Here is a 144,179-nt window from a genome sequence, read left to right on the forward strand (position 1 = left end):
TTTTGGGGGATCTGACGGCTGAGATGATGGGCGCCAGCTCTAGGATCAGTGATGAAAAGTACTGTCTGGCAGCCGTGAAGTTAGGTATCAACTTCGATTCTCTCCAACAGATGGCTAACCAAAAGGGGGACGAAGCCTTGACCAACCTAACTTCGATTTTGGAACGGGAGTCAACGGTGCTGGTCGATCTAAGCTGGGATGTGGAGGAGGAGAGGGTTTGGCTGGACAAAGTTAATGGGGAGGTTGAGAAGGAGGCGTTATGCCTCGACCTAGATCAGTTAACTCTCTCTCCTCCTTCGGCCTCGGATGTCCCCCGAGAACTTGGCGCTCTCTAAACTGGAGAGTTTGTGCTTAGATTTGTCTAATCTGTTAATTGATGAGGGAAAGAACCTCTAGGGCTTATCCAAGGATTTATCTGAGATCGAGGTGGAGCCGTTTAACGTTGAAGAATTTATAAGCTTCACCCCGAGTCTCGACGAGGGAATGGCCGGGTCTCCGCAGCCGCCGCCTCAAGATCTAGAAGGAGATGTCGACGCCTTCCTGAATGATGTTTGATTTGTTCAAAGTTGTAACTTAAACTTATGTCGTCATTCATTAGATATTGTAATTTGACTGATTTGTTATTTATGCCGGATAATTTCAAGATACTTTTGCTGTGAATGTATTTGTTGTATTTTGATCAATGATTCTTTCCGGTTCCAACTCACAGGCCGCGATTTCTTTTGATGGAGAGTGATACACTGGAAATTTACTTAGACCGAATTTGATCTTTGGATTCTTAAGGGGTCATTGATTTTTGTAGGATTTATGGGAGGCATTGATTTTTACTTGGATTAATTGATTTTGGGACCTTTTTCTAGGGGTCCGACTTATCGATGTCGCTGATTCAAGATGACAGAATAAATTTGATCATAGGACCCCTCTTGACGGGTCCGACTTGTGGATATTACTGATTTTTTCGACTTATGAAAATTACTGATTTTAATGAGATTTGCAATGAGTTCGGTCGACGTCGAGTATGTCCAACACGTCTGAAAATTAGATTAATGAGAAAGTAGAACATAACTGAATACTTGTAAATATTGAAGCTGGATGGTCTGAAAATGAAACTTCTGCTATATTGATATTTGAAGATGATAACACTGAGAAAATGCAAATGATAATGCGACTATGCCGCGGAATGAAACTTCTGCTATATTGATATTTGAAGATGATAACACTGAAAAAATGCAAATGATAACGCGACTATGTCGCAGAATGAAACTAATGATTATTGACTGGCCTCTTGCGAATCTTATTAAATGAAGTATTTCTTCAAGTGATCTCCATTCCATGGACGGGGTAATTTCTTTCCCCTCATGTCTTCTAATTCGAATGTCCCCGGTTTGATGGTGCGGATAACTTTGAACAGCCCATCCCAGTTGGCTTCTAGTTTTCCCTTCTCTACTATCTTTCCGGTAGCTTCGATTTTGCGGAGGACGAGGTCACCGACTTGAATACGTCTGGTTTTGACACGACGGTTGAAGCTGCGAATCATCTTTTGTTTTTGGGCTATCGATCGTAACAGTGCGTTTCCTCTTGTTCTGGTAGTAGATCCAGGTTTGTTCTTTTTTCTTGTTCGTTCTCGCTGTGCGAGTAGTAGGTGACTCTAATGGAGGCTATACCGATTTCTACAGGAAGCACGGCTTCAGACCCGTATACCAAGGAAAATGGAGTATGTCCCGTTGCCTCTTTGACGGTTGTTTGGCTTGCCCATAGAATGTCGGGTAGTTCTTCATCCCAAGTACCTTTTGCCCCTTCTATTTTCTTTTTGATGCCGTTCAAAATTTCTTTGTTTGCTGACTCGACTTGGCCATTAGTTTGAGGTCGGGATACTGAACTGAATCGGATTTGGATGTTGAACCTGTCGCAGTACTCTATTGTGTTCTTACTGACGAATTGCCTTCCATTGTCAGTGATGATTACGCGAGGGATGCCGTATCTCGTGATGATATGTCGCCATATGAACTGACAGACTTGCTTGTCTGTGATTGAGCTGAGGGTCTCGGCTTCCACATACTTGGTAAAGTAATCGATAGCCAAGATGATGAACTTTCGTTGTCCCTTGGCAGGTGGGAAGGGGCCAAGGAGATCTATACCCCATTTATCGAAGGGTAGGACGGCTTGAATGGCGGACAAATAGTTAGATGGCTTCCTTCCTATCTTCGAATGATATTGACATTGGGGACAACGTTTGATCAATACTTCGGCATCGCTCCTGAGGGAGGGCCAGTAATATCCACTTCTAAGGACTTTGATGATTACGGTTCGTACTCCCTGGTGTATTCCACAACCGCCTTCGTGTATTTCCCGAAGGATGTAATTTCCTTCTTCGGGGGAAACACACTTGAGAAGGGGGTGTGATTTTTTGTAGAGCGTTCCTTTGTGGAGTTCGAACCATCCGGCCCTCTTTTGGAGTGTTTTTTCTTGACCCTCATCCTGGGGAAGTGTCTGATTCTGCAAGTATTTAATGTATGGTTCCATCCACGTCTCTGATCTGTCGATCGTATCGACCATGAAGTTAATGCTGGGATTAGGAAGTACCTCCCAGATGATATCACAAGCCGCGGATGTTTCAGCTGAGCTGACAAGTTTCGCCAGGAAGTCGGCTTGTGTATTTTGGGACCTTGGGATGTGAACCAATGTGAATTTGTCGAATTTCTTGACAAATTCTTTTACTTGCTGTAAATACATCTTCATGCTGTCGTCTTTGGCTTCAAATTCACCGTTTACTTGCCCGACAATTGGTTGGGAGTCAGAGAAAGTGGACAGTGTCTTAGCCCCCGCTTTGTAACATATTTTAAGCCCCAAGAGTAGTGCTTCATATTCTGCCTCATTATTAGATGCCGTAAACTCGAATCTGACTGCCCTTTCCATACGAACCCCGGCGGAAGATACAATTAGAAGTCCTGCTCCACTTGTTGATTGCGTGGAGGATCCATCTACATACAACTTCCATTCTTGATTGGCTTCGGGATTAGGAGGGATGGTGCTTTCAGCGATGAAGTCAGCCAGAGCTTGGGCTTTGATCGCTGTTCGTGGCTCGTATTTAATGCCGAAATCTACTAGTTGATTAGCCCAGTCAGTGACGCAGCTTGATTTGTTTTTCCCTTCTAGGATCTTTTTCAAGGGTTGGCTGGTTCTGACTACGATCTGGTGGGATTGGAAGTATGGTTTCAATTTTCTGCTTGCCATCACGACTGCGAATAAGACCTTCTCCATTTCGCTGTAATTTTCTTCCGAGCCTCGAAAGGCATGACTTACGTAGTATACGGGAAATTACTTCTTTTCTCTTTCAGCGACTAATACTCCTGACAGGGAGTATTCGGAGACCGAGACATATAAGACTAGCTTTTCCCCGTTGATGGGTGAAACTAGTTTTGGCAAAGAGGATAGGTGCTCTTTTAACTGCCTGAAGGATTCTTTAGCTTCTCTCGTCCATTCAAACTTGCTCCGTTTGAGGGTTTTGAAGAAAGGCGAACATTTGTCCACGGACTTGGATAGAAATCTCCCTAAGGCGGCCACTCATCCTGTTAGCTTTTGGACTTCTTTCACGGATGTTGGGGACTTCATGTCTTGAATAGCCCGAATCTTGTCTGGGTTTGCTTCGATACCTCTCTCGTCTACCAGAAAGCCAAGACATTTCCCTCCAGTGACCCCAAACACGCACTTGTATGGATTAAGTCGCATTTGGTGTCTTCGGAGGGTTGTAAATGTTTCGCGGAGGTCCGCGGCATGTTCAGATGCCTGCTTACTTTTTGCGATCATATCGTCCACGTATACCTCCAGGTTTCGGCCTATCTGAGACTGGAAGACCTTGTTGACCATTCTTTGATAAGTGGCTCCGGCATTTTTTAACCCGAAGGGCATGACTTTGTAGCAGTACACGCCGGCATTTGTAATGAATGCTGTGTTCGGCTGATCTTCGATGGCTAAGGGGATTTGATGGTAACCCGCGTTAGCATCCATGAAGCTTTACAGGGCGTGGCCTGCCGTTGAATCCACCAATCAATCTATCTTGGGGAGAGAGTAATCGTCTTTCGGACATGCCTTGTTTAGATTTGTAAAATCAACGCACATCCTCCACTTCCCATTTGATTTCTTAACGAGAACGACGTTGGAGAGCCAATCGGAGTATTTGCACTCCCGGATGAATCCTGCTTTCAGCAACTTTTCAACTTCTATTTTGGCAGCCTCTATTCTTTCTTTCCTTTGATGTCTTAGCTTCTGTTTCACGGGTTTCTAGCCTGGTTTTATGTCAAGTTTGTGGCACATGACACTTGTTGGTATGCCAGGCATTTCTTCCGTGGAAAAAGCGAAGATGTCGCGGAACTCGGCGATGGTGGCCATGATATCCCGCTTGACCGCATCTGGGAGATCTCTCCTTATTTTGATGTGTTTTCCTTCGAACATGTCTACCTCCTCGTATCGTTCTACTGGGTGAGGACTTTCGTGCGTGTTAGGGTTCTCCAGATACACGCTCATGACGGTTGGAGAGTTTTCTTCTCTGTGTCTTTTGGAGGGGATGACGGAAGTACTTCGCTTCAAGGTATTGACGAGGCATTGACGAGCTGTTACCTGATCTCCCTTGAGGATGCCGACTTGTCCATCGTCCTGCTCACTTTGATCTTGTTGATGAGTAGGAGTCCCATGATGGCGTTGTAAGGGAACGTCAGATCCACCACCGTGAATCGCACGGGCATTTATCTGCTTCCGCTTCTTTCCCCTACCTGCACGGGGAGTATGATCGTTCCCAGTGGAATGACTTGATTTTCTCCAAACCCGATCAAAGGTTTATCCAGAGGTTGCAAGTGTTTCTCTTCGAACTTTATCTTTCTCAGGCATTCCATAGTTATAAGATCAGTCGTGCTTCCAGTACCTACCAACACTCTCTTGACCTTCATTTGCCCAATTTTGAGGGTGACTACTAGAGGGTCTGTGTGTGGTTGCTGTAGTGGTTGAGAGGTAGTAGCAGAGTATGGACGGTATCTCTCGCGGCGCGGATGGTAGGATATTCTTCAGTTTAACCTCCAAAAATCATATTGATAGTTCCTTGTGTGTTGGAACTTTCGCGCCTGCCCTCGTCCCTCTTGGGGGATCTGCGTCTTTGATTCCAAGGCCTCTTTTCCGCTTCTCCTCTTGCATCATAGTCCTTCCGGTTGATGAACCTCGATAGCTTCCCCTCGTCAGCCAACTGATGCAGGATATGTTTGAGTTCGCGACATTGGGCCAAGGTGTGGCCATGTTCTTTGTGGTAGTCGCACCACAAATTGTAGTTGCGACGATCAGAGGGGGTGGTAGTAGAAGGCGGAGGCGGAGTTGGCAACTCCTCCCGAACGGCGAGGAATGTCTTTTCTGTTGCGACTGAACATCGGGTCGTTACCTCCATCTAGCAAATTCTGCGTCCTGAACTCCCATTCGGCGACATATACATGTTTGGATCGTGGAGGTCCCATGTCTGAGGGAGGTTCTGGACGACGCGGCATGTTATTTCTATCTCTTCTCGATGTATTCCTTGAGGATTGATGTGAGGATATGGGATCTTTCTTCTCTGATTTTTGTTTTTTGGGGTCGTGTGCCTGACATATCTCGGAGCCCGTGACGTAGCTTTGACATTGCTTCATGGTCTCCGCGTATGTCTTCACTTGACTCTCGACCAACTGGAAGTTCAGCCTTTGAGCCTTCATTCCATTGATCAGGGCGTTTAATGCGAACGATTCTTCCAAGTCAGTTACTTCCAGCACTGCTTCGTGGAACTTCTTCAAATATGACGATATGGACTCCCCTTCCAATTGTGTTATGCTAAGCAAGTGGAAGTTTTATTTCTCCTGCCTTCTGGATGCTACAAAGTGACCCAGGAATTTGCCTTCTAATTGGGCAAAATTGTGGATACTTCCTCCTGGAAGGGAGGTGTACCACGTCAAGGCTACTCCTGTGAGAGTAGTTGGGAAGAATTTGCACCACAATGCTGGGTTGGTGGTGTATAGCAGCATCAAGTTCTTGTAAGCCATCAAGTGTTCCTCTGGACAGGACGTTCCATCGAAGGCCGTCATATTCGGGATCTTTATCTTCGCCGGGTTGGGAGTATTCAGTATTCCCGGAGCCAGTGGAGAGTTTATAGGCAAGGAGTCTTCAGGGAGATTATCTTTGCCGACCTCATTCCGCGGCATAGTGATGGGGCTGGTGGGATGACTAGATCCCGTGAGCTGCGCTTTCTTCCTTTCTTCCCTTCTTCTGTCCACCAGGGATTAAACGCTTTCGGATGCCCTCTGCTTCTTGCTTTCTAGATAGGTACGGGAGTCTCGAGAGGCGGTTTTGAATTCTCCCTCTCGGGAGTCATTTCTGTTGAGACTTGTATGGGTCCTTGATCTCTCCCATCTTTTCTTATTTCTTCTGCTGGAACGTGACATTCCCGAGTTCCCCTCCCTAGATCCATGGGATTTCGATATTTCATCATGGGGTTCGATTCGCTCTTGCAGATTCTTTATCTGGTCCGCCATATCTTCCAATACCCGTTATTGAGCAGGGTTATTATTTATGACGGCGTAGAATTGTTCGGAGAAGGCGGCAGTGAGGTTTCGTGCTAGCACGTCCAGATCATGGCGAGTCACGGCTTGATTGTTAGCGTGGTCTGCTGAAGTGTCTGTATCTGTGCTGTGCACGGTAGCGGTTTGAGTTGGATTTTTCTTGGGAGCCATGACTTTTTATTCAACTCCCCACAGACGGCGCCAAACTGTTTCGATAATGAAATGTGGAAGTGCAAGACACTTGAAATTCTGGAAGTGGAAGCGTTGTCTAGGGTAGTGATCCGCTGAAATGGAAGGGACTTGAATTCCTGCAACACAACACGTTAGCCTTGTCCGGGGGGTGATCTCCCGGAAAATCCCTCCGACGCTCAAGTTAGAATGAAAATCAGGGATTATTGAATAAATGATGAGATGGAGAATGCGGGAAGGCCTATATAAGGATGGAAACTGTGGGTATTGTTAGAAAGTTAGTAAAGAGGGTTGCAAGAATTAGACAAAGGCTTCTTATCAGATGATCCTTAATTCCCTCATTGCTGGTTGTCTCTATTTATAATGGTGGAAAGGAAGTTACTTCTGAGAGGAGGTTGATTATCATAGATAATGGTGGGCGGTTATCAGCACTAAAGAAGGAGAGTCATGATGGTGAAGAGCAAGGGTCAGTTATAAAAGGGAAGTTAGGTCAGTTGGAAGTTACTTACCAGAGAGAAGTTAGGGTATTTGGAGGATATTAACTCAGGGCCCAATCAAGGAGGTTGGGGAATTCAGAAAAAACCCTTTGACTGAAAGTCAAGGTCAATCTGAGAGGTCAAGGGGTATTAAGGTAGTATGACATTAATAATTTAAATAAATAAATAAATTAAACAAGTGTCACCATGACAAATGCACTTATTTAATTCTTAATAATTCTAATTATGCATAATTAAAAATTATAAAAAATTAATATTAATAAACTTTATATTAAAACGAATCAAATAAAATCCCATATAACAATGTTTTAACTTATAAATTAATAATAAAATACACTTTAAGAGTGATAGATGAATAGTGTCCCAAAAGTAAATGAGACACTTAAGGTGAATAGGAGGGAGTATAATATGTTAGGGCCTTAATCATATCAAACAACCAACTCAATCTTAGAATATTATTATATACTCTAATGAATATAATTTACAAATGTAAAACTCATTATTATTAAAAACATATAAATATTTTACAATATGTAAACCAATCATTAATTTAAAGCACATACAAAACGTCACTCTAACGTAGCTTTAGTTTTTTTTTTTTTTTTTTTTTTTTTTTTTTTTTTTTTTTTTTTTATCAATTTTACACTCTTTCAAACCTACATTGACAACTTAGGTTTGTTTCCTTCCTTTTCTCCCTTATCTTTGGGTGTTGTATGTTTTTTTAAATTAAATTTTGTCCCCATAAAAAACAATAAAAATAATGATAATATGATGATGATGATTACAATAATAATAATAATAATAATAATAATAATAATAATAATAATAATAATACATCAACAAGAATACTTCATCATCCTAAATGTTATTGTTTAAGTGGTTTCCACTTATGGTAGGATATAGATTGGGTGAGATGTATACAACCTTATACCCTTGTTAGTGATAAGACTAAAAAAGAGATTGTATCCAATTGACCCTTGATAACAAACATTATGTGAATTTCATATAAATTTAAAGTTCACATGATTTAATGTGTAATTATAATTTAGTCTATTATAATTCGAAACCAAAGTACTATATACCTCGTATACTATTCATATGCAATGTTAGAATTTTTACTGAACCCAATACAATACTTAAATTATTGATATCTACGTATATTTATAAATGATAAAAAAAATTGATATTTAAAAACTACTACATTTTAAAAAGATTATGACAATATTTCACTTGATTATATAGATTCTTACAAATTAGTGATAAAACTTAAAACAAAGTTAACATATAAGCTGTGTAAGAGTACAAGTGTTGCATTTAACTAATAAGAGAGGACAAAGTAATAATGATAGTAATAATAATGAAATTTAATAATAATAATAATAATAATAATAATAATAATAATAATATTTTTTATGTGCAAAAAAATAGTGATAGTTTTTTGAGATCAATTTATGAAGTACATTGAATAGTTACCTGATAGGACAACAAGATCCTTATGACTAAGTCCTCTCTGCTGAAAATTAGTTTTGAGAGACGTTATATTTGCAAAAGGTGGTGGCAAATTAGCCAAAGCTTCATTTAGGGATGAAACAACACCATCTCGTCTTCCAGTTTCAACATTCCATGAACTTCCACTACTCTACATTGCAAACATTTTTTTTTATTTAAAAATAATCTCAGTGTAACACCATATACATACAATTATTGTTTGTAACAAATATATATATTTTTTAAAAGAAGTGGTTACTACCTCACTACAACATTCCTTGATATCAAAACTATTATATCAGCACACGAAACAATTCCTGAATAATACATTTCCAATTCGCTCTCAACTCTATCTATAACTTCAGATCCTCTTAGTATTTTGTTTGGAATTGCATCTTTCTTTGTTTGTTGTGTAGGAGAATCTAAGAAGACTGAAGCATCACAACCCTACAAATCGAAATCAACTTTATTCATTATATATATCAAGGGAAGGATATGATGACAACACATGATATTTTACACTCTTGTGACAAATCTTGTTAGATTTATTTTAATATCGGCTTGGCGTAGCAATTTAGGTTAATAGTGGTTTAATTTAGTCAAAAACTAATTTATGTAGCGTTTAATGGTGTATGAAGTTGTTTTTAGAATGTTATAAAACTTATAATGTTTCAAAATTAAAAGTAGCATTTTAATATTTTCTCTAAACTTTTCTCAATAAATTATATACTAATACGCATTTCGCTAACGCTATTTTTACTGAACAATATTATTTACAAAAGTAAACTAGCTAGACAACTGAATATTGAATAACTACTACAACTAATTACCACAAACAATTACTTAGCGAGCTAACAACATACCAAAAACGTGCCGTTAGAAGCTTTGACACATGAGAAGAGATCAAAAAAACATATAAGGGTGTTAAATCTAGAGTTGGGCATTGTTTCGTATTTCTAGTTGGTGAAAAACATAGTAGTGATGTGTATTATGTAATATTACCTTTTTTTAAAACACTCGCATCTAATTGTGATATATTATATATAAATATTTTACTATCAATTGCAAGTATAATGAAACAGAAGAAGTAATAGTAAAAAAATTAAAACACTCACCCTAACAAAACAATCATGATGAAACATTCTCAATAAGGGACCCGAGAGTGAAGGAGCAAGAGCTAAGGTTTGTTTGATGACATTCCTTGTAATGGCCTCAGCAAGAGGACATGACTTTTCATAAAATCCTACCTTTAAGCACTGACCATTGGTAAGGTTTAAGATAAGAGAAAAAAGAATAAGTGTATTGTGGATTATTGTTTCTACTTGCAAGCTTCTTATATAGAAGTGGTAATTGTCAAAGAGAGTTGATAGGCTTTTAGTTAAAAGAAAGAAATCATTTGGATTAGATCCACCATCTTATTTGCCTTTACGTAGGTTTGTGTTTGGAAATATATATTTTATTTTAAATTGTAGATTTTAATTATAAAATTATAAATGAAAAATGTGAATGACAAAGTTTGGAAAGTTATTGTTAAATTCTCAACTTTAATTATTTTTAAAATAATGGTGAAATGGACTCAAATTTGAATTGAATTTTTTGATTTATCAAATACTAAATTTGAGTAATTTTAGATTTCAAAATGAAATAATCATCATTCACAAATATAGCACAAAAGTATTTTAAATCGTAATTATATGTTGTTTCCAGACAACAATTTTTGAATCTAAGATAAAGAGGTAAGAAATTAGTTCTCCTTGCCACTAGTCTAACTAGATAACTGCTTTTAATTCATAATTGTTATGGGGTCAATAATAATACATTTAGTCAAATTTTAACTAATCACCATAACCTACCACTCACTCATCATGCCCATGATTTTCACATTAATTTACCATCTAACCTTCATTCTACAATTATAAATACAACACATTATTTGCATCGGACTAAGCTTCACTATTCTTACCATTACTCTACAAAAATACACCACCCTCCTACTTACAATGTTAACCAAATATCCTTCAATTGATCCGAACTCATCCTACAATCCATTAATCTTGTATTCATACAATATCATACATTCATTGATTTCTGTTTTCCCGTCTGGCTTGAGTGTCGGAGGGGTTTTCCGGAAAATCACCCCTGGACAAGGCTAACATTGTATTACAGGATTTGAGGTCTCATCAGCGAAAAGATCATAAGCACATTCAGCATACTAACAATTGTCCCCGATTACACCTTATTTCCAGGTATTTTAAGTGTCTTTTACACTTTATCGTTTCATTACTGATACAGTTTGACGTCGTCTGTGAGGATACAAAACATAAAATTGATGTCTGTTCAACCAAAAACACAATCAACCTAGATCATTTTTTTTCCAATTACGAGAGTTTCTAGATGAACACATGCACTCTTAATTTTTTCCCCGAAAATTACCTGCTCAAATTACGAGTATTTTTACACTAAATTAAGAGCCACCATTTTCTTTTATGCTATTTATTTCTGATTTTCGCGAGTAAGGGCACGTGGCTGGCTATGCTTTCTATAATTATCATGAAAAGGATAAAAAATGCCTAATATATCAACATTTTGTGTCAAAGTGCATCAATTATAGTGACAAAGCTTATGAAACAAAGTAATGTTTCACCGAGCAAAGCTTATGAATCAAAGTAATGATTCATCAAACAAAACTTATGAATCAAAATAATGATTCATCAAATTCTTTGAGGCATTTAATTTGGACTTATAATATATTTATTTAAGTCCAACTACTATACTAAGTATGTAGTATATACAAATCTAGGTTTATATACTCTAAATGTTCAACAATTAGATCCGTAGAACGTTTCCAAACCAACTTCAATTGACTAAAAATTTCAGTCCTAATGTTGAAGTTCGGTTTAATGCACATTCTAAAAGATTAGATGACCCGAATAAAATTTCCAAACTAGCTTCAACTAAGTGGTTTTGGTCCTAAAATATCAATCCACATATTGCTCAATTCAATGTATTGGCTGGATTCGAGTACGATCTGACAGTGTTTCAAACTATCTTTATCGGATCCCCGGAAAACTACCTACAGTGACAGTATTCGCAGGATCCGGGTACGATCTGACAGTGGTTCAAACTATCTACATCAGATCCCCGGAAAACTACCTACAGTGACTGCATTGGCTGGATCTGGGTATGATCTAGCAGTGGTTCAAACCATCCACCCGTGAAAGAACAATCTCAGGTGACTCAATACATGGAGCAAAATCATCACCATCGCCTTCTAATGGAATGCTACATAAAGGATGCAAATCTTTGACTAGTATTGCCAACTGAAGAATATATTGTATTAATCTGATGATTATATGGTTATTCTTGCTTTTATTCATCAACGTATATCGGGTGTTTCGTATTTTTTGTATTCATGGGTCGATGTGGAAAGTTATCAAGTATGATATTGACACATATTTAAAGAATTATTTGTTATTTCCGCGTAGGAATTCAATACTTCACCATTATTATTCTTATTATATTGCGTCTTATTTATATGTGGTTTTCAACGAAGAATGTATAAAGTCATCTAAGCTTTCACCTAGTTTAAAAGTCATATTATTATTCAAGTCCCAAAACGTGGGCGTTATTTATCATATTATGAAATCATCTAAGCTTTCACCTAGTTTGAAAGTCATATTATTATCAAACTTTCACCTAGTTTGAAAGCGAGATCTTTGCGAGTGTTACCTAACTTGATAACTCGGACTCTTATTAAGCTCCAAAACGAGTGATTTTGGGCGCTATATGTCAAAGTATTCATAGCAAGTATCACCTAGCTTGATAACTCGATCACTTATTAAGCGGACCTATGTCCGATTCAAATATTCATCAATGTTTTCGAAGGATTCACCTAGTATGATTCTTTATCTAAGTCCTGGGTTATTGACGGCTGAGCAATACGGACCTATGTCCGATCCGAATATCCATTAAATGCGGACCTATGTCCGCCGAATATCCATTAAATGCGGACTTATGTCTGATCCGAATATTCATCAATAATTTTGAAGGATTCATCTACCATGATTCCTTATCTATGTCCCGGGTAATTGACGGATGGGCAATGCGGACTCATGTCCGATCCGAATATTCATCAATGCTTTCGAAGGATTCACCTAATATAATTCCTTATCCGAAGTCCTAAGTGATTGATTGGTTGGGCCATATCATCATGTCAAGGCTCAAATGTCAAATCATCGTATCAGGCTCAAATGTCGAATCATCATATCAGGCTCAAAGGCCAAATATTTATAATCCATGGGGCTTCCACCAAGCATGGGCCCACTGAGGCAAGAGTTCGAAGATAATCTTATTTGGATCTAATTGTATGGTTTCTTCCGAACCTTTAATTAGTTCGCATCACAGGTATGTTTGTTTTCCACATAAAGATTGACGCCCTCGCTACATTAAATTCCCTCCTCTATCACTCTTCATGCGTGGGGCTAATGTTATGGGGTCAATAATAACACATTTAGTCAAACCATAACTACTCACCATAACCTACCACTCACCCATCATGCCCATGATTCCCACATTAATTCACCATTTAACCTCCATTCTACCATTATAAATACATATTGATACATCATTTGCACCGAACTAAGCTTTAATATTCCTATCGTTACTCCACAAAAATACACCGCCCTCCTACTTACAATGTTAACCAAATATACTTCAATTGATCCAACTCATCCTACAATCCATTAATCTTGTATTCATTCAATATCATACATTCATCGACATCTGTTTCTCGGTCTGACTTGAGCGTCGGAGGGGTTTTCCGGGAAATCACCCGCGGATAAGGCTAATGTTGTATTGCAGGATTCAGGTCTCATCAGCGGAATGATCATAAGCACTTTTAGCATACTGACAGTTGTCCCTAACTACACCTTATTTCCAGATATTTTAAGTATCTTTTACACTTCCTCATTTCATTACCGAAACAATAATCATGATTATGATACATTTGAGGGTTATTTTTTGACTGGATTTTGAGTTTCCTACTCAATGTTACTCTTTTAAAATTAGGAATGCTCAAATAGTAGATGTTTATATATTTGGATATTGCTGAGTGTTCTAATAATCAAAGATTGAGAATCTTTATATGAAAAAAATTAATAACTGAGAATGTGCTCCGTCAAAAAGAAAACTGACTTCTAAAAAACTATAAAACTTTACATGAAAAAGGATGATGCTTTCTAAAAAAAAAATGAAATTTTAGCGTATTTTAATGTTTAAATTGATGTCAAATAAAAGATTAATTATTTAAGTTTAATACATTTTCAGCAGTCAGATGCAATAGGTAAAAATCATTACAAATAAACGCGCAATTTAACCTTAAGTTAGGTTCGGAGAGTGAAAGTGAGACTCCTTAGATTTAATAATATTATTATAGTAATAGATATTAAATCCAATTAAAGTGATGTGTACCCTTCCAAATCGTGATTTAAACATTATCTTGTACGTAATTCGTTCTATGTGAACAATACATGACAATGAATTCAGTTTTATTTTTGGTTTGATAAATATTACTTATATTAGATTTTATTTAGCTTTACATATTTTATTAAATTTATTTATAAACTCCCCTGGCCGGACTTGCTGTCAATTTTTGCCAGCTTAGAGGCTGCTGTAATTGTACAAACTTCTAAACGTTATGTGATTTGCACGTTGAGAGTAGGTGCTTAGTCAGTAGTTATAAATGTCTTACATAAGTTTACTAGTTAACAATTAACATTTGCTAATTATCATAAAAAATGGCTATGTGACTTAGGGTTATTCTAAATTGATTTTATTTTTTAATGGATAAGTATCATCTAATACAAGAGCGAATTTAGAACAAAATCAAATGATGTCGATGATATTTTAAAATGTGATTTGTGAGATTTGAACCCGGGTTAATTTTGTCACATAGCAAACTTCCTACTAACTTAACCAACACAAATATTAACTTTTGTAAGTACTTCATGATATCATGCATGAGTTGAAATTTGTCTGTTGATAACATGTCATAGGGATGACAATGGCTCGAACTCAGCTCGGATTATCCACCCTCCGACTTTGATTCGGATAAAATCCGGATTATGTTTTTCAATCTACCTCCACTCAGATTCGAATATACATACTCTAACTTTGCATATTCTATACATAGTATAGTTTTGCAGTATAATTTTCTAAATAGTGTAATTCCAATTACACTGGAATAAATATAATTTATTTTGTAATATAATTTTCTACACGGTGTAATTCCAGATTTTAATCAGACAATATATAATGTTATACACTGTAATACCCCAGATTTAGCTTGAAAAAAGGATTGATAGACTATTCATATCAACAAGGTGCATCTTCTTTTCTAGGGAGCCCATTTGCTAAGAACTCCACAGTTAAGCGTGCTTGGTGGGGAGCAATCTTAGGATGGGTAACCTCCTGGGAAGTGTTCCCGGGTGCGCACGAGTGAGGCCAAAGTGCGCTGGAAAGACTTGTGTTGGTTTGTGGGGCCAGTCTACAGTCTCAATGAGTAGTCACCAGCGGTCCGAGGGGCCGGAGTGTTACAAATGGTATCAGAGCCAGGTTTGAGTAATTTGCCAAATAACATTTCTACGGGTTCATATCACATGTCAGCGTCCACATATAAGTTGACATCTATTACCAACGCCATTAAGTGGCTAGCATCCAAGCTCTCACTTAGGCAGGGTCATATAAGTTGCTAGATCAATGTCAATGATCAAAAAAGAGTTATCTAAAACTGTAAATGCTATGCATGCCTGATTGCGAGCTATGAGATCAACACAACCATAGTTACATTACAATCCAAAAACTTTAAACGGATAGATGAGATGCATTGTAACAATACAAAGAAATTGATCATGACCTGTTGATCATACAGAATATTTGAGGGAAATCAACCCAGGAAAATTTAAAACACAGTTAATGATAGGATGACATTGATTAACTGCTGTCAATAATTTATATAAACAAAGATGACTCAGTGAACTGAAACTATTAACCATGTTAGACCAGATAAGCCAGGGAAGCAGCAGCCACAATTATCAAGGGAGAAAAGGCAAAGCTACGGAACAGTGCTAGAGAGTAGAAGGAAGAGGTAAAAGAGAAGGATAAAAGGAAATGAAGCACTACTCAGACCGAAAATGGACTATATTAGCAGGAGCGGCACACTCGATACATAATTAACATTAATAATTATACTTAAGATAAATAATGTGGAAGTGTAAAACGTCGAACTGCTAAAAACCATTTAAACTAAAATCGTTCAAAACATAAGTAAAAAAAAATATCTTACAATTGAGAAAATATAAAATAAGGTTTACTTAAATACGATAAAAAAAACATAAGTACAATATAGTCATCAAGTAAAATCATTGAAGCTAAGTCCTCGATAGAATAATTAAAGTTGTGGCCTGGATCGAAACCTGAGCTAAATTTTCCTGTAAAATACTGTCATCCATAATACGGATGACAGCCGATTAAATCGGTCAGCGATAAAGCCGAGTACAATTTTCTGAACAAGCTTATGATGCGATAGTTAAATCACGCTTACAAAATAATCATCAAGCACAATATAGAAGGTTATTACTCATTATTGACCTTTACTAAGCGATTAAGTTACATTCTCAATACTTGCAGAAGTTCATTACTGTTACTAAATACTTGGTGACCTTAATGCTTATTTAATCAAATTCAATTAAGCCTCATAACTTTATCATCATAGCACATCACAAGATCACAACAATAGTGACAACTGATATATATAAGGGTCTGGTTAGGTGAGCACCGTAGTCCTAAACCCTAACTATGGTGGGAGTCGTCACTCCTCTCAATACTGTTATGCTCGAGACTTCACAGGATAGGTTTTTCTTGGACCCCCTGTCTAACACTGCATTTTACGTGCCGGCTAACACGGACGTCGGGATTTTACATGTCGGTCCATGGTTCGACGTTACCTTACTGTCAGAGTCATACAATAAATATCATGCAATGTCAAACAAGACTCTAAACCGAAATAGTTTACATTCTTATAAGTCAAACTTCCACTAGTCAGAATTTTGACAATTCTACCCTTTTCATAGAAACAAATTACTAGTATCTAATAAATTAATATTAATTAAATAAAAAATTTTCGTAGCTATACTATGATTTCTGAAACTAAACTAAGTCATTATTATGTCATAAATAATCATAAAAGTCAAGGGTAATATTTCTAAGTACTTAATAACGTATTTTATCAAATAACCAGTAAAATAGTAAAACGGATCTATCATAACTATAAAAAAAACATAATCCGACAAGTAATTAAAGGTCCAAAATCTAAATGAAATGAGTTTTCGAGAAAAACAACCCTAAGCATTTTAACAAATTTGTTTGACTATTTTACCAATAAACCGATTAAAAATTTATCAAAACACCAAGATGATATGGAATCATTTTAAACACATAAGTTTATTTAACTAGTAAAATTCATATATATTTATATTATCATATTAATCAAAAATTTCCATATATATGACTTTTTTTTCGAGTGTCCCAAAAGTATTATTGTTTTGACGAAAATATCACTAAACTGGATATGACTTTAATATTACCATGTAAAGTTTAAATGACTAAAATAAAATCATGTTGATCATGCTTTTATATTATCGAGTAACCATAAATAAATATCACATAACGAGAGAGTTAAGAAAATGTGTACCATTTTCCTCCAAAGGTGGTGCTAAACCAAGTAAGAGAATAATAATAAGAAAATAAGAACTTAAAGAAATAAGCTCCAAAAGAGAAAGTCTTCAAAGTTCCAAGCTTCAAAGAAGTAGATCTTCAATTACCCAAAAGAAAATGATATCCAAGCTCCAAAAGATAATACTTGACTTTTTAAAAGTTGATGATTATTGGCTTAAGAAGTGATAAGATCAAGCTCCATCTTCATTTGATTCTTCAACATATAAAAATGGTATAAAGTTAGTAAGATGTTAATGAAGTGAAGATATAAGAAAGAATGGTAGAAAGATTTGATGATGGGGGTGCAAGTGATCTCATGGCTAAGGAGGGGTATTTATAATGGGTTTTGGGAAACTTTTTAGTTTATAAGATTGTATGAAAAAGAAGGTTAACTTGTGTAAGTGATTTAGATTGTGTAAGTGGATGTGTAAGAGTTGGAGTGTGTAAGTGGATGTGTAAGAGTTTGGAGTATAGAAGAAGGTTAACTTGTGTAAGGAAATGGTGATAGCTTGTGTAAGTGATGAACATTATGGATTGATGTAGAAAGGATTTTGGTTCATCAAATTTTTGTTCTAGTTTATACTAGTGAAATGTTTTAGATTAATGGAAAAGTATGATTAAGGTTTGATTATGAAAATATGATAGTTTACTTAGAAAATTTTAGTTAAAACTATACTTAAAGTTAATAAGAAAAATATAGTTAATTTTTAGGTATAAAATAATTAAATCAAAGTTGTAAGGTTAAAATGATAGGTAGTAAAGTTAGTTTAAGGAAACGAAATTGAAACGTAACGTTTTAATAAAACCATAAATATAATATTAAAATTTTACTTTTCGTAGTATAAAATAATAAAATGATATTTTAGTGCTTATAAAGTAATTTAAGAATATATATATATATATATACATATATATTTATATACATTTTTAAGTTTAATATTTGGAAGAAATTACAAAAATCGGAATAAGGTTTAGGAATTAAAGGTGATTTGAATTAGATAACCAAAGGATTATGAATTCGAAAAGAAATTTCGGAATAATTAATCGGAAGATTAAGATTAAGAAACTTGAACCTGTTACATACACAGTACATTATATATTTTCCATTATGATTTTTTAAACAGTCCATTGATATACAACAATGTAATTGAAATAATTGTGATTTATTGCATCCATAAATGTATGAGTTTATCCGAAAAATATAAATTTGTACATATGGTAAATGTAAAAATGCAAATTAGTAAAATCTCATTATAATTTATTAAACAGTGCATTTATATACAACAGTGTAATTGGAATAATTGTGATTTATTGCATCCATAAATGTATGAATTTTTCCGAAAATATAAATTTGTAAATATGGTAAGTGTGAAACTGCAAATCGGTGAAGTTTTTATTAATATCGTCCAATGGAAAAAAGAAAAATGACATGCTAACAATCAAACTTCCTTTTAGCTATTATACAGTAAAATTAATAGAATGTATGATGAATTGGTGTTCATAGTTATTAAGGCTGTAAAAATGTTACAATATAATGTAACTTTGATAAACCTATTACAAGATCACTCTACATGGCATTGCTTAATTTAACAAGGTTCATTGTTATTGTATCTACTGTACTGATTAGATTATATCTTTTTATGTTTGTCAATTCATAAAAATAATAGAAAAAAAGAAAAAAAAAAGTATTTATGAATTGATAAATGATCTAATTCATAAATGTAGAAAGAGATGTTGTCAACAAAAAATATACAAAGATTGAATCATTTAGAAATAATAATAGTAAAGATTATTCACAGCAGATGGATAATAGGTAGAATTATTCAGGATACTTTTTCCTATTAAAACGGGTTGAAATTGTTTATGAATTGATAAATGATCTAATTTATAAATGATTAAAAATTAAACTTGATTAATCAATTATCTAATTTATAAATGATCGAAAATTAAACTTGATTATTTGATGGATTATCTTAAACTTGAGATTGATCAAATCATTAACTATCTTATGAAGCCTAATAGATATCGAGGCCATAGGCGGTTCTTGGGCCATCATATTAAATGATGCTATTCAGGCTAGGTTCTGAGCAACACTTTTTAAATGATTTTTTTGTAAACCTTTTTTTTATTAAAGTAATCTAATTTTACAATATATTTTGTCTTGAATTATTTTTTTTGAAGTGGAAAATTTTTTATCTTTTAATATAAGTAAGGGGCCCATTTAAAAAAAAAAAAAACCACAAATATATATAGGGCCTCCAACATCTTTGCTCCGCCTTGATTGAGGCCTTAGACTCATAACAAAACTATTTCATGTTGTTTTCATATAGGGTCAGTCTTATGATTTAAAAAGCCATGACTGAATAATAAATTATGGGCGTTAATATTTAACAAAAATATAGAATAAAAAGTCAATGTATATATAATATCGGAAAAAATTTGTACAACTCATATATAGTATAAATCATATAAGAAATCTCCTACATGTATTTTTGAAAGCAAATAAAATCACTAATGTCTAAATCAACAGATTCAAGCATATCTTACTCAATACATAGAACTGAACGACCATTCAAACGAATTGTGAAATTAAAGATCTTAAATACTCCCTCTAATTCTCATTTATTGTCTTATTTCCTTATTTTGACTATTCACCTTTATTATCTCTATTTATAGATAAAATTTTTGTACAATTTTAACCTTATAAATATCATTTTATTATAAAAACCCCTATTAATTGCTTTGTTGAACTTCAAAATATCCATGACGACATATATTAACTCATCTAGCAAAGTCTGCTTTGAATGGTTCACCGACCACCTTGTGACTATTGACTTCAACTTATTAACTAAATCTAGAAAATAGTTGACTTGAAAATTTTGTTCCATGCATGCTTATCTTTTTCAATGATACCAACAACATTTATTTTGCTAACAATTTCAAATCATTGAAAATCCTCTCACAACTCAACACAAATTCGTTTCATTATTCGTTGGTAACATTGATGAAGTTAATTACAATATACAAATAACAAAAGTGGACAACCTTTTTGAGTTCTATCAACAAATACTTAAAGAACAAATCAAACAAAAAAAAAAGATGATAAAGCATTACATATTTAATCATCATACATACACTTTGTTTTTTGAATTAAATAATGAAAGATTATTGTTTCAAACAAAAAAAATAAAATGGCCGCTTGGATAGTCCAAAAGCGGTATTCAAAATAAACCCGGTAATTCGATACTCATCCAACCTTATAATCAAAACCGATTTGACCCGATATTAAAATAAAGTAATAATTATGTAAAACCAACATAGACATGCGATCTAATTTTGATCTGATCCAAATCATCTAACTCGATCGAAATCGACCGGATGACCGAATAAACACCCTTTGGTCCAAATGACCTTTACTTCAATTAATCTTTGAACATATTTTCCTAATTTGACCAGCATGACCCGTAAGAACACCAATTCTACCCATTTTAACCATGGATACTCCAAAATCCTTAAAGAAGCTTTCTGAATTACCACCTTTATGAGTTTGGACATAAGTTTTAGTTTGAATATCATCAAGTAATGCAGCATCTGATTGAAATAATCCTCTATTTTTAGACACAAGATCATAGTAGTGTTCATCAAAAACCTTGGAGCTTCCCGGATCCATTTCTACTAAATTATTCGGCCCGTTTTCCAAACACTTTTTCCTCATTGCAGCAACGTAAGCAGGATCCATGGTTGGGTCAGAAAATTGGTTGCCTTTTCCGGTGAAATTGTATAGTCTTTTTATGAATGAAGAGCACTGAGCTATTCCTATTGTGTGCGCACCTGGAAATTCATACAATCAAATTTAGTTATTTTGTTTCAAATTAAAATATAATTACTTGCATAATTATGTGTAAAATTTTAAATAAAAAAAATAAATTTTGGTGACAAAAAAAAAGACTCTATCGCAAAGGTGGTCAGGTGCTTGTCATAATTGGGGTGGTGATATGGGAGATAGTCCTGGTGGTTCAGGTGGATCTCACATTTATGCTATAGTTGCTCAAGTCGTGGTGATTATTACTAGTTTTTTTATTTAGACATTAACTTTTGTATATAGATAAACATAATTATTTTTGTAACATGTAATTTTATTAAATTAATGGTTAATTTTATTTTGTAAATTTAAATATAATTATTTTTTATTTTATGTATAAATTTTGGACGTTTTTCATAAAAAACTAATTAACTTTATTATTATTAAATAATAATAACAAATATTCAATTATTTTTTATAATACGAAATTCAATTTTGCAACAAATTGAAAGATGGCTATAAAATTCTTCAGAGACAAAAAAATTTTTGGCGACAAAGTGGGTGGCTACAAAAGGTTTTGTCACTAAATATTGCTGGCGACAAAAGATTTTTGTCGCTAAATGTTGTTGGCCTAACAACTTTGTCGCCTTTTGCTTTTAATTGTGCAATGATTGTTAGAGGTTAAGAGTAAACATCTTTGTTTTTTAAAGAAAAGGTTAATAATGGTGAAATGAATTATTATAACGAATTATATATTGATGATTATTTAAATACCTGATAAGACAACAAGATCTTTATTATCAAGTCCTCTTTGATGAAAAGCAGACTTTAAGGAGCTTATATTAGCAAAGGGTGGTGGCAAATTATCCAAAGCTTCACTAATCGATGAAGTAACACCATCTCTTCTTCCGGTTTCAACTTGCCATGAAGCACCACCAGTCTACAAATTAACCCAATTTTTGTTAGTCCAAATATATGCCATAAAATTTGGAACAATACCAATAATAAATATGAAAGAATTCATTATTACCTCAACCACAACATCTCTGGACACTAACGCTATTATATCAGCACATGAAACAACTTCGGGGCAATGTATTTCTATTGTACTCTTAACTTTTTCTATAACTTCATACCCTCTTAGGATTTTGTTTGGTGGGGCATCTTTCTCTGCTTGTTTTATAGGAGAATTTAAAAGTACGGATGCATCACAACCCTAAAAATTAAAATTCATAAAATTACAACTTAATATAATATTTAAACATATAACTATATTGGTGCATATGAAAATTCATATAAAACACATGCTATATTTTTACGATTCTAATTAATAGCTAGCTACACTTCTAAATAAACTCTGACGTAAAAAATTAAGATGGGTAGTTATAAAAAAGAAACGGAAGATAATATTAATTGATGTATTTCTTCTGTTCCTTAAATAAGTTCTCACAAGAAGTATTGACGAGAATTAAAAAAATATATATTTTTTAAGTTAGTGGATATACTTTTTTATTGAATAATAAATATGATGGACAAAAAATGGGGACTATAAATATTAAAAAGAATTTAAATGAAAGTTAGTGGAAAAATATGCAGACTACAACTATTAAAAAAATGTTTTTATGAATTTAGTGGGACACATATGAGGATCATAAGTAATATAAAAATGTTAAAATGAAGTTAGTGAAAAACATATGAGAACTATAAGCACTATTATAATATTAAGAGGATAGACAAGGTTAATTTTGTTCGAAATTTATGACATAAATAAAACAACAAATAGAACAACTTTAAATGGCAAATGAGAACAAGCAAGGGAAGGAATAGTACATAAATTATTAATGTGTTGAATTTAAAAATTTATAAATGCAATAATAAAAATATGAAGTATATACTCACCCTAACAAAACAATCATGATAGAACATTCTTAATAAGGGACCCGAAAGTGAAGGTGAGACAGCCAATGTTTGTTTGACAACATTCTTAGTAATGGCTTCAGCAAGAGGACATGACTTCTCATAAAACCCCACCCTTAAACCTTCAGCAGGATATATCATCAAAACCACAACAACTATTGCTAAATCAAACAAGTGTTTGAAAACCCATGTTTTTGTATTAACTGCCATCATTAATTAGTATAGATGATTAGAACTTAATTAAGAATTAGTTGAATAGGTGAGAAGAGATTAGTAGTATAATTAATGAAGTTAATTAGAAATGGTACATGTTTAAGGAATGTATGTTATGGGGTTATATAGATGCATTAAAGCTAGAAAGAGTCAAATCTTGCCAACGTTGATGGAGGCTGCTGACTGCTGTTCCAAATTTGCATGCATACAAAACTTTTGTGTTTTATATTAGTTGCTTCCTGGTTGGTGTGTTATTTGTAATTTTTTTTTTTTTTATTGCTTATGCTTTAACATGCTTAACTAAAAGTACGTTTTGATAACAATATATTATTGAAAATAGAGAAAGGAAAGGGTAAGTTTTTGTATATTTTATTAAATGTCAAAATTTTCTGTTAGTGTTTGGTAGTTAGATATTTAGATTTCTAATTTTCTATAAAATTGAAACTATTTGATAAGTAGTGGTTATTATAATTTAGTGTATAATTTGCTGAGAACAAAATAAGGAGAAATTATTAAATCTTTACTTTTATTTTGAAATGGTACGAGGGGAAGTAGTAATGTTATGATAACATCTACTTGTACCATTATATGTTTTTTAAACTGTTATTTTACTGAATAGAGATATTTGTAAAAAGTAGCATTTTAATCTCATTAAAATATTAATAATTATTTCTTCCGTTCTGAAATAGTCGCCACATTAGACTTATTGAAACTATTCATCTTTTAAACTTATTTTATATATTAAGACTAATATATAAGAAAAAATATAGTCAAGTGAGATTTTATTTGAATCGTCTAATTGGGTACTTTCACAATAACAAATTTTTATAATTTTTCATTAAGCATAGTTTAAGATATAAATTATCAAAATTACATATTGAATTGTGTAAAAAGTAAAATGTAACAAGTATAATGGAATGGATAAAGTATTTTTACTGTTATGTCAAACATGTCTTTCAACTTGATATAATTAGTAAAAGGTCTTGTTTAACTCATCTAAATATTTATAATATAATCAAAATATTTTTGAAGTGCATTTTTTTTATAAGTTTTGGAGCTATCTATGATATAATAATCAAAATAAGCATCATGTTATTAATATACGTACAAGTTCTTGTTTAGCTCATCATAAAAAAAGTATTATTTAATAAAAATCAATAAAAATATTGAAGTAATAATTTTTTATTTTTTTTAATTTATGTGTTCTTGTAAAACGACTTTAGGATTATAATAAAATTAAACTGTATAAGTATACGATTATAAGATTTTCCTATTTGTATCGTCAATATTAAATTATAAATACTATACCGTATAGCATTTATACTTTTAAAATTGACAATACACTCCCCAAAGATTAGTTATATACATTGCTATCATATACTTGGAAGTATAACTGTATAAGAATAGGGATTATAATAAAATCAAACTACCAATAAGCGACATTCTTCGTTATTGAGATAGAAGTACTACCAATGTATTTTTTCATAATTTTCTAAGTTATTATTATTTTTAATAAGATATACTTAATACTTATATGTAGACCAATCAAAATTTATCTAAATCGATATTGATTTGAAATCTGACCGGAATTTAGTAGGTAGTAACTCGAAAATTTTGACTCGTGATCCATAAATGACTCGACTCGAAATTTACGGAAAAAATTTGATCAAACCTGATCGAAATACGAAACAGATCGTTTTGACCCATTTTCAATTCCATCTCATCACTTTAGTTATACGTCATTATTTTTAGTCGGGATTCACTATGTTATGAATTGTGTGACTTGAGTGCACATTTGATGGGTGCATTCATGTGGTGACTTATGGGATGGAATCCTAGAAATATCATTAATGGGTGTATTAAGTTTTGTCTTAATGTTTGTAGTTTATGATGATGATTAAAGTATGAATTAATGAGTTAATCATGGGAGTTATGGAACTTAATGAAGAAGTGTTAAGGTTTAATTCAAGATGCTCTACAATGCAAAGTCGAGCAAAACTGTCAGAAGCTCTCTGAAGTGCCGCTCAACCAGCTCGCTCGATCGAGCGAGCTTCAGGATGGGTCGAGCGAGCAGACAGAATGTAACCAGAAACTTCCTATAGCCCACTCGACCGAGCGAGCCTCTGCTTTGGTCGAGCGATGTCTCTGATGCTCCTAGGATGCTGTTTTTTGACTCTTCAAGTGCTTGGGGCTGTTTCATTGTCATTTATTTATAGTTTTAATGTACTCAATGTTATTTAATGTGATCTCTCCTATAAATAGAGAGTTCATTTGCTCATCCAAGGATATCCACAAAAATACACCCCAAGCCAAACATTAGCCTATATCTCTTCTCTATTGTAATTCTCCATATTTGAGAGTTCTTTGAACTCCTTTGATAATATAAGAAATAATACATACCGGAGGACGTAGCCTAAGTTGGGTGAACCTCGTTAAATCTTTGTGTCGTTTTATTGCATTACTTTCTCCTACAAACATCGATATCATTGATAGCTTAATTTGTTTGTCACAAAACCTCATACATTCGTTCTTGGCAATATTGGAGTTTGAAACACATTATTCGAACTCTAATATAGCATCATTTTCACACTATATTTTAATAATTTTTATATTTTGAGTTAATATTTCTTTATTGTAACCTTAAAATAGCTACATTTGTCCTTTTTGTAAGAAAATATAATATTATATATATATATATATATATATATATATATATATATATATATATATATATATATATATATATATAAACTCAAATTTTCCATAAACATATAATCTACTCTCCAACAGCTTTCTATAAGCACCAAGTTTGAAGAATTCTACCAGGTATAGTCAAAGTTACGTCAAAATCTCTATCTCATGAGTTTTGTTAAAAATTTGTACATGTAAATTAATTTTTTTTCTGAAAACTTTTTATAAACTAAGATTATTATACAAATATGTTTTTTATCGTTAAAACAAAGAAAACTCATCTCTTTAAAAACCTTTAAATTTTCGGCCAAATAAAGGATATATGAGACATTCTTTTTCTTTTAATTACTTACAGATCTCCACTCTATGTTTCTTAGCCTAAAAACTCAATTTATGGAACTTGGTCAAAAAGTGTACAGGTAAAATATTAATCATAAGTAAATTTGACAGAAAACTATGTGGGAGGATTAATTCAACGTTAATCTGGGAGAAAATAATAAAATTAGAAGGAGATCTGACAAACTTTATCTGGAAAGACTGAAGAAGTATTGAACGTGCATTAAGCATATTAGTGTATGGGAAGGCACGTGCGATTGTGAGGACACTCGTCCATTGTTGAAGATTATTACAAGCTAGTAGGACACGTGTTAATAGAAAAAGCAAAGAGCGCCGTATAAATTAGAGGAAAAACCACCAAAGTAAAGGAGAACTCAATACGTCAAAGGCAACAACTGTGACATGCAAGGGAATTTTGGGGATTGATGAAATAACCGAAAGAACATTCTACATGCACAATGATGGATTATAAATACACTTCATGGGGCATATAAATAAGGTAACTAAATTCTACTATTGAGAGAGATACAAAGAACTCTAAGTAATTTATTGCTAATGAGTTATTACAACTGAATTTCAATGACCCACATTGATTGATTTTCAGAAGAATATTAATTGCAAAATCATAAATATAAGAGAGTAATTACAATTGTTCTAATTAATCTTCAAAAGAACATTTGTCAGATATTAAGAATATTTCCTAATAATCATAAAAACCTCACGTCTAAATAATTCCTAAGTAGTAATCCACCTTATAACCACTATGCTTCTGGAAGGACCTATTAGGCAATTTGTTTCAGACCGATACTGACTTAGGCGTCGGAGTGGGTCCTCGGAAAAACATTCCGAGCCCTGCTAACCCCTTGTTGCATTTTACAGACACATTTATCTTCTCAGGTGATCTTACTGCATAGCTTGGCAAGATAGCAAAGAAGGACTTCCACCAACATTTAACACTTGATTAATCATAAATCAAGGGATTAATTTCTTAATTAATTATACTACAAAACCAGACGGGAACAAAAAGTATTGCTCAATACAATGTCAACTCTAAATTCACAAAAAATATCAAAGGAAAAATAATCTAAAAATCTCTAGTAAGAAAGAAATTAGTCACATATTAAAGAGCCGAAAGGAATAAAATTTTTAGATTTTTTTGATATGTTTTTTAGTAGAAGAGTTAGATCCTATGACTTAATTGTGTAAGATCTTAATTTAAGGAGCACTTCCAGAGCTTGAAGTCGCAGTATTTTTATATAGTATGTTTTAAATGTGTTTTTAAAGCAAATTAGCAAGTTTTTGTAAAACGTTTATTTTTAAAAATCTTAATATAGCATATTCTTTAATTCAAATCTTAAAATTTGTTGTGATGTATGTATATTTTATAATAATTTATTGTGTCTGCTAATATTATAGGCATCATACATGATAAGTTTATTAATTATTTTAGTGTACTACTAAAATTAATATTAAAAATATTTTATTTGTGGATTATTATATTGAATGAATTTATAAGGCTTTGAGAAATATTTTTTAAATTTCTTGTAAGTATATTTCAGAAATAAAATGTAAGGGATATATACTATATATATTTTTTCCTTATATTTATTTAATTATTGAAGTTTTTATCGATATTTAAGTGATTACGTTATTATCAAAATAATAGAGCGAGATAAATATATATTTTAAGTCTCCAAAAAATTTTTGCCAGAATATAATGTTTTCGGTTTAATCGATTAATAATTAATCAATAAATTATAAAATAAGAAAATAAATAATAAATATTAAATGAGATTAATTCTAAAACCCTTGAATTAATTTTCTTAGACTTTTATAGACTTTAATTATTCTGTAAAAATGACTATATAAATTATTTAAAATATATGGGAACATTTATATTAATTAAAGTGACTTTAAAATCATATAATAAGACTTCTATAAACTTAGAATTAATTTAGATACTTTATTATTAAATTAATATTATATCCGTTAAATAAATTTTAGGATCTTTATAAAATTATCATTAAACTATAAAATTATTATTAATCGGCTTCCACTTAGTGTAAAATAAATTTAACTGTGATGGCCTATAATTCTATGAGTTTAAAATATTCTTATATACTGTTAATTATTTCTAGTGATTAAATAATCATAAAATAATTATTAATTAGAATAATCACTTATAACTTTATGAATTGACCTCAACATCTTTATAAAGATTTAATCGATAAAGTAAAAGGTAATTAAGAAAAGATTATTTTTATAAAATCTCTTTTGATAAAAAGTTTATAAACATGTGGATTATTGAGTGGTGGTTTGAATCAAATACATAATTATTTTGACTCATACTTTTTAAACTTTAAGTTATTCATTAAAAATGTTTTTATATTTTCTTAGAAAACTTTGTTGGATTTTAAGTGAGAGTCGAAAGATCCATTTACATTATCTTGCAAAAGTATGTTTAAGCTTTGTGAAAAAAGTTATGAATTATGTTTTGCAAGAAAATATGTTTATACCAAATGATAGAGTTTTGAAATTTTAAAATATAATTGTTAATACAAAGGTCATGCTCATTTTTAACTTAACAAAAGTTGTGTTATATTTTTATCACATTAACCAATAAATTACAAAATAAACTAATTTGGTTTACGATTTTTATTCGAATAACTTTTACCCCTAATCATAATTAAAACAGTAATAAAGCAAATTATATGAGACATATGACGCAAAATTAGGATAGAGAAGTAAATTATATGCCATTTGCCAATCATGTCTCAAACTTTAAGGTCAGCAGTGCGTCAAATTGAGCTGTAAGTTGTGGGAACTGGGAAGGGCAATTGGGAAAATTTTTTAAGCTTAACGAATTTCCACAACACAAATTGAACCATCGATTAGGCAAAAAACGACCAAATTTCCTATCAACAACTGCCATAATAAAAATACAAATTGTTGTGGAAGACGATGTCTTTAAAAGACATTAAGAGTATTATAAATAGGCATTTAGAATATTATAAGTACTTAAGTACTTATTCGATGGACATTAAATATACTATAAGTAGACATTAAAGATATTAAAAGTAAACATTAAAAATATAATAAGTAGGCTAATAGACTAAGTTTCTTGGTAGGCATTAAAAATATTGTAAATAGGCATTTTAAGTACTTATTCGATGGACATTAAGTATATTGTAAGCAGACATTAAAATAATATAAGTAGACATTAAGGTTTAATGAGCTGAACCTAAAAGACGATCTCAGGGCCGTAAAAAAAAGTGTAGTACTTGTACTCTTCTAGAGTTGTATCAGGCTAATCAATTATTCCAAATTTGATCCAAAAATAAAAATAGAATAAAAATAAAATTATCAATATTTCCAAATTACAGCAGAGGGTAATAAAGAAAGAATTAGAAGCCAACAGTACTTAGCATCTTAGGATATAGCACGGCGAACTTTTACCGAAATGATCCCAAACAAAAACTAAACGTGTTGAAATGAGACGTTTAAGAAATTGTTAATGTGTGAGGTATATACATCAGGAAATGTCCTGTAATGGTCAACATGAGGTGAAGATGTGAAATTAAAGGACCACACACTTCTTCCCTTCACCTTTTGCTGTTCAATAAAAGATTCTATAGACTGGTATGGGATAACCTTATCTGCTGTACTATACAAATAAAGCTGAGGGCAGTTTGGCTGATTATCTGAAAGTTGAGAGATGATCCTTGACAATCTCCTGTTGAAGAAACAAAAGACATAAAAAAATAGCTCATAACAGATAAAATGTATGACCCAACTAAGCTTTCTGGTTTTGTTCGACCCAGAATGCATTTGGGTGCTCAAATGCTTGGCTCAATTTTTACTTGAGCGAATATTCTGATTTAAAAGCTGGCACAGCTGAAATGTTTTCCATGGCTCAGTACACCGTACAGTCCAGTCGATGATTGCCTAACAGAACTAAAATAAACAAGTTGAGCAATGCACAAATGCGGGAATGCTTACTGGTTCACATCAGGCAACTTCAAAAGGAAGGTAAACATTTTCTCTAATACTGCTAGTACTAAAGCCTCCAGTATGTAAGGATCATCCCGAAACTTTGATTTGTTTTTATCAGTACTTGGTTTTATATCCTCAGAAGATGGAGATATTGCAGTATTCCGTTTCTTTAGCAAGGCAGCTGCAAAGCCAGCTGCCCAGACCTAGATGAAATGTGAAAGTAAATGAGCATTTGAAAGCAGCTTCAAGATGAATATATTTGAAAGAACATTATAGCTCAGCAGCTTTTCCTGTTTAGTTATTCCATGATAATCGCGGGAAAAATATTTTCATACCAGATATGCGAGAGACTCAACTCAATACTTACAAGAGGTGAAACAAAAAGAATAAAGAAACATAGTCTTAAGTAGTTTCTGTTTTGAGTAGTTAGTTTTATGTTCTGTTTAGGTGGTTATGTTTGTTATTTTGTTATGCCAACTGTCTCGTAATTAGGAGGGTAAGCAAAGGCTATATATAGGCCAGCTTGTGATCTTTGTAAGAACATCTAAGAGTTGAATAAGAAGGAACAACAAAGGGAGTTAGGAGCAGACTCGAATTGCTCATTTCTGACAGTAGCATTCTGATCGTCTTTAACATCTTGATCTTTCTATTTGCATTCTGATTTTAGTGAGAATCTTGGTCTGAATTTTCAGCCCATAACAAATATTAACATCATAATCTCCTAAGCCCATGTCTCAATTCGAGTTTTCAAAGTTTGATGCTTAATTAAAGATTTTACCAACAGGGGATCACTTTAAAGCCAGACAAACTTGATTCAAGATCAATTTCTCTCATGTTATAAACAATTCGATAAGATAGAGTGACTCAGAACAATTAAAGTGAGAGGTGAACTCCGGCACACTTTCAATATGCCCAACTTCTACTTTACGAGAAAAAAGTCATGCAAAAACCAATTCCTAATAACAGTTGAAAGTTAACAACACAAGTGACATGAGTCATCTCACCTAGGGCTGAATGGTGTCTATGAGAGCTATAGAGCACTCTGAGTTATCAGATCACAAACCCACTACAATATGTACCAATAACATAAGGATTAGCTTGGTCCAATGTGATCTAAGCAGAAGATGCAGCCTCTATAGTTCATATAAAGCACCTAAATTCTGATGCAAATGTGGCATTTGTCTGAAAAGAAGAGCAAATGCAGTCTGTTGGCCACATGAGAACCACTAAATTAACCATAAGCTATCATCTTCACAGTCAAAGCGCTAAAAAATGAGTCTGATGTCACCAAAGTCCCCAATGAAAATGGAAATCATCAACTCTTCACAAAATATCAATCGGTCTTTATGAATTGAAGAGATGGCTCCACATAACTACTCTTAGTCAAATCTCTAAAAGTTTTGGAAAGTTGTATTGAAGTATAAAACACTCTTAACCCTTAGTATGGGCTCACTGTAACGCCTCTGACAAAATATAAAGAGATGACAAGTACTTTTTAACATGTAATCCAGTGATTCAGGGCTTCAAAGTTTAACAGTTGAACCTCAAAACCTGAACATAGCACTATTTAAAAAATTGGATCACATCTAAGATGCTAAAATTACCAGTTGCCACACGCAACACAGAAAGATCAAAACTTGTCATTGTTAAGACAAGAGGAAAAAGATATAAGAGCTACATAAGGATCAAGCAAGCCACCTAAACCTAAAAAATGGTGCAGGTAGATGAGCATCTTGAAGCACAATCAATATATTTTGAAAAGTAACTAAGGGAAAAAAACTCCATACATGAATGTTACAACTCGGAAGCCTTTGTTATAAAGTCCCACCAGGATTAATGCGAGGAAAATATACCATAAAACCTATGTCTATAACTGGAGTTTACAAGTTAAGGAGAAAAATTAAGGAAAGGGGTGAGCTTTCATCTGGCTTATTGTTGATCCTAGTAAAACATTAAACATTTGTGGTATCAGAGTTGAGTCAAAGTTTGCTTTTACATCAATAAAATATTTTCATATCTTTTGTGTTCTTTACGGAGTTTAACTTCTTTGTCAAGTAATCTTGACAGCAGTAGAAAGTGAAACCTTTACTAGGTTCAGCATAGATCTATTGTTCAAGGGAAAATTTATCTCCTAAAAAAGCTATTGAAACTTTCACAGGCTTCATATCTACCTAAGGATCTCACTTTCAAGGGGTTAATAAAAACTGGATAAACTCTGTACAAAAATTAAATGGAATAAAATGATGTGGAACCAACGATGTCAAAGTCACCTGCACACACTTCTTGAGTATGTCCAACTCATTCCTGGAGGAAAAAGTAACGAAAGAGACCCAATTCTTATTAGCAGTTGAGGTTGACTAGTGTTCAGAGTCTAGAGAATTCAAGACTCAAGAGTGAGTAGAAGTTGCATCATGACATGCTAGTAGTTGTTAAAACAATCTTAATACACACACTTACACAAGCGCAATAAAAAAAATTGGCAAAGGTTAAAGGTCAAATATACTAGTCAATCCCGCGTATCAACTAGGTTCATGTGTGATCTACAGCTTATTTGAGTCGATACAAAGCAGCTTTTGATACACAGGTAGTTTACTTTAACAAGACCTAACCATAAACTTGATAGATCATCCTCACACATTCAACACACTATAAAGGATATAATGAAATCCCTGTAAAACTTCCATAAAATTCATCGTTCAGTCGCTCCAACCTAGGACTCCATCTAGGCTAGAGAATTCTCAGTGAAATAATAAAATCATCAATCCTTCTCACATAACAATAGATCTCTATGAATTCAGGAGATGGATCCACATAGTAAACATAGGCTTTGTTATTCCCAACTAATTGGAATATAAACTAATTAGAACATAAGTGAAAAATCGGACTCAAATTATTAAAAACCGATTGTGAAGAGTGAGAGTAATAGAATAGAACTTAGTAGAACTGAACTTAACATAGCTAATCAGAACAAAATTGAACCGAAAATCAGGAGCAGAAAAAAATCACAATCAACAAATACAGCTCCCATTAGGCAGGGTAAGGGAGGCTCCACAAAGTACACTAGGCCAAAGCTCTATAATTCCGAAGAAGTCACATAATAACACAAGTCCTAGTCTTGGTGGAACACCTCAAACAAAATCGGCCAAGACACAAGCAAACGACAAAATCATTGCCAATCCTTCATTAAACTTAAAATGCATTTTGAGTTTCAAAGTTATATGGGTGAACCTCAAAATCTAAATGGTACAAATACCTTTATATTTAATCAGACCTAAGATGCTAAAATTGCCATCTGCAAAAGTACTTGAAGAATAAAACTTTTCTCATTATTATGATGGGGAAAAAAAGAAAAAATAACTACATAAGAAGGTTCAAGACATTTTGCCGAGAAAACTTCTTATAACTTCTCAGAGAAATAACATGGATAGCAAAATGTCAAGTAGATGGCATGAATTATCATGTGAAGGCTTTAGCCAGCCATAAAGGTCAGCCATTTCAACAGCAAACATTTATAAACCATGATTCATGAAGGATGAATAATACCTTAGGGTTCAACTCAGGGTCCCCTCCAGAATCAACAATACATCCTTTAATGCTTTCTATGAGATCTGGTCTGTCCTGCAGATGAGCAAGAACAGCACCATATCTGCAAGTACAATATAACACAATCAGTTCCTCATACACGTGTCCAAATTAACACTCTTACACTTGGGAATTCTTAGAAAAAGGAGAGCTCTTATTGGTTGCCCACCAACATAAAATTCTTAGTTCTCAAATTGTATTTGGATAGTATTTAAGAAGAAAATAGAGGAAAGGTAGGGATAGGAATAAAGAGGGGAGTCCCCTTGTATGTATAGGAAGGAAAAGGGGAGGAAGGAAATAGATGTGTGTTTAATTTCAAAATAATTCCACTGTCGAAAGATTTGGTTTATAAAAAATGTGAAAAAGGTTCTTCCCCTCGATTCCCTTTCCTTCATTTTCCTCCTCTCTTTGGCTATCCAAATGATTACTCCTCCGTTCATTTCTCTATCCTTATTTTCCTTCCATCAACACATAGTGTCTCCTGTCCATGCGAAAAACGATTGATGATCTCAGATCAAAGGATTAAAAAAAAAAATTCTACTTCAATTGTCAAAACAAAATTATTTATCCAATGAGATAACATAATTCACAAATGCACTTGAGGCAAACTAATGCAAACTAAACAAACTCCATCCTACACAATATCATGCTTCTCCCAATCTTGTCTCATAGGAAACTCTCCTGCGACTCAAAAATAATCATCACTTATTATCAAAAAAAAATTAAAAAATAATAATCATCACTTAATTAATACGCGTTATGATTGAATCAATACCATTTAATTTTATTCAACTAGGCTAGATGGTGAGCAACCCATCACAATTAAATCAGACAGATAAAAAAATACCTAAGGTGAATAAGGTGGGAAGAGATGGAATCAACCTACACAAGCCAACCAGTATTGCTGAAAGTGTGAAAGATCAAGCACCGTTTTCTGCCATTCGCATTAGAAAGCCACGAAACAAGTTCATCCGCCAATTCTTTAATCCGATTCTCAACCTTGTTCCCCAAATCAAACCAAAGCACATCTCTCACAGGAACAACAAAAGTGATAGCATCGATTCCTCTGGAAGTGTACATCTCAGCAAACCTCCTCAAATGCTTTGGCATGGCACCTAACCATCCTAAGATAACCGCCGCAACCTCACAATTGCCAGCGATAGGAAACCCTGAGAGTGGAGAAGAGGCTCTATGCCAATTGAAGAGTTGGCCATTGTTAGGATTGGAGCGAAGGTGATTGAGATTGTTGAAGTGATGAGAATCAGAGGATGAAGGTGAGAGAAAGAACCCTAATTGAGAGGAATTGAGGAAAGGAGAGAGAGGGGGGAGGGAAATGGAGTTGTTGAAGGAGGTTGAAGAGAGAGAAAGGGAGGATTTGAGGGTGGGAGAAAGAGAAATGGCGGAAGGAGGAAGAAGAGAAATGGAGATTGGTTTGAGGAATAAAATGGTGGGGAATTGACGAGATAGATTGCGAAGGTTTAGGAATCGGATTCGAGCTTCCATTGATTTTGAGAGTTTTTGGTGAGGAGGAATGGAGGATAAAGATGGAACTGACGAAGCGTACGAGTACGAGTATACATACTCTGTCCGTGAAATTTAATTGAAAATAAAATTGAGTTGTAAAATAAGGCTAAAAAAACAAGCTTTTAACATGCTTATTAGATTGTCACGAGGATTATACTAGAAATTAAGTTGTAACTTGAACGAAATTAGTTGTAGTTTTATATGACCAAATATAGTTGATCCCTATTGGTGTGACAAGCCACAAATTTCATGTAGTTGGTGATGGCTTGATCACTTAAGCAATTGCTCAAGATGTTGTGAGCCTTGATCAATGCAAGAAGGTGCTCCAAAGATGCCTTGATAGGTGCTCGATCAAGGCAAGGGACCAAGGAGAACGTGGCTTGTTCGAGGCAATACGCGAGTAGCAGGCAAAAGGCTCCTGAAGAGCCGCTCGACAAGTCGAGCAAGTGTGGCTCGATCCAGCAGTTTGTCAAGACCTGGACAGAATGTTCGGAGGGTTTGCTCAACATGTCGAGCAACGTGCAACTCCTCATCAGTATGCGTATTCTGTTTTTGTTGCGGAAATGTTTGGGCTTTAAGCCATGTGGTCCTAGGGCTTCTAACATATGCTAGGCTATATAAGAGAGCTTAGAACATCACTAGAAGTAAGGAGAGTGAGGCTACACAACAGAAAAAGCTAGGGTTAGAAACCATAAGAGTTTGCTTCTCCATTGTGTTAGTTTATGGGTGATATTCATTGTTGAATGGAATCATTATCTTGAGAGCTTGTTCTCAAGTGTGTTTGGTTAGTCATTAATGTATTGTTGAATAGATTAATGAAAGTAATCATCTTTTGAGGGGAAGGTATCATTAGATACCTTATAAACACATTGTTGTTGATTGTTTTGTTGTCTCTTGTTTATGCTCTATTTTTTCACTCAACTTCTACATATTAGTTCTATCAATGTTGGGTCTAGCAATTCTCTTTCGCCTATTATAATTCTTAAATTTTCTATTGTATTCTAATATGATATATATTAATTGCTTTTTATTTTATTTATGAGATTAATAAGTTGATTGAGATGAAAAAAAAAAAAATCAAAATGAAAGAACTCATATAGATGACCACTTGAAATATTTGTGTTTCATATAGTTGACCCTTATTTTTTGAAACTAACATTGTATTTGGATAAGAATCTAAAAGGAAAAACAAAGATGAGAGAAATAGGAGGAGAAAGAGAAAGAGGAAAAGAAAGGACGAGAATGATAAAAAATATTCTTTTTCTTTTAATTTTTTTTCCGCTTTTATAGAGATTGTGATCACCAAAATTATAGGAACAAATCCATTTAAATCTTTTCATTCAAAATCTCTCCCATCTAAATTTTTTACCAAACAAAGGAAGTTGTAAACTTTTATCACTTTTCTTTTCAATCCATATAGTATAAGGGTTTGACATTGTTGTTATATCAGATTAATAAGTTAGATCCCTTGTACTAAAAAACAATGACAAAATACAATCTTTTATATACATCCTTATTCCATATGAGTGTCTATACAAGCATGAAAATAAGATGTATAACTTATTAACTCACCCGACTAATAATACAACAAAACTTTTCAGGCAGTTAATCAAATACTACCATCTAAACATGTCTCAACAACAATGCAGATTATTTATTTGGTCACACAAAAATAAGTTAGTTTTGCTATACCCATATAAAAGACGTGCAGGGCAACAGTAATTACAACACAAGAGTTAAGCTGTCATGAGACCATGCACTTGTGATTGCCAATGCTCTTTCACCAGCCGAAGCCTCTCTTCTCTCTGTAATTCACACTGCTTCTCCTAATACTCAGGGCACCTGCAGCTTGTTCATCATGTAAACGTTCATGAGACCATGCACTTTATTTTTTAAATTTCTTCTGTACACCTGCATATGAAGAGTGACACCTAAAAATCCTTCTAAAAAAAATAGGCTTTCTGTTCACACTGATGCAATATTGGGTGGTAAGCCAAAAATCTTAGGACTTTACTCCTTTTACTCCTTTATATCGCGTTTGATTTTGAGTAATACAAAAAAAAGCTTTTCATAAAAAAAGTTAATAATAATAATAATAATAATAATAATAATAATAATAATAATAATTATTATTATTATTATTATTATTATTATTATTTATTATTATTATTATTATATCTTAACTATTATTTCGGTCTCCGTTCTCTACTGTTCTACTCATTTAGAATATTCCATTTTAAAGAGAGATGAGTTTGACTATGGTTTTTGAGAGATATAGAACATACAATATATTCATGTAAAATCTTATTACATTCGTCTTAATATATACTTTATTATCATACATTTTTTATAATTTTTTATAATACGTAATTAAAAATATTGAGGTTTAAATTTTATTTTGAAAATTGTGGTCAAAGTAAACGAGAAGAATAAAAAAGAACGGAGGTAGTATTATTTATCATCATTAACAAAAATATTACAATAAGATTAACTATATGAAACGAAATAAGATCAGATCAGATCAGCCCAAACTAGACTAAATCAGTTCTTAAAGATCCAGATAAGATCAAAAAGATTCAAATCAGATCAAACTAAATCAGATTAGATCAGACCTTAGTAAATTCATGTTGGATCAGACGAAGAGAGCATGCCCTTAAGATGTCATGAGACAATACACTTGTGACTGCCAATGCTCCTTCACCAGCCGAAGCCTTTCTTCTCTCTCTGATGCGTTTTTTCCGACTTATAGACTTTCAGCACAGCTCTAAGGATTCGAAAATAAAATGAACCATGATCAGTTTGGAAATACCTCTTGCTTAGCAGAAAGTTAAGTTTTTCCAAGCGGATAGCATCACCATATACCCTAGACTGAATTAACATGGAAAACAAAAAGATATTAGTGTTCATGGATAAATTATTGGTTTATGATATTCATAAGTATTATATTCATTAGTATTCGTCATTCAAAACCAGTAATCAAACCAGTAATTAAATTGACATCAATTTTGAAGGAATCAAAAAGCCCACAACTCATTGAATGGTTCTTGCTGTTAAACATCAGAGCTAATCCTCCAAAAAGAGTTGCATTTAATTCCATTGGATGCTTTACTTTTCCCCCTCAAATTGATTAGAAAAGACATGAGCTCATAGAACCAAGGAGATTGAAGAATCTCAATGTGCTTAGCCTGGGCTCCTGATTTGAAAGCTTGTCCTTTCGCACATTTATGAACCTTCTCAACAAAAAAATCACTTGTCTTAAAAAAATTTTATGCATGTAACATACTATTACTCCATGATCAAACTATCCAAAGTGATTAATGAGTAAGTACTAATATGAATATACCTTGTCATACTTTTTCTGAATTTTCCTAAAGCCAATTGCATTAACAATTGCATAAATAAATGAGTAGGTCTTCGCTCTCTTTAGTTAAAAAACCATTGTGATTTTTTAACCTATTCCTTAAGCAGCCAAAGTATTTCCAAATGCGCCATGGGTATGAAAATGATGCATCAGGCAACTTTTGAGCCTCTTTACCAAAATTATCAACAACAGCTCATGACATTTCGTCAAGAGGGAAGGGAAGAAAATGTCATCACATAAGAAAATATAAAAGTTAAGATAACCAAAATAAAGATACTTCTTTAAGTTAGTATTCATTATTCAAAACTAAATCATCAATAGAAGCTAGTATACTCCTACATCACTTTTAATTTTTAAACAATTTTTGGCTTAAGAAAAAAAAATTCGAAGTATGAAATTTGCTTTTTTCTTAGAATTAAATGATAAAAGGTAAATTAAGAAATTCTTAGATCCTAATAATACATATGCTTCATGCTTAGTATTTTGTCTTCTATGCATGATAATTATTTTCTCATCAAGTAAAACATAATAACCCGTTCCTTGAGAAGACTGAAGAGCTTGCATAAGGAATCATCTGATACCAAAAAAGATGTAAAAGGACAGTGTTTACTTACATTATGTTTGGATAATAATTTTGGAGAGAAAAGAAAGTAAAGGAATAAGGGAGGGGAGCGGAGGGAAAGGAGTAGATGAGAAATGAAAGGGAAGTAATTTTTGTTTATTTAAGAGGGAAAGGAAGGGAGATTAGAGTTTTCCCTTCAAATTTTCCAACTTTTAAAATATTGATACCTTAACAAAAATCATTTATCTAATCCCTAGCTACAAATCCCTTCCCGCTTGCTTTGTTATCCATTCAAGAGATTCATCATCCCTCCAAATTCTTTCCCTTTTTTTTTCCTCCATTTTCTTCCTTCCAAACATTATGTTAGTGTTACATTATCATTGCAAGGACTATAAGCATTTCAAATGAGCTTAGATGCTCTATTATAAGGACTTTTTTTAACTGATATCAAATGATTCACTCATCATCTCACGAATCATAAATTGAGAAAGGCGTATTATGATCAGTTTTGTTCAATTTTAAGTCATTTTGAAGAAATTGCAAATTCAAAAATCAAATTAGCTAGGTAATTATGCTATATTGATTTTACTTCATCTACCAGATGATTTCTAACATGGGTGTGATACTCTGATACTTCATTTTTGACTATAAATATGAATTTTTCATAATATTGACGAATCCGTACCCATGGCCTAGTAACAACTTTAGATCACATTATTTACATTGGGTATGTATGGTTTCGACTACTTTAAAAATTTGCAATTCTTGAACCACTGAAAATACTTCAGTTTATGGCAGTATAATGGATATACCAAGCTTTTGTTGCAAACCATATGAGACAACTTATAAGTATATAGGAAAGTATAGGATGTTATAACATATATTTTCTATTTTTGTTACTGCTCTTCCTAATATTATGTTCTCTATTTTTGTATCTTAGGCATCTGTGCATTCAAGGCCTTTAGGGTTCTATTTAGAATTGTATATATCTCTTGTACATTGTTCTTTACAAAGTAGCATAAAATCATTCTTCCCAAGCTTTCTATATATATGGTATTAGAGCCATAATATATTTTTCAAAAAGGTTTTTTGACCTCCATTTTTGTTCCCCATCTCGTTTTTTTCAATATGACTGGGGGAAGCAATAACATTAAGCCATCAATGCTTATTCACGATCCGTCTTCCTTATATTACCTTTATCCATCCTAAGGTTCCAGTATGTCCATCACCAAGTACACACTTACGAGAGAAAATTACGATGTTTGGTCCAAGGCAGTAATGAATGGTTTGAAAGGGAAATAAAGAAATTTTTGTTACTGAAGATGTTAAATAACCAAATGAAAATGTTTTAATTAGAATTTTCAGCTTGAAAATCTAATAACTCAACAATTTGCTCTTAGTTTTTCATACAACCAGTCTTGTAGGACACAAACTTGCTTTTGAGATGTGGAATGACTTGAAAGAATGCTATGTTGTTATGAATGCGCGAAACTCAACACTCTCAAGAGATAATTAAATGGAAATCCTAATTTTAAATACTCTCTATAATTCAGAGTTAATGTCTTATTTGCTTTTTACACGTTTATCAATACATCAATTCAATCCATGATATCTCTAATTATGTATAACTGAAAACTATAAAAAAAATTGATATTTATAACCTTCACATTGAGACGAATCAAACAAGATCCAATCAGGACAGACGCAAGGACAAGCTGGGTCTATGCCCAGGGCCCAACAAAAACTACGCAAAAGTTATCTTTAGGAAGAATTGAACTTAAGACCTTATGTAATTAAGCTATGTAGTTAACCATTAGACTAAAATGATGCTTTCAATGATAATTATTACTTTATTTAGTAATTATAGAATTATAAATGCATGGTTATCAAACAAAAAGTGAATAACTTAGAGATTGAACTTGAATTAGTATTAACACTTCTTTTTTTTGTGCCTTTTACTTTTTCTATGGCTAATCCTCTAAATTTATTTATTTTTTATTTTTCAACATATTATTTTTTTTTTGTAATGTACGTAGTACCTTTGTTTTTATTTGGTTGATTTTATGTTTGTTGGTTTTGAGCAAATTAAATTTGTAGGTGTTAAATATTTTTTTCATTTTGTATGATATATAGAGTTCTTTGAATTTTATTGATTATTATGTGATTCTTTTGGAGTTGTAATAGCTCAATAAACATATTTGATATAACTAGTGAATTCTTAGAAGATCATACTTATGATATTCAATATTATTCATTCCTTATTGATTGTCTATGTTTGAATCTTTTTTTGAGATTTTTGGTCAAAAGTGGACAATAAAAAGGAAACAAGGAAGTATATAAATGTATAATTTTCCTCCGCATAAGATTAAGGAGGATTTAAAGTCGTACATCCACAATTTTCAAATTCTAGGTCTACTTTTGATGTTGCAAATATCAGACGTGATAAAATTTTAGGATAATTATCTTGTCCTTGTTAATATAATGTAGTTCTTTTATTAAATTCACTTTCACTTTTCAATAATTAGTGATGGTTATTATTTTATTAATTCAGGCACTACTCTTGGTGATTTTGTATAAATCTTATTTGAATTTGTATATATTGGCGTGTAAAATTTTTTCCAACATTAATAAACTTTCTTTTTATTAATCTATATTTTGTATAAATCATATATTGGTGTGTAAAATTTTTTTTCAAAATATTATATTTTATTTTCGCCCCCAATCCCTAAAATATCACTGTCGGCCTTAGATTTAACTTAAATTAAGAGTAAAATGTGAATAGTGTTCAAAAAATAAATGAAACATTAACTCTGAATACGACTTCACAAGCTATATAGTTATAGTAAACACTATGCCTCTTAATTATCTCAGTCAGTCTCCTAAGAAATTGCCTCTCTAAGAGACGTCTCTCAAACCCATTCTGATCCATTAAAGCTTATTGCCTACTCTTACTCTACATTATTCTTTATAGGTCGACCCAATCAGAGCTCGCAAGAATTTGTGCACTTATCTAGGGTATTGCCTAAAATCTAGAACTCATTTGTCCCCTTTCACTAACCTGCACAATCAACAGGGAAAACAGCATCATTTTTGGACTGAATACGACTCATGCATTGATTGATGTGTTGCTTTAGCCTTCTATATCCAATCACTGGAAGTGTCTTCCCCAGTTGCTTCATGTAATTTTCATAGATCTTGCAGAATTTCATGTTTCCTAGTAAACAGTAAACAAAGCAAACAATTTGTCTAGAGGAAATAGGTGCAAATTAATCGATACATTGATTATTGAGGTTTATAGGGAGCCCCTAACATTAAAGCTACACTCAACACCCTCAACACATTTTAGCGGGGCAGACCAAAAATGTTGGAAACTCTATTTAATTTTGCAATATCTTTGAAAATAAGGCCTTTTATTATATCAAATTAAAAGATAAAAAAATTTTCATTTCAAGAAAAATAATTAAAAATAAAATGTATTGTAACGTCATATTCAAAAATTATTTCAATATAATATACAAAAGAATTACTTAAAAAGTGTTGCTCGAAACCAAGTCTGGATAACACCTTTTAATATTTGAGACTTTTTATTTCTGAAGGCTTTAGGTGATTGACTATCCTAAATGACCTTAGAAGCATTTACAAAGTATCTCCTCTAAGACTTGAAAGTAACAAAGCTGAATATTTCAACAAAAAAAGTACCCGCATTTACAAATCTACTTCAAAGTTATTGAAACAGAGATTATTCTCTATTGCAATTTCTCCAACTAATTTGTTACTTCAAATTACATTATCAAATCAGGCAATTTATCTAGGATCGGAAAGAAACTAAATTTATTAACATATTCAATATTTTGAAACGTTTAAGAAACGTGTGAAGAAACTTTCTAAACGTTTCGCCACAACAAAGGAACTAGGTAATATATATTCAAGTTGGAGGCCAAGTATGTAATAAAAAGTGAACTCTGAATTTTTGCCTCCCTTCTGTTTTGATTCAAGAATTCGGTGTTTTTTGCTACCTTGAACGATTTTAATTTGAGTAAAATTTTATAATATAAAAAGAAAATAGTCGATATATAATTCCTCCATCGTTATATTAGACATAATAAAATTGTATATTTATAAAACTTATATTATTTACTGTGGCTAATACATAAGAACAAATATAATCAAGTGAAATCTTGCTTGAATCGTCTAATCGCATATTTTCATACAGTGACGAAGCCAAGATTGTTGATTTAAGGGGATTAAATTATCGATATACTAGTAAATTATTTACTATATAAAAACTAGTTAAACTATGAAAATTTTAAATCATATAGACTGAAATAAACTTGAATCGTAGCAAAAATATTTGACAAATGAAGTTGAAACTTCTCTTTTGAAAAAAAAAAAACTAACTATTTTGGACTTCATATTTTTGACTAGTAAGTCTCCAAAAAAAACATTATTAAAATTAAGATAGAAAAATGCAAACATTAAACATACACTAAAAAGGATAAATGTGAAATTAAGAATGATTAAGAGTAATGACGGCATTATAATATTAATTTATTAGTATATAAAAAAAATAATAGTTAAAAATTAGGGTTTGATTACAAATGTGTTACTCCAACTATTGAGCTATATTAATTTTAGTAATATTTTTGCACTCTTTAAACTATATGTCATATTAGTAAGGGGGCCAAAACCAAAAATACAAAGGATCGCATTTTCGGTAAAGGGGTCGGGCCTCCCTGGCCCCCATGTAGCTTTGCCCATGCTTTCATAATATCAAAATTTTGTAATTTTTAGTTAATTATAATTTAAGATATAAATAATTAAAATTGCGCATTAAATTGCGTAAAAATCAAAATGTAACAAGTATAATAGAACAGTTAAAGGAATTAACCGAAAGAAAAACTTACAGATTTTGTATAAAGAAAAAGAGAGGACGGTCAAGGAGGTTTCATTTTATTATAGTAGTATTATTCGATAAATTAGTTAGTTTAAACAGTTTATTATTATCAATAAGTTAATTTTGATTAAGTTGCTCTTAGTATCGTGTTTAAAATCAGCTGCTCAAATTAATAGTTGGTTAAATCACTTACTCTAATTAACTACTAGTCATCAGTTATCAATAATTTGTCAAACACTCTAAAAGTTATTTTCTTTAGCTTTAATTAAAAAATTCATCAAATCTAGATATACAGAATGGTACTATATCCTTCAATTTAAGGGTAATCATAAATATATATTTTATGAAAATCATGCTATACATTTCCTATGTCGAATAAAATTGGAATTTTTGGAAAAGTAAAGGGTTTAGAAGCTTATAATCATCACCCAACTCCCAAGAGGCCAAGACCATCAACTATAAATCACTCAAGCTCAGAAGCGCAAGTTGAATGTTGATGCCTTAGATAGACTTTTTACTATCGACCTAGCCAGGTTCATGTTCGCTGCCTTTGCCTTTTCCCTCTTCATGCAAGTTTGTTCACCTATTTCCTATCCCCACTCCCCAGACATAGTCATTATTAGGTCCACCTAACTCGAAATAACTGAATTATGATTAGTTAGGGTGATAATTTCAAACTTGAAATACATTTGTATAACCCATTAAATTTAACTAGGTTAATTCTGAATTAAGTTAATAAGTACAACCTAAACTTAATTCATTTAATATTTGTTTCATAGTAAATACAAAATAAACAAACCATAAACAAAAAGTTTAAAATTATGGCCTAAAAAATAAGATGTAGTCAATGTTAAAAATCCTTAAATGAAAACAATAATTTAGGGGTGTCAAACAGATCTGGTTGGGTTAGCTTTAGGTTTAGTCATATGTAAATAGGTCAATAAACCCTTGACAACCTAACCGTTTAATTAAATGGGTCAAAAATTGAAACTCTAACCTAATCTGTAATAGGTCGATCCACCTACTAAAAACCTAATTAATCGATTTTTTTTTTGTTTGATTTTACTCGATTTTTTCAAGTCATTAGACTCATATATTTTAAATCATTTGACTCACTTTTCCATTTCATTAGAATCTTTATAATTCAAAATTTAAAAGCTAAATACATAAACTGATACATTGCGATTCACATTTCACAGTAAATATGCTTTAAAACTCAACTAGCATAATAAGATAATACTAACATACTAACATCATTGTATACGGATAGTTAGAGTCTAATTCAAAATTCAAAAGTAAACCAATCAAAGAAAAAAAAAATAATTGTTAAGTAACAACCAACATCCAAAATTATATCTTTAGTTTTTTCAAATCATAATCTAAAATATGGTGGTTGAGGAGGAGTTTAAGAGCTAAATTAATTTGGATGGAAAGTACTTGAGCTTAGACTTAAACTTTTACTCGGGCAAGACATGTCTTCATGAAGTTGTCTAGATGTTACGGTCATATATATATATATATATATATATATATATATATATAAAAAAGAAGGATTTTAAAATAAGAAAAATGAGAAGTATTTTTGTTTAGTTACTATATATATAAAAAAGGATATTATATTATAAATTAAGAATATTCTTCAAGTTTATGTCATAGTATCTTTTCTGTGTAACATAGTGACTTTTACATTTATATGTTTTTATCTAAAAGAAATCAAGGGTGTAGAGTACTTCTTACGCTTCTCATTTTCAACACCCTTCTCATTGGATGCCTCACACGTGCGACCAAAAAAAATTACACTTGCCGAATTCAAGCCTTTAAAAATCAATTTCAAGACTTAAAAAGCCAAATCTAATACTTAAAACCCCTACTCTAAGCCTCAATCTTGCTTCTCTAGAGGCTTAATTTAATTTTTCAGTTATTGACTTCAACCTTTAAAACACTCATTTCACCACTTAAAATGTCAATTCTAACTCTTAAAAACCCTTTTCTAGCCCTTAATTTTATATTTTACTTACCTACCTGAATAGTAAAATATTCACTTCAAGACTTAGAATGTCGTTTTGAATTTGTCAAATCAAAGACTTAAAATGCCTATTATAAGTTTCAAAATGTCCAATTTGAGTTTTAAAATGACAGAGTGGTCGCACATATGTGGCTGTCTCAAAAAAAATTTGTTGTATATTCATGAAGTTGTCTAGGGTTTTTTTAATGGGTCTAGAGTTTTCGGTGATGGGCCTTTATTTGTTGGGCTCTATATTTTTTCCCTGTTAAAGTTATATAAAGTTTTAGGTCAAATATTAAAGGAAAAATTATTTGGAATAATTCAATAAAGTTTTATTTGTTGGGCCTTTATAATTTTCTTACAATAATCCCACTTATTGATTAACCATGAATAATCCCATCTTTATGAGGTATTTTCCTAGAGTATACTTGGATAACCCAATGATTTGCTATAGTAGATAATTTACCTTAATAGTAAACTGAAAATTATTTTAAAACTAGAGAAAAATTTTGAAACTTTACATAAAAATTTCTGAATAATAAAAAAAAATCATTAAACTTTTTCAAACATTTTTTTAACATTTTATCGACATTTTATTTTAATTTATATTTTTAAAAAAAAAATAAAACTTGCTATAGCAAGTCATCAGGTTACCGAGTTTACTCTAGGAAAATACCCCTGAAACTTGGGATTATTCATGGTTAATCAATAGGTGGGAATATTGTAGGAAAATCATAAATAGATTGTATTATTTTAGGTAATTTTTCCAATATTAATTGGGTTAATATGAGGTAATATGGGTTTACTTGACCTGAATTAACCCATATAATAAATGGGTTACACATGTTTTATTGAGTTTAAAATTTCAACCTGAACCTAACGCATTTAATAAACAGATGAAATTAAGTTGACCCATTTAATTGATCGGGTTACATATCTAAACCCAAACCTGCTAATTTTGGGTGGGTTTCAAATCAGGTTAGCAAGTCGATCAGCTTTTGTCAAGCTTACTAAATACTCTAAACAGGTTAAGTGGGTCAAAATCAGGATGACCAGATCTGTTGCAAATCAATTCAGGATTGTTATTGTCAACCCAATTAACTAAACGGATTAGGCTTTAGTCACAAGGTTTCTTACCTGTTATATATGACTCCAAACCAACACAATCTGATCTATTTGACAAACTTAATCATTATTATATAATCTAGTTGTAGTTTATGCTATCCTTTTGACCTAAAACACCTTCTCCATTGACTATTCCAAACAACACAATCTACTATGTGGATTCAATCTCGCACTTTTGCTATACTAATCTGTATTATTCATGGTAGCAGTGGTGAAGATTGACTCCGCCTCCAAGAGGCGACGACGCTTGGGGTGTGATCATAAAGGCCGTAGAATGAATGACTTCACAAACAAATATAATTCTTTTTATGTATGTTTGTCCTTAATCATAATTCATAAATAATCTAACAACTTTCTAGAGTTCACTAACCTAAGGCTAATCAACACTAGTCATACTTAATTATGGAGTTTTATTAAAATGGATTTCCTTAAATAAATACACCCTATTAATTAATAATATTACTATCAATCTTTTTAAACCCTTTCCTTTTAAATCTTAATTCTAGGTGTTATGGTTGGATTGAAACGCAAGGTAGTTGGGTCATGAGGAAACATCAAGTCAAGTTTGAGTTGATTACAAATTACAACACCTTGTTCTAACTTTTCAACCTAGGTATGGGTTAATAATATGTAGTTTTTGTAGGTCTAAGGTCTAAGCAATTTGTTATAGCTATATTAGGACATTTAACTTTGCTATTCGGTCACATTTTTATTTGGACTTTTTTAACATTGGTAACGTCTTGGCAATCTCAAGTTCCAATTTACATTAAGTTTATACCAACTTGGTTTAGGTTTGTGTTCATGTTGTGCGAAATTTAAGTTTGGTCAATTTATTTTCTGCCAATTTGAGATCTGATCAATTAGGCGTGAGGTTTATATTAGGTCTCATTTGTAAAATGTTAATTAAGTTGATATCATGTGGATCGTGTCTAGGGATAGATTCTGATCAAATCTAGACCAAATCCGCTTGAACCCAAATTTGATTTGTTAGCTGAGAATGGATCCAAATTCTACCAAAACTTGCAAATCTACAAAATCTAGGATTCAAATCTAGATGCATGTATGGATCTCACAATAAAACGAGTTTGTAATAACCACTTAAACATGTCTATATGAACATTTTTATGCATGCATGTACTTTGTGTGATTTGATTTATGTCATAATTTCCGAAACAACTCTAAAAATATCATATTGTAATAGATTAATATCTATATTGCTACTTATGAAAATAATAGGGTTCTTACACTATTTATTTTTTATGTATTTCTTAATATTTTTTCATTACGAGATAAAACTGAAATTCCCTACATGCTATATGCAAGAGAGAATGGAATCAAATCACGAAGTCTAGAAAATTAAACTGCAAATCAAAATTTGAAAATCTACAAATTTTACCTAGAGAAAAATTAAACTTTGTACCAACTTTATATATAGTGTATTTTTTTAAAATAAATGGGCTGATAAGTTTGCTTCATAAACATTAATGCAGATAGCCATACATATTTGGTTATCTCAAGGGTCTTTAAATCTTTTCCTTCTTTTTGGTATGCTTAGTTTGTTTTGCCAGTTGTATAGGCTGTATGCTTTGTCCCTTGTATATATAACCCTTGAGGGCTCTCTGAAATGACAAGCACAAAATTAGAGGCATGTACCTCTTTTTGATTCACATACCTGTGCAAATAATAGAAGAATATTTTGTCATCATAATATTAGAGCAGGAGCTCAACCAACCCATGAAATTCTGCTAAATCAGTACCTTTGCACTGCTGCAAGTTCGTTGCTCACATTCCTCCTTTCATTCTTCCTGTCTATTCTAAACCTTTCATTTTCATCTCTTTCTCTTCTTTCTATTTCTTTTTTGTATAACAATGGCAGAAATAAAAAATCAAAACTAAAACAAAAAGAACCCAAATCAATACAGCCCATTATACCTTCATCCTTCTAATGGATCAACCATTGTGAGTGTGGAGAAGCTGCAAGGTGTGACTGATTATAGAGGATGGAGAAGGTGCATGGAAATAGCCCTATCTGTAAAAAGGAAGCCGATACTGGAGCAGTAAAGAAGGAAGAAAATGATGAAGCAAGGGCAGAAATGTGGAACACCTGCAATGACATGGTGATAGCATGGATATTGGGATCAGTAAGTGAAAGCATTAAAAAAGTCTATTATGTATTTTACTGTTGCTTCTGATATATGGAAACACCATGAAAGAAGATATTTGATAACTAATGGAGCAAGAAAATATCAGTTGAATAAAAATGTTTATGATGCAAAACAAAATAGCATGAATGTGAATGAATATTATACCTATATGCAAGGGATATGGGAAGAACTGGACTCATTAAATGTTTGGCCAGTTCTATCCATTGTGTCTGAAGAAATGAAAATTTTCTTAGATGTGTTGAATAAACAAAGGGATGAGCAAAAATTGTTTCAGTTTCTCACCGGTTTGAATTAAACCTATAACACAAAAAGGAGCCACATACTGATGATGACTCCTCTCCCTAGAGTAGAATTGGTGTGTTCTATGATATAGCAAGAAGAGAGTCAAAGGGAAGTGTGCATGAGTGAAAAAAATGAACCTGAGATTTCTGTCGTGTACAGTAGAGATCTAGATATGTGCAAAACATGTGGAATGAAAGGACATGCTAGTGATCTTTGTTTGACAGTTGTGGGGTATCCTAAATAGCATCCAAAACACAAAAATTATGGTGGAAACTTGAATGATAACAGAAGTAGAGAACAAGGGGGGAGATACAATAATAGGAGTGCTAGAGTGCACTATAATAGAGGGGGCAAAGCTCAGCAGTATGGAGTAGGCAGTATGACAGCTGCTAATGCATAAGGGGACTTTGATGCTCAGTCCTTGAGTAGCACTGGGACCAGCATCAGTGCACAACAACTGGAGCAGTTGTTGAAACTTCTGCCTGGAGTAAGCAAAAACTTGGGGATGCCTTCTGAGACAGAAGATGATTTTGAAAATGGATTTGCAAATATGGTAACATGTTGTCATGCCACAAGCATTAAAAATGAATGGATTATAGACTCAGGTGCTTCTGATCATATAACAGGAGACCTGAGTGTACTTGAGCATCCAAAGAAGATCAAATGTGGGAATAAGATCAATCTTCCAAATGGATTGACCTTTGAAATTTCTCACTATGGTGATGTCACATTGAAAAATAGTCTAAAACTGAAAAATATGTTACATGTTGGTGATTTTAATTTTTAAGCATAACCAGCTTTCTGTCACCAAGCTTGTGGAAGATAATACGTGCAAGGTGAGTTTCTTTAATGGGTTTTGCATCATCACTAGCACTGTGAATGATGAAGTAAAGGGAGTTGGGAAGAGCAAAATTGGTCTGTACTATCTCCAAAATGAGCTCATGGAAGAAACACTGAGTGAACTGAAGAGGATGTTGTGTGTAGTAAAACAAACACATCAAAGAAAAATGGTGATGAATGTACTTTTGAATCCCTGTAGCATTACTAATATACATCAGCTTGGGAAGGCTGAATTGTGGCACTACAGGCTGGGACATGCTCCAACACATACTCTGATAAACAGTAGTGCATCTCAAAGAATGACACGAAAGAAAGTAGAGTGTGTGTTGTGTGTCCAATGGCCAAATTTACAAAACTCCCTTATCACCTGAGTACCTCTCATGCTACTGAAAGTTTTCCACTTGATACATGTGGATATCTGGGGACCATATAGAGTTGAAACAAGAGGAAAGCACAGGTACTTTCTAACTATTGTAGATGACTGCTCTAGAAATAATTGGGTTCACCTGCTCAAAGAAAAGTCATATGCATTCAAGGCCATTGAGGAATTTGTTTTAATGGTCAAAAACCAATTTAACAACAGTGAAAATTGTCAGGTCAGACAATGGGACGGAATTTAAGGACCAACGGTGTAAAGCACTTTTTTGGTACACTTGGAATCATACATCAAACAAGCTATGTGGGGAGACCACAGCAGAATGGAAGAGTGGAAAGGAAGCACCATAATATTTTGGAGATGGGAAGAGCATTGAGGTTTCAGGCTGGTCTTCCTTTACATATTTGGGGAGATTGTATACTTACTGCTGCTTATATCACAAACAGACTACCCACTCTAATCCTGCACAACAAAACCTCTTATGAAATACTGCACAAAACCAAACCTGATTATTCATTAATGAAAGTATTTGGGTGTCTTGCATTTGCGTACAATCCATCTCTCACAAAAAAAAAATTTCAAGCCAGGGGAGTGCCATGTGTTATGATGGGATATGCTGCAAATAAAAAGGGCTATAAGCATCTTAATCTTAAGGCAAAAGCAATGTTTGTGTCTAGAGATGATGTCAAATTCCAAGAATCCATTTATCTTTATCACCTAAAATCCTCCTCCATTCCTAGTACCTTCCTATCTCTTCACAAAATACTACAAACACATTCATTCAATCTCATCAACCTGATGATTCTTATATTTTTGACACACATAATCGAGAGCCTACACCTATCCAACATGTGCCTTCCCCACCTCAATCTCCCTTACCAGCTGCTCCACCAATTCTTCCTCACTCTCTTTGCCGGTCATCAAGGACCCATCAACCTCCTGTTTAGATGAGTGATTACCACACTTCACCTCATCATGTGGCCAATATTATCTCTCACACCTATCACTCACCAACACTCCTACTTTCTCACTTACTTAACTCATCAACCTGAACCTGTGCATTTCAAACAAGCCATACAATAGCCAAATTGGATCAAGGCCATAAATGAGGAACTAGCAGTCTTAGAACTCAATAACAGATGGGAATTGTCTACTCTTCCTGATGGTAAAAAAAACCCATAGCATGCAAATGGATCTACAAAACGAAATACAAGGCTAATGGTAGCAAGGAAAGAGATAAAGTTAGACTTGTTGTATTGGGTAATAAACAATAGTATGGGATTGATTATGCTGAGACATTTGCACCTGTAGCCAAACTAACTACAGTGAGGTCTCTCCTTGCTATTGTTGCTCTGGAAGGATGGCATGCATATCAAATGGACGTTAAGAATGCGTTCTTGCATGGTGATCTCAATGAGACTGTCTATATGAAGCCTCCACCAGGATATCTTGGTCCTAACACTCCCCTTACTGTGAATCAAGGGGAGTTTGCTTCTTTCCATCATACATCTCCACATATGGTATGTAAACTCAACAAAACCTTGTACGGTCTTAAACAAGCCCCTCGCCAATGGTTCACTAAACTAAGCTCTTCTCTAAAAGCTCAGGGTTCTAATCAGTCTAAGATTGATTACTCTTTGTTCACAAAGCAAGCTGGCCAAAGTTTCATTGTTGCTTTGGTCTATGTTGATGACCTAATTCTTGTTGGTAATAATATCAATTTGATACAAGACACAAAGCATGGTTGTCTAGCTTATTCCACATGAAAGACCTGGGATCTCTTTTCTATTTCTTAGGCATTGAGGTTGAAAGCTCTTCTCAAGGTCTCTTTTTGTCTCAAAAGAAATTTGTTACTGATCTTTTAAAATAGTTCCACATGACCAGATGTAAACCCTTGAGTCTTCCCATGGCATCCCATCTCAAACTCACCTCCACAACTAGTGATCCCTTGCCTCATTCTAAAATATTTCAAAGATTGGTTGGCAAATTAATATGCCTCACCATCACTAAACCAATTACCTCATACACCATTTGTACTCTCAGCCAATTCATGAATCAACCTACTACATCCCATCTCCAAGCAGCTTTTCGTGTGCTCAAATACCTTTCCTAGTGCCCTGGTTAAGGCATACTCCTTGCTACAAAGTCTACTGCTCACCTCACTGTATACTGTGACAGTGACTGGACTGGTTGTCCATCCACACGACGCCCCACCAATGGTTTTTGCATCCTTCTTGGTGACTCTCCCATATCATGGAAGTCTAAACTCCAATTGGTGGTAGCTCGATCCTCAACTGAAGCGGAATATAGAGCCATGGCTCTCACAGCATGTGAAGTCCTTTGGGTTACTCAACTACTCAAGGAATTGGGGCTTAAAAATCTACCTTCCACTGCTCTAAATGTGACAATCATGCAGCTCTGTCCATCGCAGCCAACCTTGTCCTTTATGAGAGAACAAAACACATTGAAGTGGACTGCCACTTCATCAGAGAAAGGTTGCGTCAAGTGGCATCACTCCTTCACAAATATCCTCCTCCAGCCAACTTGCAGATGTCTTCACTAAGGTTCTTCCTATTAATCAGTAGGCTCTTTTGTTGTCCAAGATGGGAGTTCGCAGTGAAGCTCCTCTCTCATCTTGAGGGGGAGTAATGTAGATAGCAATACATATTTTGTAATCTCAAGGGTCTTTTAAGTTTTTTCCTTCTTTTTGGTATGCTTAGTTTGTTTTGCCAACTGTATAGGTTGTATGCTTTATCCCTTGTATATATAAGCCTTGAGGGCTCTCTGAAATGATAAGCACAAAATTAGAGGTATGTTCTTTTTTCTGATCCACGCACCTGTGCAAATAACAGAAGAATATTTTGTCATCAAACATCAATTAGGTCCCCTAACCTATTTTTTGTACTGGATCTGGATTCATCCATTGTTTTTCGTAGTCATGTGACTCATGTCATTAACTGAAATCAAATAGATCCCAAATTAGTGGGGATTTAACGAGATAGATTGCGAAGGTTAACGAATCGCATTAGAGCTTCCATAGATTTTGAGTGTTTTTGGTGAGGAGAATAAACAAAAGTAACTGATGAAGCGTATGAGCACGAGTATTCGATCAAATGGAGTCAGATTCGGTCATATTCGATTTGGTCAATTTCTAATTATGTCATTTTTTAAGTCATAGTCTTTGGTAAATTTTTATTTAGAAAAATGTTCTTAAGTGTATTCAAGTATTCAACGATATACTTCATGAATCTTAATGTTTTGATTTTTGATGTCTCAAAGTAATGAATATATTAACTAATTATTAATATTAGATTTAATCTCAAATTATGAAGAATCTATAAAATCACGAGTTAATGATTTTTACAAAAATGAATGAAGTTTTTAACATGCTCATTAGAAATTGTCAATAGGATTATATTAGAAATTAAGTTGTTTGATTAGAACTAAATTATATTTTTTGGACATTCCTAACTTAAACAAAATTAGTTGTAGTTTTATATAACCACATAAAGTTGCTTACTAGCATAAATTCTTAGATTTTAACAAATTTTCTAATCATCATACAATATTACAATATTATAAAAGAATTGAAAAGTACCACATGGCAATTTTATAGAGTATTGCATTAATTATGATTTTAAGTAGGAAAAATTACCGTGAACAATCCAACTTTTTGTTAATTTTCTTATAATAATACCAACTATTGATTAACCGTGAATAATACCAACTTAGAGGGGTATTTTCCTAAAATAATATCAACTTTAGTTTATTAACTAATATACCAATTTTTTTGTGTTATAATCACCTATAGTTTGATTTTTAATATGTTAGACATTTTTTAGGAAAAACACCCCTTTAAGTTGGTATTATTCATGGTTAATCAATAGTTGGTATTATTATAGGAAAATTAACAAAAAGTTGTATTATTTACGATAATTTTTCTTTTTAAGTATTAAAGGTAACTTTTCAAAAAGATTTTTATCAGATCAAATCATACTATCATACAATACTATAACGGCCCGTTTGGTTAGTGGTACTAAATAGTGGTAATAGTATTAATTTATAGTGTAAAATTTCATCAAAAGTTACATGTCATTCCCATGGTAATGAAATTTTAATCACAAAAAAGTTTTTTGGTTTACAAATTTTCATTACCACCTAATACCACATCTTTCAATGGTAATGCATTGGAATTAATTTTATGAAGAAAATAAGATGATTGAAGTTGGACAAGTATGGCCATCAAGTTAGCCAAGAGATTTTTCAACCAAAATTACACTAATTTCATTCAAATTACTATCATTTAATACCATCTACCAAAGGGGCCGTAAAAGGACTAAAAAATTCCACATGACAATTTTATAGAGTATTGTATTAGTTATGATTTTAAGTATTAAAGGTAAATTTTCAAAAGGATTTTTCTTAGATCAAATCATATAATCATACATCATATCATAAAATATGATACAATCATGCAATACTATAAAAGAATAGGAAAATTGCAAATGACGATTTTATTGAGCTTTACCAAATGAAATCATTTTTACAGGTTAAAATGTGATTGTGGAACATTTAAATCATATTCACTATAATATGCAATTACATCAAATTTTTATTTAAAGGTATTTTTATACTAATAAATTTCTGCAATACACTAGTTTGTATACTAGTATGTTATAAATAAAATGCATTTTAATTTATTCATCAAATTAACAAGTTGGATGAAATGAAAGAAAATCAGAATGAAAAAACTCATAGAAGACCACTTTAAATAATGTGTTGATTTATATACTTAATCCTAATTTTTTGAGATTAACACTATATTTGAATAAAAATATAAAAATGAGAGAAAAAAAAAAAAAAAAAAGAGACGAAAGAAATAATAAGAAAAACTTCATTTATTTTCACTTATGGAAAGATTGTAACCAACAAAATTATGACAACAAATCCATTCAAATCCTTTCATTTCAAATCTTGCCCATCTTAAATCTTTTACCAAACAAAGGAAGTTGGATCACTCCCTTTCCTTTCTTTTCAATTCCTCAATCCATACAGTTTAAAGGTTTGACATTAACGTTGTACCAAATTAATAAGTTAGATCCCTTGTTCTAAAAAACAATGACAAAATACAATCTTTTATGTACATCCATAATCCATAGGAGTATCTATACAAGCATGAAAATAAGATGTACAACTTAATAACTCACCCAACTAATACCAACTTTCCAGGCAGTTGATCAAATACCATCTAAAAATGAGTCTACAATAATGCAGATTATATATTTGGTCACACAAAAATAAGTTAGTTTTGCTACCCATATAAAAGACGGGCAGGCAACAGCAATTACAACAAAAGAGTTAAGCTGTCATGAGACCATGCACTTGTGACTGCCAATGCTCCTTCACCAGCCGAAGTCTCTCTTCTCTCTCTGATTCACGCCGCTTCTCCCAATACTCAGGGCACCTGCAACTTGTTCATCATGTTAATGTTCATACCAATTATTCTCATTACAAGCTTTCTAAGCAGATAATTTAGTTCTGCTGGCCAATATCCACAATTTTTTTCAAAATCAAAAATACTATATTTAGATAGCAACTTTAGTGAGAAAAGAAAGGAAATGAAGGAAAAGGGGAAAAAATAACAGGAAAGTAACTCTTCTTTGTTAAGGAGAAGAGGAGGATAAGGAATGAAGATGAAAGTTTCCTTTCAAATCTTTCCAATTTTGGAAAGATTGATTCCTTAACAAAAATCATCTATTGAATCCCCTTCAAATTCAGCCCCTCCAAATCCCTTTCCTTTCATTTTGTTATCCAAACAAGCGATCCTTCATCCCTTCAAATTCCTCCTCTTTCATTTTGTTATCCAAACAAGTGAATCCTTCATCCCTCCAAATCCCTCCCCTTCCTCTTTCATTATTTCTTTCCATCCAAACACGGTAAATCAATTAGTTTGCATTTTTACTGACTTCCAGAATTTCACCACTGTTCTTTGATTCGAGAATCCAATGAACTATGATCAGTTTGGACATACCTCTTGCTTAGCAGAAAGTTAAGTTCTTCCAATCGGATAGCATCACCATACACCCTAGACTGAATGAACATGGAAAACACAAAGATATTAGTTGTCATGAATACATTACTGTTTTATTTTTAGCCATAAATGGCTTGTTTGCTTAAAACCGGGGTAAAACTACATAACGGGCAGGGCCGCCTAGTCCAAACGTGTGGCTCATTGTATTTTTACTTGGTCTCCTTACCAATTTATAATGTATAAAAGTTGATTAAGTATCACACAAGATCATGTAAAAATTTATGATGAAAGCATTAGAAATGAAACTTCAAGTCTATGGTTTCGGTCTTCATGCATGCTAGAAATTAAAATATTAATTAAACAGATTAATTCTTATTAGAATCTTCACAGCCTCCCAAATTTGAAGTTTCAAATCATAGAATTTTTGCATCTAAAAACAAAAATTTCAAATCGACTAGTTTTGCTAGTGTATTAATAATTAGATTATAATTATTTTGATAGTGTACTGTCCATTTACCCCCGATTTAAATTCGTAGCTTCACCCCTGCTTAAGATTACAGGGAAACCATCTTGCCAAGTGCCAACCTCTAAATGAACCATTTTGCAATTCCTAATTAACAGAAACTGATCAGCAATAACAATAAATTCCTCAGTTTAGAACACAGAGTATTACTCCTCCATCCCTTTAATTTCTCCCGTTTCAGAAAGAGAAAAAAAAATCGCACTAATTTGAAAATATACATTTTGAATGACGAATTCTAGAACTCTTCAGCCTAGAATCTTAATCATGTTCATAGTATTTCTTGAACTTGTGATGTTATACCTAGTCACCTAAATCCAAACAGAGCACAAATGAAACCTGCTCTTCGAAAAACCTTTTTGACATACAAAAAAGATACCTCTCGACATAAAGGACATCTCTTCCTTGGAGCAGCTGTTTTCAATCCGTCAACAATTGTCACTGAAGCAGTAGAGCAAGCACACATATAGCATAAAATATGACCACACCTAAGAGCAACTGCATCAAAAACTATATCCTGTCAACAAAAAAGGGTCAGTGAAATGAAGATTACTACCATGTTGAAAAATGATGAAATCAACATATAGAACTACATATGACTAAATACAAGAGATTATACACTCTGAGAACCGTAAAACTCGCGTGTTGTTTGATTGAAAAATTCAACAGAAATACAAACTCATAACTACTCCACTTCACTAAAAAAAATCCAAGACTCCCTGAAGTGTAAGTGTGTAACCTATAAGACACCATGAAACAAAGTTGAGCACATTGCATGAATTTATATGATTTCACCATCTAGCCAGAAGACCATTTAAGTATTGACAAACTCTATTATCTTAGATGCAAGACATAACCTCCAGGAAAGAATTATTTCTCACATATAACGACTATAGTCTAGAAAATTGCACGTACTCCATATTCAACATCATTATCTCATGTTTAGAAATGTAACTAAGTTCAATAGTGCTTCTAACCCCAACCGAATAGATTAGAATTGTGATCATGATAGTATCATATCAACAAATGAAGTACTCATTAAGTTGGGAGCTCATATAGTAGAATAAAACTAAGTTTTTGCTCTTTGCAGTTTAAAAAGATCTAAGCTTTCAAGAGAATCAAGTTCAGAATTAAAATTCAAAATTTCAGATAAAACAATATAAATCCAGGATGCACGTGATAACGAAGGGACACTATGACATACCAAGCAAATAGGACATATTAAATTGACGTCAACTTTGAAGGAATCAAAAAGCCCACAGCTTATAGAATGATTCTCGCCATTAAACATTAGAGCCAATCCTCCAAAAAGAGCTGCATCTCCATTGGATGCTTTACTTTTCCCTCTCAAGTTGATCTGAAAAGACATGAGCTCATAGAACCAAGGAGATTGAAGGATCTCAATGTGCTTAACTTGGGCTCCTGATTTGAAAGCTCGTCCTTTCTCACATTTATGAACCTTCTCAATAAACAAATCACTTGTTTTAAAAAAAATTCATGCATGTAACATATCATTACTCCATGATCAAACTATCAAAAGTGATTAATGAGTAAGTACTATAAATATACCTTGTCATACTTTTTCAGAATTTTCCTAAAAGCAATTGCATTAACAATTGCATAAATGAGTAGGTCTTCACTCTCTTTAATCAAAAAATCATTGTGATCTTTTAACCCATTCCCTAAGCAGTCAAAGCAAGAGTATTTCCAAATGCGCCATGGGCATGAAAATGATGCATCAAGCAACTTTTGTGCCTCTTTACCAAAATCATCAACAACAGCTGACATTTCGTCAAAGAGGGAAGGGAAGAAAATTTCATCACACACTGTCAAGAAAAAATAAAAGTTATTCAAATAAGATAATTCTTCAAGTTAGTATTGATTATTTAAAGCTAAATCATCAATATAAGCTGCTATACTCATACATTACTTTTAAGCAGCATCATTTTTCATAACTATTGGCTGATGTGTTTCTTTAGCATTCTATATCCCTTCCACTTACCTGCACAATCAACAGGGAAAACAGCATCGTTTTTGGACTGAATACGACTCTTACATTGGCTAATGTGTTTCTTTAGCCTTCTATATCCAATTACAGGAAGTGTCTTCCCCAGTTGCTTCATGTAATTTTCATAACTCTTGCAGAATTTCATGCTTCCTAGTAACCAGTAAACAAAGCAAACAATTCGTCAAGTGATGAGAGGATATAGGTGCAACTTCTACTAAATGGATACATATAGATTATTGCGATTTATATAGCGTACCAAACATTATTGCTACCCCCTACATGCATTTTAGTATCTCCCCTAAAACTTGGAAGTAACAAAGTTATCAAGAAACCAACTCAACTAAAAGCTTAAGCTTATGGCATAGTTACATGAAACGTGGAACGTAGCCACGTTCCGCGATCCAGGAACATCCGTCCCCAATCACCACGAAACATAGCCCAAATCGCTCAAGGTGACGTTCCGGTGTAGAAGAGGTTTTTTTAAAGGTATTCTAGACTTTATTTACAAATTAAAGAAAAAAAAGGGAGGAAAAAAGAGATGAAACCTAAAAATCTAAAAAAAAGTCCACTAAAATTTCTTAAAGCATTATAATCATTTATACATATGTATCTCGTACCCAATCGTTTTCGAGTCAATCTAGGTTGTATTCTGTGATTCCATTTCCATTTTCCATTCTAAACCGAATGTCGTTCCAGGTAACAATGGCTTATGGTTGAGGCCCCATGATATATTATATACTCTAGCATGCTCCCCTCACACAAGAGCCCTTTGAGCTAGAAGTGTGGATGCAGCACACAAGAGCCCTTTGGACTAGAAGTGTGGATGCAGCACAGACCTTCCTCATGCATGGCACTAAATATTCCTCTTTAAATGAGGGGTGGTTGAGAATTCGAACCTGTGACATATTATCACGCTGGAATCTGATACCAAACGTTAAGGAACCAACTCAACCAAAAGCTTAAATTTATGATTGAGGCCCTTTGTTATATACTCTACCAAAAGTTGAATATTACTCCTACGTTCACAAATATTTAAACTTTTGCACTATTCATACACTAACATTAACCTTGGTTATTTCAGTTATATAAAAAGACAATTAATACTCAATGAATATATGGGATTGATGGACTAATAAACGTACAAAAATAACCAAATAATCAACTGATAATATTGCTATCATGCTATGTTATTTGACTCGCCAAATTATTCAATTAGTGTAAAACAAATTGGAGGATTCCCTTCTTTCAACAAAAAAGTATCCGCATTTGACCTTTATAAATCCTCCATTTACCAAATATAGCCAATGTAGAACAGAGATTATTATCTATTGCAATTCCCCCAACTAATTTGTTACTTCAAATTACACTATCAAATCAGGCAATTAATCTAGGGTCGGAAAGTAATTAAATTTTTTCAATACTTAGAAATGCTTAAGAAACGTGTAAAGAAACTTTCTATACGTTTCTCCATAACCAAAAACGTTTCGCCATAATAAAGGGACTAATATAGATTCAAGTTGGAAGGCAAGTATCCAATTTCCAGAAAAGTATTAAGTTCAATTCTGCATGTAATAAAAAAGAAACAAAAAATAAACTCTAAATTTTTCCCTCCCATCAGTCTCGATTGAAGAATTCCGTGCTTTTTGCTACCTTAAAACAATTTTAATTTAAATAAAACTTTATAAAATGAAACAAATGGTAGGTATAGAGACTTAAAGGTAGAAACAAAAAGAACAACTTACAGATTTGAATAAGGAAAAGGAGAGGACGGCCATGGTGGTTTCACTTGGAAGAGAAAGCATTTATGGGATTTGGTGGATGCTTTTACTTTCCCTTTTTGCTGCTGCATCTTTTCCTCTACTTGCCTAAACTTGTTTTAAGAGTTGAGTTTTTTTATTAATTTAAACGCGAAAAATAATTAGATGCAGATTCTTTCCTCCCTCATAAGGGAGATAATTTTATTTTAGATTTTTGGTTTCCATTTTTATACATAGGTTATTTGGCAAAATTGTTTATGGATACAAACGAATTTTAAACAACTTATTATTATAAATAAGTTAATTTTAAACAACCTCTTTTTAGTATTAGCTGTTTAATGAACTTATAAAATTAGTTCATTAAATCAATTACTTTAATTTGCTATTAATTGTTAGCTATCAGATATTTGTTAAATACTCCTAAAATTTATTTCCTTAAATAAAAAACCTCATCAAATATACTTTTACAAAATGGTATATCCTTCAATTTACACTAAGTTTGAGTTATAGGATTAGAATTATGTTTGGACTAATCAAAGGTTGAACATTGATAAGGTCACGTCTAGAACTTCTTGAGTTTCAATTTACACTAAGTTTATACTAGCAAGTTGGTTTAGGTTCGTGTTTGTGTTGTGCCCAATCTAAGTTGGGTCAATTTTTTGTGTCAATTTAAAGTCTGATCAATCAGAGGTGAGATTTATATTAGGTCTTGTTTGTAGAATGTTGGGTTGGTATCATGTGCGTTGTGTTAAAGGGATAAAAATTAATCAAATCCAGATGGAATCCACTTGAACTCCAATTCTAAATTATTAGCTGAGAATGGATTTAATTTTTCCAGAATTTAGATAGAATTCACAAGTCTGAAAACTCTAGAATTCAAATCTAAATATATAGATCTCACAATAAAACAAGTTTATAATAGAAAATAACCTTTTAAACATGTCTATATAAAATTTTATGCATACACGTGTGTGTGATTTTAGTTTATGTCACATATAACTCTACTCATGAAAAGGAAAAGGTTCTAGTACTAGCTATATTTTATGTATTCCAATTTTTTTTTTATTTTGAGGTAAGAATGGAATGTACAGGGAATCAAACCTTGAAGTCAAAAATTTGAACTTCAATACAAAGTAATGATCAAAATTCAAAAATCTATTAATTTTAAGAGAAAAATTAAGTCTTTTATACCAATTTTATATACAATGTATTTTTTGTAAATAAATAGGCCGGTGAATTTGCTTTATAAACATTAATGCAATCTTTGATTCTCATATTTTATAATGTATCTTGATTCTCTAGATAAAAAAGAAATTCAGATTCTATCAATTCGTTTTCATAGTAATGTCATAGAATGAAGTCAAACAGATCTCATATTAGATTTTTTTCGACATCAATCGAGTTTAAAGTTGAGCTTAAATTAATAACTAATCAACTACACTTCAAATTTAATAATCAAAATCATTAGAATAAACAATAAATACGGTTTATTTTCAAATCACTTATATAGAAGTAATTTTACGATTACCTTTACCTAAAAATTGCAATATTATCACTTTTGACTTATTTACTTGCCTTTTAAATTTTTGATTTTCATTCACTTGCTTTAAATTTTGTTTTTGTTTTTGTTTTTTATTTTATTTTGAGTGTGAAATTAAAAAAAAATGAATGATATTTTTTTGTGACAATTGGATTACAATTGGCCACGCCTCAAAATCTCCCTCCATGCTCTAGCCTTACAAAAACCAGAAAAAAAACTGAATAACAAAGAAGCATTAATCTTCCTAGGATTTCAATTAATACTCTCTCTTTTTCGCAAACCCTAATTTATCAATGTCATCTTCTTCATCATGCCTTACATCATCAACTCCTTCATTCAGATTGAAAAAACAAGTGTTCTTACTTCATTCTAGAAAATTTTCCACTCCTTCAAGGTTGTGTCATCCAGGTAAGCTACTAATTACTTCATTTTTTTGCTGCTTAATTGAAAAATGTTGTAATTTTGTTTTCGTGTATCTCTCTTAATGTTTATAATTTAATCAAGGCAGCAATAACCAAATTAGTAGGAGAGGTATTGCTTTAAGAGGTATTGTAGCTGCTGGAATTTCAGCTATGGAGCCAGCTTCTGTTGCTACTAAACCTGTTCAAGGTAATCCATTTCTTGTGCATTTCAATAAAAGTACTTATATAGGGCATGTTTTGCTGTTCGGCGAAGTAGCCATGTTCGGCTAGCAGTAGGCGTGTTTGTTTATGGTGAACACTGAACAATTAACTGTATACCCAATATATGCATTTTGTTATATCAGATATGGATATATGTTTGCTTCTTCCTCATTTGTTTACTAAGACTCATTTCTTTTCCTTGTGGAGGGCTGAGGTTCTTGATGACTTGATGCCTTGATGCAATGCTATTTTAGATTTTTATGCTTTGTTGTATCACATTTTGCAGTTGTATTATACTCTCCGAGTCCCGAGTTTGCCCATATTGTGACGAGTGAGGGTAAATGGTACAGGAGGCAAAACTCATTGGGGCAGAGGAGTACAACATAAGTTGCTTGTTACGGGGTTATTGAATTCCTAATCTACAATTAATACATGGTATTTTGTTGGTCAGAGTTATGAAGATCATGTATCGATATGTGACTGTATTCATTGTCTTTCCAGGGCTGGACAGATTGACATTCAAGCCAGAAGGATATAATTTTTGGACATGGAGAGATCACAGAATACATTATGTAGTGCAAGGAGAAGGGCCTCCAATTGTTCTTGTTCATGGCTTTGGTGCTTCTGCGTTTCATTGGAGGTGTCTTCCTTGTTTTATCTCATTGCTTATGCCATTATAACTTTTCTGAATAGATCCAAGCCAATGGATTCACTGCAGGTTTCACCAATCCTTCCATAATGATTCTGTAACTTAAAACTGTAGTTGGGTGTGTACAGTATTCTGACCTTACTAACACCGTTGCATGTTCAAGTGTGAGATTTAGCTGTTGTATGAAAATATCTAGTTTTTTGGTTCTAGATAAGATTGTTCAGAATTTGACATTGGTATGAGAGGTAAGATAGAATATCAGAGCTAGTGTAATATAATTCACCAGTTAAATCGCTCTTTGCATTTGCAATTCACTCAATATGGGCCGAATAATATCACAAAACCAACTATAATTTGCTTTTTTCGATTTGAAATCGCAAGAATATTTGCATATTAGTGAATCATGTGACAGGGATCACTACAACCCCGGTTGTGACATGATAGGCTTAACAAGGAAAATCATTTTGAATAAATTCTTGCTTCGGCTAAATATGTATCAGCTGTTGGTGTGTGAGCTCCTGTACTTTCACGAGTGCAGGTACAACATACCGGAGTTGGCCAAAAAGTACAAGGTTTATGCAGTTGACTTGCTTGGGTTTGGTTGGAGTGAGAAGGCATTGATCGATTATGATGCCATTATCTGGAGGGATCAGGTGGTTGATTTTATCAACGAAATAGTCAAGGAACCTGCTGTTGTAGTAGGAAATAGGTAATAATTTTGGAAAAAAGCTATCTTATTCTAGATGTACATTTTAGAAAATGCATTTTTATGATACATGATACTCTGTAGCCTTGGAGGCTTTACGGCATTGGCAACTGCAGCAAGTCTACCTGATAAAGTTGTTGGAGTGGTTCTGCTAAACTCGGCTGGACAGTTTGGAGATCCAAATGCGAAACCGGATGAAACTCAAGTGGAAGCGAACATCTTGGAGAAGTTCATTATAAAACCTTTAAAAGATATTTTTCAACGGGTTTTTCTTGGTTTTTTATTCTGGCAGGCAAAGCAGCCAGCTCGCATAGAATCAGTTCTTAAAAGTGTAAGTTCCTATTCTTTAAAACGAAAAGCTACAGCCTACACACAAGATCTCACTTTAAAATTGAATGTAAAAAAGCATTCTTGAAAAAAAATTTGGTTCATTCTAGGACATGTGAGCGCTATTGTCTTCAAGTTATCTTTGCTAATCAAGTAGTCGATGTTGACTCATCAACGTGCAGGTATACATAAATAGCTCCAATGTGGATGACTACCTTGTTGAATCCATAACTCAACCTGCAACGGACCCAAAAGCTAGCGAAGTTTATTACAGGTGTGTATGCCTTTTCAAATAAACGTTACTCCCTCGTTCCCTATGGGAATGCACCCAAATTAGTTTGGGACTTTGATTGAAATTTAGTGGAAAGTGAAATTGGTTTAAAGAATAAAACAAAAAACAAGTGGATGAAAGAAATTAGTGGTTAAGATGGAGAGATATAATAAGTTTGTGGATGAGATTTTAAAAAAGAAAGTGGGTCCATTGTCAAAAAGGGAAGGGGTGAAAATGAGTGGGACAAACTAAAAATAAAAAGAGGTGCAAATTGAGAGGGACAGAGGGAGTATAGAATACCTAAGTCAGACCTCCAGCATAGAACAACTTGTGACATTCTTGTAGTTGAACCTAGCGAAAAAGGACGGACATTTGTGCACATAACTCATAAGTTAGTAACTCGAGAAACCATTAACTTGTAAAGACCCAACGCCCAACAGGCGATCTTTATGATATCGTTAGCTGTCAAGGGACATTCTGTTCTGAAGCTGGCTTTAAGTTCGGAACACATACATAATCTCCTTAAGAGTTCAGCTGTAATAGTTTATGATTTCCTTCTTCATTTCTTAACTTCAATATTGATTTTTAAATCAAGCATTGAATGTGAGCTTGTGAAAATAAACTTGCTTTTGTTGTTGCTTTGATGATAGATTAATGTCACGCTTCATGTCAAACCAAAGGAAGTACACACTTGACAGCCTCTTAAGCCAACTGTCTTGCCCATTGTTACTGCTCTGGGGTGACCTAGACCCTTGGGTAGGTCCTACCAAAGCAATTAAGATCAAGGAATTCTATCCCAATACAACAGTTGTGAATCTGCAAGCTGGACATTGCCCCCATGACGAAGTCCCTGAACTCGTCAACTCAGCTTTATTGGAGTGGTTGTCGAGTTTAAACCTGGAGAAACCATCTTTGTCGACCACTGTAAATATGTCATGAAGCTTTCTTTGGAAATCAAATTTGTACATTTCTTATGATTCGTAGTTATACTGTAAAGTTTGATTGTCATTTTAGGTAGAAGTACACAAAGATGAAGCTGCAATTGAGAAAAGATTGCTCTTAAACTGCTTGGGTACTATACAATTGATTATCTCAGATATTTTCATGAGACTTCTTGCAATATACATACAAGTTTACTACTATTTTTAATATTATCAACATTTATTATCTTTTATTTACCAACCTGATAATGTGTTCATTTCATTTGAATTTAACGTACTAGGGCTTATTTTACTAATCTAACCCTATTGCTCTTTATTAGCTAGATCTAAATTATTTAGAATCTATGTGAACTTAATGGCCTTAATAATCCTTGTTTGAATCTATTGTATTGTAGTAGTCCATATATAATTAGGCTTGTTATAGGCTAGACCAGCTCACCAGATCATCATAAATAGAGTTGTGCAACGGGTTAGGGGCATATTAGGTCCCAAATCATCATCATCGTCCTACCCAATATATCCCGCGCATAGAGGACTAAGGCTTGGGTCTGGAGAGGCGGCAACTCATATCCATAAAGGAGAGCGCGGCCAAAGGAGTCCCCCGGCTCGAGGAAGATAAAGAGACGTGATTACACGTGCAAGATAACTTAAAGGCCTAAAAAAGGGGAGCTACTATAGAGGAAAACACAGAACTAAAAGAAAGTAAACGATAAGAGCATTGGGTTATGGGCACTAAAAGGAAAACTAAGCGGACATCAAAAGTTTGGGACATGGATATATCGTCTCCAACTGCTCCTATCCCTAGTCAGATCTGCAAAGAGGTTTAACTCATGCAAGTCAACTCTTATTTGCTCATCCCAAGTTCTCCTGGGTCTTCCTCTACTCCTCTTACCTCTACTATAATGCTTTCTACACTCCACACAGGGACGTCGAAAGTCTTTCTCTGCACATGACCAAACCACCTCAATCTATGCTCTCGCACTTTTCCAGATATAGGGGCTACCTCTAGTCTGCCTTTAAACTCTTAGTTCCTAATTCGATCCATCAAAGTGCGCCCACACATCCACCGCAGCATACGCATTTCTATAACTTTCATCTTATGTTCGAAAATTTTCTTTATAGGCCAACATTCGGTCCCATATAGCAGAGCAGGTCTGATTGTCGCACGGTAGAATTTTCCTTTTAACTTGGTTGGGAATTTCCTATCACATAACACTCCGGTGGCTGCTCGCCACTTGAGCCAACCCGCCTGTATACGATGATTCGCATCCCCGTCAATCTCCCTATCCCTTTGGATGATCGATCCCAAATACTTGTACTTGGTTGTACTCTTAACAACAGTTCCATCTATGGACAACTCTGATTCACCTACCGGTGATGTCCCACTAAAGTCGCAACGCAGATACTCGGTCTTCGTACGGCTAATGCGCAAACCTTTATCTTCTAAAGCTTCCCTCCACTCATCCAATTTTGTCACTAACCTCCCTTCTGGTTTCTGCTACCAGCACTATGTCGTCCGCGAATATCATGCACCAATGTGCCGTCTCCCAAATAGATTTAGAAATCTCTTCCATTATGACAGTAAAAATGAAAGGGCTTAGAGCCGATCCCTTATGTAGCCCTACTTTAACCGGAAAAGGCTTTGTTTTCCCCACCGGTGTTTGAATGCTAGTCGAAACTCTGTCATACATATCCCGTATGGCCTCAATGTACACTGAAGAAATACCTCTAGCCTTGAGGCTTTCCTAGATGACTCGTCGTGGTACGCTATCATACGCTTTTTCCAAGTCAATGAACACCATATGCAGATCTTTCCCTTAAATATGCGCATTTAAAACGGATTGTGCCTAAAATGGTTTGGACTTTAAAAATGCTCTTTATTTACATAAATGAAACAGGTTAACGCTGAACGAAACTCTTAAAATTAAAAGGCATTTTACTCAATCTCACGTGCTTATTTTAATGGAAATCTAAAAAAACAAAATTATAAACGGACAGGAAAATGGAGCATTTCGAGAAGGCCTGGCTCATTTGAGACCATTTTATTTTAATTTGAGTCCAACTCAATCCTTATCTAGTCCATTGCACAGATCTACTCATAAAGCACTTCTCTATCAACTAAAGTCAACACTCTCAACTACAAAAAGACAAAAGGTCCATCAATCTAAAGCAAAATAAAACTCCCATAAAAAAACTCATCTTTTCACCTCATCAATAAACTCCCATTGCAAGTCGACCAACACAACTCGAACTCCACTCTAACTCATTCGGATCTTCTGATAATATATACACGTCATACAACTCTCCACGAAAACTGTATCAGTAAATCCTTGAATCCTCAATTCTCAACTCAATGTTTTTACTAGAAACAGTTTGACATCTTATTTTGGGATCGCTTGGTATAACCTCTTAATTTGAACTAAAAGTCATATCACCTAAAAAAGCTTGGAACCAAACCCAAATGACTTATCTGATACAATCGGAAAGATAATATGACAGACTCGACAAGATCAGTAAATCCCAAAGTATATTCAACAAGCCTTGGTACAAACACAACCCAAGGGAAACACAAACTTAATCTCAAACACAAATTTAAGCTACTTGGTACAGCTACCCTCAAGCCTACATAGTTCACCTATATGGCCCTATAATCAACTCTAAGATTTATAAGCAAGCATACAACATCATTCTCACAGTGTCATTAAGTGTTTTCAATGTCACACGATTCGTGATACGGTTTGATTCTATGTACGCATTTGAATTCGCGATTTGCTAGTCTCATATTACTTGTTTGTTCGCTTAAGTTGTTTGGTTTAAATTTTAGGTATTATTTAATAATCGTAAAAAATATAAGTAGTCATGACATTAATTTAATTTAATTGTATTGTTTTATGAATAAAATAAAGTGATAGTAAAAAAATAAGGTGACATTTAATAATAGAGAAAGAAAAGTTAAAATGGGCATAGCCCACTAATCAAATACTACCTCCTATTCATCTAAAATGTTTCATTTACTATTGGATTACTATTTATCTATCACTCTTAAATTGCATTTTATTATTAATCTATAAGTTAAAACATAGTCATGTGGAATCTTATTTGATTCGTTTTGATGTAAAGATTATTGTTAATATCAACTTTTTATAATTTTTAATTATACATAACTCGATATATTAAGAATCGAATAAGTACATTGAATAGAGTGCATAAAGTAAATGGGACATTTAGATGAATAGGAGGTAGTAACATTGAAGGAAAGGAAAGGGAAAAAATAATATAAAGAAAAAGTATAAAAAAGAGTAGTCAAATAACTTTTAAATAGGCTTAACCCACTTATCAAATAAAGGAAGGCTTTTAAAAAAGATTACTCCATAGTTGTTGGCCTCTTAAGGTTTTGATGATGACTTTACTTTTAAATAAACAAACATATTTTTAGAGATTGTTTTGTAGGTATATATCCGATTTAATGTGAATCGTTGATGAAGCCTATGACTTGATTCGTGGAAGAAGTACATGTCTCAAATATCCAAGAAGTTGGGCAATTGCTCTGGAAAACAGTCTGCTGTTCCTAGAGTTAAAGTTCTGACGAATGTTGTAGATGGAGACAGTACGCTGTTCCTCATGATGCAGGTCTGAAGAATAGCATCGACTGAAAAATTGCGAATTAATTATTTTCTGTTTTTAAGTTGATGTAATGGTTTAGAATTAATTTAATTGCTTAAATTAATTAGTAAGTTAATTGGCAAATCTATTTTTAGGTTTTCTAAAAATAGCCCAAGACTTTTTCTTAATTAGATTTAGATCTCCTATTTTTTAGGATCTTATGTTTTAAACTCCTATGCTATTTTTAGCATTAAGGAAACTGATTTTTCCTTGAGCAAATAACAGCCGGACACTTTCTTAATTCCACCACCTTTTGTTTTGAGAACGTGGGGGTAGTGGAGGTATGTGTGAGATAGTGGACGTTATGCTTATGGTAACTGCTGGCTGTTCCCTCTATAAATAGAAGGGACTTTGCTCGAATCAAAAATCAATCCTTTTAGGATTCAAGAGTGTCCATTAAAGGGAGATCATCTTAAGAAAAATATTTTCAGTTTTCCAATGCCAATTAATTTATTATATTTTTCTTAAGTAATTATTTTAATTCTTATCCTCTTGAGAAATGGCCTTGTAAAGGGTATTTGATGTGATTTATTGTAATTAGACTTATGGGAAGTCTAAGGGAATAGAGAAGAGAAATGGCCTTGTAAAGGGTAATTGAGTGTTTTGTTGTAATTAGACTTATGGGAAGTCTAAGGGAATAGAGAATAGAATCGAGAAAAGAGAAAGAGAAGGAGAGAAGAGAAGAGAAGAGAAGAGAAGAGAAGTAGGCCTAAGTAGAGAAGCTTTGAGTAAAGCGTTTAGAGAATTGAGAAGCTTCAAGTGAAGCAAAACATTGTTTTGTGTAATTGTAACTAATTGCCTTAACATAGTGAGAATTTTGAAATCCCGGGGGGTCGTGGTTTTTCCTTCTTATTAGGCCAAGAAGGTTTCCACGTAAAAATCCTTGTCTCCTTTATTATTTTTCTTTTCGTTTTTAAGTTTAAGTTTTTGTCCTTTACTTAATATAATTCCGCAAAAAATTAGAGGCAAAAATCTTAAACCTACTACACAACAATTCACCCCCCCCTCTTGTTGCATTCGATCATCCATTAGTATTTCTACAATTGGTATCAGAGCCCTGTTCCTCATTTAATCAGGAAACCCTGAGAGCAGTATCCTGTTCCCTGGAAAGATGTTGAAGATGAACGAGCGCATGGAAGAGGTTCAAGTGAGGGGGAACAACTCATGGTATCTCGACAGTGGGTGTTCCAAGCATATGACGGGTGATAAATCTAAATTTCTCTCACTTGAAGCCTATGATGGGGGAACAGTAACCTTCGGTGACAACATGAAGGGTGAGATAATCGCCAAAGGAAAGGTTGGAAGGTCTAGTTCCCATGCCATTGATAATGTATTTTTAGTCGAGAATTTAAAACACAATTTGTTAAGTATTTCTCAATTTTGCGACAAAGGTAACTCTGTTAAGTTTACTTCTGAAAAATGCATAATTTCTAGGAACAGTACAGGAGACCCTGTGCTGGAGGGAATCAGAAAAGGGAACACCTATGTGGTGGACCTGGACACTGTTCCCAGAAACAGTCTAACGTGTTTAAGTGTTATTGAAGAAGACCCACTTCTTTGGCACAAGCGTCTAAGTCATGCTAGTTATTCATTGATTAACACTTTAAGATCAAAAGACCTAGTAAGAGGATTACCTGCAATAAAATTTCTTAAAAATGAAGTTTGTGATCCTTGTGCTAAAGGGAAACAAGTGCGGTCATCCTTTAAATCAAAGAACGTTGTGACTACCACTAGACCATTAGAATTAATTCATATGGATTTATGTGGACCAATGAGAACACAAAGCCGTAGTGGCAAAAAGTATGTGTTTGTTGTTGTTGATGATTATAGTAGATTCACGTGGACCTTATTTTTGGCAAGCAAAGATGAAGCTTTTGATGAGTTTGTTTCCTTTGCTAATAAAACACAAAAATCTACCAATAATCAAATTGTTCACATTAGGTCTGATCATGGAAAAGAATTTGAAAATTCAAACTTCATGAATTATTGCAATGAACATGGCATAAATCACAATTTTTCCGCACCTAGAACACCACAACAAAATGGTGTGGTAGAAAGGAAAAATAGGACCTTAGAAGAAATGGCAAGGACCATGTTGATTGCTAGTGGTCTACCTAGGAATTTTTGGGCAGAAGCCGTTAATACTGCATGCTATATATTGAATCGTGTTCTTATAAGACCAATCACTTCAAAGACACCTTATGAATTGCTCAAAGGTGTTAAACCAAATATCTCCTATTTTCGTGTGTTTGGATGCAAATGTTTTGTACATGTGAATGGAAAACGAAATATAGGAAAATTTGATGAAAGAAGTGATGAGGCAGTGTTTCTCGGTTATTCATCACAAAGTAAAGCTTACAGAATTTACAATAAGAGAACAATGTGTGTAGAAGAGTCTGTTCACATAATCTTTGATGAAACTAACTTTTCAACAAGTGAACAGGAAACAAGTAACATTAAAATAGGTCTTGCAAACTTGGAAGATGATGATGAAGATGGAATTAAAGTGCAAGATCATGAAACAGCAGATGAACAGATGATACAAGAAGAGGCAGAAGAAACTGACCCAATCCAGGAACTGCCAGTACAACAGGATCAGCAGACTGTTCCCAATCCAGCTATTCCCACAAATGAGCAAAATGATCCAGTAGCTGAACAGAATGTCAATCAAGTTGCTGAACAAGAACATGCTACTGTTCCTTCAAGAGAATTTGTGCCTAAACCTTGGAAGTATCAAAGATATCATCCTCTTGATTCAATTGTAAGTGATATAAATAAGGGAACACAAACTAGATCTCAATTGAGAAACTTTTGTGCACACTTTGCGTTCCTATCATCACTTGAACCTAAAAATCACGAGGAAGCTTTAAAGGATTCCGATTGGATAGTTGCCATGCAAGATGAATTAAATGAGTTTGAAAGAAATAAAGTGTGGCACTTGGAACCCAAACCGAAAAACAAGAAAGTTATTGGTTTGAAATGGGTATTTCGGAACAAGCTTGATGAGCATGGAATAATTGTTAGAAATAAAGCTAGACTCGTGGTTAAAGGTTATAATCAACAAGAAGGTATTGATTATACCGAGACATTTGCTCCGGTAGCAAGGTTAGAGGCCATTAGAATCTTAATTTCTTTTGCTGCATTTATGAATTTTAAATTATATCAAATGGATGTGAAATGTGCTTTTTTGAATGGTTATCTTGATGAAGAAGTTTTTGTGGAACAACCCCCAGGTTTTGAAAATACCTCTTGTCCTAATCATGTCTACAAGCTTGACAAAGCCCTATATGGCTTGAAGCAAGCTCCTAGACAATGGTACGAAAGACTTTCAAAGTTTTTGATTCAAAATAACTTTGTAAGAGGAAAAATCGACAAAACCTTGTTCTTTAAGAATAAAGGTTCTAATATTTTGGTTGTTCAAATTTATGTTGATGACATTATTTTTGGTGCTACTAATGATTCATTATGTAAAGAATTTGCTAACCTTATGGGTACAGAATTTGAAATGAGCATGATGGGAGAATTAAATTTCTTTCTTGGTTTGCAAATTAAACAAACTGAAAATGGTATTTTTATTCATCAACAAAAATACATTAAAGAACTTCTTAAGAAATATGGACTAAATAATGCAAAAACCAATCATACACCTATGGCTACCAATGTTAGACTAGATGAAGACCGAAATGGAACTAACATAGATCAAACAATGTATAGAGGCATGATAGGTTCTTTATTGTATCTAACTGCAAGTAGACCTGATATTTCTTTTAGTGTTGGTTTATGTGCTAGATTTCAATCAAGTCCTAAAGAATCACATCTCACGGCAGTAAAGAGAATTTTGAGATATTTGAAGGGAACAGACGACTTGTCCCTATTTTATCCTAAAAGTGATGTTTATGATTTAAAAGGTTTTAGTGATGCAGATTATGCAGGTGATCTTGTTAATAGAAAAAGTACATCAGGTATGGTACAATATCTTGGCTCATGTTTAGTTTCATGGAGTTCCAAGAAACAAAACACAGTTGCATTATCCACTGCAGAAGCTGAATACGTAGCAGCAGCAGCCTGCTGTTCCCAAATGCTTTGGATAAAACAGCAACTTAGAGATTTTGGTATTAAAGTAGAATGCATTCCTATTTATTGTGATAATACTAGTGCCATATGTATATCTAAAGATCCAGTGCATCATTCACGTGCTAAACATATACATATTAGACATCATTTTCTTAAGGATAATGTGGAACACAAAAACATTGTATTAAAGCATGTTAACACTAATGAACAAGTTGCAGATATTCTGACCAAACCACTTCCTAGGGAACAATATGAAAAGATGAGACTGGAACTTGGTATGATCAAGCTCCACTAAAGTTAGTTGCATATATTTCCCATTGAAGCATCATGAGAATGAAGAGGTCAGGAATCAATCTCAAAATCTTGATTGAAAATCAATTATTGCATGGATCAGGTAAACACATAATAAAGTTTGTACTATGAATGTTCTTACGTTTGCATGTTGTTAATTCGAACAGACCAAAGTAATATGTTCATTATTTTCTTCATAATAATTCATAAAATCATAATTAATTTCCTTATTTCCTATTTTATATTTTATCCATATTCAATATTTTTATACGGCCAAACCGTTTGACAACTTTTGGGAAAACGGTTTTTTCATCACTCAAGTAATGCAAAGCAATAAAGAGATGGGACTTGGAGGAGTAACCGTCACTTCAATCATTTAAAAACCCCTGCCTCACGTCACCTTCTCAAACCTTCTCTCAAAAACCGTCCTTCTTCTTCTCACTTCAATCTCTCACTCAAGAACCGTCCTTCTTCCTCACAAAAACCTACAAAATTCAAAAATGAAAACCCCCAAATCCTCTAAATCAGGCAAGAAAACTCCAAAATCCTGTATGCCCGATCAACCAAAACCACTAAGGGTAGTACTTCCACCTCCATTACTGCAGGACGCACCACCAACACCAACTGAAACTACACAAGAATCACAGAAACACTCCACTGAACCCACCAGTACCAAAAGAAAAATGTCAACAGGTGGTTCATCTTCTAGAGTAGTTAAGCGATCGAAGCATGTTGATCCAAATAGCGCAGAAGAAGTTTCAAAGGAGATGACTGTAGGGTTCGGGTTGGACAAATATTGGTATGATTCTACGAACTTTCCTAGATTGCATGAGATTTTACAGTATCAAGAATGGGAATTGTTAATGTCAAATTTCAGTTGCAATTCGATTTTTCCAAACCTAATGAGAGAATTTATTGTAAATTTCTCTAATGATGGCGGTACGTGTGCTAGTGTTGTTAAAACTGTTAAAATTGAATTTAACAGCGCATTATTAGGGGAATGGTTTAATGTTCCCAATGTTGGTTTTGATACATATCATATTGGGTCAAAGATTGCATTTTCTGGCATTAATGAACGCACAATTTTAAAATTTTTAGGAGTTGATCAAAAGGGGAAGATCAGTCACAATGTTCTGTCCCCTATGCATAAATTGTTGTACAATGTTGCTCGCAGATTTATTTTACCACGAAACTCAAAACGTAGTCAAGTGAGTTTGCGTGATGCCACCTTGATTTACTGCATGGAAAAACATATTAAAATAAATTTTCCTTCATTGATGATCTCTCATTTATCAGACTGCATTGAAAAGAAAAGTTTCATTGGTTATGGAGGGTTGTTAACATGGATTTTTAGGAAGTTTGAGGTTCCATTGGAAGGGTTGGAGTTCCCAATGGGTCCCAATATGAAAATTGGTGCTAAATGTTTACAAAATTTGCATTTGAAATTGAATGATGAGGGAGTATTGATGCATGAGGGGGTTGTAGAAGTTGAATCTGAAGATGAAGGGGCTGAAGAGGTTGAAGAAGAAAAGGAGGCAGAGGAGAAAAAGGAGGAAAAAGAGAATGAGGAAGAAAAGGAACAAGATCCTGTTCCCTCTGAAAATATTGAAAAATCTGAGAAAGAGGAACAGGATGGAGCTGTAAGTAAGGGGGAAAAGGAAAAGAAAAAGGAAGCCTTGGATGAAAATGTCCCTCACAATCTCTGTAGTGATTCCAGCGATGAAGAGATTGTGTTGGCTATGAGGAAAAAGGCTAAGTCAATGCAAAGGAAGAGTAGGAGGTTGGCTTCGAAACGCAAGGCTACTTTGGTTGATGAAACACCATCTGACACCATCCCTGAGCCAATACCTGATGAACCTACCTCTCCCAAGCCAGCCAATTCACCACCACATCAAATTCCATCACCACCACCATCACCTATCCCGTGTACACCACCACCACAATCACACACTTCACCCAATATTGGCTGTACTAACTTTGACTCTGTTCCTGCAATTTCCTTACATTCCATACTCTCCAAGCTCCTTGATCTACAGTCTCATTTCATTGCTTTTCAAGCTGAAATTCGTGTCTCACTTGCTTCTATTGTGGATCAGCTAAACCAAATGGAACAACGCCTTGGTGCCAAGCTGGACACAGTGGAGGTGCAGACTGAATTCATTGATGAAGAAGAGACTGACCCTTGATCCCTCTGCTCAAAAAATTTAATGATTTGTTGGCTGTATGACTTAACAAACAATTTCTCTTTTTGCCTTGTACCATCTGCGGTACATGGTTATTGTAACTTTGAACAATTGCTACTTTTCTTTGTTTTTTATTTTTATGGTCTGTGACAATTAACTCTATGCAGGTTTAATCATTGTTCATAGCACTTGCTTTTATTATTGTTGTTTGTTGTTTTCATCACTAACAAATCTATATGGTTTGTGCTGAGATTTGATAACTCCCACTTCTTTTTGATTGATGACAAAAGGGGGAAGATTATGCACAAACTTAACAGGAGCAGTGAATACACAGTTACATATCTTGTTGATTTATATTGATTCTTATGAATGATATGTGTGCTGCTGTGTTTATGCTAGTTTAGTGATCATCTGTGTTGCTAAGTTTGTTGAAGTTCTCATGAAGTCCTCATGAATATTTGATTCTGTGAAAATACTTAATGAGTTCCGTTTAACTTAGTTTATTTCATTTAGGTTTTAAGTTAATTTATTTTGAAAACTTTTGAAAAATATTTGATATGTTAGAGCAAACTGTTTGTTTATGAATGCTTGGTAAATTATATTCTAACAAGTTGATTTGCTAAGTTAATTAGAGTTACTTTAATCTCTAGTATGCTCTATGAATTTTGTTTTACTCTATTTTTACTTAAGTTTGTTTATAAAGTTTGCCATCATCAAAAAGGGGGAATTTGTTGGCCTCTTAAGGTTTTGATGATGACTTTACTTTTAAATAAACAAACATATTTTTAGAGATTGTTTTGTAGGTATATATCCGATTTAATGTGAATCGTTGATGAAGCCTATGACTTGATTCGTGGAAGAAGTACATGTCTCAAATATCCAAGAAGTTGGGCAATTGCTCTGGAAAACAGTCTGCTGTTCCTAGAGTTAAAGTTCTGACGAATGTTGTAGATGGAGACAGTACGCTGTTCCTCATGATGCAGGTCTGAAGAATAGCATCGACTGAAAAATTGCGAATTAATTATTTTCTGTTTTTAAGTTGATGTAATGGTTTAGAATTAATTTAATTGCTTAAATTAATTAGTAAGTTAATTGGCAAATCTATTTTTAGGTTTTCTAAAAATAGCCCAAGACTTTTTCTTAATTAGATTTAGATCTCCTATTTTTTAGGATCTTATGTTTTAAACTCCTATGCTATTTTTAGCATTAAGGAAACTGATTTTTCCTTGAGCAAATAACAGCCGGACACTTTCTTAATTCCACCACCTTTTGTTTTGAGAACGTGGGGGTAGTGGAGGTATGTGTGAGATAGTGGACGTTATGCTTATGGTAACTGCTGGCTGTTCCCTCTATAAATAGAAGGGACTTTGCTCGAATCAAAAATCAATCCTTTTAGGATTCAAGAGTGTCCATTAAAGGGAGATCATCTTAAGAAAAATATTTTCAGTTTTCCAATGCCAATTAATTTATTATATTTTTCTTAAGTAATTATTTTAATTCTTATCCTCTTGAGAAATGGCCTTGTAAAGGGTATTTGATGTGATTTATTGTAATTAGACTTATGGGAAGTCTAAGGGAATAGAGAAGAGAAATGGCCTTGTAAAGGGTAATTGAGTGTTTTGTTGTAATTAGACTTATGGGAAGTCTAAGGGAATAGAGAATAGAATCGAGAAAAGAGAAAGAGAAGGAGAGAAGAGAAGAGAAGAGAAGAGAAGAGAAGTAGGCCTAAGTAGAGAAGCTTTGAGTAAAGCGTTTAGAGAATTGAGAAGCTTCAAGTGAAGCAAAACATTGTTTTGTGTAATTGTAACTAATTGCCTTAACATAGTGAGAATTTTGAAATCCCGGGGGGTCGTGGTTTTTCCTTCTTATTAGGCCAAGAAGGTTTCCACGTAAAAATCCTTGTCTCCTTTATTATTTTTCTTTTCGTTTTTAAGTTTAAGTTTTTGTCCTTTACTTAATATAATTCCGCAAAAAATTAGAGGCAAAAATCTTAAACCTACTACACAACAATTCACCCCCCCCTCTTGTTGCATTCGATCATCCATTAGTATTTCTACAATTGGTATCAGAGCCCTGTTCCTCATTTAATCAGGAAACCCTGAGAGCAGTATCCTGTTCCCTGGAAAGATGTTGAAGATGAACGAGCGCATGGAAGAGGTTCAAGTGAGGGGGAACAACTCATGGTATCTCGACAGTGGGTGTTCCAAGCATATGACGGGTGATAAATCTAAATTTCTCTCACTTGAAGCCTATGATGGGGGAACAGTAACCTTCGGTGACAACATGAAGGGTGAGATAATCGCCAAAGGAAAGGTTGGAAGGTCTAGTTCCCATGCCATTGATAATGTATTTTTAGTCGAGAATTTAAAACACAATTTGTTAAGTATTTCTCAATTTTGCGACAAAGGTAACTCTGTTAAGTTTACTTCTGAAAAATGCATAATTTCTAGGAACAGTACAGGAGACCCTGTGCTGGAGGGAATCAGAAAAGGGAACACCTATGTGGTGGACCTGGACACTGTTCCCAGAAACAGTCTAACGTGTTTAAGTGTTATTGAAGAAGACCCACTTCTTTGGCACAAGCGTCTAAGTCATGCTAGTTATTCATTGATTAACACTTTAAGATCAAAAGACCTAGTAAGAGGATTACCTGCAATAAAATTTCTTAAAAATGAAGTTTGTGATCCTTGTGCTAAAGGGAAACAAGTGCGGTCATCCTTTAAATCAAAGAACGTTGTGACTACCACTAGACCATTAGAATTAATTCATATGGATTTATGTGGACCAATGAGAACACAAAGCCGTAGTGGCAAAAAGTATGTGTTTGTTGTTGTTGATGATTATAGTAGATTCACGTGGACCTTATTTTTGGCAAGCAAAGATGAAGCTTTTGATGAGTTTGTTTCCTTTGCTAATAAAACACAAAAATCTACCAATAATCAAATTGTTCACATTAGGTCTGATCATGGAAAAGAATTTGAAAATTCAAACTTCATGAATTATTGCAATGAACATGGCATAAATCACAATTTTTCCGCACCTAGAACACCACAACAAAATGGTGTGGTAGAAAGGAAAAATAGGACCTTAGAAGAAATGGCAAGGACCATGTTGATTGCTAGTGGTCTACCTAGGAATTTTTGGGCAGAAGCCGTTAATACTGCATGCTATATATTGAATCGTGTTCTTATAAGACCAATCACTTCAAAGACACCTTATGAATTGCTCAAAGGTGTTAAACCAAATATCTCCTATTTTCGTGTGTTTGGATGCAAATGTTTTGTACATGTGAATGGAAAACGAAATATAGGAAAATTTGATGAAAGAAGTGATGAGGCAGTGTTTCTCGGTTATTCATCACAAAGTAAAGCTTACAGAATTTACAATAAGAGAACAATGTGTGTAGAAGAGTCTGTTCACATAATCTTTGATGAAACTAACTTTTCAACAAGTGAACAGGAAACAAGTAACATTAAAATAGGTCTTGCAAACTTGGAAGATGATGATGAAGATGGAATTAAAGTGCAAGATCATGAAACAGCAGATGAACAGATGATACAAGAAGAGGCAGAAGAAACTGACCCAATCCAGGAACTGCCAGTACAACAGGATCAGCAGACTGTTCCCAATCCAGCTATTCCCACAAATGAGCAAAATGATCCAGTAGCTGAACAGAATGTCAATCAAGTTGCTGAACAAGAACATGCTACTGTTCCTTCAAGAGAATTTGTGCCTAAACCTTGGAAGTATCAAAGATATCATCCTCTTGATTCAATTGTAAGTGATATAAATAAGGGAACACAAACTAGATCTCAATTGAGAAACTTTTGTGCACACTTTGCGTTCCTATCATCACTTGAACCTAAAAATCACGAGGAAGCTTTAAAGGATTCCGATTGGATAGTTGCCATGCAAGATGAATTAAATGAGTTTGAAAGAAATAAAGTGTGGCACTTGGAACCCAAACCGAAAAACAAGAAAGTTATTGGTTTGAAATGGGTATTTCGGAACAAGCTTGATGAGCATGGAATAATTGTTAGAAATAAAGCTAGACTCGTGGTTAAAGGTTATAATCAACAAGAAGGTATTGATTATACCGAGACATTTGCTCCGGTAGCAAGGTTAGAGGCCATTAGAATCTTAATTTCTTTTGCTGCATTTATGAATTTTAAATTATATCAAATGGATGTGAAATGTGCTTTTTTGAATGGTTATCTTGATGAAGAAGTTTTTGTGGAACAACCCCCAGGTTTTGAAAATACCTCTTGTCCTAATCATGTCTACAAGCTTGACAAAGCCCTATATGGCTTGAAGCAAGCTCCTAGACAATGGTACGAAAGACTTTCAAAGTTTTTGATTCAAAATAACTTTGTAAGAGGAAAAATCGACAAAACCTTGTTCTTTAAGAATAAAGGTTCTAATATTTTGGTTGTTCAAATTTATGTTGATGACATTATTTTTGGTGCTACTAATGATTCATTATGTAAAGAATTTGCTAACCTTATGGGTACAGAATTTGAAATGAGCATGATGGGAGAATTAAATTTCTTTCTTGGTTTGCAAATTAAACAAACTGAAAATGGTATTTTTATTCATCAACAAAAATACATTAAAGAACTTCTTAAGAAATATGGACTAAATAATGCAAAAACCAATCATACACCTATGGCTACCAATGTTAGACTAGATGAAGACCGAAATGGAACTAACATAGATCAAACAATGTATAGAGGCATGATAGGTTCTTTATTGTATCTAACTGCAAGTAGACCTGATATTTCTTTTAGTGTTGGTTTATGTGCTAGATTTCAATCAAGTCCTAAAGAATCACATCTCACGGCAGTAAAGAGAATTTTGAGATATTTGAAGGGAACAGACGACTTGTCCCTATTTTATCCTAAAAGTGATGTTTATGATTTAAAAGGTTTTAGTGATGCAGATTATGCAGGTGATCTTGTTAATAGAAAAAGTACATCAGGTATGGTACAATATCTTGGCTCATGTTTAGTTTCATGGAGTTCCAAGAAACAAAACACAGTTGCATTATCCACTGCAGAAGCTGAATACGTAGCAGCAGCAGCCTGCTGTTCCCAAATGCTTTGGATAAAACAGCAACTTAGAGATTTTGGTATTAAAGTAGAATGCATTCCTATTTATTGTGATAATACTAGTGCCATATGTATATCTAAAGATCCAGTGCATCATTCACGTGCTAAACATATACATATTAGACATCATTTTCTTAAGGATAATGTGGAACACAAAAACATTGTATTAAAGCATGTTAACACTAATGAACAAGTTGCAGATATTCTGACCAAACCACTTCCTAGGGAACAATATGAAAAGATGAGACTGGAACTTGGTATGATCAAGCTCCACTAAAGTTAGTTGCATATATTTCCCATTGAAGCATCATGAGAATGAAGAGGTCAGGAATCAATCTCAAAATCTTGATTGAAAATCAATTATTGCATGGATCAGGTAAACACATAATAAAGTTTGTACTATGAATGTTCTTACGTTTGCATGTTGTTAATTCGAACAGACCAAAGTAATATGTTCATTATTTTCTTCATAATAATTCATAAAATCATAATTAATTTCCTTATTTCCTATTTTATATTTTATCCATATTCAATATTTTTATACGGCCAAACCGTTTGACAACTTTTGGGAAAACGGTTTTTTCATCACTCAAGTAATGCAAAGCAATAAAGAGATGGGACTTGGAGGAGTAACCGTCACTTCAATCATTTAAAAACCCCTGCCTCACGTCACCTTCTCAAACCTTCTCTCAAAAACCGTCCTTCTTCTTCTCACTTCAATCTCTCACTCAAGAACCGTCCTTCTTCCTCACAAAAACCTACAAAATTCAAAAATGAAAACCCCCAAATCCTCTAAATCAGGCAAGAAAACTCCAAAATCCTGTATGCCCGATCAACCAAAACCACTAAGGGTAGTACTTCCACCTCCATTACTGCAGGACGCACCACCAACACCAACTGAAACTACACAAGAATCACAGAAACACTCCACTGAACCCACCAGTACCAAAAGAAAAATGTCAACAGGTGGTTCATCTTCTAGAGTAGTTAAGCGATCGAAGCATGTTGATCCAAATAGCGCAGAAGAAGTTTCAAAGGAGATGACTGTAGGGTTCGGGTTGGACAAATATTGGTATGATTCTACGAACTTTCCTAGATTGCATGAGATTTTACAGTATCAAGAATGGGAATTGTTAATGTCAAATTTCAGTTGCAATTCGATTTTTCCAAACCTAATGAGAGAATTTATTGTAAATTTCTCTAATGATGGCGGTACGTGTGCTAGTGTTGTTAAAACTGTTAAAATTGAATTTAACAGCGCATTATTAGGGGAATGGTTTAATGTTCCCAATGTTGGTTTTGATACATATCATATTGGGTCAAAGATTGCATTTTCTGGCATTAATGAACGCACAATTTTAAAATTTTTAGGAGTTGATCAAAAGGGGAAGATCAGTCACAATGTTCTGTCCCCTATGCATAAATTGTTGTACAATGTTGCTCGCAGATTTATTTTACCACGAAACTCAAAACGTAGTCAAGTGAGTTTGCGTGATGCCACCTTGATTTACTGCATGGAAAAACATATTAAAATAAATTTTCCTTCATTGATGATCTCTCATTTATCAGACTGCATTGAAAAGAAAAGTTTCATTGGTTATGGAGGGTTGTTAACATGGATTTTTAGGAAGTTTGAGGTTCCATTGGAAGGGTTGGAGTTCCCAATGGGTCCCAATATGAAAATTGGTGCTAAATGTTTACAAAATTTGCATTTGAAATTGAATGATGAGGGAGTATTGATGCATGAGGGGGTTGTAGAAGTTGAATCTGAAGATGAAGGGGCTGAAGAGGTTGAAGAAGAAAAGGAGGCAGAGGAGAAAAAGGAGGAAAAAGAGAATGAGGAAGAAAAGGAACAAGATCCTGTTCCCTCTGAAAATATTGAAAAATCTGAGAAAGAGGAACAGGATGGAGCTGTAAGTAAGGGGGAAAAGGAAAAGAAAAAGGAAGCCTTGGATGAAAATGTCCCTCACAATCTCTGTAGTGATTCCAGCGATGAAGAGATTGTGTTGGCTATGAGGAAAAAGGCTAAGTCAATGCAAAGGAAGAGTAGGAGGTTGGCTTCGAAACGCAAGGCTACTTTGGTTGATGAAACACCATCTGACACCATCCCTGAGCCAATACCTGATGAACCTACCTCTCCCAAGCCAGCCAATTCACCACCACATCAAATTCCATCACCACCACCATCACCTATCCCGTGTACACCACCACCACAATCACACACTTCACCCAATATTGGCTGTACTAACTTTGACTCTGTTCCTGCAATTTCCTTACATTCCATACTCTCCAAGCTCCTTGATCTACAGTCTCATTTCATTGCTTTTCAAGCTGAAATTCGTGTCTCACTTGCTTCTATTGTGGATCAGCTAAACCAAATGGAACAACGCCTTGGTGCCAAGCTGGACACAGTGGAGGTGCAGACTGAATTCATTGATGAAGAAGAGACTGACCCTTGATCCCTCTGCTCAAAAAATTTAATGATTTGTTGGCTGTATGACTTAACAAACAATTTCTCTTTTTGCCTTGTACCATCTGCGGTACATGGTTATTGTAACTTTGAACAATTGCTACTTTTCTTTGTTTTTTATTTTTATGGTCTGTGACAATTAACTCTATGCAGGTTTAATCATTGTTCATAGCACTTGCTTTTATTATTGTTGTTTGTTGTTTTCATCACTAACAAATCTATATGGTTTGTGCTGAGATTTGATAACTCCCACTTCTTTTTGATTGATGACAAAAGGGGGAAGATTATGCACAAACTTAACAGGAGCAGTGAATACACAGTTACATATCTTGTTGATTTATATTGATTCTTATGAATGATATGTGTGCTGCTGTGTTTATGCTAGTTTAGTGATCATCTGTGTTGCTAAGTTTGTTGAAGTTCTCATGAAGTCCTCATGAATATTTGATTCTGTGAAAATACTTAATGAGTTCCGTTTAACTTAGTTTATTTCATTTAGGTTTTAAGTTAATTTATTTTGAAAACTTTTGAAAAATATTTGATATGTTAGAGCAAACTGTTTGTTTATGAATGCTTGGTAAATTATATTCTAACAAGTTGATTTGCTAAGTTAATTAGAGTTACTTTAATCTCTAGTATGCTCTATGAATTTTGTTTTACTCTATTTTTACTTAAGTTTGTTTATAAAGTTTGCCATCATCAAAAAGGGGGAATTTGTTGGCCTCTTAAGGTTTTGATGATGACTTTACTTTTAAATAAACAAACATATTTTTAGAGATTGTTTTGTAGGTATATATCCGATTTAATGTGAATCGTTGATGAAGCCTATGACTTGATTCGTGGAAGAAGTACATGTCTCAAATATCCAAGAAGTTGGGCAATTGCTCTGGAAAACAGTCTGCTGTTCCTAGAGTTAAAGTTCTGACGAATGTTGTAGATGGAGACAGTACGCTGTTCCTCATGATGCAGGTCTGAAGAATAGCATCGACTGAAAAATTGCGAATTAATTATTTTCTGTTTTTAAGTTGATGTAATGGTTTAGAATTAATTTAATTGCTTAAATTAATTAGTAAGTTAATTGGCAAATCTATTTTTAGGTTTTCTAAAAATAGCCCAAGACTTTTTCTTAATTAGATTTAGATCTCCTATTTTTTAGGATCTTATGTTTTAAACTCCTATGCTATTTTTAGCATTAAGGAAACTGATTTTTCCTTGAGCAAATAACAGCCGGACACTTTCTTAATTCCACCACCTTTTGTTTTGAGAACGTGGGGGTAGTGGAGGTATGTGTGAGATAGTGGACGTTATGCTTATGGTAACTGCTGGCTGTTCCCTCTATAAATAGAAGGGACTTTGCTCGAATCAAAAATCAATCCTTTTAGGATTCAAGAGTGTCCATTAAAGGGAGATCATCTTAAGAAAAATATTTTCAGTTTTCCAATGCCAATTAATTTATTATATTTTTCTTAAGTAATTATTTTAATTCTTATCCTCTTGAGAAATGGCCTTGTAAAGGGTATTTGATGTGATTTATTGTAATTAGACTTATGGGAAGTCTAAGGGAATAGAGAAGAGAAATGGCCTTGTAAAGGGTAATTGAGTGTTTTGTTGTAATTAGACTTATGGGAAGTCTAAGGGAATAGAGAATAGAATCGAGAAAAGAGAAAGAGAAGGAGAGAAGAGAAGAGAAGAGAAGAGAAGAGAAGTAGGCCTAAGTAGAGAAGCTTTGAGTAAAGCGTTTAGAGAATTGAGAAGCTTCAAGTGAAGCAAAACATTGTTTTGTGTAATTGTAACTAATTGCCTTAACATAGTGAGAATTTTGAAATCCCGGGGGGTCGTGGTTTTTCCTTCTTATTAGGCCAAGAAGGTTTCCACGTAAAAATCCTTGTCTCCTTTATTATTTTTCTTTTCGTTTTTAAGTTTAAGTTTTTGTCCTTTACTTAATATAATTCCGCAAAAAATTAGAGGCAAAAATCTTAAACCTACTACACAACAATTCACCCCCCCCTCTTGTTGCATTCGATCATCCATTAGTATTTCTACAATAGTGAAAGTCTAAAATAGAAGGACAAAAGCAAACACTTAATAAAGAAAACAGGCCGTATGAAATCGTGTCTGTAGCTCATCTAATTAGTCCATTGTTTTAATTAATTACTTCATACAAATTCTTAAATGGTCGTTTTAAAGTTATAAGTAATTACTCTATTATATTAAAAGTAATTATTTTAAAATTATAAGTAATCACTTTAACGTTATAAGTTATCACTTTAAGACAAAAAATATATATTAGGCCAGCCCAATAAAGATGATCTCACTGTGAAAAACTGTCTCATTTAAGAATCAACTAGTCTCTTGAGAAACCGTCTCTTTGAGAGACATATCTCAAGCCCAACCCATTAAAGATTAATACCTACTTACATTATTCTTAATGCCTACTTGCCTTATCTTTAATACTTACTTACCGTGACCCTAATACCTATTTTCAATATTTTAAATCTCTCTTTACATTATTCTTAATGCTTACTTATAATATAATAAAAAATATATAAATGGGCCAATCCAATTAGAGTTTAAGAATTAGTGTAAAGAAAAACCCTAGAAATAGGCCGGTGAACATCAAAGCCTTCATCACCTCCATGTAAGTTCTCTGTTCTCTCTTCCCTTTCACTTTCTTCAGTTTTTTTCTTTTCTTGGTGTTGAAATTTCAAAGTTTAAGAAAGCTTCTCTCTTTGCAAACAACAACATTGTCGTCGACGATTTGAATCGTACATAAAGGTAATTCAATCGGCGAACGAACTCCAGTTTGGGCCGATCGAACCGATTCGTGGGTAAAACCACCGAATCATGTGATACCGAGTGTTTCACATTTAGACTCACATAGTCTGATTAGTTACATAAAAAAAAAGTTGTTCCTAATTGACTTTTAGTACTTAATAGCAACAACTTTACATAAATAAAAATTTATTTCACACAAATCAATAAGCTATTTTAACATATTCCAATATAATTCAAAATTAAATAACTATAAATATTTTGCCCCAAACTAGAATGAACATAATCCTCAAGCAAGGATGATGAGATAAAAAAAAAGATCAGTATTTCTTCTCATTCTTTGACCCCTAACTTTATGTTCCCCTTTAATATACACCACCCAACTATATACTTCAACTACCCTGAACCCGTAGCAGGTAGCAGGTAGCAGGTAGCAGGGCTGTGATGCAACAACAGGCAAGACTGTCTAGAAAACTACTGTAAATCTACTATACTGCACAGTGAAGAGCCAGAGAGCTCAAAGTTTTGTACAATCAATAATCTATATTCATACATATAACAAAATGTTTAATAATAAGATTCATCAAATCCTTTTTCTAACTATTATTGTCAATTATAACATCAAAAATGATCAAAACTTAAATTTTAACTATTTCAACAAGAAAAAAAATCAAACACCTTCATCTATTATGTACAGGCAAATTGTAAGAGCATCTTTCCCGGAATCTGTATGTTACATCTACGATAAGTTCTGAAAAACAGAAGTATCTCAACTAATTCAATGGCACCTATATTCAACTTGTTCTACGACAAATACGAAACAGACGTCTGAAACGTCCCATAACCCCATATCTTTGAAGTAGACCACAGGCCACTGGTACTGCAGTAGGCAAGGCTGACGTGAACACAGTTGTGAATAACCTGGCGCTTTTTGGCGAAGTAGCAGTTACAGCAACATTAAACGTAACATACAATGCAAACAGACAAATCTGAAGCTCCGTCTGTAAGGGAAATTTCCTTGTCAAAGTACCAATCATGTAAAGAGAGACGTTAAATCCTATGGAATTGAAAGAAACTAACAGAATGTAAGACACTAAGTTATGAGTGCCCAGTATGGAAGTCCCAGCAAGATGGACTTGATCATCATCCTGCCATACATCACCCGGAGGGCTGATACCAACTTGGTAAGTTGCTGTTACAACCAGCACAGCTATAACAAGAAGCGTGGTACGAACATCACTTGGTGAGTCTCTTCCATCATGAAATCTGAAGTACTCAATGAGACTATTTGAATTGGTTACTGGAGAATCACGAGTTAAAGAAAGCGAAGTCGTGTTATTGAGGGCAAGATCTTGAGATTTTAATGCCCCCGCACCCTGAAGTATATCTTGAATTTCTCTGTCACCAGCTTCACTTGGAAAAATTAACAGCAAATCAAGCGCTGTCAAACGACTATTGTTTATGGCATTTACTTCCAGATTGCTAGAGCTGTTTGTAAGAAGCATTTCCAGAACCTGCTTAATGGACATCAAATTAATGATTTTCTCCACAGAACAATAAGGCACTACCTTGGAGGAAATCAAAACCATAACTACCAAATGAATGATGAAAAATAATAAATAATACATAAGCCGTATGTAATGTATGTTTGCATCATACATAAATATAATAACAATGTACCTTCTATGTCAAATAGTAGAAAAAGTCTTTAGCTATCAATATTTTTAGTATAAAATCAATGCAACTGAAATAAGAGACAAGACTTTCATCCTGACACACTTGACGATAAATAAAAATAGTAATTAAAGTAAAGACTTGCCTGTCTTTGCTTCTTCCATACGGCGAGATGCAAGATAGTATTGCCATGTTCATCTTTTCTATTCAGAACCTCATCTCTACGCATTTCCCTTGCCCAATCCAACAAAACCTGAAAACTAATACACTGAAAGTTCTTGACGGCAAGATGGAAACAATTCTCCTTCTGCACAGTCACATCCTCAATGCATCCTTCACAGTTCGTGAGCATTTCTCGTAACTCAACAACTCTCCCTCCTAGCACTGCAACATGTAGAGGAGTCTTTCCTTCTCTTCCTTCAAGACGGCAAATATGTGGGTCAACTTTGATAAACTCTCTCACTATCTCTACGTGTCCATTTGCGCATGCTAAGTGCATCGGACTATATCCTTCTGCATCTAACTGCCTAGCGAATTCAGGCTTCAGTTCCAGTAATTTTTTTGCAAAATCCAAGTGCCCAAGTGCAGAAGCAATATGTAGAGGATTATGAATACTTATTAGTGGAATTTGATGGAGGATTAGGGGATATTTTATCAGCAATTGATTCAGTTCCTCAACATCTCCTCTCTGTGCCATTTGGAACAGCATTTCCATTTTTTGCATATAAACTCACTAATGTTTAAACCAAATTTCTAGTTTGATAGAAGATGATCTATTATTTTTTTGGAATAAAATACTTCACAAATCGATAGTAAAAGAGCAAAAAAAAAAGAGAAAGTCAGACACAGATTATAGAAAGATTGAATATTAATGTGAAACCTTAATCGATTCCAATATCTTATTTCCAAACAACTATACACATTGTTCTCTTCAAATTCTTTTGATATTTTATATTATCATGATCGAAATCATCACCGTGTTTCAAACATATTATAAAACAAGTAGTTGTTGATCTGTCAGATAGTTCAAATAACAGGTGTTCAGCTAGCAATGTTTTGAACATGAATTAGTCAAAATTTATATTAAAACACTTATAAAATTAAAATACAATTTTGCAATCAGAATCACCTTCTCCCAGATAAGACAAAGGTCTGCTTTTTTTTCCTTCCCAAACATCCAGCTGCAAGGGTAATTTCTGATGCAGGAATTTTACTTCAGAAGGGGTTTTTCTTCTCTCTAGTTCCCCACATTTTTTCATCTCATAAAGCCATAGTAAATGAACAATCATAGTACGATACAATCTGGAAATATGATGATCACTTTATTTGCAGTGAAGATAAAGCCTTCTCTTCACCTCTTTCAGTCTTTCTGCATTCAAGAAAGGGGAGTGGGTGTCCTACACTTGTTGTACTAAGAGTTAGATACTTAGATTACAACTAGAGTGAGACAGGTAGCTAAAAAGCAATAGCCCCTACAGTATTTCAGACAGCTTGGCTGCCATGATGGACATTATTTTCCTGTGCAAGAGATGTGCTGTTTGTGGAATGGAAAATGAGAATTAAATGCTTATTGAGTTCTTCAAGAAAATTTACTACACTATTTTTTCCTCTCACCCACTATTTTGGATTTTAAGTTGCTAATATAAATATTGAGTTTGAAAAATATTTTTTTAGAATAAACATCAAAAGCGTAATTTTAATATTTTGAGCCCTTAGGGATTGGCTCCTGGGCGGTGCCCTTCTAACCTATTTCCAGAGTCTACGATGCATTCGTTGTCGTTGTTCGACTGGTGTGTGTTAAGAGGCTCTAGCAAGTAGCAACTCTATAATAGTCTTTCGTAGATTTATACCTGGTAAATTTACAATGGAAACAATCCACCCAGTGAAAATCTACTTAAGGGCCACGTGTGGTAGCGTTGAAGCAGCCCAAGCAAGAAAAAATATCTTGTTTGTGTATGCTCACTTTAAACTTAATTAACATAAATTTTTAACTATACCACTTTACCAAAAACATATAAATAAAAAAACCTTAAACCTACACTTATGCTTCATCACGGTTCACCAGTGACGTTTGCGCATAAATCAAAACTAGCTTAAACTAGTAAGATACGAAACAAAGCAAGGGGGCAAGATTGAGTTCCATGAAAGTGTACAAAAAATGCTATCTTTACGCTACTTCCAACTTGTAACACTAGCATGATGCCTACATTACCAACAACCCATGCAAGTCTTAAGCTATGGTTTTCAGCAATACCTAGTGGATCATGGTCATGGTCATAGTCATAGGCATGATCATGATCATGATCATGATCACCAGACCAGTATAAGTCAGGATCAAAAGGGAAGAGGTAGCGGGCATATCATACATGTACCCCTTCGAGGGAGAGGGCAGGAGGAATGCCTGCAATCAATAATGCACAAAATGAATTATTTCAAATAATAAGATAAGATAGCATCAATCATAACAAAACTCAGATAATGAAATAGCTCTTGTAAAATAATTTCAAAGGATAACCTACTTGAGACGAACGAACTCGTTGCAGTATGCTTCAATTTGAAGTATCAATATTCTTGGACCATGAGAAGTGGACTCCATTCATTCAATTACCAACTGAACATGCAGTTTCCACTAAGATATCTGAGCAAAAGCACAAGTACGTCCATAAAATATCACATCATCATCATGTTGGATGTGCTAGAGCCTAGAAGTACATTTACGAGATCACACACGTGAGACAAAATAGATTACGAATATTCAAAAACTAAAATGCACCAGGATCCTGAAGTATTTCCTTCAGGCTATTTTTCTAACCTCGATTTTCCTGGATTGCCCTGCCTCCTGAAAAAGCTTTTAAATTGTAATAATACTAGCTTCTAGCCTTCAACTTAGTGGACTAATTTGTCTTACTTTCTTCCAGGTAACAAATTGCACAACTAGCTGCAATGCTCCTCCTTAGTCGAATCCTTCACTCATCTACTGAGTTGACTAAAATCAAACTGGGAAAGAAATTACACACCAAAGGAGTAATGATTTTCAAGTTTACTTCTGAGTTGCCTAAGAACAAAATGAAAAAGTTTGCAACCAGCCTATAGTGCAAGACAAGAAAAACAAGATTTCCATGTGATGTAGTCTGCAACACAAGCTCACACATCTTACAACTGGTTAGCCACCCAAGATGAAATTGTAATCCTCCCGGTAAAGAAATTTAAAATGTGGAATATAGTAAGCAACAATTTGAAAAGAAGTGAAATCACTAAAATGCTAACAAAAGACAACACGAGAACACAAAGAGGTAATCTTTCTGCAAACCTTCTTCAAAGGTGATATGAAAATATATGAGAAATGTAGAGTCCAGCACCTACTAATCAGACAGCTTTAAATTCAACGTCAACTCCTTTGCTGATATATTATATAGAACCCATCATTCAAACCTGAATCAGATTTATTACAATATGGATATATGCCATAATTAAAGATGTTCAGCTCAAAATACATCCCATATTGCAAAGATTACAGCTCTAAGTGTTTCCATATAATCAGTCAGAATCCATGTATTTGTCGGGTTAGGTTGCTGTCTACTGACATTTTTTCAAGAGCTTGTAGCCAGTAAAGAGAGTGAAAAATATATATCTATATATATATATATAAAGGGTTAGTAAAATTAAATAGCATGTGTTTATCTATTTAAGCTTGTATACAATTACTAAGCAAATCTGCTGCAAGTACAAGACTAATCACTTTAAAAGAAACCATGAGTCAACTTGAGATCATAATATAATAAATAATATACAAGTGATTTCGTTCTTCAACATCTGGTCATTTCCATAAGGCATATGCTTATTCATCTCTAGAAAAGAAGCTGGATGATGACTTCTTCCCCTTGTGCTTCTGTAATAAAATCCAGGAATAAACATGCCCAAATTAGAGGCATAGGTATAGCAATAAAATGGTGCATATGACACTAAATTGCACTAACTAGAAAAGCTGAATCAATGCATCAAAATACAATGAAGAATTCATCAATCCAAGCATAAATTTAAAAAATAAAAAAGTAAACAATCCTAACCGGTTTTCCAAAGCTGAATGGATTATACTTATACTTGATCATATGTACTATTTGACGCTTCATTGTCAGTGCAAGCAGAAAAAGCCAATAGCTCGACAATATAGGCCAAAAAACTGGTACATCCAACACAGATATGAAAGTTAACATAAACGAAACTATAAAAGCCTTGGTGATGGCGTACCTGTGACAAAATTTGAAAAAAAATGTTAGAATTTCCATCGTACCCGAGAGGTGCCAGTGTTCTACAGCGTACAAAAAGTGCATAAATGAATAGAGGGGTCACATAAATTAACAAAAATGCATCTTAAGTTCTTAACTAAGTTGTTAGCAGCATGATTCTCCAACTCTAAAGTAATAGGCCCATTTTCACAAACTATTGGCTAGCATAACAAGGATCAACAATAAGAAAGTTGATCATGATCTTATGAAGTTCAGGATTTGACTTACCAAAACCGAAGCTCAGGCACACGTCTCTCAAAAGGCTTATATTCATCAGAATCTCTACCGGGAGAGGAAAGACCATCCAGTACTTCCAGCTCGGGATCGACATTTGGTGATAGAAACCCAATTAACAAATTAAGCACATAAGTGGCCAAACCATAAGACACAACATGGAATCCCTTGACCCAATAAACCCTCAAAACATAGATCATAGCCACCACCATCGTCACAAGCCATCTCCGCAACATATGAGGCACTGATCTATCCAAGTAAGAATGAAATTTCTTGTGTAGATTACTTCTCCATGTTGGAAGAGGCATGGGCTCTTCTTTGTCATGAATTGCTTCATTCTCTCGGGTCATGGAGGCTAAACAATAAAGCCTAACTAAAACAGACACAATAATGTGAAATTAGTAAAAAGAAGATGTGGACACATAACTACACTAGCACAATTAACCTTCATAAATTGTAAGAGCATTGTGGTCAGCATTCCTCAAAAAAAAAAAAAGCAAAATTACAACATCAAAACAGCAGTTAAATTGAACTCCTAAAAGTCTGTACCTAACATTGCTAACCACAACTACACCCCCACGCTTAAAGAAGGGAAGTAAGCAGTTGCATTCAACTCTAAATCGCTGCAACTTCATTGCATAACCACACCAACACACTGAACAAACAGGATTAGAAAAAAGTAAAAATAGGGCAATTGATCAAGCATTGTCCTCAAAATTATACAAGCATACTGATCCTTCACTCCCCCTCTCCTAAACGGTCCTATCAACTTTATCTTCATCAACATTTTCAACACAACGGGCTCCACCACTCATGCAACATAGCATTATCCCAAAGCCACTATGTGACTTCCATTTAGACAGAGTTAAGTGAGTTCAATATGTGTAGAATTACCCTTGAAAAAACAAAGACATAGTTTCGATTGCTTAAAAATGTGTATCCAGGGTTCTGCATAAATTGGCTTCGCTATTCAACAGCATATAAAATTTCAACTCATGTAAGGTTCAAATACATCAGTTTGTCTATAATTATTTGGTAAATCTCAAGTTCTTTGAAGATTTCTCCCATTTCATTCTCAAATTCTTTATTTTTCAAAATTTCATTCAATATGATTTCCTGAAAACTCCATCGGTGGGAAATTGAACAAGCTTTTCTTCCAAGACACTTTAGGTGATACCAAATTTTCAAATTTCACTAAGCAAAATCAAGTAATTTATGAGTTAATCATTCATTAAGCAAACAATCAATCGTAAATACCAAACAAAGTAACACATTTTCCAGACAAAAAATTGATAACGTTACACACAATCAAAGTCCCAAGTTTGATAAAATAAATAAACCAACAGCCAAAAATCGAGGAACAGGGACAAAGTAAAAATGACAAGAGCAAATTATAATCAAATGAAAAATTCGGAAAGTTTGGAATTAAAAAGGATCAACCCTAAAAACTGAAGACGTGAGAACTATTAATTTAAAGAATAAAACATCTCAAACCTTTTGATGTTATTGATATTGAGTGTTGCAATGAAATCAGATGAAAAATCGAAGCATCAAATATGGCGAGAGAAGGAAACCAAACGGAAATGGTTGATTAATGGAGGAGGGTTAGTTAGCTGACTGACAAGGTTACCAATAGCAGTCAGCACTTTTTTTTTCGAAATTCAATGGGGGTATTTTTGTTTTTTACAAATGTTTTTTAAAATTCGGTTGATTATCGGTTTTCAACTTCAGATTTATTTTGATTGGATTTTGGAATATTTGGTTAATTAGGGTATATTTTTATAAGAAAAAAAAAATATTATTACGTTGAATAAAAATAGTAAAATTAACATAAAAAATTTTTTTTGTCAACTACGTAAAAAAGTTGAATATTTGTCTATGACATAAAAAAGCTAAAAATTTAGAGTTACATATAAAGTTCTTTTTTTTTAAAGAAATATTGCCATGTCCAACTTCAGCCAAAAATATTGCCCAATTCTTATTTTGTAATCATTTTTCTATTAAATTTTTCATTTTGCTCATGCTGTACCTCTTAATACTTTTTTGTTTAGAAATCATCAGCCCCTCTTGTATGAGATCATCTCACAGTGAAATGAGGACATACAAAAGTTTTATTATGGTAAAAGTTTTTATTATAGGACTATCTAACCCAAATATAGAGCACGTCTCAGGTGATTGTTTGACACCAAAACTTGGCCGAGACCGTCTCAAAATAAGGCCAAGAGTGGGCTGGCCAAATTCGCGCGTGTAACAACATCACACGTTTTCCCTTGTTTTTTCATTTTCTGGGCATTTATCAATTTTGACCTTAAAAGGTATCAATTTTGACCTTAAAGGTATCAATTTTAACGTAAAGTAATACTTGAACATATCAATTAGAGTAAAAAATTTCAATTTGAACCTACAAGTGAACAATTTTGACGTTAAAATGATCAATTTCTACCTAAATATGATTCTGTTTCACAATTTTTAGAACGAAGTTATATAAAATGGTATTATTCTATTATTCTATGGATGAATTTCAAACAAATGAATGGTCAATAAAATTATCAATAATAGTGTTAAAATTATTAATAATAGTGTTAAAACTATCAATAATAGTGTTAAAGAAGGTCAAGTCCAAGGGAAAGACCATGTGGGGGAGACTCAAAGGGGATATGGTCACAACTCTGTCAAACAAGATAAGTTTATTGAGCTTCCCAAGTCAGTCAGAGGATGTGAATGAAATGTGGGTGAACATGGCAAAAACCATTAGAAAAGTGGCAAAAGAGACCTTGGGGTGTCGTCGGGTAAACCAAAAGTGTTCAAAGAGTCATGGTGGTGGAACGATGAGGTAGAAAAGAAGATAAAAGATAAAAACAAGAGATTTAAGGAACTTATGGCATGCACGGAAGAGGAGGACAGGAGAAGCAAACGGGGGGGGGGGGGGGGGGGGGCAAAAAAAGCGGTAACGAAGGCAAAAAACCGTGGTTATGAGGACTTGTATCGGAAGCTTGATACCAAAGAGGGGGAGAAGCAGATTTTTAAGTTGGCGAGGACTAGGGCCAAACAGCGGCAAGACTTAGAGACAGTGAAATACATCAAGGATGAGGGGGGACGAGTACTTCTCTCAGCTACTCAATGAGTCTAGGGGGCCAAAGGAGGCGGATAATCAAATTTTTGACGGCCAAAGACCAGTGGAATATGGGTCAACAAGTGATATTACCACAGGAGAAGTAGGAGAAGCTCTCAAAAAGATGGGGAGATCAAAGGCAGTCGGGCCAGATAACATCCCGATTGAGTTGTGGAGGGGTTTAGGAGAAGAGGGCATTCGTTGGCTGACTAGCCTTTTTAATATTATTTTGAGGACATATAAGATGCCAGAAGAATGGAGGAATAGCACACTAGTACCTCTGTTTAAGAACAAAGGCGATGCGCAAGTATGCGGCAACTATAGAGGTATCAAAATTCTAAGCCACACAATGAAATTGTGGGAAAGAGTGATAGAAGGGAGAATTAGACAGGAAACGGTGATTAGAGAGAACCAATTCGGCTTTATGCCAGAAAGGTCAACCATTGAGGCAATTCATGTTTTGAGGAGACTGATGGAGAAATATAGGGAGCGAAAGAAAGATCTACATATGGTGTTCATTGACTTGGAGAAAGTGTATGATAGCATACCACGACGTGTTATCTGGGATAGCCTCAAGGCTAGAGGTATTTCTTCAGTGTACATTGAGGCTATAGGGGATATGTATGATAGAGTTTCGACTAACATTCAAACACCGGTGGGGATAACAAAGCCTTTTCCAGTTAAAGTGGGACTACATCAGGGATCGGCTCTAAGCCCTTTCATTTTTACTGTCATAATGGAAGAGATTTCTAAATCTATTTGGGAAACAGTACAATGGTGCATGATTTTCGCTGACGACATAGTGTTGGTTGCAGAACTAGAGAGAAGGTTAGCAATAAATTGGAAGAGTGGAGGGAAGCTTTAGAAGGTAAGCTTTAGAAGGTAAAGGGTTGCGCATTAGCCGTACAAAGACCGAGTATTTGCGTTGCGACTTTAGTGGGACATCACCAGTAGGTGAACCAGAGGTGTCCATAGATGAAACATTTGTTAAAAGTACAACCAAGTACAGTTATTTGGGATCGATCATTCAAAGGGACGAGGAGATTGACGGGGATATAAATCATCGTATACAGGCGGGTTGGCTCAAGTGGGGAGCAGCCACTGCAGTGCTATGAGATAGGAAATTCCCAAGCAAGTTAAAAGGAAAATTCTACCAGGCGACAATCAGATCTGTTCTGCTATATGGGACCGAATATTGGCCTGCAAAGAATATTTTTGAACATAAGATGGAAGTTACAGAAATGCGTATGCTAAGGTGGATGTGTGGGAACACATTGATGGATCGAATTAGGAACCAAGAGTTTAGTGACAAACTAGGGTTAGCCCCTATATCTGGAAAAATGCGCGAAAACAGATTGAGGTGGTTTGAACATGTGCAGAGAAAGACTTTCTTCGCCCCTGTGAGGAGGGTAGAAAGCATTATAGTTGAGGTAAGAGGAGTCGAGGAAGACCCAGGAGAACTTGGGATGAGTAAATAAGAGTTGACTTGCATGAGTTAAACCTCTCTGCGGACCTGACTAGGGATAGGAGTAGTTGGAGACACCATATCCATGTCTTAGAATATTGATGTCCTCTTAGTTTTAGTGTCCTTAACCTCTTGCTTTTCTCATTTCCTTTCTATTAGTTCTTTGTTTTCTTTCTGCAGTGGTTCCCCTTTTATTTATTTATAAGCCTTTAAGTTTTATTAACTTTGTTCTCAAATTGTGAAACAGAACTATTTTTATGTAGAAATTGATGAGTTTAACGTCAAAATTGATCACAAATAGGTCCAAATTGAAATTTTTTTATTTTAATTGATCTACTTAAAGTTTACTTTAAGTTGAAATTGATACTTTTAAGGTCAAATTTTGATACCTTTAAGATTAAAATTGAAAAATGCCCAGAAAATGGAAAAACGAGAGAAAGCATGTGAGGTTGATACACGTGCGAATTGGGCCGGCCCAAATTGGCAATCTCATTATGAGGTCATCTCGTTCAAGATCAGCTGATTGTTTAACTATTAGCATTATATATTGTTGTTTAATTATTATTTATACTTACTTGTTTAATTATTATTTATTATTGTTGTTTATTTCTTAATTATTTAGTTTAATATTATTATTCAATCAACAAAAAAAATAATTGTTTAATTATTAGCATTATATATTTGATTATTTGAATTATTAATTATTTATTATGTGTTTTTTAATTATGTAGAAATATGATTGGTAATAATGATAGAGACAAAGATTTCTCGAAGGGTTTATTATCTAGGATTAGTTTTAAACATACGCTTCTTATAAGCGACCCTCATGATAAGGATGTAACAAGGTCTGCCCGTCGTTCTAGGCAGAAGCAGCCGTTGAGACAAAGTCATGCCCAGAGGTCTAGCACCTTAGAACATGTGTACCCACATTGATGACCATATAAGCAAGCACAATTCATTAGGGTCATCTAATGACAAGGATAGGTATAATGACTATCAGGGACAAACTCCCACACATTCCATGTACAACCTTTTGATTGGACAGTCACTAGGGACCAGAGAGTTAACTAAAATGCCACATGATCTTCTCTAACCTATAGCAACTGATGGTAGCGGAGATGGATCATCATTTATTAGTAACTAGATAAAATGATTTCCAATGACCACACATGTGTGCAAAACATTAAGTAGGCCTCTCTAACAAACCATTTGTAGTAAATTGCAACCTTTTCCCTCATCAAGTAGAACATAAAAACTTGTATGGGGCCGCTTACGCGTGCGACAAAAATAATTTTATACTTGTCAAATTCAAACCTCTCCAAGCCTCAATCTTCCTTCTTCGGAGGCTTAATTTAAATTTTTTAGCTATCGACTTCTACCCTTAAACACCCATTCTACCACTTAAAATGCCAATTCTAACTCTTAAAACCCCTAATCTAACCATTAATTCATATTTTACTTACCTACTCCAATTGTAAGATATCCATTTCAAGACTTAGAATGTCTATTCCAATGGTTTAAAAATTATCAAATCTAAGGCTTAAAATGCTTATTTCAAGGTCCAATATATCCAATTTGAGCTTTAAAATAACAACTTAAAATTATGAGGTAGACCTATAAGTGGCCGCACGTATGCGGCCGTCTCACAGGAGATTTGGTGCAAGTAGAAAGCTACCAAGAAGTTGTGATTTATTGGTGTCATACCAACAATCTCACTTAGCAGCCACTTATTGTTGATGGGTTTGTAGGTGGTATCGACAGGATAACATGTGGCCATGTACGAAAAAACGGAATGGATCTAGGGTTTTCCATTAGTAACTTAGTAAACTACCCATCAACACCCATGTCCATTCAAACCACCTAGTTGCTAAATACAAACACTGTTGTATATAAAACCTACCATTTATTTTTTATGTCTAATAGATTGCCTAAGATTGTATATTTGATTCATTCTATCATAAACTCCAAAACAATTCCACTTTATCGATGTCATAATGAAGGTAAGTTGCATACCAGTCACACTAAGTTGTCTGATATGATCTCGAATGTCATTTAACGGCCTATTTGCTTTAACACGACCGTTTCTATATACTGTAAAACGATGGTAGAGTCTTGATTTATCAACAAAACATACTCTTACCTTACATGGCCTCTCTCTAGGTTACGACAATATCCAATAATCAAAAATGGATAACCACTTGCCCTTCTTCTTGATCTTGGATGTGTCGCATAATCTAAGTCATGCAAATGTCCTCTAAACCTATTGTATCGATGACAACGTAGATATGTACTCATTAAAGAATAACCCTCTATTTTCTCATAAAGCGCACGAGTAAAATAAAATCCAACAGTAGTACTTATCTCGTCGGTCAAACATACAATTCATCTACTGATTCGAATTGCCTATCTGTAATAAATCTTGAAGAATAATCTACTTCGTCACCACCAAATTCCTCTAAGATATCCTGCATAAATTTTGTAAAAATAACTATTATGATAAAAAAATATTTATTTAATTGAAAAAAATTCAATTCGCACAAAACGTGGGACTTGACCTAAGTACAATCACACGTTTTGTGCAACTTGCATTTATTTTTTAGAAATTACTATAACAAAAATCTTGAATATCATTACTTACCTTAAGATTATTGAGGTTGTATAATTCACTATCGATATTGCTTCTATGTTAAGATTGAATTGATAGAGTTTATTTTAGCGAGAATTTAGTGCAATCATAGTAGAAGTAAGGGTAAAAAAATAAAATGAGGTGACAAAACAATGAAAAGGTTGCGAGTTTTATCAATGTTGAAGATGTTTTATTAGGTACAATTAGCATAGAAATCTATACCGAGTTTGTTACTATAGAATTAATGAATTACACACACACATAAGAGATAAGTTAGAATAAGGCTTATTGCAAATATTACTCCATTATTCCTAAGCTCCTGGATATATGGGAGAAGTTTGTCTTAATCATCTAATTGTGTATGTCTTTTAAATTTCTTTCATATAATTTAAACTCTATTAGATTGAATGAAGACAAAAAATTATTGAATTCAATTCTGACGTGTAAGAATGTGATTAAAAAAGGAGTTGTTTTTAATCCATATTCTTATATCCTTATCCTTATGCTTATCCTTACACATAAAATGTATAGAAGGATCAACTACTATTTATAAACCAAAATATTCAATACGTAATACATCTAATTGTGTATAATTAAAAATTATAAAAATTGATATTAATAAACTTTACATTAAAACGGATCAAATAAGATCCCATATGACTATGTTTTAACTTACAAATTAATAATAAAATAAGATTATAATTTAAGAGTGATAGATGAATGATGTACGAAAAGTTAATCGAATAGCTAAGGTGAATAGGAGGAAGTACCAACTTAGTGGATGTTTCCCTACAATGTCACTATCATATTAAAAATAAAACTATATCAAATTATATGAAAAATGGTAAATTAGCTAATAAACTAAAGTTGATGTAGTATTATTCTAGAAAAAAAAATCTATAAATTAATACCATTTATAATTAATTAAAAATTAATATTATTATTAAAAAATTAAGGAAATACTATATCATTCAAGATAATTTTCCAAAATTTAAAACAAAATATCCTATATACCATCCGAGACAAACTCAAAATTCATCACATTGAAACCAAATTACATTACAATTACAATTTTCACTAATGAAAAACAGAAAATCGGATCGGATTCTATATCGGGTTTTAACACTCCTACAAATAGAGATCCGTATTTAATAGACGGACACAATTTTCCAGAAAAGGTAATGCAAGTATAACGAGGAATAAAGAATATGCGGAGGCCATAGATTATGGTGGATATATGATCTGACGGTTGAATATTGAAGACCAAAGACCATCTGATGACTGACAATTTCTCATAGTCATTTTCTCACTATTTCATGTAGAGTGTTGTAGCAGAGAATCGCTTTTTTCTAGACGTCTACATCAATCTCACCACTAAGTGTTAATACAGAGGTACAGATTTAATCACAAGTCAGTTTCTTCTTACTGCTATTTCCGTTTCACTGATTCTTTCTGTAAGTTCTCCATCGCCTTTTTTTTTGCCTTTTTCTGGTTTCCTTTTTTTTTTTCATTAAGGAACATCGTTGTATATGTTGCTGTGTTTTATCTTTCACAAATTGATGGTTTTTTTTGGGTGATTTTTGTTGCTTTTGATTATTACTGCGTGATGTCTGAAACTCTGAATGCGATTATCATGATTTATGCTTGAGTTAAATGTGTGAGTGTTTATTGTCCTTTTCGTTTTTATTTCTTTATTTTTTGGGCTGCATACTTGTGATTTTTAGCTTGTTTTAGGTACTTCATGCTTGTACGTTGTAAACTTGTAATAGTATTGATAGGATTGGACCTTAGATTTATACATGTAATGCATAACAATCAAGAACCTTTTTAAGATTCTTGCTGCAGCGGGGTGTGATCTGAGCATATCACCAATATTGCGAGTTCGTGATTGTAATGTGTTGTTAAGGTTTTTGAGATTTCGCTTCTGAAATAGCATTTTTGTGATTCTATGATGGAAGAATTAGAGAGCAGTTGAGTAATATGTATGTTTGATGGACTACTTCATCTATTTTCAATTGGTAAAGAACTCTATTAAGTTTGTGTGTAATCAATTTACCTCTTGTATAAATCTTGTTGTGTACAAGATTACAAAATTTATCAATTGTGACTGCCATGGAAAGCATTTTTGCACTATGCATCTGAGGACATCTAGATGTACAGTCTTATCTCAAAGTTTAAACGAGTTTTAATCTAGGGTGAAGTTTCAGATTTGTAAAGGTCATACTTATTTTCCTTGAGGAATTTGCTTATTTAGGAGTTTGAAGTTGTACTATGGTATTTAATTTCTGGAATTTTGCTGTGATATTTTGTCGGCAATTGGGATCAAGGCTATTATATTTTCTGTCTTTTATTCCCGTGATTGATTTGGTTTCTGCGATTGTTATGTAGAAGGACAGAATGGCAAACAATGAAGGAGAGGGAAGTAACCCCGAAGCTTTCAAGCGTTCTCCAGGGTTTCCTCGTGTCACCCTTAACGAGAGAATCCTTTCTTCCATGACTCACCGATCTGTGGCTGCTCACCCTTGGCATGATCTAGAAATTGGTAAAATTCAGATGATACAGCTAGTAGTTAACAATTTAAGTCACAGTTCGTGCTCACCAAGTGCATCTGATTCATCATTCATGGAAATTAGAAAATTCTTTTTAATCATCATCGATCAACATTCCATCACCCAGTTTCATTAAGTAGCTCCAACTTAGGGTGGGGTTTGGGGTTAGATAATTTCGGATGGAAAACAGTTGAAATTTTGCTGAAAGCTAGATTTAAGTGTAGTTCATTGTTGTAGCAATGAAGAGATTTATGTATATAGTGTGTACCCTAGTTGATTTCCATTTTCAGACTGTTTCTGTTCTGATCGACAGTTATTTGATCCATTTATTTGTGTTGCTGATTGTTCTGCGTGTGGTTTTGTAGGACCTGGTGCCCCGTCAGTTTTTAATTGTGTAAGTGTACTGTTATATGACATAGTCCTTGGTATATAACAATTATATGCTAGTTTCACTATGGAGTGAAATTCAATTATATTCCTTGTTTTAGATCTTTCTAGATGAGAAAACATTTTTACTTGTATAAGAATATAAGATGGCACTTAGTTATTTGGTGACTATGATATATAAGTAATTTCTCTTTTGATGTGAATAAATCTTCTCACCTTTCAGATCATTCAATTTGGATAATTTGGTTTAGTATGTGATGATAGGGTTTATGGTGGCTAAATCATCTCTTTGATTTCACAGTGTGATTTGATTTGTTTTTTACTTAATATTGAGCGATTTCTTCATTGCACTACAGGTCGTGGAGATTAGCAAAGGGAGCAAAGTTAAGTATGAGTTGGACAAGACAACTGGATTGATTAAAGTAATGCTATTAATTTTTTTTTTCATTTGATCCTGCTGGATGCGATTAATTGATTTCTCATTTTGCTAATGTACAATTGCTCATAAATCATAATCATTGTTGGAGTATGATTTTCTTTGGCTATGTTTGTGTCGGGTTTACCTTGATCTCTCCCCCCCCATCCTCATACATGTTTGCTTTTGCATGTATCTCTTTGTATTTTTGTGTCTTTCCTCCTAATACCAAGACATCTTAGGGCTGTAAGACACTATAGGATTGATGGATGAGAGGACTACATATTATGTTCATGCATTTAATATTTTCCTTTCCCCTTCATCTTCCTTCCCCCATTCTTTCATGAAAGTATATATGTTGCCTTACTTGAAGGGTATAAGTGTAGCTAGTAAAAGATGGGCCTGCTGGATAAATTTTCATTTGATTATAGACATTGGAGTCGATCCACTCTGGAAACTGGATTATGTGCCCCGGGGGGTATTGGTGTTAAGTTAAATTGGATGCTTCTTTATATAGCTGTGCATAATTACCCTTGTTACAGGTGCCAGTGCCCAGTTGTTTAACTGATGTTGATCTTTATTTACTAGGTTGACCGGGTTCTTTACTCATCAGTGGTTTACCCTCATAATTATGGTTTCATCCCTCGCACCATTTGTGAGGACAGTGATCCCATGGATGTACTTGTTTTGATGCAGGTAACAAAAATAGTGGCCTGTGGGCCGTGTTGCTGTGACACATATATTAGACATATGTTTGCAAGCCTGCCTTCATCAGTCATGACTTAACTCTTTATTATTCATATTTTCAGGAGCCTATACTTCCAGGCTCATTCCTTCGAGCTCGGGCCATTGGACTCATGCCTATGATCGATCAGGTGATTAATGTTTCGCACACCCTCACCATTTATGTGTTCCACCACAACTTGAATCACAACTCATCATTTTCTTATATAACAATTTGATCCTGATATTTCTGTCACAGGGTGAGAAAGATGACAAGATTATAGCAGTGTGTGCTGATGATCCTGAGTTCCGTCACTACACAGAGCTCAATGAGCTACCTCCCCATCGCCTTGCAGAAATCCGTCGTTTCTTTGAAGACTGTATCCTTTTGTTTCGTGTATCAAAGAACTGACGTCTTCACCTGAAGTAAGGTCAGCACGTTCTAATTTTTTAAGGTCTAGTTTGATTATCCGACGTCCGACCTGAATAAGAGGAACACTTCCTGGTTCCCCTCCAATTTGTACAAGGATTCCTTTACCGAGAACCTAGACAAGAAGAATGAGAACAAGAGTGTTGCAGTGAATGATTTTCTGCCAGCTGCAGATGCTATTGCTGCCATCCAATATTCAATGTGAGATTTCGAGCTGTTGAATACTCGCTGACTTAGCGTTGTTCATTCACTTTTCTGAAAATGGATTTATGTAACGACTTTTCGTCACTTTGCTATGTTTCAGGGATCTCTATGCGTCGTACATTGTTGAGGGGTTGAGGCAATAAGGTGCAAAACAGGGAGTTTGTGGCAATAGCAGAGCGACGTAAGAAGTCGATCAATGGACTGTCATTTTGTCGTCTTTTTTTTGCTGCCTCTGGACTAACTGATAACAATGAAAATTGATAAACAACGAACTGCCTTCATATTTGGCCGTCATGTAACCTTACATTTTACCACAATGTATTTTGTGTGCACCTTACATTTTCTACTAGATGAAAGCAGTTAAATGGTTTCTTTTTACACTTTAGAGTAGCTAAACAGAAGGATGACTTTCATTTTTGCCACAATTGTTTACAAAGTTGCTAGAAGAGGTTGTGATTGGCCAAGTTCATAACTGATGACTTGACTTCCTTTAAGGCATGAAGATACAGGCAAGATATTAGGCGTAATTACTTTGAAATTGTGAATAAAATTATGGAGAAATTACCTTGAATAATACCACCTTTAACTGATTTTCCTACACTAATACGAATTTTTAAATGACCCTGAATAATACAACCTTTGATATGAGTTTTTCACCAATATCCATTTTAACTCATTACATGAATAAGAGGTTAATTTTACCCTCACTTGTCCCTTTCTTCTCACATGTGCACCACTCGACCCAACACCCTAACACAACCTCACTTATCCTCCCGCTACCACCCCACCATTTCTTTCCCAACCTCATCACCACAACCATCATCTCCCTCTTTCTACCATTGTTGTTTAGAACACCACCACCAGCTGGAACCTGCAAGCCCACCACCCTTAGAATTTCCTCCCCTTTAAACCTCCACTATATTATTGATTACAAATATATCTACAAAACTGCAACTTTTTGACCTATTTAGTTACAGGGATCATTATTTAAATGACGATGAAAGCTATATTCCCTGATAATTGTATATCCATGTTATTTGTGAGTACTTCTTTTTGTATATGACCTCTGAATATAAGTCATATGTTAGTATATTACCATTACCTCTAGGATCTAATAACAATTTGCAAATTGGCTTTGTTTGATTTTTCACATTTTTATAAAGATAATCCATTTTGTATTTAATTTTTTCCTTGATGAATTGCATTCCGCAAATCATAATTAGGAATTTTTTCAACTTGTTGTCTTTGGAGAGTTGTGTGCGCAACCACAAAGGAAATGGGGTGAGAGAGTTGATTTTGGTGGTGGGTTTTGGTGAAAGTGGTGGTGTGGCCGTCAAAGGGTGGGGAATGATGGCAGTAGCAGTAGGTTGGGTATGGTGGTAGTGGGCTGGGCAAGGGATGGGGGCTGGGTGGTGAACCAATTACTATACTCTTTTTTTTCTTTTTTTAAATTGCATTTTTTATTTTTTTTTGCAAGTTGACCTACATTTGTAGGCTCCAACAAGTAAAGTATGCTAGAGGGAAATGCACACCAAAGGTAGTATTATTTAGGGATAATTAAAAGTTCATATTATTGTATAAAAGTCAATGAAAGATCATATTATTTACGATAATTTTTTCTAAAATTATTGCTAAGAAGTTATCAATTATATGTAATCAAAATTAATCTTTAAAACAATCATATAGAGGCCTATTTGATCAGTTAGACACTATAAATGATCATAAATAATGTCATCAACTAAATGATTAAATACAAAGTCATAATGATAGCAATATATATATATATATATATATATATATATATATATATATATATATATATATATATATATATATATATATATATGGAAGGGATCCATTGAGAAAGGGTTGAAAATAAGAAGGGTAAGAAGAACTCTACACCCTTGATTTAACTAAAATAAAAAAAATCTATGGTCACGACTGAGCCAAAAGGTAACTATGAAATAATTTTTAAAATGTTCTTAATTTATAACATAGTATTATTTTTTGTATATATAGTAACCAAACAAAATCAAAAAAAAAATCCTTCTCACCCTTCTCATTTTAAAATTCTTCTAATTTGATCCTATATATATATATATGTATATATATATATATATGTATATATATATATATATATGTATATATATATATATATATATATATATATATATATGTATATATATATATGTATATATATATATATATGTATATATATATATATATATGTATATATATATATATGTATATATATATATATATATATGTATATATATATATGTATATATATATATATATGTATATATATATATATATGTATATATATATATATGTATATATATATATATATATGTATATATATATATATGTATATATATATATATATGTATATATATATATATGTATATATATATATATGTATATATATTTATATATATGTATATATATATATATATATGTATATATATATATATATATATGTATATATATATATATATATATATATATGTATATATAATATATATATATGTATATATATATATATATATATATATATGTATATAATATATATATATATATATATATATATATATATATATATATATATATATATATATATATATCATAAATAAAATCAATAACTCTGAAAAAAAATGAGTGATTCAATTCCATTGATTTCCAAAACAATTTGTTTGTTTTTAAAACAATAGGCATCAGTAAGTTTTTTTTTTTTTGAAAATTTTCAATTCAATTTTTCATTAAATTGTACTAATATATTTTCAATAAATTTTATGAGATTGCCTCACTATAAAACGAGTCCTTAAAGAGTTTGTAAAAAAAAAAATAAAACAAGACTACAAATGAAAGCGATAAACCCGCTCGGGTCTTGTAATACCCGCCCATTTGAAGCTTTACGAGAGCCGAGAGGCAACGGCAAAGGGCAATATACCAACTTATACTAACGTCCCAAACAAACCCGCACAGCATAACAGGCCACAGGAGTCTTTTTGCGCTCTTCGGCGTGTGTCCCTCTTTTTTTTTATTGTCTTTTCTCTCATTGCTTCACTCACTCTCTTTCCTCTCCATCTCCTCCACCTTTCTTACTCATAAACCCTAATCTTCCCCCCTTTTCCATCATATCCCTAAATCGACGAGCAAAATCACTCGTGGTTAAACGCCTTTAACAAAATGGGGACTCTAGGAAGAGCTATCTATACTGTAGGGTTTTGGATCAGAGAAACTGGTCAAGCTATGGATCGTCTTGGATGCCGTCTTCAAGGAAATTATTACTTTCAGGAACAATGTAAGTTTTACTTTTTTTGATCTTCTTTATTTTCGGATCTGCTTTCATTTATATTTTATTCGGTCATTTTTTCCAAGATTTCGTGGATCAAATTAACTATGTTGATGAATATTGTTGACCATTTTGTTAATGTTTTATGATGAAAATTGGATGCTTTAGCTGTATGTTGAAGTTAGGTTACTGTTTTGTTTGTCCGATGATTTCATGAAAGAAATGAAATTTTGTTGGTTTATCGGTCTAATTAATCATGGGAGATTCATTATGTGAATGTCGAGGTTTTTGTATGTAGTTTATCTTTTAAGGAAAAAAAATGTAATACTACTATAGTTCTAAATGGATGCTGCCTCTCCTGATCTACCAAGGCGTGTTTGTAACTTTGGTAGTTCTGGGCAATGATTGTATTTCAAAATCATATAACGATCATGAATTTTTATGTACCTGTTCATAGGTTTATGCTTGTTAAATTTCTAGAACCAAATATTTTCCATCCGATGATCAGCTCAAAGCTATGTTGAGTCAAAATATAATGGTTGATTTGATAAGGAGTGGCTGTGCGAAGGACAATTTTTCAGTTATTTCATTAAATAGTGTATTTTTCAGTTATTTCATTAAATAGTGTATCCTGTCAGCCCGTTGGGAGGCAACAAGGGCAAGAACAAGGAAAGGGAGGGAAAGAGTCATAAGCTTGCATTTCCTTGCAAGTATTTTTAACTTTTGGAGATTTGTTTCAGCTAAAAGTGGAGAATGGATCTTTCATAATTTCATTAATTTCTATCCTCCATTATAAATTCAATTTAGGGAAATTGGATTCAATATCTTACCGTTCTTTCACTTCTCTCAAAGTTCCTAACATAAAGTGCTTGTGCTGCCATAAATGGTACTGCCGTACTGGCATGTTTTATAACATGACTTTACAATCCATGCTTTAAGGTTTTGAGCAATGTCTTGGTGTACACATACTAATGGGAGTATGACTTAATCAAAGTTCTAACTTTTCTAATAGTCTGGGGGCGTTTCAAGCAGTGTTTGTTTCTGAAATTCAAGGGCAATCACAAGTAGTTGAAGATATGTCATTTTTGGATTGAGCTCTTTTTAGTTCCTGTGTTTGAGATGACTCCAAAGATAACTCTGTTGGTCATGCTAGGACTGAGGCTATTCACGTTTTAAAGAGGTTGATAAAGAACTATAAGTAAAGGAAAAGTATTTGAATATGGTTTCATTGAGTTGAAGAAGACATATATAGCGTATCACAGACCATTATATGAATAGCCTCCACGCTAAAGGATTAGTGATGAGGTGTATCAAATCAATTTAAGATATGTATGAAGGATTGCCTCCATGTTAAAGGAATACTTGCTAAGGTCTATTAACGAAATCCTAAATGCGTATGAAGGAGTCACAACATGCATTCAGTCACCTGTACGCTAATTGGATAAATGAGCCTTTTCCGGTAAAATTGGATTTGCATGGGGAATTGTCCTTAAGCCCTTTCCTATTTGCTATAATATTTGATGAGTTGTCAAGATTTATTCGTGAAAGTGTTCATTGGAGCATGCTATTTGTCGACAGTATTGTACTTACAGAGTTACAATGGAAACCAATGAAGAACTGAAGAATCTTGTCTAAGTACACACGAGTTGAGTGTCTCATTGGCCGTTGCCTCCTTTTAAGGGTATGGTATGCCGTTTTCTAAATATTTCTAGACCCTGATCATAATTTTTATGAGCAGAATAATAATGATGATGTTTGAGTTCTTTTTGGGAGCTAATATTGTGGTGTTTATCATGTGGATTATCCTACTCAATGCAATGAACTTCCATACGGGGGAATGTAATGAGCATATCTCAGTCATGGTCTAGAATGGAGAATTAGTGGTTTGCTTTCGTTTATTGTGTTGAATTGAGTTGATCAATTTGATGCACATGTTGCTTGCAAAAGGAGATCTATGATTTTGGGAGACGGGTAGCACAAGTCACAACGTACTCGTATAGGACTATATTATGGTAAAATTTACCTAATAAATTGCTATGGACTGAGGATAGGGAAGGTGGACAGAAGGTATGAGAAGAGGAGAAGAATGAAGGTTGTATTAGAAAAGAAAAGAAGATTACAATAGCTGATTTTCGAGTGTCAGTCACTCCTGCCTCTAGTATTTCTTACACTGCTTAATCCTTGCTCTACTACTATTAAAAACTATTTATAGGGTTATAATCCCATATTGCTAGCTCATATAAAATCTAACAAAATTCATAACAAATTCTCCCCCCTTATTTTATTCCTTTCATTCTGTTGTAACAGCTTTGCCATGTCACTGTGGGTTTGTTAGCTCTTCTTGTGCTGCTGCATTTTTCTTCTTTCTCTTATAAGTGATCCAAATTCTCTCCTTGGTGAAGGGCATAGCATAAATCCACATTTTCGGCAAACACATTTTTTAGTTCAACGTCTTAGGTGTGTGATTGTGTTCTCCACCTATATTCCAGTTTCTTAGTTGCTAGTTTTTTCTTTTTAATGTTTTAAATCCTCATGACATTTTATGATAGTGGAATTTCTTTTTTATTACAACATCTTGTTTTCTTGCAGATAATCTTTGATTTATAAAAAGTATTTTTAAAAGATTTTGTAGTCCCAAAAGAATTTGTAATAATATTATTGAGAATTTTTAAGTATAGACTCAACGGTTTGAATATACTTCTAAACTATGCATACTTCTTTTGAAGGAAAATGCTCTATCTATGTTACTATGTGCGAGTATCACTATCTTGTATGAGGTGGATCTTTAATACTTGCTCTTTGGAACCAAATAAAAATTTAAGTTAGAAAATTTGTAATTTTATAACATATTTAAAGTCCAGGATCATTAAACTAATGTAATAAGGATCATTAAAGGTTATGATGAGTGAACAAAGGAATAAGTCTTTTATTATGGAACTATAAACATGCTAAACAAAAAATTCCGTAAAATGCTTCTCATTGAATTCATACTTAGAATTCCACTATGGAGAGCAATACTAGTTACCTTTTGTCCCAAGGCAATCGCAACATTAATGTTTGCACAAAATAAATAATACAGAAGTACAATACTAGTTCTTCTCCCTCACAAATTTGGGTAGGACGTGCTACCAAGTGAATTGACGTAGCTCCATCATTGGTTACCATAAAGGATTATATCACATTGGTACTTTGGTAGATTACTCATAAGGAGAATGGAGGGTGGAAACCTATCTTCTGTCAAAGATCTTCCAGTTACAGATATGACATTATGGGTTAAGTTTATTACTTTGTAATGTTGGAAAATGATTTTATTTGCTTCTACTGTGCTCATTGGTGTTCCTTTTGCAAACACTTGACATAGTTGGGTTTGTTTATGTACTTTCTTTTATACCTTTCTTTCTCTTCCATACCTATTTTAATATCCCTAGCTTCTTGTTAGATATTGATTTGCTAGTCAATCCCTTTAATTGAAAGACCAAAGCTCAACAACATTGTGAAATTGCGGTTTGTGTCATATGTTTATTTTTGTTTTAAAAGTACGTTTATAGCATGCCTGACCACATACAAGATGTGACCGTGTGATCCTCATCTCCTTGTTAAACTAGAGGTCAGTTAAGCACTTAGTTGTTCCTTGTTGAATTACCATTTATTAGTGCCCAAAAAGATAGTAAACGCATCAAGTCCATGTAGCACAGGTCACAAAAGATGCGACAATGCGAATAACAACACAATACCAAAGCCTTAATTTCAACAACATGGGGATAGGAGAGTTGTCTTCAATGCACATGGTGTTGAAAAAGAGCTTTCTTTTAATATCAAGATGACTGACTTTTAAGCAGTAGTTGTGTTTAGATATCAAATAATGTATGGAGTGTGACTGTAAATGATTTCATTTGAGTGGAAGGTTACAAGAAACTGTTGTTTTTAGATCAAGAAGTAGTGGTAAAGTGAAAGAAGGATTATGAACCAATCAGTTCTTGTCTGTGTACCACATTGGGTAAAATATAGCTGTTTTAGGTTCTAATTATTTTACTTGCCATTGTTCATGAATCTCGATTCTCATTGCAACATTTTTTTTCTTATATATCATGTAATTTCTTCAAATTTGTCTTCCAAATATTGCTGTCATGTATCACATATTCATGTTATCTAATAATTTTTCTTTATTCAAGTGTCTCGGCATCGAACCCTCATGAATGTATTTGACAAGAAGCCCATTGTTGACAAGGAAGCTTTTGTGGCACCAAGTGCATCTGTTATTGGTGATGTGCAAATTGGACATGGCTCTTCCATATGGTATGGATGCGTCTTAAGAGGTATGGGAGTATCATAATTCTTGCTAAATATAAAAACCTCTTCCTTTAGGATCTTGCTTCATTTTTTTGGGAAAGTTTTATTTTGTTTTTGACAAATTTAAATAAGGGGCATGTTTGTCTCTCTGTGTGTATATATTAGTATATGTGTAACCAAAGGCTCTTGTTTGCTTTTGTGCCAATACTTTGGTGTTTGTCTGTTGGTATTTGTGCATAATTGATGATTGAGCTTGAAACTTCCTGTGCCTGATCTACTCTTCTATTTTTGGAGTTAAATATTTTCCGTTGAACATCGATATTGCTAAATTGTGTTTTTTCTAACCGAAGGTAGAAACTTTGGTGTTCACATTTCACTCTTCACCATCTTTCATGCTTGACTTTATGCTTATTAGTAATTAGTGTAAAGTTGTTTGTGTGATGGTGTGTTTGTATGATTGAGGTTGAGGTATTGTATGGTGTGTCGAACAACTCCCCGCCTTTGTCTTAGGAATACTCTAAGCTACCAGTTGTCCTTTTTAGATTCTTATTATTTTTTTACTTAGTTAAACGGGCAACTTTGTGGTTATCTAGGTTCAACTGCAGTGTGGTGAAGATAATTTGAAGGATATTTTGTTATTACTAATAAATGTGTATTTTCTCTTTCACAATCAACCAACAAAATTTATAGCTTTTGAGTGAAATTATGGATTTATTGCTTTAGCATTTGCACTTTCCAATCCTTGGAAAATGAGTCTCCTTGTTTTTTTTTCCAACTTTCCATGCTACATAGAATGCAACAGATACATTATTAAAAAAGGGTGAATGGATGTGCTTGTAGTCTATTTGGCTCACTGAAATGGTGGTTTCTTTCATGTTGAAACTCGTAATGTTGAACTATATTTCATTTAGGTTTTAGTATCCTTATATCACCTACTAGCTTATACCTTATGAAAACTTGAACATAAAGAAACTGCAGTAATAGCCATCTAACTATTATGTCAATGTTTATGTGAGAGATCGAGTTTCCCTAGTAGGCAATGTGGATGTTATTATGTGGTTGGAACTTGCATGTCACATTTGCTTTTCAACTGAGTCTACTGTCATTCTCTTTTTTCTTTTTGAATACTCTTTCTTGCTTTTCAAGTATTTTTGTTTGGTGCAGGCTCTTGCTCCTTAATTTTGCTCTGTTGCTTAGTTTTTGCTTTATTCCCCATTTTGTACAGGGGATGTGAACAGCATCAGCATTGGATCTGGGACCAACATTCAAGACAATTCTCTTGTTCACGTGGCAAAATCTAACTTAGCTGGGAAGGTATTGCCCACCATTATTGGAGATAATGTAACTGTAGGTGAGTGACTAAAGGTTACTTAGTTTTAGTTGTTTTTCCTTGTGTACATATTTTTGTGGCCTGATGTGCCTTGAACAGGTCATAGTGCTATCTTACATGGCTGTACTGTTGATGATGAGGCATTTGTGGGCATGGGTGCTACTTTACTTGATGGAGTAGTTGTGGAAAAACACGCTATGGTTGCTGCAGGGGCCCTTGTGCGACAGAACACTAGAATTCCCACTGGGCAGGTCAAGATTTGCTCCCTTTCTATTACTAGGCCTGTGTTTTTTTGGAAGTTCATGTTTTAATTTTCAAAATGTGATGCCTGAACCATATAAAACTTGCTGAAAGATTTCTGTACTGGACTACATTGAGACATTTCTATGTTCTCTGTTTGCAAAACCATGATGTTTGGGGGTTGATGAAGGAGAATATGAGAGTTTGAGCTTTGAGTAATGTAATGACAAATGCAGACTGGGTACTTGTCATAAAATTGAAGCCTTTTGTGTTCAATTATGTTGGGATTTAAGGCTTTGGCATTATTATGCTGAATTAAATATCAGGATGCAAATTCTGGGATGTGGACTGGATATATGAAGTGCACGCCTGCTTGGCTTCAAAGAAATTTGGTCTTTTGCCTTTTAAAATAGGGAGTAGAAGTTTTAATGGGAAGATAACTTTTAAGGACGTGGATTTTACTTAAGTTGAACACATCATGTCAGTGAGCTCAGTTCCTCCCCTGCATTAATTTTCTTGAGCAACATTACATTGCCCCAATGCTACAAAATGGCTCTAATCTAGGTGGGGTAGGTTTGCATGCATGCAGTCTTACCTTTGTGATATCATAAAGATGTTGTGCGTCATCCTTGTTTGCACTGTCAGCTGTTTCACATTAGTGGACGTGGTTGAATGAGTCATTATGCTTTTGTCCCATATAATCCAAAACCTAAGGACTAGGTTTGTGTGGTATCAGGTATGGACATGGGGCTTATTTGACGCAAAGTTAACTGGGCTTGAGGGTAGTTTTTATCTGTCCAAGTAGCTGGACGCTGTCATGTTTCCTTTTCTGTGAAGGAGTAGCTGTTTAAGAAAATTGTTACTTGTCTCATATTAGATGTGTGCTTATACCTTGTAATAAGATTATTTAAATGTATGCAACATTTCTGAATGCAGGTGTGGGGTGGAAATCCGGCCAAATTTATCAGGAACCTTACTGAGGAAGAGATAGCTTTCATTTCTGAATCTGCCTCTAATTATTCTAACCTTGCAAAGGTTCATGCAGCTGAGAACGATAAGGGCTTTGATGAGATAGAATTTGAGAAGGTGTTACGAAAGAAATATGCCAAGAAGGATGAGGAATATGACTCAATGATTGGCATTGTGCGAGAAACTCCCCCAGAGCTCATCCTTCCCGACAACATTCTACCAGATAAACAAAAGTCGTCCTAAATCAAGCTTTCTAGCAAAACTTATCCCTTTGCTGGGGTTTATTGGTGTTATTTTGTCAGCTATGCTCGGTTATTTTACCAAGGGTGGCTTCTTCAGTTCCAATAATTGAAACGATTGTTTTCCTTACAGTTTCGGGTTTGAAGTCCACCCATTTTTTATTGTAAGAGAATTTTGATTCCTTGCGCAATGTAACTCTAATGTTAAAGATAATTTATTTGGGATGTCAATTCATCCATGAAGTTTCTTTTGTAGCTGCATCTGTTTCACCGTATTGCTGGCATTGAAAATAAGGTCATTGCTTGACTTGTATTAACACCTGAAGTTGTATTTGAAGAGTAGATTTAGAAAGAAGAATGAAACTTGGTTTTATTTCCTGCAAAATGGGCATAGTGGCTTACTGCTTATGCTTTTCTGACGCTAATCTAAGTCATACCACCTTTTGTTTTTAATACTTTAGTTGCTAGCTACTATTTATCAAATAATAATAAAAAATAATGTGAATTTAAAATCATAGTCAATTGAGAACTATTTACTGCTTATAACTTTGCAAAGGAGAGAGGATGTAATTAATCTTTTGTTTAGATGGTAAAATAGAATTTTTGTCACGAAGGATAAAAAGAAAAATTTTCTTTTATTAGACCAACTTTACATTCTCTTTAACTTAAATCAGTTAAGTTTACTTTTTAAATGAAAACGTGTATAATGAATTAAGGTCATATAAAACTTTAGCAATTAAAAAAAGAAAATTTTAACATTTTTCTTTCTTTTTACAATAATTTCACATATTGATTAACTTGTAATTGCTCTTTTAAAAATATAGAAAATCTACAAATAGAAAATAAAAATACTTAAAATTAAGAAAAAATTATTCAGAATAATTCATCTATTGTCCATCTGTTGTGAATAATCCCAACTATTAATTATTTTTAAATAATCGACCTTTATATATTATTTACTGACAGCACCCTTTTTACATTTTAACCGATTATTATATATATTTACCACCAAAGAGGAGTAAATAATCAATAGTAGGGATCATTCATAGCAGATGGACAATAGATGAAATTATTCTAAACAATTTTTCTCAAAAATTAAAAGTAAAATAAAAAATTAAAAGAAAAATCACCCCTTTCCCATTGCCTGACTGTCGTCCCTCCATCATCGCTGTCCACTCCTCCCTAACTCTATCGTCACCCACCCTTCCCCTCCCCCCCATCCACATGACCACCACTGAAACCTACTCTTCTCCTATCGTGGGGCCTGGACTACATTAGTAACCATTCCTCCACTTCCTAACGCTCCGACTACAATGATGTGGCCTGGTAGTGAAGCTCACGAAACAGATAAGAAGAGGAGGATGATGGGGCTCGCGAAACAGGGGGAGCTAGGCGACGTAGCTTGGTGGTTGGATTAGTGGTACAGAAGATGGTGGACACTAATTGGGGGAGAGTGGTAGGCACGACGTGAGAGAGGAAAAGGGTCGTGGTGGTGGGCACTGTGCAAGTGAGAGAGGGGGCTGAGGTGGTGGGCATTAGCTAGTGAAGGGTAGGCAACGGTGGGAGTGCTAGAGCAATCTCGCAGGAGGATGAGGTGGGAAAAGGGTGGCAGTGGTGGTGGAGGAAGGATTTTTATATATATTTTTTTAATATATTTAAATTTGTTTTTTTTTGTTTTTTTTGGTAAATTGACCTATGGCTATTACTATATAGGTACCCTAAGCAAAAGACCCTTTAAAGTGGGATTATTTATGGTTACCTATGATTATAATGCGAAAAATGTTAGATTATTGTAATTAATTTTTTTTAAATTTGGGAATATGACAACTTTCAGTGGTGTACTGGATATTTACACCCTATAATGATGATTTGGCTTCTGTATTTGCATTATGTTAAAATTTAAAAAAATACTTAGTATTTATTCTTTCTCCTTTTTTCTTTTTAAAAAACTCTAACCTCTATTGTTAATTTTAGGGTTAATAACTTTATGGTTGATGGTAAGCCCAAATCTTTTTATTTTTGTTTTTTTATTTTTAATTACAAATAAAATCTATTATCTCTATAATATAGAGTTATTCTATCTATTTATTGGATTCGATTTACCCATTTATTGGGTTTTTAAGTTTCTCATAGTGAGAGTTTGGAGTTTTGTTATTAATTTGATGGTAAAAAATTATCATGTTATCACGAATCACGAATGTTAATTCTGCTAATATAGTCAATAGTATCAAACTTATCACTATTTCAAAGACAAACCAGATTTAAAAACCCCCTTAGAGGAGGATGTATTAAAAAACGACGTGAATCTTGATAGAGGGAAAAGTTCAATATGTTAAATCTTCTTTAAAAGGGTCGTGACTTTTTCTATATTGAACTTTGTTTAATTAAAAATTTAAAATTATTATATATTTGTTCAATTGTTACTATGTTGTAAATGTCGGATGACATTGTTATCAATAAATTATTAGGTTTCTTTAAAAAAACAGCTAGTCTTAGCCGAGACCGTCTCAATATGAGATGGCCCATCTACCCCCAGCTCAATCTTTATTAATGGTTTAAAAAAAAGAAAAAGAGGAAACATAAAACTGCTACTTTTGAAAATGGAATGTACGAAATTTGATTTTCGAACCGCCAAACTTCCACTCGACATTTAGGAAACAAAATCAAAAGATTTGCACATTCAATTATTTACAAAATCTCTGAAAATCTTCAAGAAATCATAAAAAAAGATCGACAGTTCATCCTCAAAACTCCAAACATCTCTCTAATGGAGGATTTAATGAATGAATTCGACATGGTGAAGATTCGCACATTCAATTATTTACAAATCTCTGAAAATCTTCAAAAAATTATCAAGAAAATCGAAATTTCATCTGCAAAACTCCAAAAATCTTTCTAATGGAGGATTTATGAAGGAATTCGACATGAGAATGACTTTATAGACATTATGAATAGATGCAGACGAGGATTTAATGTCAGTATATATATCACAATTTTAATTCTGATATATCCAATTTGAACTTAATGCATTGCATTAAGTCTATTCAATCTAAAGACTTATCTTTAAATCAATAATTGAAGATTATAAATTTAAAATTGAGTTAGATTATAAAACATTAATTGTTAATTTATGTGTCACAATTTTACTATTAACATATTAAATTTGAACTAAATGCTATACAATATATCTATACAATATATCTATACAATTTGAGTACTTATTTTTAAAACGATAATTGAAGATAATAAGTTCAAAATTAAGTTAGATTATAAAAATTTTTTGTCAAATTATATGTCATAATTTAACTACTTATATATTCAATTTGAACTAAAACCTATACAATATCTTTGTAGACTTTGTAGACTTTGAATACTTTTTTTTAAAACGATAATTAAAGCTTATACGTTCAAAATTGAATTAACATCAATTGTCAATTTATATGTCATAATTTAACTATTAACATATTCAGTTTGGACTATTTACAAATATATATGTAGAAATGTGTTTAACAAAATGACAAGAATCAACAATCTTCAATCCTAAATTATTGTAATCTTAAGTTATCTTTAATTCTAAGAATCAGCAATCATAAGAGAGGAAAATACAAAAATGACAAGAATCAAGAAATGAAATTATTTGGAGAAGGAAAGAAGAAGAAGAAATGACAAGAATCAAGAAAGGAAAAAAAATGGAGAAGAAAAGAAGAGAAAGTTTTAAATATGGAAATCAGATAAAAAAAAAAGGAGGGAAAGGGAGTGAGGGTGTTACATTTGCGCGGCGCGTCCAAGTTTTTGTGTTAAAAAAAATGTTAAAATAAAAAAACCATATAGATATATATAATGGGTAGTGATGGCCACAGAGCGGGTTACCCGGTCCCGAACCGGTCCCGAACCGCTTGAAACCGTCCCGGAACCAAAATCGTTCGCGACATTTTTCGAACCGGCCCGAACCGCGAAACCTTGAAACCGCCGGAACCGGACCAAAGAACAGCGGGCCGGTTCACCGGCCACCGGTTCCAAGGAACCGCCCCAAAACCGGGAACCAGACCAGTTCACCCGGCCCAACGGTTCCTTGGAACCGGAACCGGGCGGTTCACCCGGCCCGGCGGTTCTTTGGAACCGGTCAAAAACTAGCCGTTGGGGATTTTTGTATAAATACTCTACACTTTCAATCATTTTCATTTACAATTCATCTCTTCTCCTACTCTCTCTACTTAATTACTTAATTATGCAATTATTCTCTTAATTACGTAATTAGTCTTTTAATTATTTCTTAATTACATAATTAGTCTTTTAATTATTTATTTATTTCTTAGTTTCATTATCATTTTAAATATTATCATGTCTTTTTTTTTTGAAAAAGTCTCTAAAAAGTTACTAAAGTAGCAAAATCATTGGGAGGTTCTAACTCTAAAAGAAAGGTCACTTTAACTCCGTCGGTATCAACAACACCTTTGGTTAGTAATTATAACTTTGAACCAAATTATCCAGAAAGATACGACCAAGAATTACACGATTATGCAGAAAAAGTGGAAAGAGAAATACAAATTGAAGAAGAAAAAGAAGAAGAAGAAGAACAAGAGGAACCAACGACCCCAATTGGAATACTTGGATCTCGACTGTCATCAACGAGATCACATGAAGAACAACTACAACAACAAGAAAGAAAAGCTCGTGGTAAACGAGGCAATTTCCAAAGTATCGGTTAGTTTTATAATTTTATTCTTCAAATTGATTAAATTTTAAATTATTATTTATTTATATAACACCTGAATTGGGTTGGAAATTCAGGGGTGTTACATTGAGTATGTCTTTATATTTAAATTTAAATGAAGATGAACCAATAAGACGACCTTTTCCGGCAATGCCACCTCCTAGTGGTAGAGCTGTTCACATGTATGGTCGTATTTTACAAAACAACCAACCGACAAACTGGATGTTTTCTTATGCACTTGTCAAATTTGTGGAAGTCAAGGGGTAAAGCCCTTAGTTTCATACAATTTCAGCAGAAGTAAATACTTTTTAAGTTTTTATACATGATATTTATATTTTGTAAATCAAGAATGTATTAAAAATTCATTTATTTTGTGTTGTGACTACGTGTTAAGTGGTGGTATGGGATCTTTCAATAAACATTTGCCAAAGAAGTATGGAATCACAAAAGAAACTCATGCAGCAAGCGGCAGCGGGACCACAAGTGGAAGCCGACAGTGGGACATTCCTGGCGGAAGTATGCCTTTTAAATATAATCGTAATGAAATGATTGATGAATTTTCTAAATATGTAATTTGTGATGAATTGCTATTTAACCGTGGTGAAAGTAAGGCATGCAAGTATTAAACTAGAAAAACTTTGCAACCACAATATAGAGGAACTCCTAGGAACACTTTTAAACGACGCACAATAAAATTATATGAATCAAAGCGCTATGAATTAGTAGAAATGTTTAAATCTTTTAATGTTAGGGTTAGCATAACAACTGATATTTAGTCTGCTCCCCCACACTTAGAACCTTATATGTGTGTAACAACACATTGGATAGATCATAATTGGTTTATTCAAAAAAGAATAATTGCTTTTGAGTTAATGCTCGAAAGACATCGGGTGATAACATAAAATATAGATTAATAGAAATATGTAAAGAATAGAACTTGTTAGATAAGATATTTTGTTGTTCTACCGATAATGCAACCGCCAATATTAAATGCATCGAATTTTTGTATAACGAACCTACTTTTAGTTTTATCCTTGGTGGTAGATTATTACACGTACGTTGTTGTGCTCATATTGTTAACTTATCTAGCCAAGCAAGTATTAGACAACTAAGTGATTTATTAGATCCCATTAGAGATATAGTGAAGTGGCTTAGATTAGGACAGGTAAAGAGAAGATATAAGCAATTATATGACCATTATCAACTAAAAAAAGTATATTAGTCATTAGATACTCCTACAAGTTGGGGCTCAACCCATGATTTATTAAAAAATGCTATTGCTTATCGTCCGGTTATAACACAACTATATATTGAGTGTACGGATGTAACACCCCGTAATTTATCAGGTTTAAAAAGAAAATATAATAAAATAAAATAAATAAGTATTATTAAATTAAATTATTTACATAGATAATTATAAGAAATAAAGTAAGTTAAATTTTAACGGTAACGCGTTTTATCGCGTACGATGTTATCGCGTGGCGTTTCTTTTCTGTTTTAACAATAATATAATAATTACTTAATTAATTTATTAATTAAAAAATAAATAAATAAAATTAGGGGAAGAGGAAAGGGGTGGCGGGTTGTCTTGGAGTAGGAGAGGAGTCTTGTAACTCCTCTCATAAGTGTGTATTATGGCACATTAAGTTCATTGTTTTAATTGCCTATTAATCCTTAAGCTTCATTTGGATTCCTCACCATTCTAGCTTTTCAAGTGAACACAAAAATTCAGAAAAATTCTCCCCTTTTCCCTGTTGTTTCGGCTCACTTCAAAGGAAAAAAAAAATGTTGTTCCATCCAATCTTTTGATCAAAGGGGTAAGTTTAATTGAATTGTTAATTATAGATTTTATATACAAGATTTCTAAGATGAATTATATTTTATGTATGATGATATCCTATGAATTTTAGGAGGATTGAGTATATTTTTATCTATATGTAATTTTCTCTAATAATCCTTTAATAAACTTTAATTTGTTAAAAGGATTAAGTTATGTTTCTTTTATAAAAAAAAAAAAAAAACCTTTCTTGATTTATATTTTTTAACAAAATTTAAATTTGTTATAAGAATTAAGTTATATTGATATTTAAATAAATTTCTTTTATGATGTGCATTTCTCTAACAAAATTTCAATTTGTTAGAAGAAATTTAAATGGTATGGATCAAGTAATGTAGTAATCCAATAATTTATAAATCCTTTAGCAAAATTTGATTTGTTTGAAGGATTGTGTTTATATATATATATATATATATATATATATATATATATATATATATATATATATATATATATATATATATATATATATATATATATATATATGTCTTGATTTAAAAGGGTGATTTGGTTTTATGATTCTCCATAAAATTTTAACTTGTTAAGAGAATTAAGTATTTAATTTAATTATCATAACTTATGAGATTTTAAGGTTCTTGAAGGATCTTGTGGATGGACATGTTTCTTTTTATTTGTTGGCTTTTATGCTTTGTTGATGGGGTTTTGTGTATTAATATATGTGTGGAAATATCAAGTGGTTATGTGATAGGAAAAAAAATTGGTCTCGTCTATTTTATCTTAGTAGTTGTGGATATTGGGCTTGTTAGATCTATTTTGGTCATGAGATTAAAAAGGTTAATAATTTGAATAATGTATATATGTATAATAATAATAATAATAATAAAATAAAATAAAAAATTTCGGGCAGCAGCAGTTTTTGCCTCGGTAATGGTGCTGATTCGGAAACGTTAGTCGTGTTCCGTTGTTGTTTTATGTACCAATGCGATAAAAATTCGTTAAACGCTTAAAATAATGAAAAATAGTAATTGGATGTTAGAAATTATGAAATTTGGTACCAAGGTAATTGACGCGTTCCGGACGCAGTGGCGAAGTCAGATTTTCCATTTGAATTTTGTAAACTATCCGAATTGTCCGTTTAAGTTTCTGGTTAAAATTTAAAGTTTGGAACTATTGGGTATTGGATGAAAACATTTAAAATTATCAAGTCCTAGTAATATCTTAGTAGTATGGAATGGATTAAATGTGTAAACACGTTCTAATACGTGATCGTTTTGTGTGTGTGTTATTTAGGACCTCGATTCATAAGAGCGCGAAATTTCTATCGTGATTAAACTTCGTTTGTTGGCAGCGCTTCAAGGTACACGCTTAGACCATACTGTTTATGTGGTTGTGCAAGTAGTGTTATTTCATTTTTGAGACATTGTAAATCACATAAGAATTAGACACTTCAAATAATTTGAAAGAAGTTAATTGGAAATTGAGGATTTATGTGTTTGTTACCCAAAGGGGTTAACGTTTTGGTTGTATTATGTTACCCAAAAGGGTTAACGTTTTGGTTTGGATTATTAAAATTATTATTTCCATGGCAGTTTTGGATCATTACGGTCACCATGAGGGTATACATACTTTTTCCTTTGACGACCCGACAGGACGGGCAACGTCTTAGGTCGGTGGTCGCCTTGGGATTAGCTCTCCCAAGTGTATTCCTTTAAAAGGATTGGATTTATACTTAAACGACCCGAACAGGACGGGCTACGTTACAAGTTGGAATTATCTAATAATGAATATATTAGAGCCTATGCATGCTAGGATAAACACATTGCTTGTATTCAACCTGGTTGACATTCGTATGAAGTCTCTGACGTGTATTGGATTGTTTCTTTGGAACCTACTGCATGTTGTCACACAACGACTAGTAGGTTGATTGCAGGTGGGGACTGGAGTGAGGTCTAGACTTAGAACCCGTAATCATCAAGACTATACTTCTTTCTTTTGTAATTAGATTATGAGTAGAAATAACTCCGAATTATGTAACAAGAGATGGTGTTGCTTTCTTTTCGTTTTCGCCTATTTTATTTAGTTTATCTAGAGGCCTTTAGGCTCTCGAGTTGTACGTAAGAACTTCCGCTGACTTATTTCTTTCACGTTGGTACTGTTTTCTGTTTTAATTATATTTCTTTATTGACGGAACGTTGACGATCCTAGAGGAGACTTTTCTCTAGAGTCCGAAGAGTGGACTGGAATTCGTATTTTTCATATGAATTTCCGAGTTACTTAAACCGGGTCGTTACAACGGATAGCCGTATAAGTGATGAAGCATGGGAACTAGCTATAGGCGTACATAAAATATTAGAAGCGTATGTCCACGCAACTAAAATTTTTTCATATGTTTACAAACCAAAAGTCCACTTAGTAATAAGTGAATGTATTACTATTTTTTATCATCTTCTTAAACATTCGCATATTGATACTAATAATATATTTTTAAAACTGATTCTTGCAGATACGATGGACAAGTGAAAGATGTATTTTACTGATTTTCCTTTTATTTATGGAATTGACAATTTTAGACCCATGTTTTAAAACGAAAACCTTACTAAATTAATTGGATTTTACTACCAATCATTAGATCGTCCGCCTAGTGATGTACATAATTATGTTGAAAATTGTAAAAAACTTTTAGCAGAACTTTATGATTACTATTTTAGTGTATATAACCCAAGTCGTGATACGTCTCGTCACGTTCCACTTATTATAATCCCATAATAGCTAACGTAATAAGCCAAGATGATAGTTTTGTAGGACCATCTTCTTTTTCACTCTCCACTTCACACTTAGAACTAGATGATTATCTTAAACATTACATTGAAATTGAACAAGATAGTTATAATATTTTAGAATGGTGGAAAGAAAAATCAATAAAATTCCCCATATTATCGAGAATTGCAAAGAATATCCTTGCAATTCGTGCTTCTACTATTGCGTCGGAGTCTGCTTTTAGTGCAGGTAGAAGAGTTCTAGATGAAAAGAGATCTCGTCTTGCTCCACATACTATTCAAATATGTGCTTGCAAGAAAGATTGGGATCAAGCGGAGCTCCGAACACAAGGACTCAAGATCGATAATGATCCATGGATGATGATGGATACATCTGCATCATCGTCAGGAGGAGAGTCAGCGGAAGCATCTAACCAACAAGATGATAATGACGAAGACGAATAGTATCATGAATATCGGACAACGATCAATCAACATTCAATAACTACAAATAAAAGTATGACAAAGAACTACGTGGGCTTTGATTCCTTCGGGATACGTAGGAAACTTAGTATTCCTTCGGGTACTAGGTTCAAGTCCATTTTCTCCCTCTTTTTTATTAATCATCTTTATCGTTTCTTATTAACTTATTTTTTCCTTTTTATTAGTAAATATTTTAATAACGATGACAAGCACTGAATTTCGCTAATAATCAAGTAATCATCAAAGGTACGTCCACATTATTATAGTATTTTTATATTATGTTTAAAGGAAAAATAAGAATGGAACCGATGGTTCGACGCGCCCGACTCGGGAGTTAGAACCGCCAAAATTGCCTCATGAACCGCAAAGGAACCGTTTGGCACCGTCCGGAACCGAAACTGAAAACGTTTGAATCAGGTTCCAAATGAAACCGGAACGAAACCGTCCCAATCCAAACCGTGGCCATCACTAATAATGGGTCTTTGGGATCTGATGCGAGGAAGCCGTTAAAAGGGTTTTCCAACCAAATAGTATTTTTGGAAGAAAACGTTGCTCCGTTTCGTTTATTTTTGTTGCATTAAAGGTTAAAAAACATGCACATACATGAGCTAAATCAATGGGATTAGATTTGTGAATTATTTTGACAGATAATGGAGTTACATTTGCATATTATTTTTGTTTTCAGTTTTTCATTTGTAGCTTTCGGCTGCATTTGTATTTTTCCATTACACTTTGTTTAAAAGTTGTAATATTATACTGAAAATCATGCTATAGAATTTGTAAAGCTTGTAGCTTGTAGGCCATTCATTCTTTAACTCTTGTCTCAAATATACTCCGTTTGCCGAATAAATTGCAATAATTATACATTGCACAAAAATTAAAAATTATAAAACATAATTTAATAAGACATTTTTGTTCTTTACAATTTCATTACATGCGTTTTATATATCTATTTACAAATCTATTTTTGGTTCATACTCCTATTTGATAAACCTGATAAATTTTTCCTATTTTACTTTTTATCTCTCAACTTATATTCTCACAAAATTTTACATTTTCAGGAAAGGGATGAAGTAATAAAAATAAAATTGGATCATATTCATATCTATGAACCTTAGAAATTTATGAATTATTCCATAGTTCCTAGGCCCGGGTGGAGTTATAACTTATTAGGGCTCATGAGGCCATCAAATTTCATGTTCTCACATGCAACTTCTAGATTGTAGGCAGGATGAGACAAAGGTCCATGTATATCATCATCTTGAAAGATTCTTTGGCTAAAGTACGAGTCATAGGGTTAGATCTAACATCAGATATGTAGCCAGATGACGGATCTTTGTTTCAGCCTTTAATCTATTGGGGACCAACATTTCCAAAAAATCATCTCAAAAAGAGTACATTATACATATTTGATACTATTTTATAACCTTCGTCCCATTTAGTTTAGACACAAATATTTTAAAAAATAAGGGGACCACCTAAAATAGTATACCCATATGCAATATTGGATAATTTTATCTAGGGTGAGTTCTTCGTTCCATCGTCGACCCTATCTACGTTTATAAAATGAGGAGACCACCTAAAAATGTATATATTAAATTGAAATGTGAGAATAAATGTGAACTACTCAAATAAAAAAACGGGACAACTAAAAAGGATTGAAGAGAGTATAATATTAAAATGGATGGATCTCTCCATAATTACTCAAAATCTATATTTATTCACTCGGTCCCTTTTGAATATGTAACATTTAACTCAAATATGTTGTAAATTCAATGGGACAGTGGTAGAACCGGGTCCAATTATATATCATTGAAGACTTAAAGTAGTAGTATCATTGAAAGATTGTTTAGCTGATAAAGGATGAGTCATGAGTAATGATTATAAAGCATCTTTTACAATATTCCTAATCCTATGATGGAGTGGCAATTATGTGTTCGTCTTTTTTGGGATTAGGTAATACATAGAGGCATGTTCCAACACAATTTACGGAAGGGCTTCATTAGAGCATCATTAATGGACGTCCTTTGCCTGTTTTCATAGAGCCTACAGACAATAAAAAATATTATGGGGCAACTCTCATATGATAAGTGTCAACTTTTAATAAAAAAAGAGTGATTTACTTTATTATACCTTCTAAATTAGTAAATTAATTAGCTTTTTTATTTTCTAGTTGGTGAAAATATAATCCTTATATCGAAAGCATAGAAGTGTAAGCTTTTAACTGCTAAATCAACCCATATACGTATATTTTTTTTGCTTTGAAAATTTTCATATATTTGGAAAAGTTATTCTAAAAATAAAAATATACACTTAAAATTACTCAGTTATTATCAACTCAACTCTATTTAGTTTCCATATCTCATAATCCAAGCATATTTAACTGTTTTTTTAGCTCAACTCTATTTAGACCATTACCAATAGTTGTTTTTTGACTACAGTAACAAATTTTTTGGAGAAAAATACAAAAGATCTTCCGCCCCGAGGGGACTTTAAAATGTTGGATGCAACACTCCTTCTGCTCCTATACTTAAGGAATTAGACCTTACTAGTTTCTTTAATCTCTCACACACATTTAAATTCTCTTTTAATATCATTCATAGTATGATAGTATAATTCAATCTACCTCTTAAATTAATTTTATATTTATTATACGATAGTTCTAGGAGACCAATTGAACTAACATATTAGTCTATGTAGGAATGTAGTCGACATTAATCTTTTGGAATAAAAAATCTATTATTGTTGTTGTTGATATATTATACTAAAAGACAAAATATTTAACTTTCCATAATTTTCTTTGGTCCTTTTTGTTTGATGCAATCCTAAAGGAACAAAGGGAGTAATTATAATTCTTATAAAAGGTGACCAAAGTCGATAAAAATACCTTTGTCCCAAGGAATTAACTTCACTTTTAATTTTAATTTTAGTCTGTTTCATTGAATTTGTCATATTTTTATTTTGTCTATGACACACTTTTTTTTCAATTATTCACACATTTTACCTACATTTTCATTTCTTCACCCATTTCTATCACTTTCTTGTAACATATATCATCATCATCATCATCATCCAACCCAGTATATCCCGCTCTTAGAAAGCTAAAGTCAGGATCTAGGGAGGGAAGTACGGTGGCAACTCATACCCATAAAGGAGAGTACGGCCAAAGGAGCCCCCGACTCGAGAAAGATAAAAAAACGCGAAAAACACGAGCAAGACAACTTGAAGGCCTATCGACAGAAGGACCACTACAAAAGAGAACAAAGAACTAAATAGAAAGGAAACGGTAAGGGCAAGGGGTTGAGGGCACTAAGAGGTCAAAAGACGGACATCAGTAGTCTAAGATGTGGATATGACATCTCCAACTGCTCTTATCCTTAGTCAGGTCCGCAGAGAGGTTTAACTCCTACAAATGTACTCTTATTTGCTCATCCCATGTTCTCTTTGGTCTACCTCGACTCCTCTTACCATCTACTATAATGCTTTCTACCCTCCTCACAGGGGCGTCGAAAGTCTTCCTCTACGCATGACCAAACCACCTCAATCTATTCTCTCGCATTTTTCCAGATATAGGGGCTACCCCTAGTTTGTCCCTAAACTCTTGGTTAGCATATATACTCCCTTTTATAAATTTTACCCCCTCAATTTACACTTGTGATTACTCACTCCATTTCTTAAAGTTGTTCCCATTTGTCATTTGAGTTGTTCTATTGGTTATTCCCATAAAGAATACTTATATTCATATCATAAAATTTGAACATAATTAACCTTGTTTATCCTCATTTTAATATTTTAATAATGCTTATAATCCCAAATATTCTCCACTAACTTTATTTTAATATTTTTATATTGTTTATATACATATTTCACACCAACTTTATTAAAATATTTTCTAATTTGGTCGCTATATTTTTTCCACTAACTTTATTTTAATATTTTTAATGTTATTCTCTTTTTTCCTCTATTAAATTTATTATTCAATAAAATAAGAATATATACCTACCATCTTAAAAATTTTATATTTTTAATTTCTACTTTTAAAAACAGGAGGAGTATTTATTTAGGAGTAGAATATAAGAGTAGATCCCAAAAAAAAAAAAAAAAAAAAAAAAAAAAAAAAAAAACCGAAAAAAAAGAACAGAAATGCGTTGGAAAATCCGTGTGGGCGTGGGTCTATAATACTTATTAAAAAATGAGCCTGCTTGCTGCTCCTATATAATCTCTCATCACATCTCGTTGCGTGTGGACTGTGGTGTGTTGAGGGAGCCTACATTCTCAATTTCACCGCCGCCCCTGATTCCTCATCAGCTTCTGCCGCTGATTGAGTGACTGTTTCTAGTGAAGACGAAGCTCATCGATTCTGTCCTTTTTTCCTTATTAAAATTTTAAGTTTTAGGTTATATAATATATAAATGGGGGCAGAACAAAATTCAAATGAAAATCACATTACGAATGGAAATGGTGCTGTATTTGCTAACGGGAAGGAAGATAATGCTCCTTTAGTTTTGGGTCTTCAACCTTCTGCCCTTGTTGATTATGTTGCTAAAGTTGATTGGTCTTTACTTGATCAAATTCCTGGTGAAAGGGGTGGTTCTATTCCGGTAATTCTTGCTTAATTTTCCCTGTTTTTGATTTCAGTAACTATTATGAATGTTAATTTGCTTCATTCTTATAATAATTGTCTCAAGGGAGGTGAGATGAGATGGCCCTTTTGAGAATTTCCAATATTATGGCAGTTTCTTTGTGTTTTTTTTTTAAATTTTTATTATTATCTTTTGTAAAGAATACATCTTTTGTGGTTAAATAAGAACATAGAGGTAATTGCATTTGGAATTAATGGACGCAATAAAATTTGTGTTGATATGCCCAAAAAGAGAAATTGTAGGCTTATATTCCCAGATTCACCAAATTGTCGCAACCCAAATTGACAAGAATATGGGTGAAGTGTTATTATTTGTACTAATTTGTGGAAATTAATTTGTCTTAACTTTATAGGTTATTTAATTAATGCCTTAATTTTATAATTTTGAGCAATTCATTCTAATACTTGTGATGGGGATTCATTCTAATTGTTTTAGAGATAAGGTGCCGGATGATAAGTAGGCAGCATTTAGTTGATGATGTTCTAACTTTGAAAGCATGTCATTCACAAATTAATGACATTCTTGGATTGGAGTAAATATCAAGGGAAAAAAATGTCAAAGTAAGAAAACAAAGGATACTAGAATCTAGATATTGAATCGAGATTCGAGAGAATATGGTTGTTGGAAAGGGAGGAAGTAGTTGCAAAGTGATGGAGACGGAGGGGAGGGGTAATTACATCAGTGAGTGTGAGGAGATATTTCTCTCCCAAACGAAGAAAATATTCTCTTTTCTTCAGCTTCCTCGTTCGATAAGACTACAACCTTTTCTTTGCCACCACAATTCCTTCAAGTCCGCCTTATCTTCTTTCCTTAGTTTGATATTTTATTTCCCCCTTAATATTTTCCCAAGGGCTGAGCAAAAGTTGAAAAATACTTTTAATGCTTTGTATATTTTCAAAACTTATTGATGTGCATTGAGAACATAATACATTGTTTTATACCAAAACCTTCGACGACCTACTTGAGTGTATTTATGTGTCATTATTATACACGAGGCCTCTATTTTTGGAAGCCCTATGTCATTGTAATGGAAAGTTGTGAACAAAAAAACTTTTTATGATCAAACTTTCATTACGATGGTAATGACATGATACATATCATGAAAATTTACACTATAAATCATTCCCATTACTACCAATTAGTACAATCAACCAAACGGGCCGTTAGGGGTTTGTGTATGTCACTATATGCTTGCCATTCAACTGCTTCATGTATATTTTGTGTTGATGATTAGTTAAGAAGAAGGTTTAAGAGAAAAGGGCTTTGTATCAATTGTGGCTGTCCAAGTCATTTGTATAAAGAACTTTGTGAATTGCTTATGTTCTTATTCGTTGCAGTTTACTTTCTATTTCCTTCATAGTCATATAACTCGAAAACATAATGCTAGAATTCAATATGACATTTTTGTTGTTCGCTGGTCATAAATCCTTCCATGGAATTGTTCTAATATCACTAGGTTGCATGGTCGGATGTGGAGCACATACTTAGTGAGGTCAAAACCCATATAGCCCCCTCTGAAGATGACCTATCTCCTGTGAAGACTCTTGGTGGAGGTAGTGTAGCAAATACAATTCGAGGTTTGTCTTCATGTTTTGGTGTCACTTCTGGTCTTGTTGGTGCTTGTGGTGATGATGAGCAAGGGCAGTTGTTTATACATAACATGAACTCTAAAGATGTTGATTTGTCGAGATTGATGACAAAGAAGGGAGCCACTGCGCAGGTGAGCCTTCTGACACTGTATCACTCACTTATCTTATTTAGCATATTCTTGACTAGAGTTAGTGTGCAATACAGTGCATCTGCTTGGTTGATGCAGTTGGAAATCGCACAATGCGACCATGCCTTTCACAGGCTGTTAGACTAAAGGTGCTTCATCTTTCACTCAATTGTTTGTTGCAATGTTCTTTGGACTCCTTGTTTGCCATGCTATTCACTGAAAATAGAACTAAAAGTTGTGATAAGTGACCATCTGACCTGTTTCTTCAGGCTGATGAGTTGACTGATGAAAACTTCAGGGGTTCCAAGGTATGCTTCCATGATTTCCTGTGCTTCTGTAGAAACTTGTTTTGTTGCTAACAATTGTAAATGTATTTATCAGTCAAATCTTTAGAGTTGTTTATTATTGTCTCATCTATGATTTTTTGATAAGCAAAACTTAAAAGTATTCCAGTGGGCAGGGCCGTTTCATTCAATTTTGGAACCCAGTGCGAAATATTAAAAAGACCCTCACAACAAAGGCGTAATAATATGATACCTTTTTTGTTTTGTATTGTTGATATTGTAATTATTTTATAAAAAAAGCCTTAATAACTTATATAACATAGCAAAAAATGTAAATTATACATACCTAAGTTATAGTATTCTAGTTAATATCAACTCTGTATATAAAAATATATTTTTTGAGCCCTCACAAATTTGGAGCCCTGAGCGATAGCTCGCTTTGTCCGGCCATGCCAGTGAATAAGATGACTCCCCACCGCTTAAGATAATTCAACTAATCACTATTGTTGCAGTGGATATCAACATGGATAAATAGATTATGAAGTTTGCTTTTCTGTTTCTTTTGCGCAGTGGTTGGTAATGAGATTTGCAGCAATTAATTTGGAACTCATACATGCTGCTGTTAGAATAGCTAAACGGGATGGACTTCTTGTCTCCCTGGACTTGGCTAGTTTTGAGGTATATTCTTTAATATCCATTTTTGTTTGAGATCTTACCAGACTTCATCAAGCTGCTCTGCTCTAATGATTTGTAAATATATCTAAATTCGGCAGATGGTACGACACCATAAAGCAGCTTTGGTAGAATTGCTTGAATCTGGAGATATCGATCTTTGTTTTGCCAATGAAGACGAAGCGTTGGAAATTGTGAGGTAATGAAAGCCTTCTATACAATATGTTTCACATTGTTGCGACTTGCGAGGTCCGTTACAGTATTAGATTGATCAAGTGGGCTAGAAAAATTTTTGTTGAACAACTTTGGCTGGTTTAGTTCGTTACTAGAAACTCTCTTTCAGAGGATCTTTCTCGAGCCGAGGGACTCTTAGTCGCATCCTCTTTTATGAGTATGAGTTGCCGCCTTCTTTTCCTCCCCAGATCCTGATCATAGTTCCTATGGGCGGGATACACTGGATACGATGATGATGATTAAATGGACATTCCATTTGGCTGCAGGGGCAAACAAGATACAAGTCCTGAAGCTGCACTTGATTATCTAGCAACACATTGCCAATGGGCTGTTGTGACGCTTGGTTCCAAGGGTTGCATCGCCAAGCATGGGAAGGAGGTCTGTTGGTTTTACTCGTGTCGTGCATCATATTTGTCATTACTTGTCTTTGAGTATTTCATCTTAGATATTAACAAACTGTGGTTCGTCCTGCAGACAGTGAAGCTCTCGGCCATAGGCGAAGCACAACCTTGTGATGCCACAGGAGCCGGGGACCTCTTCGCAAGTGGGTTCATATACAGCTTGATAAATGGTCTATCCTTAGAGGATTGTTGTAAAGTAGGCTCTTGCAGTGGAGGTTCTGTCATTCGATCGTTAGGAGGTGATGTAACTCCAGAAAACCGTCAATGGATGTACAAGCAGATGCAGATCAAAGATCTTCCTGTTCCCAAAGTTTCTTTATGATGCTCTATATTGCGAGTCATACTCATCCTCAATTTTTTAGGTAGATATATAACATTGTCGTTGGGGCAGATATGGCATCCATGAATCGCGGAAAGGAGAAAACCGGACGAGTAGATGTATGCTTACTATTTATTTATCAAGATTCTAATTTTTAGTGATGCTTTATTTGGGACATAGCTAATAAAAATGTCATTCCTGCCTGAATTATCATTGAAATTGTACTTGCTATAATATCAATAAAGGTGAGGCAAGGGAGGGATTTATTTGTGATATTCTGCTATTCAATTTCCTTAGACCCTGTCTTTCATTTCTTCACATTGATTTTTGTGGTATCTATACGAGTTATCTCCAAAACACACTTTTTGATATACACAAATTCTTAAATATAATGGTCTCATGTAAGACTCTATTGGGTTGACTAATGTACATTGAGAGTGTTAAAATCTTTACTTATAATCTTAAATTGATCAATTAAAAAAATAAATTAACTATTTGGACTCGTCTTATAGTAAGATAATTCAATCAAAAGGCTTGCATGATTTTGGGGGGCGTTTGGCGCAAGTAGGCCTAAAGGATGATCTACTATTGAAAGTAAGTATTAAGAAAGAGCATATTAAATGTGGCCTAAAAATTGCTTTTGATTACGCTTCTAGGCTCTTATACCATGTAACTTAAAACAATATATTTTTATGCTGAGACATGCTTATCTTAACACTTGAAAAGTGTTAAAAAATAGTCCATATATAATATTACATCGAAAAATTAGAGAAAACTTAACTAACATATAAGCTTAATAAACTACTCTTTTTATCAACAGTAACAATTGATTTTAGGATGAAATATTATATGCAAATGCAAAACTACGACATTTGTAATCTAGATCAAAATACATTTATTTATTTACATAAAAACCTGAAATTGGATGAAGCAAAGGAATGAGTTGCAAATTAGTTTTCCTCCTCCCCATTATGCCAAAGGCTTCATCCATTTCAACATCTTCATGTTTAATCCCGTCAGGTAACTTCCAATCAAAATGGTAAAGCAACATTGCCATTACTAGTTCAATTGTTGCCACACCAAGTCCTATTCCCGGGCACATCCTTCTTCCTGCACCGAATGGGATTAATTCAAAGTATGTTCCTTTGTAATCTATCAAACACCCATCAAATCTTTCGGGATTAAAACTTTCAGGCTCTTTCCAACACTTAATATCTCTTCCGATAGCCAACTCGAGTTTTTGATGGTATATCATAACCACCAATTTCACATTTTCTCATGGATTCCCTTGGTATCAAACAAGGAAGAGGAGGGTGAAGCCTCAATGTTTCTTTGATTATAAGTTTCAAATATTTGAGCTTTTCTAGATTTGCCTCATCGATCATTATCTTGTTTTCTTGTAATACTTGTCTAACCTCATTTTGTGCCTTCTTCATAACTATTGGATTTCTCATCAATTCTGAAAATGCCCAATCCATTGTTGTTGAAGAAGTTTCACCTCCCGCACCAAACAACTCCTGCATGTACGATCACATATTAGATTATTATCCACTTGTCTTGCATGAAAATTGTTTCACGTGAGACGGACCCATATAATTAGTCTTTTTCTCTGATTGATCAGTTCAAGATTACAAGTGATAATTTTTATGTTATAAGTAATCATTTTAAAACAATAAATATACATTATCGAATCAACCCAACAAAGATAATATAATCCTAAGATAGTTTCATTGGAGAATTTGTGAATTATTAAGGGATATTTGGATCTTGGCTTTTACATTGCTTTCTGGTTGGCTATCGGCTTTTGACTTATTGGTTGGTCAAACAACAAAAAAAGTATTTGGCAAATGGTTTTTAAGCCGGCTGAAAAGTTAGCTTTTAAGCCAAAATTAAAAAAAACTACTCTGATTAGTTTTTTTTGTTGGCTTTTGCCTTGTTGATGCACTTTTTTTCTAATAAAAAGCCAACAGTGAACAACCATTGTCTTAATTTACCAAACGTCTCCATAAACAATTGACTTTTTCAGCTAACTTAAAAACTAACAAACCAGCCAACATTTCCAACTTGTCAAACAAGTCAACTACCAACGATGAACAACCAATACCTAAATTTACCAAAAGTTTCTATAAACAACTAGCTTTTTCAGCTAGATAAAAACCAACAAAAAACAATCAAAAGTTCCGGCTGACAAGCCAACTAAAAAAGCCAACAGCTAACAAACAACAACTAAAAAATCCTCTAATTATTTAAGTTACACATTGTGACGTGAATAAATTACTACGTACTCCCTTTATCTCTTTAGATTCAAGCCTTAGGACTAAAAAAACGTTCACATATTTGAGTCATATATAGTACTTAAAAGAAAAAACACAAGGAATGGTTGTACTTACAAAAACAATTGTTTTGATGTTATCTTTTGCGAGGGAGAATTGATCAGCATGATGTTGGTCATCCTTATAATATGTTAAAAGAACATCAACCAAATCTCCATCCTTTTTACCTTGTCTCTTGTCATGCATATGTTGTTCAATGATGGGATCCATCAACATATCAAGCTTTTTAACCATTGATTTGAGTTTCCTGTTCATTCCGGAAATGGAGCTTATGAACTTAAGCGATGGATACAAGTCGTTGATTGAAAAGCCGGTGATCAACTCCGATAATTTAGCTATTAACTTTCTAAATTCTTCACAATCTTTGGCTTTTTGATTCATCGATAACCTGATATTATTATTATGGTTAAATGAGTTACTATTTGATCACAACTTTGAATTATCTTTTAATAAACTAAACTTTGACCCTTTAGTTTGCTATCAGCATATAGGATATGCTTAAAGATGTTTATTCGGGTTATTTGGTCGATTTCGGATCGATTCAAATTGAATCTTGTTGTTAAACATTTAAAGTATATATAAACTTAGAGTATATATACTACATCCTAAGTCTAAAAGTGGGAAATATACGATAAATACCAAGTTCAAAATATGCCTAATAAATAAAAACACGAATTGAAAAACATTGGGAAAGCAGTTATTCGTCGCCCATAAGTGACGAGTCGTCGCTTGTTGAAAGCAGGGTCTCAAAATGAGAGAGAACCCAAAGCCCTGTCGGCTATATTGGCGGCAACTCGTCGCCAAGCTGCGGTGACTCTGTCTTGTTTTTCGCAGTTTTGTTAGTTTATTACGATAGTGTTGTTTGTTTATAATCATCACTAATAATGAATAGCCTTTATATGGTGGTTAAATCTGATAAAACACTCATCATGTTTCATTTGGTGAATCATCCTTTTGGTTCATTGGCTTTGTTGGATGAAACACACTTGTTCCATAGAGACATTCATTGATATTCTATTCTATAAATAAGGGAGTATGCGGACATTCAATCTTATTCTCAGAGCAATTTCTGAATTCGTTTTTAAAACTTTCTTTTATTCCTATTCTTCTCTACACGAGATTATAATTAAAAGAGTAATTAACTTTCATTATAATCAAAGTTCATAATTCATTCCAATGCTTGTCTTCAACCTTGGAACCTCCTTTATGCTGAGAAGCTGTGTAGGTTATATTTCATTATGAATTTAATCATTATCCCAAGCATCCTCGTGGGAGAAATATCACAATAAAAAAGTGCACTCACGCCTCTTATAAATATCTAGTTTTCGAGCGACTTTGAATTCATTGTTGCAAACATTCATTGTGTTCTTTTGGTGATGAGAAGAGTTGCATGGCCAACTTCAAGGGATTAGATTACAAATAGTGTAGAATACAATCTTGTAATACTTGTGTCCACATTGATTTTTGCCTTTTTATAAATGCATTTTAAAGTCGGGTCAAGTCAAATTTGATTTCAAGATTGAATAAATATCAAATTATCGAATCTAATTTGAACACATCTGACTAAGGGCGTATTAATGAAAGGAACACAGGAACATGTATAATATAAAAGAAACAGAGGAAGTATTAATATGTATATATACCTTAACGTAATGTCAAAGCTAAGGGAGAAAAGTTCGGTAGTAAGGTCAATGACAGACCCTTCCTTGTCCTGGATAAGTAGAGATTTGATAAAATCCATGGTGGCCTCTTCTCTGAACGGCCGAAACTCCAGAATACGGCGGGCGGTGAAAAGTTCTAATGTTGCTATTTTTCTAACTTCTCTCCAGTACTCACTATAAGGACTTAGCGCAATATCACTGTAATTTTTGTATACTACTTGAGCCATTAACAACTTTGGCCGATTACAAAACACCCAATCATGAGTTTTCAAAACTTCCTTCGCCGTTTCTCGCGATGAAATCACCACCGTGGGAATTTCTCCAAGTTGCAGGTGCATGATAGGGCCGTACATCCTCGCTAATTCTGCAAGACGACGGTGTGGAAGGGTGTTTTTGGAAGATAGTTGGTGGAGGTTGCCTATTATGGGTAATTTTGGAGGTCCTGGAGGTAAGTTTTTTGGTGGGTTTCTTTTTAAAAGATTTACAAAAACGGTAAACAGAATAGTGCTGAATGTTATTATGAATAAGAGTATTATCCATGAAAAGTACTCCATTTTTTATATTGAGTTTACTGCTAGCGTGATAAGTGATAAACTACCTGTTTAGATAAGTTTTAATTTATTTGGGATTCTGGTTTCATTAGTGTTGCTGTTTTCCTTTCTAAGTCGATATTTGGGATGAAAACACGTGTAAGATCAGAACGCGACACCTGTGTTTTTTCTATGATTTTGTTGTTTTTATCAGTAGTGACGACAAAATAAGATGTGGATGAAATTTTCATACTTATAACGCAATATAGGGTGTATGTGTATTGACTGTATTCATTATGAGAGTATCCAACTTATACAAGTAATATTCACTTTAAATTTGCGTTATATACTTTATTAATTTTAACAAATTTAATAATAAATTTAATTTTTTTTAAATCATAAAATATAATAAAAAATAATATTCTTAATTTATTCTCAATAGTTTTAATAAAAACATATAAAATTAAAATACATTAATACATTATAAATATAGGGCGAGAGATTCTAAGGTGGGGCGGTTGGGTATAGGACAGGTAAGACCTCATATCCAATTATTCATAGGTCATCACCTAACTACTACCTATGACAGGTAGGACTTTTTATACTCATATTTACCCAGTACCAATAAATATGTACTGATACCCGCTTCAATTAGGACGAATGCGAGGTGAAACTCATATAAATTTACACCTTTGTCTTCCCTATATATGAGTTTAAGGTTGTGGCCTTGTAGGTGTATTTGGTTTTAAAAAAAATTTCTTCAACTATTTAGCAAATTTAGCAAATGACTTGTTTAACAGGTGAAAAAAAATCTTCTATTACAAAATATTTTTATTGTTTCTATAAATTTGTAAACATATATTTCTATTTTGTCTCATCACTTTTAGTTTACAATATTTTTATTTTGAATAGCGTTATTTCATCACTTTCTATTACTTTTATTCAAATATTTTCTTTAAAATTTTTTCAATTTAATCATATTCATACAATTTTTAATGTCTTCACCATATTTTAATCTTTGTATCTTTTTCCATTATTTCAGCCTCATGGACGCAAAATGACAAATTAAATAAGCTAAAAAGTTATCATTCACTAAAAGTGCATGTAGACACCGACAAAAATCATTGACATTACTCTTTTGATTGTTAATTTTGAATGGACAAAAAATGGTGAAATTATTATTGATAAACAGGATTACTTATGTTGAATTAGAAGAACAAATTAAAAGAGAACAAAACTGAAGAATACCTAATTTCATAGCACGCGAGATAATCTTAAAACGGAAGCGATTAGATCTTCTAGATTAACACGTATTCTCTAAAGTGATGACCCTTAATGTTATCACTCTTAATTCTCTCTAATTATGGGATGGCAAGAGAAAAAGAAATATGTTTAACCTAGGGACCATAACTGCTATATATATAATAACTTGTGACTGGTATTCAGCCCATTATGGAACTCTGTCATAAAATGAGTCTCTACACATTTAAGGTTCATAACCTATTGATACATTTAAGCCCAAACTCTTTAACTTTAATTAGATACTTTAAATAGGGCATAAAAACAATTTTAATTAATTATAATAACATATAAATATTTACATATAAGCCCAACGTTGGACTTTGGTCCTACAAATTTCAGATCAAATACACCACCACGCATAGGTGGTCGTAATTAGACACTACCCAGCGCTTGTGGTCGCAAATTGCAACCACCTAGTGAGTAATCTGCGATTCACTTTTGTGTCTGGTCGTAAATTTTCAACTATTTGGACTACTTCTATGATTTTGATGGTTTCAATTTTTTCTGAAAAATTATTGGTTAGTCACGACTTACATAAGTAAATCCCAGAACTTATAGAAAAACATGGAACTCAAATGAACTATGCAAGTTTCTTTAAAAGTGACATTAATTATAGGATTTTAGGTTGACCATATTAACGTTGACCACAAATTTGACAATTTTAACCTTGACCATGTTGATTTTTAGCTTTTTTCTCATTTAACCCAAACACAAAAAAAAAAAATTAAATTAATCACTAAAAATGAAAAGTAATCATGATGAATTTTACATCACACTCAGACTTATAGGTTTGGCTATTTAAAGAGCTTTTTTCCATTAGAAAAAATCTATACAATTCGAGTTCTTTTCTTAGTTGGTGTTAAAAAAAAAGTTTTCTTCATGGAGAAATTGACAATTAAGTATACATGGAGGCACCACTAGATTTTCCTAGAACTTTGATAAAAGAGAAGGTTGTAAGCTTAAGAAAGCCCAATATGATTTAAAACAATCCCTAGAGCATGGTTTGGAAGGTTCAGCGCAAATGATTTAAAACAATCCCTAGAGCATGGTTTGGAAGGCTCACTGCAACTATTAAGTGGTTTTGGTATAGAAAAAATAACGCTATTCTTCAAGAAGTGTGGTGATAAAATTACATGCCTAAGAGTTTATGTAGAAAATATGATTATTACAGGAAATAATATAATATAGATAACGGAGTTGAAAAGGAGGCTATTCTTAGAGTTTTAGATGAAATATTTTGAAAATCTTAAGTACTTATTTATTATTAAGACATGACTCTATCAATTCAAGGGAATACATTTTGGTACGGCCAACGCTGAGGTTATGAGGGCCCGAGACAAAAGATTAATTATAGGCCCTATAGATATGCTTCCGTTGTTCCATATTATTTGCCTTGATGATGTCAATTCTCCACATAAAATGTCATTAACATATACAAGTATATATGCAACTAAAACATAACAAAAGAAGTACATAAAACAAATATTACAAATTTTATTTCAATAATACCGGAAAGTAAAATATTGTACGTAAAACTACAAAAAAGACCAACTCCTTGACCGGGTCACCAAAATAATTCAACTAAAAAATTTTATTATTATAAATTTGTAATATTACAACTCTAAAAGGACCACATATAATATAAGATTTGTAATTATCATTCCAAACAAGGAGAAAATATTAAGCACCCACCACTTTATTTAGCTCGAAACCAATAAATATAAAACCAGTTGAATAATGACATAAAAAAGAAACAAATAGAGAAAAATAAAAAATTATTAATTAATTTATAGTCAAAGAAAAGTGAACGCACAAGAAAATTAGAAGTATTAATGAAAAGTATTGAGTAATGTTTAATATTAAATTTTAAAAAGAAAAAAATGAAGTTCATGCATAAGTAATTATTGAAGCTATGCATTTTTATAGTTATAAAACAATAATAATGACAAAAGATTACTACTTAGCTTGGTGGATACTGGATAAGTACTTGTCTTCCACATGATAGTCTTGTATTTGAATCCTCATACAGGCACAAGGCCACCTCGCCCCTCCGATCCCCAGGGCCGGCTATGTATTTTGGAACTTATAATTGATTGCAAACCAATTAAACTCCAATTATGGTTAATCATGGGTTAGAAATGTTCAATAATTAGGTGAATATTTTGTAAGTCGTTTAACGTAATTATGTCAGTATACAATGAGACGTTAATTTAGTCTACATTGAGTAACGTTTATGTTTTACTAGAGACTAATAAACGTCACTGAACCGTTATTTGATAATGCAACGAGGTTAATGTCGCTAAATCTATTGGGTCACACTGTATCAACGTGTGTGATCATTTTATATGTTTGAACCTATATTAATTTAGCTTCATGTGACTAATTTAATTAGACTAATTATTAGTCATACGACTTAATATAATAGTAATACTAAGTGCTAATCAAATAATATAACATCAAGTTATAATGGAGGTCTTAAATGAGTTTTAAAATTTTGTAACCGTCCAAAATAAGCTACATTGAAAGGTTTAAATGGTTTGGCCTTCTTTAATACTATGAATTTATAGAGATTTGATTTTAGTGTGTAACGTCTTCATTGGTAGATGTCAAATATAGTATTGATGTTTCCTTTTAAATACTAAACACACAAAATTAGTTTAAGAATTGTCCTTAAACATTGTACTAGTATACGAGGTCTTGCAAGACGTTGTGGGTGGACTACACTAGAGGAACTTTATTTGCGGTTCTTGTCTCATGGTTATATTTTTCTAATGGATTCACGCTACAAAGGTATAATTTTCGTCCCGATATTTATTTGTTTCATCTCATGTCAATAATTCAATCTTAAGAAGGTTTTAAGTTTTTCGTATGTTAAAAGTTAACATTACTAAAATCCTACACAGTGTACTTTACCTTTGTTGGACGGAACTTAGCAACTTAGAAGAGCAAGAAACCAAAACTAGTAAAAACACACAAGAACCACACAGATTTCAGATAATATCCTTTGCTGTACACTCTGAAGTATTGCTAATCCAAAAATGCCAATTCCATTATTATTATTATTATTATTATTATTATTATTATTATTATTATATATATATATATATGTATGATTATTATAAAATATAAATGATATTAGATTTATTTTATTTTTTGTTTTATTCATGTATGATTATTTTATGTTACAATTTGAGTTTTAATTAGTGTTATGTTTGTTTATTATAACAATTAGTTTATTTATATTTGATTGCGTTTAAAAATTTAATATAGGTTTACGCAATGATGGATGATGGTAGTTATTATTTGTATAATAGAAATTGGATGTACGAAAGAGAATTTGATGACGGGTCATTTAATATAGAATTTATTAGGGGATTAGAAGAATTTATAAAATTTGCAGTTTCAAAAAGTCATTCATCTAAAATTAGATGTTCTTGTGCGAAAAGCAAAATGTTGTCTTTAAAAAATCAAATGATGTGAGGGATCATTTGTTAAGGAAATGATTTGTGAAAGATTATTACGATTGGAGGTATCATTACGATATTGCCGCCGGTGAAGGTAGCAGCGACAATAATGTGTTTGTTCGGGAAGAAGTAAATGTTCCTTCTCCCACGCATAACCCTGAGGAAAATAATTACGTTCGTATAGTTCATGATGCTGCTGCGAGTAGATTTCAGGACACGTACCTTCTTTTCGCAAAATGACTACGGTTACGTGGAGGAACAGTCGCCTGATGATGTAATACCTGAAGAGTCGAATCCGGAGCAAAAAAAATTTTGAAATATTAAGTGCCACAAACAATCCACTGTATGATGGATGCGAAAATTACTCTCATATGTCGATTATAGAGAGAATGAAGAATCTAAAGACATAACATAATTGCTCAGAGAGGATGTGTAACAGGCTCAAATTTCTTAATCTTAATCTTCCGATTAATTATTCCAAAATTTCTTTTCGAATTCCTAATCTTTTGGTTATCTAATTCAAATCACCTTTAATTCCTAAACCTTATTCCGATTTTTGTAATTTCTTCCAAATATTAAACTTAAAAATATATATATATATTCTTAAATTTCTTTATAAGCACTAAAATAATATTTTATTATTTTATACTACGAAAAGTAAAATTTTAATATTATATTTACGGTTTTATTAAAACGTTACGTTTAAATTTCGTTTTCTTAAACTAATTTTACTACTTATCATTTTAACCTTACAACTTTGATTTAATTATTTTATACCTAAAAATTAACTATATTTTTCTTATTAACTTTAAGTATAGTTTTAACTAAAATTTTCTAAGTAAACTATCATATTTTCATAATCAAACCTTAATCATACTTTCCCATTAATCTAAAACATTTCACTAGCATAAACTAGAACAAAAATTTGATGAATCAAAATCCTTTATACATCAATCCATAATGTTCATCACCTACACAAGCTATCACCATTTCCTTACACAAGTTAACCTTCTTCTACACTCCAACTCTTACACATCCACTTACACACTCCAACTCTTACACATTCACTTACACACTCTAAATCACTTACACAAGTTAACCTTCTTTTTCATACAATCTTATGAACTAAAAAGTTGTCCAAAACTCATTATAAATACCCCTCCTTAGCTATGAGATCACTTGCACCCCCATCATCAAATCTTTCTACCATTCTTTCTTATATCTTCACTTCATTAACATCTTACTAACTTTATACCCTTTTTATTTGTTGAAGAATCAAATGAAGA

The 144,179-nt window shown here is 33.4% G+C and overlaps 9 protein-coding genes and 4 pseudogenes across 15 annotated transcripts in view; 5 read left to right on the forward strand and 8 right to left on the reverse strand.

Moving 5' to 3' along the window:
* LOC130808473 (peroxidase 27-like) overlaps positions 1-12,117 on the reverse strand; it is a 17,776-nt gene extending 5,659 nt beyond the window's left edge. The window contains exons 1-6 of the mRNA XM_057673948.1: positions 11,946-12,117; positions 11,814-11,868; positions 10,740-10,778; positions 9,856-10,111; positions 9,000-9,187; positions 8,726-8,889 (exon numbers count right to left, since the gene is read on the reverse strand). Coding sequence (XP_057529931.1) covers positions 8,726-8,889; positions 9,000-9,187; positions 9,856-10,111; positions 10,740-10,778; positions 11,814-11,868; positions 11,946-12,117 — 874 coding nt within the window. The remainder of the gene's footprint in view (positions 1-8,725; positions 8,890-8,999; positions 9,188-9,855; positions 10,112-10,739; positions 10,779-11,813; positions 11,869-11,945) is intronic.
* An 8,375-nt stretch (positions 12,118-20,492) lies between these two features.
* Positions 20,493-23,541, reverse strand: LOC130808613 (peroxidase 56-like). The gene is made up of 4 exons (XM_057674067.1): positions 23,214-23,541; positions 22,345-22,530; positions 22,089-22,254; positions 20,493-21,343 (listed from the first exon to the last, which is right to left on the reverse strand). The coding sequence occupies exons 1-4, from the start codon at positions 23,442-23,444 to the stop codon at positions 20,931-20,933; spliced, it is 996 nt and encodes a 331-aa protein (XP_057530050.1). The 5' UTR covers positions 23,445-23,541; the 3' UTR covers positions 20,493-20,930.
* Positions 23,542-29,809: 6,268 nt separating this feature from the next.
* Positions 29,810-36,190, reverse strand: LOC130807902 (uncharacterized). The gene is made up of 4 exons (XM_057673295.1): positions 34,933-36,190; positions 34,008-34,110; positions 30,471-30,667; positions 29,810-30,204 (listed from the first exon to the last, which is right to left on the reverse strand). Exons 1-4 carry the CDS (start codon positions 35,547-35,549, stop codon positions 29,949-29,951), a joined length of 1,173 nt encoding a protein of 390 aa, XP_057529278.1. The 5' UTR covers positions 35,550-36,190; the 3' UTR covers positions 29,810-29,948.
* Positions 36,191-37,306: 1,116 nt separating this feature from the next.
* LOC130808474 (probable E3 ubiquitin-protein ligase BAH1-like 1) lies at positions 37,307-42,702 on the reverse strand (annotated as a pseudogene).
* Positions 42,703-56,073: 13,371 nt separating this feature from the next.
* Positions 56,074-61,649, reverse strand: LOC130808733 (probable E3 ubiquitin-protein ligase BAH1-like 1). Of its 2 annotated transcripts, XM_057674207.1 has the most exons (7): positions 61,482-61,649; positions 59,734-59,889; positions 59,301-59,557; positions 58,936-59,190; positions 58,111-58,248; positions 57,212-57,270; positions 56,081-56,644 (listed from the first exon to the last, which is right to left on the reverse strand). In XM_057674207.1, exons 2-7 carry the CDS (start codon positions 59,882-59,884, stop codon positions 56,539-56,541), a joined length of 966 nt encoding a protein of 321 aa, XP_057530190.1. In that variant the 5' UTR covers positions 59,885-59,889; positions 61,482-61,649; the 3' UTR covers positions 56,081-56,538. The 2 variants fall into 2 exon arrangements, with proteins under 2 accessions (XP_057530191.1, XP_057530190.1); XM_057674208.1 differs by lacking the exon at positions 61,482-61,649 and having other exon boundaries at positions 56,074-56,644; positions 59,657-59,770.
* Positions 61,650-63,169: 1,520 nt separating this feature from the next.
* Positions 63,170-66,754, forward strand: LOC130808748 (pheophytinase, chloroplastic). Of its 2 annotated transcripts, none has more exons than XM_057674226.1 (7): positions 63,170-63,444; positions 63,541-63,645; positions 64,161-64,299; positions 64,847-65,017; positions 65,099-65,345; positions 65,524-65,615; positions 66,263-66,754. In XM_057674226.1, exons 1-7 carry the CDS (start codon positions 63,330-63,332, stop codon positions 66,549-66,551), a joined length of 1,158 nt encoding a protein of 385 aa, XP_057530209.1. In that variant the 5' UTR covers positions 63,170-63,329; the 3' UTR covers positions 66,552-66,754. The 2 variants fall into 2 exon arrangements, with proteins under 2 accessions (XP_057530209.1, XP_057530210.1); XM_057674227.1 differs by having other exon boundaries at positions 63,305-63,444; positions 63,545-63,645.
* A 554-nt stretch (positions 66,755-67,308) lies between these two features.
* Positions 67,309-68,082, reverse strand: LOC130808475 (uncharacterized; annotated as a pseudogene).
* A 19,279-nt stretch (positions 68,083-87,361) lies between these two features.
* LOC130807944 (ankyrin repeat-containing protein BDA1-like) lies at positions 87,362-92,631 on the reverse strand. 3 transcript variants are annotated; one of them, XM_057673354.1, is made up of 4 exons: positions 91,601-92,631; positions 91,308-91,426; positions 88,934-91,189; positions 87,362-88,628 (listed from the first exon to the last, which is right to left on the reverse strand). In XM_057673354.1, exons 3-4 carry the CDS (start codon positions 89,510-89,512, stop codon positions 87,909-87,911), a joined length of 1,299 nt encoding a protein of 432 aa, XP_057529337.1. In that variant the 5' UTR covers positions 89,513-91,189; positions 91,308-91,426; positions 91,601-92,631; the 3' UTR covers positions 87,362-87,908. The 3 variants fall into 3 exon arrangements, with proteins under 3 accessions (XP_057529337.1, XP_057529336.1, XP_057529335.1); XM_057673353.1 differs by having other exon boundaries at positions 91,308-91,490; XM_057673352.1 differs by having other exon boundaries at positions 91,308-92,631.
* Positions 92,632-96,394: 3,763 nt separating this feature from the next.
* On the forward strand, positions 96,395-97,987 carry LOC130808476 (uncharacterized; annotated as a pseudogene).
* Positions 97,988-101,581: 3,594 nt separating this feature from the next.
* LOC130808815 (soluble inorganic pyrophosphatase PPA1-like) lies at positions 101,582-105,597 on the forward strand. 3 transcript variants are annotated; one of them, XM_057674327.1, is made up of 9 exons: positions 101,582-102,168; positions 102,900-103,053; positions 103,426-103,454; positions 103,804-103,869; positions 104,451-104,558; positions 104,672-104,737; positions 104,845-104,965; positions 105,135-105,216; positions 105,320-105,597. In XM_057674327.1, the coding sequence occupies exons 2-9, from the start codon at positions 102,909-102,911 to the stop codon at positions 105,360-105,362; spliced, it is 660 nt and encodes a 219-aa protein (XP_057530310.1). In that variant the 5' UTR covers positions 101,582-102,168; positions 102,900-102,908; the 3' UTR covers positions 105,363-105,597. The 3 variants fall into 3 exon arrangements, with proteins under 3 accessions (XP_057530310.1, XP_057530308.1, XP_057530309.1); XM_057674325.1 differs by having other exon boundaries at positions 101,582-101,965; XM_057674326.1 differs by having other exon boundaries at positions 101,582-101,903.
* A 2,588-nt stretch (positions 105,598-108,185) lies between these two features.
* LOC130808177 (gamma carbonic anhydrase 1, mitochondrial) lies at positions 108,186-115,899 on the forward strand. The gene is made up of 5 exons (XM_057673644.1): positions 108,186-108,523; positions 112,687-112,830; positions 114,030-114,155; positions 114,234-114,385; positions 115,311-115,899. Exons 1-5 carry the CDS (start codon positions 108,409-108,411, stop codon positions 115,584-115,586), a joined length of 813 nt encoding a protein of 270 aa, XP_057529627.1. The 5' UTR covers positions 108,186-108,408; the 3' UTR covers positions 115,587-115,899.
* Positions 115,900-129,545: 13,646 nt separating this feature from the next.
* LOC130808623 (uncharacterized) lies at positions 129,546-133,876 on the forward strand. The gene is made up of 8 exons (XM_057674076.1): positions 129,546-129,934; positions 131,433-131,696; positions 131,771-131,842; positions 131,963-132,001; positions 132,548-132,655; positions 132,751-132,848; positions 133,150-133,261; positions 133,358-133,876. The coding sequence occupies exons 1-8, from the start codon at positions 129,746-129,748 to the stop codon at positions 133,604-133,606; spliced, it is 1,131 nt and encodes a 376-aa protein (XP_057530059.1). The 5' UTR covers positions 129,546-129,745; the 3' UTR covers positions 133,607-133,876.
* A 264-nt stretch (positions 133,877-134,140) lies between these two features.
* Positions 134,141-138,223, reverse strand: LOC130808622 (cytochrome P450 726A27-like; annotated as a pseudogene).
* Between the last annotated feature and the right edge of the window lie 5,956 nt (positions 138,224-144,179).

This window comes from Amaranthus tricolor, chromosome 3, assembly GCF_026212465.1.
Source record: "Amaranthus tricolor cultivar Red isolate AtriRed21 chromosome 3, ASM2621246v1, whole genome shotgun sequence".
Classification (NCBI taxonomy): Eukaryota; Viridiplantae; Streptophyta; class Magnoliopsida; order Caryophyllales; family Amaranthaceae; genus Amaranthus; species Amaranthus tricolor.

Bases quoted from the DNA above. Each gene is read 5' to 3' on its own strand.
- LOC130807902 (XM_057673295.1), bottom strand. From the start codon at position 35,549: ATGGAAGCTCGAATCCGATTCCTAAACCTTCGCAATCTATCTCGTCAA. The intron at 34,111-34,932 runs GTAGGTTGATTC...TTGTACTTGCAG, and splicing joins AGCAATACTGGTTGGCTTGT to ATATGGTGCTGTTCTTGCTC. The intron at 30,205-30,470 runs GTAAGCATTCCC...TTTCTTCAACAG, and splicing joins AAGTTGCCTGATGTGAACCA to GAGATTGTCAAGGATCATCT.
- LOC130807944 (XM_057673354.1), bottom strand. From the start codon at position 89,512: ATGCAAAAAATGGAAATGCTGTTCCAAATGGCACAGAGAGGAGATGTT. The intron at 88,629-88,933 runs GCAAGTCTTTAC...TCCATTAAGCAG, and splicing joins TATGGAAGAAGCAAAGACAG to GTTCTGGAAATGCTTCTTAC.
- LOC130808815 (XM_057674327.1), top strand. From the start codon at position 102,909: ATGGCAAACAATGAAGGAGAGGGAAGTAACCCCGAAGCTTTCAAGCGT. The intron at 103,455-103,803 runs GTAAGTGTACTG...ATTGCACTACAG, and splicing joins CCCCGTCAGTTTTTAATTGT to GTCGTGGAGATTAGCAAAGG. The intron at 103,870-104,450 runs GTAATGCTATTA...TTTATTTACTAG, and splicing joins AGACAACTGGATTGATTAAA to GTTGACCGGGTTCTTTACTC.
- LOC130808748 (XM_057674226.1), top strand. From the start codon at position 63,330: ATGTCATCTTCTTCATCATGCCTTACATCATCAACTCCTTCATTCAGA. The intron at 65,018-65,098 runs GTAATAATTTTG...GATACTCTGTAG, and splicing joins GCTGTTGTAGTAGGAAATAG to CCTTGGAGGCTTTACGGCAT. The intron at 65,616-66,262 runs GTGTGTATGCCT...CTTTGATGATAG, and splicing joins GCTAGCGAAGTTTATTACAG to ATTAATGTCACGCTTCATGT.
- LOC130808733 (XM_057674207.1), bottom strand. From the start codon at position 59,884: ATGAAATTCTGCAAGAGTTATGAAAATTACATGAAGCAACTGGGGAAG. The intron at 57,271-58,110 runs GTATCTTTTTTG...ATGTTCATTCAG, and splicing joins GATGTCCTTTATGTCGAGAG to TCTAGGGTGTATGGTGATGC. The intron at 56,645-57,211 runs GTATGTCCAAAC...AACAAGTTGCAG, and splicing joins AACTTTCTGCTAAGCAAGAG to GTGCCCTGAGTATTGGGAGA.
- LOC130808613 (XM_057674067.1), bottom strand. From the start codon at position 23,444: ATGATGGCAGTTAATACAAAAACATGGGTTTTCAAACACTTGTTTGAT. The intron at 22,531-23,213 runs GTGAGTATATAC...TTTAATTTTTAG, and splicing joins ATCATGATTGTTTTGTTAGG to GGTTGTGATGCATCCGTACT. The intron at 22,255-22,344 runs GTAATAATGAAT...GTTAATTTGTAG, and splicing joins CCAGAGATGTTGTGGTTGAG to ACTGGTGGTGCTTCATGGCA.
- LOC130808177 (XM_057673644.1), top strand. From the start codon at position 108,409: ATGGGGACTCTAGGAAGAGCTATCTATACTGTAGGGTTTTGGATCAGA. The intron at 112,831-114,029 runs GTATGGGAGTAT...CATTTTGTACAG, and splicing joins GTATGGATGCGTCTTAAGAG to GGGATGTGAACAGCATCAGC. The intron at 114,386-115,310 runs GTCAAGATTTGC...TTCTGAATGCAG, and splicing joins CTAGAATTCCCACTGGGCAG to GTGTGGGGTGGAAATCCGGC.
- LOC130808623 (XM_057674076.1), top strand. From the start codon at position 129,746: ATGGGGGCAGAACAAAATTCAAATGAAAATCACATTACGAATGGAAAT. The intron at 132,656-132,750 runs GTATATTCTTTA...TAAATTCGGCAG, and splicing joins TGGACTTGGCTAGTTTTGAG to ATGGTACGACACCATAAAGC. The intron at 132,849-133,149 runs GTAATGAAAGCC...ATTTGGCTGCAG, and splicing joins GAAGCGTTGGAAATTGTGAG to GGGCAAACAAGATACAAGTC.